The sequence below is a fragment of the Nycticebus coucang genome, chromosome 14, assembly GCF_027406575.1.
Source record: "Nycticebus coucang isolate mNycCou1 chromosome 14, mNycCou1.pri, whole genome shotgun sequence".
Taxonomy (NCBI): domain Eukaryota; kingdom Metazoa; phylum Chordata; class Mammalia; order Primates; family Lorisidae; genus Nycticebus; species Nycticebus coucang.
In genome coordinates this window covers 99536576-99680754 of record NC_069793.1, presented here as the reverse complement: position 1 = coordinate 99680754, position 144179 = coordinate 99536576, and the positions used below count along the sequence as shown (strand labels likewise).

General features: G+C 38.6%; 2 protein-coding genes, 1 non-coding gene and 1 pseudogene across 6 annotated transcripts; 2 read left to right on the top strand and 2 right to left on the bottom strand.

The window, feature by feature from the left end:
* The first annotated feature begins 17223 nt into the window (after positions 1 to 17223).
* LOC128566199 (small nucleolar RNA SNORD56) lies at positions 17224 to 17291 on the top strand. Its single transcript, XR_008374487.1, has one exon. It is a non-coding gene; the product is annotated as a small nucleolar RNA SNORD56 (small nucleolar RNA).
* Positions 17292 to 37064: 19773 nt separating this feature from the next.
* NAALAD2 (N-acetylated alpha-linked acidic dipeptidase 2) lies at positions 37065 to 105068 on the top strand. 2 transcript variants are annotated; one of them, XM_053562175.1, is made up of 20 exons: positions 37065 to 37110; positions 37637 to 37770; positions 38990 to 39101; positions 49536 to 49722; positions 53188 to 53289; positions 55126 to 55251; positions 56476 to 56662; positions 61790 to 61883; positions 63002 to 63100; positions 64675 to 64760; positions 65320 to 65439; positions 65546 to 65628; positions 77280 to 77343; positions 78429 to 78496; positions 82733 to 82824; positions 84805 to 84895; positions 86545 to 86809; positions 91005 to 91086; positions 92762 to 92854; positions 104576 to 105068. In XM_053562175.1, the coding sequence occupies exons 2-20, from the start codon at positions 37689 to 37691 to the stop codon at positions 104763 to 104765; spliced, it is 2223 nt and encodes a 740-aa protein (XP_053418150.1). In that variant the 5' UTR covers positions 37065 to 37110; positions 37637 to 37688; the 3' UTR covers positions 104766 to 105068. The 2 variants fall into 2 exon arrangements, with proteins under 2 accessions (XP_053418150.1, XP_053418152.1); XM_053562177.1 differs by lacking the exon at positions 37065 to 37110 and having other exon boundaries at positions 37460 to 37766.
* LOC128565597 (40S ribosomal protein S14-like) lies at positions 50061 to 50577 on the bottom strand (annotated as a pseudogene). Its single transcript, XR_008374282.1, has one exon. The product of XR_008374282.1 is annotated as a 40S ribosomal protein S14-like (transcript).
* A 5402-nt stretch (positions 105069 to 110470) lies between the features above and the next one.
* On the bottom strand, positions 110471 to 132931 carry CHORDC1 (cysteine and histidine rich domain containing 1). 2 transcript variants are annotated; one of them, XM_053561939.1, is made up of 11 exons: positions 132701 to 132931; positions 128694 to 128743; positions 124894 to 124950; positions 123725 to 123882; positions 121309 to 121412; positions 120832 to 120887; positions 117008 to 117078; positions 115964 to 116069; positions 113577 to 113696; positions 112701 to 112763; positions 110471 to 112448 (listed from the first exon to the last, which is right to left on the bottom strand). In XM_053561939.1, the coding sequence occupies exons 1-11, from the start codon at positions 132762 to 132764 to the stop codon at positions 112302 to 112304; spliced, it is 996 nt and encodes a 331-aa protein (XP_053417914.1). In that variant the 5' UTR covers positions 132765 to 132931; the 3' UTR covers positions 110471 to 112301. The 2 variants fall into 2 exon arrangements, with proteins under 2 accessions (XP_053417914.1, XP_053417911.1); XM_053561936.1 differs by having other exon boundaries at positions 110472 to 112448; positions 120832 to 120890; positions 132701 to 132924.
* Positions 132932 to 144179: the final 11248 nt, after the last annotated feature.

The following is a 144179-nucleotide window of genomic DNA, read 5'->3' as shown; positions in this document are numbered from 1 at the left end:
AAGCCAGATAGGAGAGGCAACTGGTCTCCATGGACCAAAATAACACTGATGTTCACATTTGCTCCACTTCTAACCAAGAGTGAAAGTGCAGGAACAAATCCATAAGACAGAAAATGAAGGGTTCCTACCCTGGCACAGCTGGGCTGAAGCAACTAGGTGTCCTCCCTAGCTAGTTCAGTGCAGCCAGTGATTCCCTGACAGGGACCCAATTTAGAATGCCATGGGCAGGACAGGGTCATGTTCAGGAAAGAGTTTTGAGACAATAAAAATGCTGTTAGGGAGGCGGAGCAAGATGTGGCCGAGTAACAGCTTCCTTGCATCTGGGCACCATAAGTCTGGGGAGATAGGACTCCAGGCATCTCTGGCTGGTGGGATCTGCCTATGATCACCCCTGCGGGGATACAGGGAGTCAGCGAGAGACTTCTGGACCCCAAGAGGAGGACTAAAACAGTGGAAAACCGGCAAGTGGTCGCGTGTATTCAATCCGTCTAAACCCGCCCGCAACTGTAAGTTCAGTAGCAGCAAGATTGCAAACCAGAAAGGCCTTACCTGTGAACTGTTTTGGTGTCTTTGGACTTGGCACTCAGTTGAACTGCCTTGGGAAGAGCCTGAGCGGGAGTGCGGAGAACTTTGGCCATTGTCTAGGGCCCCAGTCTGAGCCACTGAGCCAGACGGAGCTAATAGTGTTTGGCTGTGGGTCACAGGGAGCCATTGTGAGCTATCTGCCCCGGCAAGCTCTGCCCTCAGGGTCGCAGAGCTAGAATTGGGTGCGATCTGGTAACCCAGCAACCAAGTAGCCTAAGGGTGGAGTCTGAGCCACCTTGCAGCCCTAACTCTCAGGGGCAGAGTGAGACCAGTTTTGACACACTGGGTAAGTGGATAGCCACTTCAGCAGTGATTCCAGCAACAAGCACTTTCCTGGGAAAGCTTCTGCTCAGTAAGTGAACAAGTTCAAAGTGCCTTTTAAGTGGGCTGAAGAGATTTAGGGTGTCTACCTGCTGGGGTTTGAGAAATCAGCAGCCTCCAGTCGTATCAGAACTGTGATTAACATCTCATACCCCAGAAGACCACGTGTTCCCCAGACAATATTCAATAACATATACACACTGCTTTGTTATTGGTTGTGTTTTTTTTTGTTTGGTTGTTTTTTTTGTTTATTTTGATGTTGTTGATTGTTGTTTTGTTTTTTAAGTTCAACCTTTTCCATACACATCCTTTTTCTTTCTCAATTTTTCTAGTTTAATTATAATTTCCTATAGCTGCCTTTTTCAATAATTAGAACTTCATTTTTGCTAGTGTTTCTACCGCTATTATTTGGTTTTCCACCCAATTTTATCCTGTAAAGTTTTCTGTTTGCTTGTTTTGGTTTGATTTATAGCATTATTGTCTTTCTTCTCTACTTGGTGGAGGTGGGGTACTGTGTCTGATCAGGTTAGCAAAGAGCTGCTGACCTCAAGGGAACAACCCAACTGGGCACCTCCAGAAGGTGGGGTTTTTTAAGGTTGTGTCAAAGTACCCTACTGTACACCTCTATTGCTCTGTATCCCTCTTTCTGTGCCTCTCTTCTTTTTGATAACATTCCTTTTACCCACCGCCTCTCCTTTCTCTATTTTTCTTTGTTTTTCTTATCACTCGGTCCTCCTTTCTTTCATCCCTTTTTTGTTCTTCAACCTTCTCACCCTTCTGGTCCTGTAACCCTTAGTCCACAGGCATGAGAACTTCAAGAGCAAGAGGAAGTGAAAGGAAAATTAGGGCAAGGAAACAGATAAAAGAAATCACTCATGAGGAAAAATCAGCAGAAAAATCCAGGCAACATGAAGAACCAGTCCACAACAACCCCGCCAAGGGACCATGAACTAGCTACTGCAGATGATTCCACCTATAAAGAAATGTTAGGAATGACAGAAAAGGAATTTAGAATACACATGTTGAAAACATTGAAAGAAATGATGGAAACAATGAAGGAAACTGCTAATAAAGTGGAAAATAACCAAAAGGAAATCCAAAAACAGAATCAAATATGAGATGAACGATATGAAGAATATAAAAAGGATATAGCAGAGCTGAAGGAACTGAAACAGTCAATTAGGGAACTTAAAGATGCAATGGAAAGTATCAGCAACAGGTTAGACCATGCAGAAGAAAGAATTTCAGAGGTAGAAGACAAAGTTCTTGAGATAACTCAGATAGTAAAAGAGGCAGAAAAGAAGAGAGAGAAAGCAGAATGTTCACTGTCAGAATTATGGGACTTTATGAAGCGTTCCAACATACCAGTTATAGGAATCCCAGAAGGGGAAGAAGAATGCCCCAGAGGAATGGAAGCCATACTGGAGAATATTATAAAAGAAAATTTCCCAAATATCACCAAAGATTCTGACACACTGCTTTCACAGGGATATCGGACCCCAGGTCGCCTCAACTCTAACTGAGCTTCTCCAAGACACATCGTGATGAACCTGTCCAAAGTCAAGACAAAAGAAAAGATTCTGCAAGCTGCCAGGAGTAACCGCCAGTTGACCTACAGGAGCAAATCCATCAGAGTGACTGCAGACTTCTCTAATGAAACTTTCCAAGCAAGAAGACCATGGTCATCTACCTTTAATCTACTTAAACAGAACAATTTACAGCCCAGAATTCTGTACCTGCTAAGCTAAGCTTAAAAATTGATGGAGAAATCAAATCATTTACGGATATACAAACATTGAGAAAATTCGCCACAACAAGACCAGCTCTACAGGAAATACTTCAACCTGTTCTGCACACTGACCACCACAATGGATCAGCAGCAAAGTAAGAACTCAGAAATTAAAGGACAGAACCTAACCTCCACACTAATGCAAAAGATAAAACTAAGCAATGGACTCTCACAAAATAAGACGAATAGAATACTACCACACTTATCAATTATCTCAATAAATGTTAATGGCTTGAATTCCCCACTGAAGAGACATAGATTGGTTGACTGGATTAAAAAACACAAGCCATCCATTTGCTGTCTGCAAGAAACACATGGTTTCAAAAGACAAATTAAAGCTCCAACTCAAGGGTTGGAAGACAATTTTTCAGGCAAATGGAATTCAGAAGAAAAGAGGAGTTGCAATCTTATTTTCAGATACATGTGGATTTAAAGCAACTAAAGTCAAAAAAGACAAAGATGGTCACTTTATACTGGTCAAGGGAAAAATACAACAAGAAGACATTTCAATTCTAAATATCTGTGCACCCAATTTAAATGCTCCCAGATTCTTGAAACAGACCTTACTCAGTCTGAGCAATATGATATCTGATAATACCATAATAACAGAGGACTTTACACACCTCTTACAGAGCTGGACAGATCCTCTAAACAGAAATTAAACAAAGATATAAGAGATTTAAATGCGACCCTAGAACAACTTTGCTTGATAGATGCATATAGAACACTCCATCCCAAAGATAAAGAATATACATTCTTCTCATCACCTCATGGAACATTCTCCAAAATTGATCATATCCTGGGACACAAAACAAATATCAACAGAATCAAAAGAATTGAAATTTTACCTTGTATCTTCTCAGACCATAAGGCATTAAAGGTGGAACTCAACTCTAACAAAAATGCTCGACCCAACCCAAAGACATGGAAATTAAACAATCTTCTGTTGAATAACAGATGGGTGCAGGAAGAACTAAAACAGGAAATCATTAACTTCCTTGAGCATAACAACAATGAAGACACAAGCTACCAAAACCTGTGGGATACTGCAAAAGCAGTTTTGAGAGGATAATTCATTGCTTTAGATGCCTACATTTGAAAAACAGAAAGAGAGCACATCAACAATCTCACAAGAGATCTTATGGAATTGGAAAAAGAAGAACAATCTAAGCCTAAACTCAGTAGAAGAAAAGAAATATCCAAAATCAAATCAGAGATCAAAGAAATTGAAAACAAAAGAATCATTCAGAAAATTAATGAAACAAGGAGTTGGTTTTTTGACAAAATAAATAAAATAGATAAACCATTGGCCAGACTAACGAGGAATAGAAAAGTAAAATCTCTAGTAACCTCAATCAGAAATGATAAAGGGGAAATAACAACTGATCCCACAGAGATATAAGAGATCATCTCTGAATACTACCAGAAACTCTATGCCCAGAAATTTGACAATCTGAAGGAAATGGATCAATATTTGGAATCACACCCTCTCCCTAGACTCAGCCAGGAAGAAATAGAGCTCCTGAATAGACCAATTTCAAGCACTGAGATCAAAGAAACAATAAAAAATCTTCCAATCAAAAAATGCCCGGGTCCAGATGGCTTCACTCCAGAATTCTATCAAACCTTCAAGGAACAGCAGATTCCTGTACTGCAGAAATTATTCCAAAAAATTGAGGAAGAAGGAATCTTCCCCAACACATTCTATGAAGCAAACATCACCCTGATACCAAAACCAGAAAAAGACCCAAACAAAAAGGAGAATTTCAGACCAATCTCACTCATGAATATAGACGCAAAAGTTCTCAACAAAATCCTAGCCAATAGATTACAGCTTATCATCAAAAAAGTCATTCATCATGATCAAGTAGGCTTCATCCCAGGGATGCAAGGCTGGTTTAACATACGCAAGTCCATAAACGTTATCCACCATATTAATAGACACAAAAATAAAGATCACACGATCCTCTCAATAGATGCAGAAAAAGCATTTGATAAAATCCAGCATCCTTTTCTAATTAGAACACTGAAGAGTATAGGCATAGGTGGCACATTTCTAAAACTGATTGAAGCTATCTATGACAAACCCACAGCCAATATTTTACTGAATGGAGTAAAACTGAAAGATTTTCCTCTTAGAACTGGAACCAGACAAGGTTGTCCTCTGTCACCTTTACTATTCAACATAGTGCTGGAAGTTCTAGCCAATACAATTAGGCAAGACAAGGAAATAAAGGGAATCCAAATGGGTGCAGAGGAGGTCAAACTCTCCCTCTTTGCTGACGACATGATCTTATACATAGAGAACCCCAAAGACTCAACCACAAGACTCCTAGAAGTCATCAAAAAATACAGTAATGTTTCAGGATAGAAAATCAATGTCCACAAGTCAGTAGCTTTTGTATACACCAATAACAGTCAAGATGAGAAGCTAATTAAGGACACAACTCCCTTCACCGTAGTTTCAAAGAAAATGAAATACCTAGGAATATACCTAACGAAGGAGGTGAACGACCTCTATAAAGAAAACTATGAAATCCTCAGAAAGGAAATAGCAGAGGATATTAACAAATGGAAGAACATACCATGCTCATGGACGGGAAGAATCAATATTGTTAAAATGTCTATACTTCCCAAAGCAATCTACATATTCAATGTCATTCCTATCAAAATACCAACATAGTACTTTCAAGATTTGGAAAAAATGATTCTGCATTTTTTATGGAACTGGAAAAAACCCTGTATAGCTAAGGCAGTTCTTAGTAACAAAAATAAAGCTGGGGGCATCAGCATACCAGATTTTAGTCTGTACTACAAAGCCATAGTGCTCAAGACAGCATGGTACTGGCACAAAAACAGAGACATAGACACTTGGAATCGAACTGAAAACCAAGAAATGAAACTAACATCTTACAACCACCTAATCTTCGATAAACCAAACAAGAACATACCTTCGGGGAAAGACTCCCTATTTAATAAATGGTGTTGGGAGAACTGGATGTCTACATGTAAAAGACTGAAACTGGACCCACACCTTTCCCCACTCACAAAAATTGATTCAGGATGGATAAAGGACTTAAATTTAAGGCATCAAACCATAAAAATCATCCAAGAAAGCATAGGAAAAACACTGGAAAATATTGGCCTGGGGAAAGACTTCATGAAGAAGACTGCCATGGCAATTGCAACAACAACAAAAATAAATAAATGGGACTTCATTAAACTGAAAAGCTTCTGTACAGCTAAGGAGACAATAACCAAAGCAAAGAGACAACCTACACAATGGGAAAGGATATTTGCATATTTTCAATCAGACAAAAGCTTGATAACTAGGATCTATAGAGAACTCAAATGAATCCACATGAAAAAAGCCAACTATCCCATAGATCAATGGGCAAGAGACATGAATAGAACTTTCTCTAAAGATGACAGACGAATGGCTAACAAACACATGAAAAAATGTTCATCATCTCTATATATTAGAGAAATGCAAATCAAAACAACCCTGAGATATCATCTAACCCCAGTGAGAATGGCCCACATCACAAAATCTCAAAACTGCAGATGCTGGCGAGGATGTGGAGAGAAGGGAACACTTTTACACTGCTGGTGGGACTGCAAACTAGTACAACCTTTCTGGAAGGAAGTATGGAGAAACCTCAAAGCACTCAACCTAGACCTCCCATTTGATCCTACAATCTCGTTACTGGGTATCTACCCAGAAGGAAAAAAATCCTTTTATCATAAGGACACTTGTACTAGACTGTTTACTGCAGCTCAATTTACAATCGCCAAAATGTGGAAACAGCCTAAATGCCTACCAAGCCAGGAATGGATTAACAAGCTGTGGTACATGTATACCATGAAATACTATTCAGCCATTAAAAAAAATGGAGACTTTACATCCTTTGTATTAACCTGGATGGAAGTGGAAGACATTATTCTTAGTAAAGCATCACAAGAATGGAGAAGCATGAATCCTATGTACTCAATTTTGATATGAGGACAATTAATGACAATTAAGGTTATGGGGTGGGAGGAAAAGCAGAAAGAGGGATGCAGGGAGGGGGAGTGGGGCCTTGGTGTGTGTCACACTTTATGGGGGCAAGACATGATTGCAAGAGGGACTTTACCTAACAATTGCAATTAGTGTAACCTGGCTTCTTATTGTACCCTCAATGAGTCCCCAACAATAATAAAAAAAAAAAAATGCTGTTAGAAAATTTGCAATGGACATGAGTTCCATGCAAGTATCCATCACTTCCTGCTGTATATGGTGGGCAGGAAAGGGTCTGAAGATTGAAATACCTACAAAGCCAACTCAAGCTCCTGGGACTTCATGTTGTGAAGAGCCACATCTCCTTAGTCCTGGTTTAGCTTCCTTGGGGGTTGGGAGCAGGAAGCAATGGAGAGCCACACAGCGTCCAGAAACTCTGGGACAAACACTAACTTTCCTCCTTCACCCACAGGATTTCTGCCATGTGTGATGCTGGGGCTCAGAAAATGATACCACAAAATATGGCTCTTTGTCATGCTGAGTGTTTAGAAAATCTAAATGCCTCCTAAGCTTTAGAACCAAGGTCTCTCTGACCTGCACCTACTCCCCCCATCTCTCCAATCCTCTTTCTTCCCCCTATCTTTTTCTTTTCACCCAGCCCAGCACAAAGCTGATGATCCTCTTTCTTTCTTATGTCACAAGGGACTCTCTGGAAATTTTCTCATCTGACTGAGAAAACCTCTTCTAAAAGAAATGCAATTGTCTTAAAATCCCCTTCCAGAAGGGCTGGGCATGGTGGCTCAAGCCTATAATCCTAGCACTTGGGAGGCTGAGGCTGATGGATTGTCTGAGCTCACAGGTTGGAGACCAGCATGAGCAAGAGCGAGACCCCATCTCTAAAAATAGCCGGGCGTTGTGGTGGGCACCTGTAGTCACAGCTACTTGGGAGGCTGATGCAGAGAATTGCTTGAGCCCAGGAGTTTGAGGTTGCTGTGAGCTGGGACATCACAGCATTCTACCGAGGGCAGCATAGTGAGACTGTCTTAAAAAAAAAAAAAAAAAAAAAAAAAACGAAAGAAAGAAAGAAAAGAAAAAACCTGTTTAGAAATCTCAATGTAACTGGGAAAGATTAACCACTAGACAAGGTAAGAAACTAAAAGTCACCACTACACCCAGACTTTCGATTATTCTTTTGAAGACAGTTCCATGAAATTACCTAAGAAATTTTATCTTCATTAACAAGATGAGCTTTGTCCCTGTGCAGTTCTATTCCTCACCTTCCAGTAATTTCTCTGTCAATAACAGCTTCTGAAGAGAATCATTTACAAAATAACATGTCTTCCCTATAGGAGAATAGTTAAGTCTAGAATTTGTGCCTTCTTCAGCTCTTATACTTTGTATATGACCCTTACATTTGTGAAAGTTAAATATATTTATGTGCCTTTTTCTCCTATTATTTCATTGCATTCCAGGCCATCATCAGCTGATGAAAGGGGAAGCTTTTCCCTTCACTACTATAGTGAGAACCAACTATCTACTCATATATTTATTTTTTTAAAAATGTATGAAAAATGTTTTACTTATGTACATTTAAAATAAAATTTTGGATCATTATACTTAAAATTTCAGTTATCTTTGAATGGGAAATTAAAGATAAGTTAAAATGACAAAATTTTAAATAAAGATAAAATATGTATGTACAAAAATAAATCTGATCTTTGAAAGATGCTGTCAAGAGAAGGAAAAGACAAGTCACTCACTGGGAGAAAAAATTTGCAAAAGCTGTATCTGATAAAGGGCTGTTATCCAAAATTTACAAAGTACTCTCAAAACCCAATAATAAGAAAATAAATAGACCAGTAAAAATGTGGGTAAGAGATCTGAACAGATATGTCACCAGAGAAGATAGATGAGAAATAAACACATTGAAAATGTTCAACATCGGCTCAGCGCCTGAGGCTTAAGCAGGTAAGGCGCCAGCTACATACATCTGAGCTGGCCTGTTTGAATCCAGCCTGGGCCCACCAAAAACAATGACTGCTTCAGCCAAAAAAATAGCCGGGCATTGTGGTGGGCACCTATGGTCCCAGCTACTTGGGAGGCTGAGGCAAGAGAATCGCTTGAGCCCAGGAGTTGGAAGTTGCTGTGAGCTGTGAGCTGTGATGCCATCACACTCTACCCAGGGTGACAGCTTGAGGCTCTGTCTCAAAAAAAAAAAAAAAGAAAGAAAGAAAATGTTCGACATTATTAATTATGAGGGAAATGCAAATTAAAACCACATTGAGATATTGCTACTCACCTATTAGAATGGCTAAAATTAAAAAGACTAGGCATGCTAAATATTCATGAGAACAAGAAGGAACTGAAAAGCTCATACACTGATGCCAGAAATATTAAATAGTATAGCAACTTTACCAGTTTCTTTGAAGTTACTGTGTTACTTGGTCATTCAAGTCCTAGATATTTACCCAAGAGAAATGCAAGCATATGTCCAAACACTCATACACAAATGTTCATACTAACTTTATTTGAAATGCAGAAAACTTGAAACAACTCAAATGTCCATCAGAAGGTGAGTAAAAACACTAACTGCAGTTATCCATACAATGAAATACTACTCAGCAGTGAGTGGGATGACCTACTGATATGTGGTACTTGCCACAATAAGATAAGGGCCAAATTATTTTGTGCACGAAAGCCGGGGAGGGGAGAGAGTGAGAGAAGAATACATACTGTCAGTTTCAATTTATATCATATTCCAGAAATGCATCTAAAATGATAATTGATTGGACATGGGGTTGGAGAGTATGGGAGTGTGTTGGGAGGGGAAAGTTTGAGGAGAAAGATTATAAAAAGGCAGAGGGAAACTTTGGTGGGGGATGGGTAGGTTCATTATCTCCATAGTGGTGATGGTTCCATGGCTGTGCTCATGTGAATATTTTTTTATTCAATGAATGACTATATTGTATACATTGTCCCATTACCTTAGCCAGAGCAAGAAGATTAAAGTATCTGATAATAACTATTGTCAAAGTTTGTGAAGTAAATATAATTCTTAAACAGTGCTGGTGAAAAGTGGGACTACAAAGTGGGACTACAGGCGCCCACCACAATGCCCGGCTATTTTGTTGTTGTTGTTGTTGCAGTTATCATTGTTGTTTTAGCTGGCCAGGGCCAGGTTTGAACCCGCCAGCCTCAGTGCATATGGCTGGCATCGTAACCACTGCATTATGGGCATGGAGCCATTTTTTTTTTTTTTTTTTTTTTGCCATCAAGATACTTAAAAATGCAAATAAATAAGCAAAGGACACACCGCTTTAAAAGTTCGCCTTGACCTCACCCAGTACCAATCACCTAAACCCTCTCTCGCTTCCCCTCCAGGTGTTTCTTCTACTCTGGAATGGGAGTGCAGTATCCCAGTGCTGGTCTGCTGGGGTCAGCGAGGGACTTGGAGAAATTCTTATCCAGGAACCCCAAGACAGGCCACTGGGAAAATGTTGCCCAACGTGGAGCACTCCCTGACTCTCACCTCTTTTGGAAGGAACATCAGCAAGATAGAATGGGACCCAGGCTTGTGTCTCCCGTGACATCAGACAAGCTTCTCAGCTCCATCTCCTCAGCTCTTGTGGAATCGTTGGATGTGTATGCACTGAGATTGTGAACTGAGTCCCTTATCCCTCAGTACTTTTCTTGGGTCAGGTCCTAAGAGCTCCAATCCAAAATTCCCCCCTCCCTTGGTTTGCTCTTGGGTTTATCTGAATGAATGTATGCCTGTCCCAAAGAATAAAAGCTTCATGAGAGCACAGATTGTTTTAAAAACTTTTTTTTTTTTTAGATTTTATTATTTATTTATTTGTGTGTGTGTGTGTGTGGTTTTTGGCCCGGGCTGGGTTTGAACCCGCCACCTCCGGCATATGGGACCGGTGCCTTCCCCTTTGAGCCACAGGCGCTGCCCGTTTTAAAAACTTTTAATGGAAATGGTTCTGGTTAAATTGGACATCCACATGTGAAAAAAAAACAAACTTTTAATGGACATATTTTTAGCATCCATGATACTGTTCAGCAAACTAGCGTTATAAGATTTTTTATTCAATTAATGAATATATTGTATACAGTATCCCATCACCTCAGCCAGAGCAAGAATATTAGAGTATCTGATAATAATAACTATTGGCAAAGTTTGTGAAGTAAATATAATTCTTAAACAGTGCTGGTGAAAAGAGTAATACAGGGGGCTTAGAAAACATGATCTAGCAGAGTTGAAATTGTTCAATCACCATGAACTAGTTGTATATACTGCAAGTTGTATACCTTTGTGTTAGGCAGAAAAATTGCCCCCACCCAACCCCTGCTGAAGATGTCTCCATTCCAACCCTCAGATAAGGTAGCATGCTATCTTACATGCCAAAAGGGACTTTGAAGATGCAATTATGAATTAAGGGTATTGAGATGGGGAAATTATCCTGAATTATCTTGGTGGGTCTAATCTAATCACATGATTCCTTGAAAGCAGGGAATCTTTCCTGGGTCCAGAGAATAAGAGACAGCAGCATGAGAAAGGCATGGTTTTTGAAGATGGAGGAAGGGGACCACAAGCCAAGAAGAGCCAGTGGCCTTCGAAAGCTGGGAACCCCCACGGTTTACAATAGGGAAGAAAACAGGAACCTCAATCCTACAACCACAAGCAACTAAATTCCGCCAACAGCCCAAAAGAGCAGGAAACAATCTCTCCTAGAACCCCCAGAAAGGAACACAGCATGCCAACATTTCGATTTTTAGTTCAATGAGCACCATATTAGACTTCTGACCAAAGCAAGCATGTGTTCTTTTAAGCCACTAAGTTTGTGGTAAATTGTTACAGCAGAAATAGAAAACTGATACAACATTATAAAGAAAATCTTATACTTGTGCCCTGTAAAAATACAGCAGAATTTTTATATTAGAAATCTTTAGTATAACCTGGATGGAAATGGAAGACATTATTCTTAGTAAAGCATCACAAGAATGGAGAAGCATGAATCCTATGTACTCAATTTTGATATGAGGACAATTAAGGTCATGGGGGGGGGAAGGAAAAGCAGAGAGAGGGAAGGAGGGAGAGGGGTGGGGCCTTGATGTGTGCCACACCTTCTGGGGCCAAGACATGATTGCAAGAGGCACTTTACCTAACAAATGCAATCAGTGTAACCTGGCTTATTGTACCCTCAATGAATCCCCAACAATAAAAAAAAAAAAGAAATCTTTAGTACAGAAAAATTAACTGGAACATCAAAATGACAAAAGTTTCGGGCGGCGCCTGTGGCTCAGTACCGGCCCCATATGCCGAGGGTGGCGGGTTCAAACCCAGCCCGGCCAAATTGCAACAAAAAAATAGCCGGGCGTTGTGGCGGGCGCCTGTAGTCCCAGCTACTCGGGAGGCTGAGGCAAGAGAATCGCGTAAGCCCAAGAGTTAGAGGTTGCTGTGAGCTGTGCAACGCCACGGCACTCTACTGAGGGCCGTACAGTGAGACTCTGTCTCTACAAAAAAAAAAAAAAAAAAAATGACAAAAGTATCACTTATATAATTTATTTTGCTCATGAAATGCAATAGCATACAGCTAGAAAAATATAAATAAAATACGTACATATAAGAGAAAAATTTCACGAAGATAATTTTATTCAGGAAAGGAAATTATAGGAACCATGTATTCTACCAGGTCAGACAATTAAGTTGGCGAAGTCATCCTAGATATTCATTGCTGAATATCATCAGGATCATCTTTGAAATGTTCCCTTTGGTAAGCTAGGCACAACATCAGTGCCTAGTCCAGTGCAATTTTGGAACGCTTTTTTTTTCCCTCTTCATCTTCCCCTTACTGCCTTTTTTTTTTTTTTCTATTGCTAGGGATTCATTGAGGGTACAATAGACCAGGTTACACTGATTGCATTTGTTAGGTAAAGTCCCTCTTTCAGTTGTGTCTTACCTCACCCCATCTCCTCCTTCCCTCTCTCTGCTCTTCCTTTCCCCACCCCTCCCTCCTTCTTTCTCTCTCTGCTCTTCCCTTCCCCACCCCCACCTTGTCCTTAATTGTCATTAATTGTCCTCATATCAAAATTGAGTACGTAGGATTTATGCTTCTCCATTCTCGTGATGCTTTACTAAGAATAATGTCTTCCACTTCCATCCAGGTTAACACAAAGGCTGTTAAGTCTCCATTTTTTTAATGGCTGAATAGTATTCCATGGTGTACGTATACCACAGCTTCTTAATCCATTCCTGGGTTGGCGGGCATTTAGGCTGTTTCCACATTGTGGCTATTGTAAATTGAGCTCAATCAACAGTCTAGTGCAAGTATCCTTATGATAATGGAACACTGGGCGGCGCCTGTGGCTCAGCGGGTAGGTGGTGGGTTCAAACCCAGCCCCGGCCAAATTAAAAAAAAAAAAAAAGATAATGGAACACTTTTTCGGTAATGTACCTCAGAGCTGTTGTCCTTTAAGGTCAGACAGTTAAGTTCATGAACTCATCTTAGGAAAGGTGCCAGACCACTCCCTCTCTGGCTCTCCATAAAAGGGCCAATGTTAGTGCACCCAACAGCCCTGTGGGGCACTAGCTTCTTTTTGTACCACCTGGGGGCCGACCCACCCAGGAAGCCAGTCGGTCCTCATTCCACCCTGCAGAGTACTGTGGGGAGTGGTGAGGTTTCCCAGCAGCCCTAAAGGGGTTCCACTGGCATGTTCTGCCCCTGGGTGGCCACACTCCCCTTCACATGCTTCTTGCACTGGCGTCCCTCCTTTCTTATCTTTTCTGCTCTTGCTGTCCCAGGCTGCCACTCTGTGCCTTTACAAAGCTGTTTCTCCAATGACAGCTTTTATTATGGAGAAAAATTCTGTAGCCAGTAAAATGTTCCTGTCTCTTTAAGCCACAGAGAGAGGTATCCAGATGTTGAACTTTAATTACTTCCTCTTTGGCTCCAACAAGTTCCAACAGGTTTCCATGGGAACTGATGCCTGAGCCTGTGGTGTGAGGTTCTGAGGGCTCCTGGGAAGACATCCTGACCCCAAGATTCATATCCCTTACAAGCTGTCCCCATGCATGGTAGCCTCTTGTTAAGTTACACCAGAACCTGTCCCCAGGGACTTGGCTCCTCTTTCAAAAGCCTAAGATGTCTGTTAGTTGGAGGAATTGATTTGAGGCAGTTTCTCCCATTCTCTGGACAAGACCTCTGTTGTTTTAAAAATTCCTTTCTTCTGGGTAGTGCCTATGGCTCAAAGGGTTGGGCGCTGACCCCATATGCCAGAGGTAGTGGGTTCAAGCCCAGCCCCGGCCAAAAACTGAAAAAAAAAAAAAAAAAAGAAAAAAGAAATTCCTTTCTTCCTTGGCAATCTGTTGTCTCAATAATTGTATGTTTCTGTGATAGCAACTGTACCTGGATAGAAACCCCCTTGCAGTTTCCACAATACTTGTGCAAAATTCTCTGTCTTTTAATTCTCTTTATGGAATCTTTCCAAGAACAATATTTTTATTGTAATGAAGTCCAATTTTATCAGTTTTTCCTGTTTGGAATTTGCTTTTGATAGCCAAGCCTAAAAATTCTTTGCCTAGCCCCAGGTCCCAAGAACTTTGTCCTATGTTTTTTTAAGTTTTACAATATTATATCACATTTAAGTTTGTGATTCACTTGAGTTAATTTTTGTTTAAGGTATGGATTTAGGTCAAGGTTGCTTTTTGTACCTATGGATGACCAGTCCCAATGTCATTTGTCAAAAAAACTTTGAATTGCTTTTGAATCCTTATTAAAATTCAATTGGATACAGTGTGAGTTTGTTATTTTAGTAAAATAAAAAATTAATATTCATAGCTTGGGAAATTAAAAATATCAAGGTATATTTCTGGAAATATTAATAAAAACACTTTCACAGGTCAAATCAGTATGCATAGTATTAATTCATGTAAATATTTTTAAATGCAAAATAAGTTACTGAAATGAATTATTCAAGATATAAGTTATAAAGACCTATTAAGTGAAATTACACTAGATTGAGTTCAGAAAAGCCCATTTTATACTTGAATAAGAAAAAGGTGTAGCTTTTAGAGGATGAACTTGGTGCACTACTGCCCCCTTGTGGACATATTCTCCTATTACAGGCTAGTATATAAAGCACTGAGAGTAATCCCAAAAGAATCATTTTCCAATTTCCTAATGTCTTAAATATGATGACATTTTAGAGAAGCCTTTTTTTCATAAAAACAGTTCTAGATATTCTCCTTAACTAGTTTTTCATAACATATTTTAATGGGAAGCATAATTTGTTAAATAATTCTAGATAATAATTCTAGATAATACTAATTGATTAAGGTTAAAACTACAAATAGGTTTTATTTTTTCCATGAAAAATAAAAGTTGCTCTGAGGAAAAGTACAGGTTTGTTTTTGTTTTGGCCAGGGCTGGATGTGAACCTGCTACCTCTGGCATATGGGGCCAGCGCCCTACTCCTTTGAGCCACAGGTGCCGCTGGGTTTGTTTTTTAAAAAGCAAATTCTAAGCTCAGCGCCTGTGGCTCAGGCGGCTGAGGCTCCAGCCATATACACCTGAGCTGGTGGGTTCGAATCCAGCCCGGCCTGCCAAATAACAATGTCAGCTGCAACCAAAAAAACAGCCGGACGTTGTGGTGGGCACTTGTGGTCCCAGCTACTTGGGAGGTAGAGACAAGAGAATTGCTTGAGACCAGGAGTTGGAGGTTGCTGTGAGCTGTGATGCCACGGCACTCTACCCAGGGCAACAGCTTGAGGCTCTGTCTCAAAAAAAAGTGAATTCTAAAATTTATATAAAAATTCAAAATATTGAAGATATCCAGTTAAGGGCAGGCATGGTGGCTTTACACCTATAATCCTAGCTCTTTGGGAGGCCAATGCCAGAGGATCCCTTGAGCTCAGGAGTTTGAGACTAGCCTGAGTAAGATGAGACTCCATTTCCACAAATAAATAAATAAATAGGAAAAGTTAGCCAGGCGTTGAATGGGATTCTGTATTACCAGTAACTTGGGAGGCTGAGGGAGGAGGATTACTTGAACCCAGGACTTTGAAATTACTGTGAGCTAAGCTGACACCTCAGCACTCTAGCCTGGGCAACAAAATGAGACAGTGCTAAAAAGAAAAAAAAAAAAAAGAAATAAGAAAGAAAGGAAGGAAAGAAGGAAGAATGAAGGAAGAATGCGGGAGAGATAAAGATAGATCTAAATAATCTTTAAAAATGCATTTGAAAAGCTTGCACTCAAGGAATCAACTTATGGCCAGCATGGTGGTTCACGCCTGTAATCTTAGCACTCTGGGAGGCTGAGGCCAGTGGATTGCCTGAGGTCTGAAGTTCTAAACCAGCCTGGGCAAAAATGAGATCCCCTATTTACTAAAAATAGAAAAATTAGCTGAGTGTTGTGTAGGCACCTGTACTACTATCTACTTGGGAGGCAGAGGCAAGGGGATCGCTTGAACCCTGGGGTTTGAGATGGCTGTAGCTATGATGCCACAACATTCTACCCATGGTGACAGAGTGAAACTGTCTCAAAAAAATAAAAAAGAAAAGAAAGAAACCAACTTCCTTTAAAAACTCGATTCCCATAGTCCCAGCTGCTTGGGAGGCTGAGGCAAGAGAATTGCTTAAGCCCAGGAGTTGGAGGTTGCTGTGAGCCGTGTGATGCCATGGCACTCTACCCAGGGCCATAAAGTGAAACTCTGTCTCTACAAAAAAAAAAAAAAAAGAACTCGATTCCCACTGAAGTTTGTATTTTATCTAGACACCAGTGCTTTTCTAAATCAAGGTGCATTTAAGTAACTTGTGTATCTTATCAACTTGTAGATTACTTACTGAGTAAATCTAAAGTGAGGCTAGAGACTGTTCCCAAATGGTACTGATAGTGCTGAACTTTGTAACAAGGTTATAGATGAGTGGTTTGAAGCCCTAGGCATAATCACCAGGATCAAACCAATTAAATCAGAATCTCTAGAACTGGGCTTCAATCATTGGTGGTTTTAAAGCTCCCAGGTGATTCTAATTCTGAGTGATTACAGGCATTAAGCTAAAAATGTAATGTCTGTAATAACAGACAGTAAGTTAAAAACTCTGAGTATCATTGTCTGTGTGTATTCTCCTCTTGGGAACCACAAATGAATATTAAAATTGAGACACAGGTAAAAACCCTAAAACATGAGCCTGAAAATACTGAATACTAGAGGACATTGATAGACATTTCTACCAATGTAAAATTGACCTATTTAACCTTAAAAGTCAATTTCCTCAGATCCTTATTAAGAATAAAATCTATAGCAGTGGTTCTCAACCTGTGGGTCACAACCCCTTTGGGGATTGAACGACCCTTTCACAGGGGTCGCCTAAGACCATCCTGCATATCATATATTTACATTACGATTCATAACAGTAGCAAAATTATAGTTATGAAGTAACAACAAAAACAATTTTATGGTCGGGTGTCACCACAACATGAGGAACTATAGTAAAGGGTCGTGTCATTAGGAAGGTTGAGAACTACTGGTCTACAGCAACAATATTTATTATCTGCAGCAGTTCACCTATTAAGTGTAGACACTTTGGGTCTGAGTGAGACTGAAGGCAGAGGGAATATGTCAGTGGGAGGTTACTTTTCCTTTAGAGGTTGACAAAAAATAATTTTTTTTTTTATTGTTGGGGATTCATTGAGGGTACAAGAAACCAGGTTACACTGATTGCATTTGTTAGGTAAAGTCCCTCTTACGATTGTGTCCTGCCCCCAAAAGAAAAAATAATTTTTTTTATAGACCACCATTCCAATGTTTTTGATGTGCATTCTTGAATCTGCAATTATTCTTCTAATGTAGATAGTGTTATGCATGTGTTAACTCATGTAAGTTCTATTTAGCTATCTAGAGACACTTTGATTAATTGGTTGGATGATTGGATGCTTGGGTGGTTGGCTCCACTTAGTACTGTGGGTTTAAGATTTATCCATGTTGGGTGGAGCCTGTGGCTCAAGGAGTAGGGCGCCAGTCCCACATGCCAGAGGTGGTGGGTTCAGCCCCAGCCAAAAAAAAACACACACACACACAAAAAAAAGATTTATCCATGTTGCTGTGGTGCTTATGTCTTTATTAAAAGTTTTGTTGCTTAAAAATAATAATAATAATAATAATTTTTTAAAAAAGGAAAAAGGGGCTCAGCGCTCATAGCACAGTGGTTATGGCACCGGCCACATACACCGAGACTGGGAGGTTCGAACCCAGCCCAGCCCTTCTAAGCAACAATGACAACTGCAACAGAAAAATAGCTGGGCATTGTGGGGGTGCCTGTAGTCCCAGCTACTTGGGAGGCTGAGGCAAGAGAATGGCTAAAGCCCAAGAGAGCTGTCACCCCACTGCACTCTACCAAGTGTGATATAATGAGACTCAGTCTCAAAAAAAAAGAAAGAAAGAAAGAAAGAGAAAAAGGAAAAAGTAAAGAAAAAAGGAATAACATTTACTTTTTGAGCAAAGCTAAACAGTCTTCTCAGCCAATCTGTGTAGGCCTAAACACCATGCTGAGAGACAATGCGATAGATAAAATGGCTATTGTACGTAGGGAAGACAAGAATTTTCTGGATATTTTTATTGAATAGGAGTCAAGATTCCTGGGTAGAGAAACCAAAAGAAAATCAATGACTGGTCTAGGGAGAGAGTTTTTCTGCATTTTCTTGTATGAGTTCCAGGAACCCAAGACTGTAATTTAGTCTTTAAACATAGTAGTCATATTACTTATATACGCAAGGGAGAAAACGTTCTGCCTATCACACAAATAGAGGTGGAAAGGCTCAAATATAAGCCTCAACTTCCAATTAACCTCTCAGATTACTTATCTCAAAATAATTCCATTAAAATATGCTAAAAGTAGAGAGTGGAAGGATGGTTACCAGCAGCTAGGGGTAGGAGTGGGGGAGGGGTGAGAGGGAACGGTGCGCTGTTGATCAAAGGGTACAAAGTTTCAGATAGACAGGAGGAATAGATTTTGAGATCTATTGCACTGCAGGGTGACTACAGCAAATAATCTATTACATATTTTTAAATAAGTGTAAATTTCAAATGTCTCACCATAAAAAAATGATGTCAAAGCAATGTGATGTGTATGAGTGATTTAATCATTTCACATTGATTTCACATTGCATACATACTACGTACATAAAAACATCACATTGTACCCCACAAATGCATAAAATTATGATTTTTTTTGTGTGTGTGGAGACAGAGTCTCACTTTATGGCCCTCGGTAGAGTGCCGTGGCATCACACAGCTCACAGCAACCTCCAACTCCTGGGCCTAAGCGATTCTCTTGCCTCAGCCTCCCGAGTAGCTGGGACTACAAGTGCCTGCCACAACGCCTGGCTATTTTTTTTTTTTTTTTTTGGTTGCAGTTCACCCGGGGCCGGGGTTTGAACCCGCCACACTCGGTATATGGGGCCGGCGCCTTACCGACTGAGCCACAGGCGCCGCCCTAAAATTATGATTTTTTAATCAAAACTAATATCAACACATTCTAAGCATATGCATATGCTAACTGAGGTATGACTACTAACACACGGGGAGAATCAGGGTCTTGGTCAAGTCTATTTTTCCTAATTCAAGTGATTGTGCATGAGTTAGAAAAGCCAACTGTCTTCTTTCCTTCATTTAAAAAAGCTTTCTTCTAATTGACTGGCCACCTGCTGCTCAGTGGTTTGAGTGCCAGTCACATGCACCTGGGCTGGTGGCTAAGAACCTGGCCGGAGCCCGCTCAACAAACGAACAAACAAAAAAAATAGCCGGGTGTTGTGGCAGGCTCCTGTAGTTCCAGCTACTTGGGAGGCTGAGGCAAGAGAATCGCCTAAGCCCAAGAGTTTGAGGTTGCTGTGAGCTGTGATGCCACAGCTCCACCGAGTGTGACAAAGTGAGACTCAGTCTCAATAAAAAAATAAAAAAGCTTTCTTCAGGCATAATTAACATGCAATAAATTTCACATTTTTACAGCTGCACAATTTAAATCTTGGCATAGGTGCACCTGTGTGAAACAATCACAACAATGAAGATAATGAGCATCTGTTACCTAAACGCGTCTTTGTGCTACTTTCTAATCTCATCCTCCTGACTGTCTCTCTCACTCTTCTCCTGGCACCCACTGATCTGCTTTCTGACACTGAAGATGAATTCGTACTTTCCAGGATTTTGTAGGAATGGGTCTTACAGATGTATTTACATGTGCCCATCCTCTTTCACTCAGCATTTGTTTTGAGATTCATCCTTGTTGCTATGTGTGTAAATTCCTTTTTTTTTTTTTTTTTGAGACAGAGTCTCACTTGGTCCCCGTTGGTAGAATACTGGTGTCTTAGCTCACAGCAACCTTGAACTCTTGGGCTCAGCCTCCCAAGAAACTGGGACTACAGGCGCCCACAACCACACCCAGCTATTTTTTAGAGGTCTCACTCTTGCTCAGGTTGGTCTTGACCCTGTGAGCTAAGGGAATCCCCCACCTCAACCTCACAAGTGCTGGGATTATAGGCGTGAGCCATCGCACCCACCCTATGTGCCTAAATTCTTACTGAAGAATAAACATTATTTGAGTAAACAGATATATCCCAGTTTATTTAATTCTTTACAGTACTTGCTAATGTAAATCTTGGTTGTTTCCAGTTTGTAGGTACGTATAATAAATAAAGCTGCTGTGAACACTCATGTACAAGTCTTTATAAGGACATACACTGATTTCTCTTGGGTAATACGACGAATTAAATGGCTAGAATATATGCCTCTAAGCCTCTGCTTTCTGACAGAATCCAATTAGAGCAAACCCCCTTTGAATCAGATGCTTGCTCAGATGTCCCAACCAAAGTTCAAATTCCATAATAGATTTCTACTAATACCCTAATACCGAGACATCACTTGGTTCCCCTGGGCATGGAAAGGAGTAACAAATCCAACTTATTTAATGATAGGTGTGTTCCTTGTAGTCTTTCTCTAAAATTCTTTCTGATATGTTCCTCCCCTATTTTATTTAGTTTTCTAATATATTGGCATAAAAGTTGTTCAAAGTATTTTCTTACTATTCTTCTATAATAATGTCTACAGAATTGATAGTGAAGTCACTTTTCTTTTTATAATTTGTGTCTCTCCTTTACTTTCTTATCAGTCTGACTAGAGGTTTATCAAGTTTATTGATCTTCTCAAACTTCAATAGGTTTTGGTTTCATTGATGTAAATTTTTTTGTTTTCTGTATCATTGATTTCTGCTTAGATTACTTTTTCTCTGATTTTGCTTACTTTGAGTTTCATTTCTTTTAACATTCTAGTTTCTTGGACTGAATTGGAAGTCATCGATTTGAGATCAATCTTTTCTATTACATAGATGTTTAGTGCAAAGATTTTCTCCATGAGTATTGCTTTACCAACATTCTACAAAATTTTAGTATGTTGTGTTTTCACTTTTATTAAGTTGAAAACATTCCCTTTAGACTTCTTCTTTGAGTTATATTTAAAGTATGTTATTGGGTTTGCAAATAATAGGGGATTTTCCAGATATCTTTGTTATTTCTGATTTGATTGTGCTCTGAAGATATATTTTGTGCGATTTTAATCATTTTTAAGTTGTTTAGACTAGTTTTACATCCCAGAAAAGGAATTATCTTGTTAAATGGTTTGTGAACAATTGAAAAATGACATAATCTGCTGTTGTTGGTTGATAATGTAGCATTATATATATATTTTTTTTTTTTTTGGCGGGGGGGGCAGTTTTTCGCTGGGGCTGGGCTTGAACCCACCACCTCCGGTATATGGGTCCGGCACCCTACAGGTGCCACCCAGTGTAGCACTATCTTAAATGCCTTTATTGATTCCACATCTACTTTTTCTGTCATTTCTTGACAGAGAACTATCAAACTACAATTGTGGGTTTGTCTGCCTCTTGCAGTTTTATATGTTTCCCTTATGTATTCTGAAAGTCTGTTCATAGGTACATTACTGTTCATGGTTGTTGTCCTCTTGAAAAATTGGTCACTTTATGATTATAAAATCACCTACTTTTATCCTTGCTAGTATTCTTTGCTCTCAAATATACTTTCTCTAACATATGTATAACCACTAGGATTTTTGTTTTGTTTTGGCTAGTATTTCCAAGTTACATCTTTATCCTTTTACTTTTAACCAGTATGTCTTCATATTTAAAGTTCACTTATTTCTTACAGTCCATATGTAGTTATGTCTTGCCCTTTTAACCAAGCTATCAATCCTTCCTTTTTTTTTTTTTTTTTTTGCAGTTTTTGGCCAAGGCTGGGTTTGAACTCGCTACCTCCGGCATATGGGGCCGGCACCCTAGTCCGTTGAGCCACAGGCGCCGCCCAATCCTTCCTTTTTATTGGAGTGTTTATATCATGGACATATAATGTGATAATTGGTGTGCTTAAGTTTAAGTCTACAGCTTCACTGTTTTTATAAATGTTTTTTATTTCCCTTTTCTTCTTATTCTACCCTTTGTGGACTAATTGAGCATTTGATTAAATTTCACTTTTTACGTTAGCTGTAATGCTTCATTATTCTAGTTTCTACTTCAGGGTATACATCTTCAATTACCACAGTCCACCTTCTAGTGATATTTTACTACTTCTGGTGTAGCATAAAAGGACCTTACAACGGGGCGGCGCCTGTGGCTCAGTGAGTAGGGCGCCGGCCCCATATGCCGAGGGTGGCGGGTTCAAACCCAGCCCCGGCCAAACTGCAACAAAAAAATAGCCGGGTGCTGTGGCGGGCACCTGTAGTCCCAGCTACTAGGGAGGCTGAGGCAAGAGAATCGCTTAAGCCCAGGAGCTGGAGGTTGCTGTGAGCTGTGTGAGGCCATGGCACTCTACCAAGGGCCATAAAGTGAGACTCTGTCTCTACAAAAAAAAAAACAAAAAAAAAAAAAAAAAAAGGACCTTACAACAATGTATTTCCATTTCTAAACTACAAGCATTTGTGTTATTATATTCATGCATTTTACTTTTATATATACACACCACAATATGCTGGAATTATTTGTGTTTAGACAGTCAATTATCTTTTAGAAAAATGTAATATTCTTTAGCCATTTTGATGCTCTCCATTCCTTTGTGGCAATCCAGATTTCTCTTTTAATATACTTTTTATAGTAAAAGTATGTGGATGATGAATTTTTTCAATGTTGAAAAAATTATTTTACCTTTATTTTTAAAAGAAGTAACACATAATCCTCGGGAAGTATAGATTTTATGATAGAAATGGAGCTAATAATCTCTCACATTCTCCCTCCTCCCTGACACTTCTCAGAGACTGTGTTGGTGAATGAGTATGAACGCTGATTTAGAAACAGCTAAGAGAAAAAAAAAAAAGAAACAGCTAAGAGGACTCACAGCAGATTAAACTAGACCTGATAACACTGACAAAAATCATCATCATCAATTTATTCATAATAAAGTCTCAGGAAATCATTATTGTCGTTTCATATGGATAAAAGCTTATAGCTTATTTCACGTGTTACCTTTCAAGTATTCCTCTATTGAGTCATATGAATAAGATATTAGTTGCCTTTGGACAATATGAAAGACTTGAGAAATTCTCAGAATGACAATTTAGAAGGGCTGCTTCTAACAGGAAAAGGCATCTTAAAGAAAGATGTAAACACAAACACAGCTTCAGTCACATTCTGAAATTTAAGAGTCTGGCACCCTCTTCTTCCTCCACACATACACACTTCTTTCTTGCAAGTGAAAAGTTGAAATTGTTATAAACAAATGCCAAGTTTATTCCTATTGCTTGACAAATTGCAAGGTCAGTCAAATTCACTGTTTTTCTGAATCTCTTAAGCAGAAGTCTGAGCACTGATTTTAAAAGAGATACCAAATGTTGGAATGTGAAGATATGGAGGAATTTAGATGTTTTAAAGTTTAACTTGCCAGATTGTATGGTCCCTCCTTTGCTGAGGAAACTGTATCTCCTAGACTGGACTCAAAGGAATTCTCTTATCCCTAATGAAAAGGCCAATAGTGTTTATAACTCATTGTCTCCCAGAAGGTAACCAGATTAAAATGAAAGCAAACTCCAGAGGCTTTTTCTGTCACATATCTTTATGAGCAATACTTATGCATCATAAGAACGGTAGGATTTAATAATTAATATTGGTAACTATGGCTCAGCACCTGTAGCTCAGCAGCTAAGGCGCCAGCCACATGTTAGGGCACCAAACAACAATGACAACTACAACCAAAAAATAGCTGGGCATTGTGGGGGACGCCTGTAGTCCCAGCTACTTGGGAGGCTGAGGCAAGAGAATCACTTAAGCCCAAGAGTTTGAGGTTACTGCGAGCTGTGACACCATGGCCCTCTACCAAGGATGACATAGTGAGACTCTGTCTCAAAAAAGAAAAAAAAAAAAATATATATATATATATATATATAAACCGGCAACTATTTTAAAAATACAGAAGTTACAGATTCTGCTGATACTTGACAATGAAGAAAACTTTGGCTCAATTCACCGATGTTATAGCATCCTTACCAGACACTGTATATTCAAAGCTTAGGTACCTGCAAGAAGTCTGGTCTTTGTATGTCATTATTCAGCAAAATCTGGCCTAATAGAAAAATGGGATGCTTTGTGGAGACTCAGACGCAGTGGTGTTTGCAAGACAACACTATGTGAATTTGAAGAGCGGTCCTGCAAGACAACTTATGAGCTGAGAAGTGACTTATATGTATGTATTGCCATTTCTCCTACAACCAGAATGTTCATCTCCGGAAACCAAGCCTGGGGTAAAGGTAGCACCTCTCATCATCATATTCAATAATCCACTTTCAGTTCCCAAAACTCTGGACTTCAGTAATGAAGAAATTCTATCTGGGGAAATAACAATGGTTACATCAATATGGAGTTTAAAGCTACCACCTAGCTATGTTAACCTCTCACTCCACTGGGCGAGAAATGACATTATAGACAGAAATTGAAAGTGTACTTTTGTTTGGGGCAGAAAATCCTGAAGATCAGAAATAATTGCTATTCCTATAATCCTATGGAAACCATGAAGATTAAGGATTAAACCTAGACGATTCCCTAAATTACAACCTCAAACCTGCATTCAGTATAAAGGTTTAACTGACTTTACTAAACAGGAAGGGTCAGCAGCAGCTTAGGACCCTCAGACGTGACGATAAATACTTCTGAATGGCTGAGATGCTCGCTGAAAGCCTGGGGAACATGGAAGAAAAGTGGTGAAGTTACTAGAGACCTCAGGGTGAAGGGCTCCAATAAGGACTCTAATCTCATGTGCCTCATTTCTTACTGTCGTATGGACATATACTCTTATAATTTACCTTAGATTTATTTTCTCTCTTCCTATTGCATTTAAAGGTAAAGAAGATTTGAGGGTCATGGTTAACTTTTCAGTTTTTCCCACAGGATGAGACTGTTTTTTTTTTTGTAGAGACAGAGTCTCACTTTATTGCCCTCTGTAGTGTCATGGCGTCACACTGCTCACAGCAACCTCCGACCCCTGGGCTTAGGCGATTCTCTTGGCTCAAGGATGAGACTGTTGAGGTGGAATCATGACAGAACCAGAAGAATATGCATCAGCCAGAAATGCTATATTTGCAGCTGGATGCAACAGCTGTGTGTCTTTGGACCAACTCCTCCCATGGTATAAAAGCAACTCTTAGATCAGTTACCTGCACTTCTGAAGATAGGTTTCCAACTCAATAGTTCTAGGGTTGGCCTCAGACTTTGCACTTCTAACAGGTGGCCAAGGAATATCAATGCTGTTGGTCTGAAGACCCCCCTAAACAACACTCAAATATATATTTTTCTGTCTGTTTAGAGAAGGGGTAAGTATAATCCTATTCGTTAAGTGTGAAAATTACAAAAATGCCAATGGGGATGTGTTTCTTAGAAGATTAGCTATAGGAAGAATAATGTGAGTGGATATTGGGAAGGCCAAAGAGGGGAGATATGACTGTTTCTGATGTGTTTTTGGCTGTGTAGCATTTAAACTCTCTCTACGTTTGCTGAATATTCTGTTCTGATTCTTCAGGGTGTCAGAGCTCTTTCTCAGTAGAGGTTCTATAAAGCCTAGGCATTTCTTTTCCCTGCCCCTGGCAACTGGAACACAGGTACATGGCCTAGTGTGTCCATGATGGTGGGGTCATAGAGACTGTCTGTGGGGCAAGCCCCCAGGCCACAAGGTTTGTGCTATTGCCTCTCCCGCTGCTGCAGTCACACTGTCCTCACCACACTGTTCCTGTCATAATTTTTGCCATTGTTATGGTTGCCTGCCTTCCTTAATCACTGCCCACTTTTTTTTTTTTTTTGTAGAGACAGAGTCTCACTTTATGGCCCTTGGTAGAGTGCTATGGCCTCACCCCGCTCACAGCAACCTCCAACTCCTGGGCTTAAGCGATTCTCTTGCCTCAGCCTCCCTAGTAGCTGGGACTATAGGCGCCCGCCACAACACCCGGCTATTTTTTGGTTTCAGTCTGGCGGGGGCCGGGTTTGAACCCGCCACCCTGGGTATATGGGGCCGGCGCCCTACCGACTGAGCCAAAGGTGCCGCCCAACTGCCCACTTTTTTAAAAAATGATTTTCTAATTTTTCCAGAAATTTCATGATGTACTATTTCTTTCCTGCTCAAGTTACAGTAGTGTATGTTGCTTGAAAAATAAGACCTAAGAACACAGGCCAAATATGATGTAGGTCACAGGTAATGGAGTTGTTTCAATGCTAGGCAAAATAGCCTCTCACCTGGGTGACTTTCCAAATGCACAGAGATTAAATATCTATTTTTTTTTTTTTTGTAGAGACAGAGTCTCACTTTATGGCCCTTGGTAGAGTGCCATGGCATCACACAGCTCACAGCAACCTCCAGCTCCTGGGCTTAAGCGATTCTCTTGCCTCAGCCTCCCTAGTAGCTGGGACTACAGGTGCCCGCCACGGCACCCGGCTATTTTGAGATTAAATATCTAAAGCAACTGTTAAGGCTGACAGTAAATAGGAATCATCTTACTCTAAAGTCGATACTCACATCAATCTTAAACTTGGTTTTACTAAAATTCCCAAACGAAAAATAAAAGTAAAATTCAAAAAAGCCAATTGCTTACTATGTACAGTCTTCCGACAGTACTTTGCTAGGCAAGGGTGGGACTTTCTCAGACCAATACATTGAAAGACAGACTCTTCTTGGAGCAATATAGAAAATGCAACATTTGGAAGTTATAATTCCTGTTTTATAGTATGCCTACTCACCATGCCCCATTTCTTCACAAAAATGACATCAAGAATGACCAGAAATAGTAATGTTGGGGTCTGTCTATCCTTCAGGGTTGACTGGAGTAAAATGCTGTTAACATCATTTGGAAGAGAAATTTGTGACTGTATCTTCAGGTGACTGTAATCATCCTGATTTTCATACATTTCAAACTCTGCTTTATATGGGTATACAGTAGACCTCCATAGTTGACCACCTCCCTACACTCACCCCCTCCTTAAGTTGACTAATTTTCACAGGTGGCACTTGCACACATGTACAGATCAGTCCAATAGGCCACGTTCCTTATGCTGACCACCTCGTATGTTGATCAGTTTGTCACAGTCTGTTAGGTGGTCAACTTACAGAGGTTCCACCATATTTAGTTTTAGGGGTTTTTGTCCTATTCTTCGATATGCAAACTACACTTAGATACTTTGTCAGTCATTTTATTCCAAATGAAAGGAATTTTTATAAAATATTCCAATCAAATTTGTATTATCTATATTTAAGGTATACAACATGATGTTTTGATGAACATGTATATATGTAGTAAAATGATTACTACAAATGATTATTTATTGTTTCCATAATTACCCTTCTAGGTGTGTGACAAGAGCTTCTTTTTTTTTTTCCTTCGGAGACAGAGCCTCAAGCTGTCACCCTGGGTAAAGTGCCCTGGCATCACAGATCACAGCAACCTCAAACTCCTGAGCTCAAGCGATTCTCCTGCCTCCGCCTCTCAAGTAGCTGGGACTACAGGCACCCGCCACAACACCCAGCTATTTTTTTTTTGCTTGCAGCCATCATTGTTGTTTGGGCTGGATTCGAACCCACGAGCTAAGGTATATATGGCTAGTGCCTTAGCCTCTTGAGCCACAGGCGCCAAGCCGTGATAAGAGCATCTTAAATCTACTTTCTCTAAAAATAAACCTGTTTTGCAATCAAAAAAAAAAAAAAATCTACTTTCTCAGTAGATTTTCCATATGCAATACAATATTACTAACTGTACTTCTCCTATGAACATTAGGAGTCTGTGTTTATTTATCCTATAATACTGTAAGTTTTGACCCTTCAACTTATTTCTTTCCATTTCCTTCTCCTCCCTCCCCTTGATAACCACCATTCTACCCTGTTCTTAGTATTTCACTGTTTAAAAACATTCCACATGTACGTGAACACATGTATTTTTCTTTCTGTGTTTGGCTTATTTCACTTAGCTTAATGTTCTCCAGGTTCCAGGTCTTTTTGATAAGGAGAGACTTTAAAAACGAATGAAAAACAGAACTTTATGTTGATTAGAGATTTCGTTTTGTTGTGGTAGGTGGCCTGTGTGTATTTCAGGAGTTAAGGTAGGGATCCTGTCACAGCTTTGGTCTGTGTGAAGACCTGAGAACTTTCATTCACTAAACCAGCTATTTCATATCCCCTTGGACCTGACTACGATTCTCTGACTTTTTATCCCCTCTGCTCACAATCTTATTCACCATATTTCCATGTAAAAACCAGAGTCTGTTACAAATTCATCACTTGATGTCTGAAAACTTCTTTCCCTCATTCCCTAATAGCTTATCTGTCTGGGTATAAGAAAAGAGCGCATTTAGAATGAAAGGTAGGGCAATTGTTGAGAAGGGCTGGCAAATGTCTGGCAGGCTTTTCCAGAGTGATCTGAGAATTAGCAGGAATCTCAAACACTGCCAGTGCAGTTCAAGGAACGATGGGGTTTTATTATGGATATGAATCGCAGAATAGAGGTTATATTTCCATTGTTATGAATTAGACTATCTGTGGTCTGTTTAGCTGGTCAGGGAGAGCAACCAGTTAGTTAAAGAGACTCAACTCTTTGGAGTAAAAATATGAAATAATTTTAGTTTTTCCAATAACTTCCTCTAATTATAAAATTTTTGAACACTCTCTTCTTGCTATTTTGTATTATTAGGGTTCTTTGTAAAATACTGTAGAAGGCCAAGGCTTTCTTGGCCACTTACTATATAATAATGTCACTTTTCTCTGTAGACATATGTACTTATTATACTCACCACTGAGGGGCATGGTACCCAAAGGTCTCCCTTTGGGTTTTCCTGGTTCTTTGTGATGCTGGTTGATCTTTGTTCATTTGTTGGTTGCCTAGTCTCCACGATTTTCTTTCTTTTTTTTTTTTTTTTTTGTAGAGACAGAGTCTCACTTTATGGCCCTTGGTAGAGTGCCGTGGCCTCACACAGCTCACAGCAATCTCCAACTCCTGGGCTTAAGGGATTCTCTTGCCTCAGCCTCCCGAGTAGCTGGGACTACAGGCGCCCGCCACAACGCCCAGCTATTTTTTGGTTGCAGTTTGGCCGGGGCCGGGTTTGAACCCGCCACCCTTGGTATATGGGGCCGGCGCCCTACCGACTGAGCCACAGGCGCCGCCCAGTCTCCACGATTTTCCTTGGTGGAGTCTTCCTTTGAAGGAAGGTGAGATTTAAATTCTAGATCATGTAGGCTTTGGTACCCACTCACACAAGTCTCAACAATGTTTTTTATTTATTTATTTATTTTTTGTAGAGACAGAGTCTCATCCTATGGCCCTAGAGTGCCGTGGCCTCACACAGCTCACAGCAACCTCCAACTCCTGGGCTTAAGCCATTCTCTTGCCTCAGCTTCCCAAGTAGCTGGGACTACAGGCGCCCGCCACAACGCCTGGCTATTTTTTGGTTGCAGTTCAGCTGGGGCCTGGTTTGAACCCGCCACCCTGGGTATATGGGGCCGGCACGTTACCGACTGAGCCACAGGCACCTCCCTCAACAATGTTTTTAAATGTAAAGGCAGCCTCGGGGTGGGGGGAGGTTAGGGTGGAGGGAGGGTAATGGGTACAGGCAAAACTTACTAAAGGCAGAATACGAATATCTACATATAATAGCTAAGAAAATGCCATGAAGGCTACGTTGAACAGTTTGATGAGAATATTTCAGATTGTATATGAAACCAGCACATTGTACCCCTTGATTGCACTAATGTACACAGCTATGATTTAACAATAAAATAAATAAATAAATAATAAGAAAATAAAATAAATTTAAAGGCAGTCTTTGGAGGATGTTAAATAACAATGTGATCTGATTGTGGCCTTAGGAAGAAGAGTCTATATAAGTGAAAAATGGACTTCAATAGTGGAGGCACAGGGACCAGTAAAAAGCTTTGCAGAAAATAAAATAAAATAAAAAGCTTTGTAGAAGTCTAGGTAAGATATTATTGTAGTTGAGTGCTTCACCCAGGAGGTATGTCATCATATTAACCCTATAAAAGAAAATATATATATTAGAAAAACTTTTAAAAAGATATTGTTGCTAAAATTAGAAGGGTGCTGGTGAATAGGGTGAGCAGATGGGTCTAAAATATATTTTGATTGCAGAGCCAATAGACCATACTAAAGGATTGGATGTGAGATATGAAAGAAAATGAGAAGGGCCAAAGATGAGGTGAATCCAAGTTCCACAATGGAGCCATTTAAAACTACTGGAGAATGGCTCCGTGCCCTTAGCACAGTGGTTACGGCACCAGCCACGTACACCCAGGCTAGGGGGTTTGAACCCAGCCCAGGCCAGCTAAATAACAATGACAATTGCAACAAAAAATAGCTGGAAGTTGTGGCAGGTGCCTGTAGTCCCAGCTACTTGGAAGGCTGAGGCAAGAGAATTGCTTAAGCCCAGGCGTTTGAAGTGGCTATGAGCTGTGATGCCACAGCACTCTACTGAGGGTGACATAGTGAGATTCTGTTTCAAAAAGTCTCAAAAAAAGAACTAATAAACTACTGGAGAAGACAAGAATATCTTCTAGTTCAGTTGGGGACAATGATGAAAAGAGGAAGGAAATTACTAATCAGAGGGAAATGGCTTCAGAAGTGAGTACACTGAGAATAATGGTAGCCGAACGTGGGTCTCTGTGAGCCTGTGAGTCAATAAAGCAGCAATAACAGGACATGTCCACTTACCTGGTTCTCGGGGAAAGCAGTATCATCAAGGGAAAAGAGGGATCAGACAAGACCTGGTAGAACAAGTCTGTTAGAAGATTAGCAATCGACAGCGATGTATTCATAATCACATGATACTGAAAGAATACAGGGCCTGCATCTGAAATGAGGGGGCAGGGGTCCTCAACCTACGGCCCGCAGGCCACATGAGGCGGTGTGATTGTATTTGTTCCCGTTTTGTTTTTTTACGTCAAAATAAGATATGTGCAGTGTGCATAGGAATTTGTTCATAGTTTTTTTTTAAACTATAGTCCGGCCTTCCAACGGTCTGAAGGACAGTGAACTGGCCCCCTGTTTAAAAAGTTTGAGGACCCCTGATTTGTGGTATTAGAAGAAAAAGCCCCTGGCACTGCTAGTTATAGCTGTCACGGGTGACAGGCTGAAGGCACAAGGAATGAGCAATGTTGAGTCGAAAGATACAGTTTAAAGGCCAAGTTATATAACTTACCAGTGTCGAGGTTCCAGCTAGAATGTCAGCCTGATGGGAAGCACATTCTGTGCTGAGGGGAGGGGATGGGCAGGGGTCCTCTCTAAATTTTACACTTTAACTTGGTGGGTCTTTTCTAATTTCTACATTTATTGTTGAGTAGAGTAATTGTGACATCAGAAGGAAATCATCCAATCATGCTTTCTTCTTTTCTTTCAAAATTTCTTCTCATTTTCATTAGTCTTTTGCCCTTTCTCACTATCTGTATTCTTTTCTTTGTCTCACATCTTACCTGTTACACAGGGTTTGGAATATTGATTAATGAACTAACATTATAACATCCTGTTTCATGTTTGAAACTAAGTTTTGACAATTTAAGGGCCCAGAATCTTAGAAATATTAAACTGGAGTATACCTTTTGTTACGAATCACAGCCATCATGACATAAACCAGCCATTCTTTTGGAAAATGAATATTGCTATCTGGATAACCATATTATGTGGGCTTATTATCTTTTCCCCAGTAATGCCACCTGTGACATCATTAATGGCATAATGTCTGTATCTGTACAGTGAGCCTGTCATATGAAGGATAAGGCAACACCTTCAAACAAAACATGAAATTTATGACACAGCAGCTGGTAAGACTCTGGGTTTGACAAATATCTAGCCTTTTTATCATTGAGCTAATAAACATTATTCCTTTTTCATTAAGGCTTAGTAATTAAATCTTAGTTCTATAAGCAGAATTTACATATACTGCTTTTTTGTTTGTTTTTATTTTTTTTATTAAGTCATATACACATAGATCATGAATACATTAATGCATATGTGGGGTACAATGTGTTGATTTTTTTATATAATCTTACTTGGTTACATCAAACCAATCAACATAGCTTTCACCTCATTTATTTGATTATTGTGTTAAGACATTTATGTTCTACACTTGACAGATTTGACTTGTACCCTTGCAATATGCTCCACAGGTGTGGTCCCACCTTTTACCCTCCTTCTATCAACCCTCTCTCTTCCCCTCCCTTCCCACTCCATTTCTCTCCTTCATCCTGGGCTATAGTTGTGTTCTGTCTTTCATAAGAAAGTGTGAGTAGGGGCGGCGCCTGTGGCTCTGTGGGTAGGGCGCCGGTCCCATATGCCGGAGGTGGTGGGTTCAAACCCAGCCCCAGCCAAATTAAAAAAAAAAAAAAAAAGAAAGTGTGAGTAAAGTATCTCAAGAATGGAGGAAGGAGTATCCAATGTACTCAGTATTTCTATGAAGCCAACTTATCTTTACTCATATACTGCTTTATTAATACATATGTCACACTTTGTTTTGAACCTTGCCATAACCCATTGAAGGGCCTTTAACTTTACAGTTACAAAGTTGCCTCTTCTATGATGTGGGGTGGGGTGGGGGTGGTTACATAAAAACTAATTAACTTGAGTGGAGAAAATTGTGAATTCTGTAATGTTAAAGGCTTACTGAATTAGAAGAAGGTCACACAGGTCAAATAGTTTTACTGAGAGACTAATTTTCCAATACTAAACATTTTTTATGCACTTTTAGCTTTGAAGGAAAATTTGAAAAGGGTTAGCCGAAGTCAATCACATTACTTTGTTAAGTGTGCTTTCAAGGTACAAATATCTGCCAAGGTGGTAATAATTAGAAACTATATTTTGATAGCATCCTTCTGTTATAAACTTAACTAAGATGGAATTCTGAATACTTGTAGCTTCTGTATTAACAAAAGGCCAAAGACTTGTTGAACCAGCTAACTGGACGTTTTACAATGGATTGTCAAGATACAGATTGCAGGCGATGCCTACTGCGGCACAGACAACGTTCATATTTGAGGTAATACTCCTCCTTCTTGGAACACTTCACATTTAATTATTCAATATTTACCTTCTCATTGTATTGTAGGTTTCATAAAGGCAAAGATCATATCCTCAGAATTTGTTACAATGTGTGGCATGTTATAGCCCCTCTCACTAAGTGCTGATAGAATGATGAATAATCTAATTTCAATTTTGCAATATTAATCAAACTGGAAAATTGTGCTAAATAATTCACTGATTTCTTCTATTAGCCAAACTTCAAGTAGCTATAAAAATTGAGATAGTAGAGGGAAAAAAATCATGAATAACTTAGCCCTTTCATTCATTAGCTTCTACTTTCTCTTTCTCCAACAAGCCTTTTTTAAAGATGATTTTGATCTGCCTATTGAGAGATATCTGGCCAACAAAAAATGGTCCCATGCATAGCAGATAGAAAAAGCCAAGAGTCTAGAAATTAACAAATTATATAATCAAACCTCAAAATATTAGTATGTGAAGAAGTAACATTTATATTGTGTATGGCATAGAGGAAACCCTTGTCACCCAACTGCTAAAGCAGACACTGGATAGTGAGTAAAATCTCAATATTCAATATTCTTTTTTTGCAATTTTTGGCCAGGCTGGACTTGAATCCACCACCTCCCATTTATGGGGCTGGCACCCTACTCCTTGAGCCATAGACGCCACCCTCAATATTCTTGTATAATACAACACATAAAACGAATAATGTAGGGGAGTGTTTCTTAGTCCATGTTTTAGGGTTGTGGCTACTTCACTAGCTATGAACATTTTTTTTTTTTGTAGAGACAGAGTCTCACTGTACCGCCCTCAGTAGAGTGCCATGGCGTCACACAGCTCACAGCAACCTCTAACTCTTGGGCTTACGCGATTCTCTTGCCTCAGCCTCCAGAGCAGCTGGGACTACAGGCGCTGCCACAATGCCTGGCTATTTTTTTGTTGCAGTTTGACCGGGGCTGGGTTTGAACGTGCCACCCTCAGCATATGGGGCCAGCGCCCTACTCACTGAGCCACAGGCGCTGCCCTAGCTATGAACATTTTTAATAATTTCTTGCTAATTTCCTATATATGCTGCTGTATGTGTATGTTGGGGGGAACTTACTTTGTTATGAAAATATTGTTTGAAAGCTGTTTATCTCTAAAATAGAAAACACTGGAGGAATCGCTCAAGGAGTGTCCAACAGACTAGTAGCCAAAAAAGCTGACATTAGTTAGGACTTAAATGACATTCAAACATTTCTTTTTTTTTTATACTTTTTTTTTTTTTCTTTTTGTAAAAACAAAATCTCACTTTATGGCCCTCGGTAGAGTGCCGTGGCCTCACACAGCTCACAGCAACCTCCAACTCCTGGGCTTAAGGTGATTCTCTTGCCTCAGCCTCCCGAGTAGCTGGAACTACAGGCACCCACCACAATGCCCGGCTATTTTTTGGTTGCAGTTTGGCCGGGGCGGGGTTTGAACCCGCCACCCTCCGTATATGGGGCCGGCGGCTTACCAACTGAGCCACAGGCGGCGCCCCAAACATTTCTTTTTTTTTAAGACAAGAGTCTCACTATGTTGCCCTTGGTAGAGTACTGTGGCATCACAGCTCACAGCAAACTCAAACTCTTAAGCTTGAGTGATTCTTTTGCCTCAGCCTCTCAAGTAGCTGAGACTACAGATGCCCGCCACAGCGTCTGGCTGTTTGTTGTTGTTTAGCAGGCCTGCGCCAGATTTGAACTCAACAGCCCCAGTGCATGTGGCTGGCACCCTAACGACTGAGCAACAGGTGCCCAGCCAGGAATTCAAACATTTTATAACCAATTAATTTCCTACAGATTTTTGTTTTTTCTTTTTTTTTTTTTTTTTGTAGAGACAGAGTCTCACTTTATGGCCCTCGGTAGAGTGCCATGGCATCACACAGCTCACAGCAACCTCCAACTCCTGGGCTTTCCTACAGATTTTTGATTCAAAGTTAACTATCACGGATTCTACTAAAATTCCTAGGGAAAACCATTATATCTGTCACAGCCACCTCCATTAAAAATAATTTACAATCTTCTAATTTGTTGGGAGAAAGCTGCATTACCTAAGACCATCAGAGCCATCAAGGCCCCAGATAATGCTGTGAAGGTTGGAGTCCCATCATCTGCAAAATCCACTCAGTAGTTTTGTTTTGGTTCTGATAATGCTTTTGTTGAGATTTTGAGAAGACAATCATATTGCTAAAATTTTCCTCAGAGATGAGATGGATAGATGGATGTGGGAGTTCTAGTTACAAGGACCACTATTTTGCAAACCTTCTAAGCATCTTTCAAGAGAAATGCTTTAAAAATGTAACAGGAGACTAAGGAAAAGGGAATGCTATTTGTTAATGTAGGAGCCAAGGGAAAACTTTCCGGTCTTCTGCAGTTTTGCTAAAAAAAATCAGCTCAAAAAAGCAGATTAACAGGCAGAAAAGAATACAAATTTATTTTAACATGTATAACACAGAGAAATGGTAGGCAATGATTTTCCAGTAACCCAATAAGGTACAGATGGCTAGCCTTCTTCTTTAAGAAAGGGGGATTGTTACTGAAATTTTCAAGGTCTTGGGGATTCGAAGAATGAACCCACGGACCACAGATCAGTGGTAAGACAGGATTTTTATCAGACAGAAAAGAATACAGGAGTAAAAAGCACCAGAGATTCTGGCGCAAGGGCAGACCTAAGTGGGAAGTCTTTCACCTGGAACTTTTGTCTAGAGCAGTGGTTCTCAACCTTCCTAATGCCGCGACCCTTTAATACAGTTCCTCATGTTGTAGTGACCCCAACCACAAAAGGAACTGTATTAAAGGGTCACGGCATTAGGAAGGTTGAGAACCACTGGTCTAGAGGCACATATTACATTTTTGGTGGCGGCACCTGCAGCTCAAAGGAGTAGGGCACCGGCGCCATATGCCAGACGTGGTGGGTTCAAACCCAGCCAGGGCCAAAAACTGAAAAAAAAAAAAAAAAAAAAAAAAAAAAATCGTTAGATCTCATATATTTTTGGCCAGGACCTAGTAGGTGGAAAAACACATTTTCAAACTTAATAAGTGTATTAACGAATGATTGCAGTCCCTGCTCTGCTAGGGCAAGGTTATCTCAGGGACTGGATTAGGGTGTGTGCCCCCTACTCAAGGTTGAACTATCCAAAACATTCCAGGCTGCTTTGTTAATGACCTTGCTGGAGGCCAGAGGGTGTAGCCTGGAATGGGCAGCCTGTTTGTGCCTGGAAAGGGGGTCTGATTTCTGAGCCTAAAGAATGGGGAAATCCCTGTTCAGTCAGAAGTGGGGGAATCCTGTATCAAGATGGAGAAGTGTGGATGATTTTGTAAGGTAGTAAATGATTTTTAGGAGAATTCAATGAACTTGAAGAACCTACAATGGCCTGAGATAATGTCTTCTGGGCCCTCTGAGCAGACAATAGTTCTTCCCAATCGCTTTGATAGACTTGAGTCTTTCTTCCTGGGACAGGAGCTCAGTTAATGAAAACTCAGGAAAGGGATCACAGGTAATTGTTTTTCTCCTGGGGCAGGTTTGGACTTTAAGGTGATAAGGAAACTTCAGAGAACTTTATCCTGTGCTCTGAGAGAGACAAAGGATATGGGGGTGGGGCATCGAGGTCCGAGATACCAGGCTGCTTCTGCAGCCCCGCGTGTCCAAGGGCCATATTTAAAGGTAATTGTTTTCTGAGCCCCAATACTAGAACCGCCTGTCTGTATAGCACTGGCAGTGCAGCGGCACTTTCAGTGGTTAATTTTATTAATTTGAACCTACAACATTCCAACGAGGTAGGTAAAAACCCCGGGCAAAAGCAGAGGAAACAGAATTCCAGCAATCTGAAGACTTGTTTAGGTAAGGAGGAACAAAAATTCGATCCCATCAGCTTTGATGTGGACGCTGGTTGAGGCACTAACGCTTTAATGGAGGAGCAGCCAGGACCAGAAACTCTTCCAATTTCTTCTGTAAGAAATTGGAGCAGAAACTCTGGAAGCAGAGTAACCAACAGCACAGAAAAAAAAAAAAAAAAAAAAAAAAAGCCTTAAATGCGCTGAAATTCAGCAATTCTCGGGATGAGAGTGGCAAAGAGGCAGTAGTGTCTTTCGGAAACACCTGCGGCGTTTTGCGCAGCGCTGGCCGCCTCCTCTGCGCCGTTACGCAGCATCCAGAAAGTGAAAGCTGCCCGGGGCTGGACACTGTCCCCCGCGCTGCAGGCCTCCTCTCCACCCTGGGGCCGGGACCGCAGCAGCCCAGCACCAGCGCGGCCTTAGGGTGCGCCCGTTCCATTAGTCTGGGACCGACGGGGAGGGCGGAGCGGCCTTGGCGACCGGTGACCCTGGGGCGCTCACGGCGTTCCCGGCCGCTCTCTGTCTGTCCGCAGCCCCGAGGCTCGCGAGGGCGGCAGGCGTCCCAAGCTCAGTCCTGAAGAAGCCATGGCGAAGTCCCGGGGCCGTCTGTACCTTTGGATGTGCTTGGCTGCAGCGCTGGCGTCTTTCCTGGTGGGATTTATGGTGGGTAAGTGTAAGAAACTTACACCCAGTTCCTGGGGTTCCTGCTTGTGTTCCGAGGTAAAGGGAGAAAGCTGGGAGTTTTCTGGCCCTGGCCTGGACCAGCTGAGCTACATTCAAGGAGCTTTGCAAACTTCCAGCTGAACTACCAAGCAAATGGAATGTGTTTTGGCCTTCCTAACAGGCAAAATATGACTGTAATTCATATTGATTAAATGCTCGATAAATTCAGGCTAGTGGTACAGGCTGTTGAAAAAACAATAGCTGTCGGGCGGCGCCTGTGGCTCAAGGAGTAGGGCACAGGTCCCATATGCCAGAGGTGGTGGGTTCAAACCTTAGCCCCGGCCAAAAACCACAAAAAAAGAGAAAAAACAACAGCTGTCAATATATATATATATATTTTTTTTTTGCAGTTTTTGGCTAGGGCTGGGTTTGAACCCACCACCTCTGGTATATGGGGCCGGCACCCTACTCCTGTGAGCCAAGTTTGAACCCACCACCCTCTGTATATGGGGACGGCGCCCTACTCACGGAGCCACAGGTGCCGCCCCAGCTGTCACTATCTTAAGGGATTTAAAAATGGTTTTATTTCGAGCAATATTGAGTCAGCACTTTCCACGAATATGGGCAGCCCTGCAAAGAACTGCTCTTCATTTAGATAAACACTGTGGAAAGCTCCCTGTGTGGCAGGCACTGTGCTGAGAACCTGGTGCCCGGGGAGTGGGGGAAAAGCCAGGCCTGGATGAATAACATAGGAGAAAATGAAAGAACATCCTCAGGGCGGCGCCTGTGGCTCAGTCGGTAAGGCGCTGGCCCCATTTCAAACCCAGCCCCGGCCAAACTGCAACCAAAAAGTAGCCGGGCGTTGTGGCGGGCGCCTGTAGTCCCAGCTACTCGGGAGGCTGAGGCAGGAGAATCGCTTAAGCCCAGGAGTTGGAGGTTGCTGTGAGCTGTGTGAGGCCACGGCACTCTACCGAGGGCCATAAAGTGAGACTCTGTCTCTACAAAAAAAAAAAAAGAACATCCTCAAATAAAACTGTTTTAGCCAGCTCAAAGTCACATTACATATCAGAATTTTAATGTTTTCTGCATTTAATATGAACATATTTTTTTATTAAACTCACGTGATCTACTTGTTGGGTAATGGCTTTTAGGGGTGGGGAGCTATAGTTTTATAAAAAGTCAAAAGTGATTATGTGTCTATATATGTATATTTTTTCCGTCAGGCTGGTTTAGTAAGCCTCTCAGAGAAACAGCCACGTCAGCGCGCTATCATCAAAGCATACGGTGGAAATTGGTATCTGAAATGAAAGCTGAAAACATTAAATCATTTCTTCGGTAAGTTGATTTTGTCTATTTGATCTTTAAAAATAGTGTTTAAAAGATTGCAGAGTGAAAAGTGTATTATAACTGCTTTTTCTTTATGTGAAAGTATATATTATTAATTGGTGATGGTTTAAAATGTCTATTCCAATATTACAGAAGGAGGTCTGTCTTTCTTAACTTCACCTACCAGAAAAGTATCTTGTTGGCTTATTGAGAGATGTTTCAATTTCACATAACTCTGGGGCTGCAACTGAATGTTATTCTTTGTTCCTCATCCCTGGGTTTAATCAGCAGTTTTATATAGACATCATATTATCTCAGGAAGAGTTAGATGCTTGGTAACTCAATGGTTTTAGGGGAAAAGAGATTGAAGTTACAGTTTCTGTCTGCCCAAAGTTAAACTTTTATTCCATATTGCAAATGTAAATCTATTGTTTACAAATAGGACAAAATGAAAGCAAAAGGATCAGTTTTACAGATCCTTCAGCTTCTAAGCATGAAAAAAGAGTGAATTCAGGGGAATGACTGATCTTCTTAAGGTCAATGACCATGGCATTTATTTCTGTGTTTAGACTCTTTCAAAAGGTAGCTAAAAAAATCAGCTTTGTGGAAACATTATTTACATAAAGTAAGTTGCATCCCTATAGAGCCTACAATTGAGAGTATTGAGTACATGTGATATTTTTTCTTTTCTTTTTTTTTTTTTTTTGTAGAGACAGAGTTTCACTACATGGCCTTCGGTAGAGTGCCGTGGCTTCACAAAGCTCACAGCAACCTCCAGCTCCTGGGCTTAAGCGATTCTCTTGCCTCAGCCTCCCAAGTAGCCGGGACTACAGGCACCCGCCACAACGCCCGGCTATTTTTTGGTTGCAGTTTGGCCGGGGCCGGGTTTGAACCCACCACCCTCGGTAAAGGGGGCCGGCGCCCTACCGACTGAGCCACAGGCACCGCCCCTACATGTGATATTTTTTCATTCTTGTGATATTTCACTTTGAAGAATGGTCTCCAGTACATGTGATATTTTTTCATTCTTGTGATATTTCACTTTGAAGAATAGTCTCCAGTCCCTTATAGGTTGTTTCAAAAGGTACACTAGATCACCATTTTTTTTTTCTGGCTGTGTAGTGCTCTGTGGTATACATGTATCCCATTTTATTAATCCATTTACATATTATAAACCCCTTTAAATGATTTTTGAAAACTAATGAAGGTGTATACTATACCAAATAAATCTCCTCCTCAATCATGATACAAAAAAATTCCATAATTTTCTTTATTTTCGAGACAGAGTCTCACTATGTCACCCTTGGTACAAGTGCTGTGGTGTCATAGTTCACAGCAACTTCAAACTCTTGGGCTCAAGCAGTTCTCTTGCCTCAGCCTCCCAAGCAGTTTGGGACTACAGGAGCCTGCCACAATGCCTGGCTATCTTTTGTTTTAGCTTGCCTGAGCCAGGTTCAAACCCACCAGCCCCAGTGCATGTGGCAGATACCCTAACTACTGAACTATGGGTGTCGAGCCTCTATCATGCTCTTTGTGGTTTATTCCTTATTTCTCTCCTGGCCCTAGGCAATCACAGATTATTTTTATGTCACTTGAGATTCATTTGCATTTTTTGCAAATGAAATTATATAAAATGCAATTTTATATAAATGGAATAATATGCACTCTTTGTATCTGACTTTATGATTTTGAGATTCATACAATTCTCTGCATGTGTCAATTCATTACTTTTTAAAAATTATTTAAAGAGGTTTACAAAACATGAGTGGATAAATAAAATGGGGTATATGTATACTATAGGATACTACTCAGCCATAAAAAAAATGGTGATCTAGGCTTGACACTTGTGGCTCAAGCAGCTAAGGCGCCAGCCACATATACCTGAGCTGGTGGGTTTGAATCCAGCTCGGGCCCGCCAAACCACAATGATGGCTGCAACCAAAAAATAGCCAGTGTTGTGGCAGGCGCCTGTAGTCCCAGCTATTTGGGAGGCAGAGTCAGGAGAATCACTTGAGCCCAGGAGTTTGAGGTTGCTGTGAGCTGTGATGCTACAACACTCTCCCCAGGGTGACAGCTTGAGGCTCTGTCTCAAAAAAAAAAAAACAAAAAAAAAAAAACAGTGATCTAATATGTCTTTTGTTGTTACCTGTAAGGAACTAGAGACCATTCTTCTAAGTGAAATATCGCAAGAATGAAAAAACACCACATGCACTCAATACTAAATTGGAACTAGTTGATAAATACTGTGTGCGCATACAGAAATAAAACTCAACGGAAACCAAGTAGCTGGAGGAAGGGGGTGTGTAAATTCACACCTAACTGGTATAGTGCACACTTTCTGGGGAAAGGGCACACTTGTAACTTTGTCTTAAAATGTATAAAAGCAAATTATTTAAGTAAAACATGTAACATCCTCAAAAAAACCCCAAAATATTGCAATAAAAAATAATAATAACTTTAAGAGGCTTATTCTGAGCTGAGTTTGTGTAACACGTGGTCCAGAAGACATGGCCTTAAGAGGTCCTGAGAAAATGTGCCCCATTAATTAATTTTTATTTTGAGTATGATTCCATTGTATAGATATACTACAATACATAGTTGAGGCACATTTGAATTGTTGCCTGGTTTTTACTATTGTGAATAAAGCTGCTATGAGTCCATACAAGTCTTTGTATGGATAAATGTTTTTATTTCTCTGGAAATTGCTGGGTTGTATGATAAGCATACGTTTAACTGTTTAGGAAAACATCAAAGGGGTGGCGCCTGTGGCTCAAGGAGTAGGGTGCCAGTCCCATATGCCGGAGGTGGTGGGTTCAAACCCAGCCCCGGCCAAAAAAAAAAAAAAAAGAAAACATCAAAGAAAATTCAGAAGTGGTGGGCGGTGCCTGTGGCTCAGTTGGTAGGGCGCCGGCCCCATATACCGAGGGTGGCGGGTTCAAACCCGGCCCCGACTGAACTGCAACCAAAAAATAGCTCGGCATTGTGGTGGGCGCCTGTAGTCCCAGCTACTTGGGAGGCTGAGGCAAGAGAATCGCTTAAGCCCAGGAGTTGGAGGTTGCTGTGAGCTGTGTCATGCCATGGCACTCTACCGAGGGCCATAAAGTTAGACTCCATCTCTACAAAAAAAAAAAAAGAAAGAAAATTCAGAAGTGGTTATACCATTTAGCATTCCTACCTGTCATGTGTGAGGGTTTCTCCTCACCTGTTTTGACATTATCACTATGTTTAATTTTACCCATTCCAATAGATATAGTGATATCTCTTTGTGGATTTATTTATTTATTTAAGAGGCAAGGTCTCGCTAAAGTGCAGTGGCATAATCACAGCTTGCTGCAAACTTGAGCTCTTGGGCTCAAGCCATCCCCCTGCTTTGGCCTCCCAAAGTGCAGGGATTACAGCATGAGCTGCCGTGCCTGGCCTCACTGTGTTTTAATTTGCATCCCCCCAGTGCTGATATTAACCGTCTTTTCTTCTGCTTATTCACCATCTATATACCTTCTTGTCATTTGCAACATGAGTGGAATTGTAGGACATTATGTTAAGTGAAATAATCCAGGAAAGACAGATAAATATTGCATATTCTCATTCGTCTGTGAGAGCTAAAACAAAATTGATCTCTTGGAGGTAAAGTAGAATGATGGCTACCAGGTTGGAAGAAGTAGTGATGGTGGAGATAAAGAGTGGTTGTTTAATACATACAAAAATACAGTTAGATATAAGAGATAAGCACAATTGGGTAACTATCACTAATGATTTATTACGTATTTCAAAATAATGATAGGAGTGGATTTTGAATATTCCCAACCCAAAGAAATGATAAATGTTTGAGGCGTTGAACATCCGAGTTACTCAGATTTGGTCATTACACATTGTTTTCTCATATCAAAACATCATATGTATCCCATAAACATGTATAACTAGTTTATATCTATAAAAATTTTAAAATGACTTTAAAAAACACCATTGATAACTTTGGCCTATTTTCTATTTGGATATATATATATATATTTTTTTTTTGGAAGATCAAAGTTTATTTACTACCTGCATACAAAAAAACATATTGCACATCAAACAACCAAAAATCAAAAAAAAAAAAAAAAAGAAAGAAAAGAAAAAAGGGAGAGGAAGGGAAAGAAAGAAAAGAAAAAGATACTCTACCAAAGACTAACATGGAGTTTATACGGAACAAACCTTCTGGAAATTGATCTTTTCAGTAGTTCAGTGGATATATATTTTTAAATTAAGTTTTGAGAATACTTCGTATACAGTAAACCCTAAACAACATGGGAGTTAGGGGCACTGTTGCCCAGTGCAGTCGAAACTCCACGTATAACTTTACACTTCCCGAAAACTTAACTATAATAGCTTACTATTGACTGGAAGCCTTAACAATGACAATGTTGATTAACATACATTTTATACGCTCTATATATAATTCCTATATTATTACAATAAAGTAAGCTAGAGAAAAGAAAACATTATTAAGAAAATTATAAGGAAGAGGAAATACATTACTATTCATTCAGGAGAAGTGGACCATCAAAAGGTGTTCATCCTTGTTGTCTTTGAGTAGGCTGAGGAGGAGGAAGAGGGGTGGTCTGCAGTTCTGATGGAAAATGCAGGTCTGATCTTAACCTCAACTGTATTTGCACAAAATAGTAGAGCTAGCACAGCCTTTCTTGCTTTAATCCTGAGGCTCACTTCTCTTCCTGACTAATATCTGTTGTGGCTTTTTTCCCCCCAAATAGGGCACTTTCATCTTCATTTAAAATCTGTTAGGCTGATGTCCTTCTCCTCAGGTGGCAGAGGCAGAGCGGGTGGAAGGGGAGGCGGGAGAAGTGGAACACTTGGTCTAACTTTAAGAAAAACGTCATAATCTCTGTCTGAGGTTTTCCTTTTTCATTTCTCTAATAATGTTTCTATACCGTACCAATTCTCCCTCCATTTGCCTTAGTTTCCATGCTTGAATCAGATGTGTGAGGAGGTCTGTGCTGTAGAAGTCAAAGGCAGGCTTGAGCACTCAGAGCTCTCCCACCAGACGAGCTGATGCCCCTTTGTCTCCTGGCTCTGCCGCTTCCCATCCCTGCCTCATTGTCTGGCACTGACTGAAAGGCGCTCAGCTCCATGACGTCATCCTCTGTTAATCCCTCTACTGTAGTGTAGACTTAGCTCTTAAATTTCTTCAAGATCCATTTCTTCTTTCCTTTTTTTTGTCAGCACATTGTATTTTTTAAAATTTATTTATTTATTTATTTTTTATTCTTGGGGACTCATCGAGGGTTCGAGATCCATTTCTTGTAACACTTCAACTGCCACCTTTTCTGCCATGTCTACAATTCCCTTTGCTATTTTCTTTCTTTTTTTTTGCAGTTTCTGGCCAGGGCTGGTTTTGAACCCGCCGTCTCCGGCATATGGGGCCGGTGCCCTACCCCTTTGAGCCACAGGTGCTGCCCTCCTTTATGATTTTCTTTTCTTTTTCTTTCTTTTTTTGAGACAGAGTCTCACTGTGTCGCCCTCAATGGAGTGCTGTTGCGTCACAGCTCACAGCAACCTCAAACTCTTGGGCTTAAGTGATTGTCTTGCCTCAGCCTCCCAAGTAGCTCGGACTACAGGCACCTGCCACAATGCCCGGCTACTTCTTGGTTGTAGTTGTCATTGTTGTTTGGTAGGCCCAGGCTGGATTCAAACCCCCCAGCTCTGGTGCATGTGGCTGGCATCCTAGCCGCTGAGCTACAGGTGCCAAGCCCCTTCACGATTCTCTTGATTGGCTCTGTTGTAAATCCTGTGGAGTCAGGCACAACATCTGGGCATAATTTTCTCAGGCAGGAATTCATATGTCAGGCTTGACGGCTTTCAGGCCTTTTTCTATAACAGCAATGGCATCCCAAGTTCCATCAGAGTTCTATAGCACTGACAGTCCTTTCCACAGAGTACTGTGTGTAATGAGCCTTAAAGGTTTTTACAGCCCCCGGCTGAATTAGAGACATTGTGTTTGGGGGCAAGGAGAACACTTTGATGCCTTCAGTATTGAACTCGCAGGGTTCTGGGTGACCAGGGGCATTGTCCAATATCAAAAGAATTTTTTTTTTCTTTTTTCTTTTTTTTGTAGAGACAGAGTTTCACTTTATTGCCCTTGGTAGAGTGCCATGGCGTCACACAGCTCACAGCAACCTCCAACTCCTGGGCTTAGGCAATTCTCCTGCCCCAGCCTCCCAAGTAGCTGGGACTACAGGCGCCTGCCACAACGCCCGGCTATTTTTTTGTTGTAGTTTGTCCGGGGCTGGGCTTGAACCCGCCACCCTCGGTATGTGGGGCTGGCGCCCTGCTCACTGAGCCACAGGCACCGCCCATATCAAAAGAACTTTAAAAGGCCATCCCTTACTGGCAAGGCAGGGAGGGATGAAGCATCAATGGGGGGAACCAATCTAGAAAAAGAGTTCTTGTCTAGACATTCTTGCTGTATAACCAAAAGAGCAGCAGCTGGTGTTTATCTTTTCCCTTTTAAAGGCTTAAGAGTCACTAGCTTAGTAGGAAAATGCAGTTCTGATCTTAACCTCAACTGTATTTGCACAAAATAGAAGAGCTAGCACAGCTTTTCTTGCCTTAAATCCTTGGGCTCACTTCTCTTCCTGACTAATATCTGTTGTGGCTTTTTCCCCCCAAATAGGACACTTTCATCTTCATTAAAAACCTGTTAGGCTGATGTCCTTTCTCCTCAGTGATTTTCTTTTTTTTTTTGTAGAGACAGAGTCTCACTTTATGGCCCTCGGTAAAGTGCTGTAGCATCACGGCTCACAGCAACCTCCAACTCTTGGGCTTAAGCAAGTCTCTTGCCTCAGCCTCCCGAGTAGCTGAGACTACAGGTGCCTGCCACAACACCCGGCTATTTTTTAGTTGCAGTTCAGCCGGGGCCGGGTTTGAACCCACCACCCTCAGTATATGGGGCTGGCGCCTTACCCATTGAGCCACAGGCGCCACCCCTCAGTGATTTTCTTAATGGGTCTGGGGACTTGTCTGCTGCCTCTTGGTTGACAGAAGCTACTTTTTTTTTTTTTTCTTTTGAGACAGAGTCTCACTTGGTCACCCTTGATAGAGTGCTGTACCATCAGAGCTCACAGCAAACCTCAAACTCTTGGGCTCAAGTGATTCTCTTGTCTCGGCCTCCCAAGTAGCTGGGACTATAGGCGCCCACCACAACTCCCAGCTATTTTTTAGAGATGGGTTCTCACTCTTGCTCAGGCTGGTCTCCATCCTGTGAGCTCAGGCAATCCACCCACCTTGGCCTCCCAGAGTGCTAGGATTACAGGCATGAGCCCCTGAATCTAGCCTAGTAGCTACTTCTTCTGTTTTGATAGGTTTTAAGCCAAACCTTTCCAAAATTATCAAACTATTTTTTTATTTTTTTTGTAGAGACAGAGTCTCACTTTATGGCCCTCGGTAGAGTGCCATGGCATCACACAGCTCAGAGCAACCTCCAACTCCTGGGCTTAAGCGATTCTCTTGCCTCAGCCTCCCAAGTAGCTGGGACTACAGGCGCCCGCCACAACACCCGGCTATTTTTTGGTTGCAGTTTGGCCAGGGCCGGGTTTGAACCCGCCACCCTGGGTATATGGGGCCGGCGCCCTACCGACTGAGCCAAAGGCGCCGCCCAACTGTCTACTTTTTTAAAAAATTATTTTCTAATTTTTCCAGAAATTTCATGATGTACTATTTCTTTCCTGCTCAAGTTACAGTAGTGTATGTTGCTTGAAAAATAAGACCTAAGGAGGCAAGAGAATCGCTTAAGCCCAGGAGTTGGAGGTTGCTGTGAGCTGTGTGAGGCCACGGCACTCTACAGAGGGCCATAAAGTGAGACTCTGTCTCTACAAAAAAAAAAACAACAAATTTAAAAAAAAAAGAAAAATAAGACCTAAGAACACAGGCCAAATATGATGTAGGTCACAGGTAATGGAGTTGTTTCAATGCTAGGCAAAATAGCCTCTCACCTGGGTGACTTTCCAAATGCACAGAGATTAAATATCTAAAGCAACTGTTAAGGCTGACGGTAAATAGGAATCATCTTACTCTAAAGTCGATACTCACATCAATCTTAAACTTGGTCTCAGCCTCCCGAGTAGCTGGGACTACGGGTGCCCACCACAACGCCCAGCTATTTTTTGGTTGCAGTTTGGCCAGGGCCGGGTTTGAACCCGCCACTCTCGGTATATGGGGCCAGCGCCTTAGAGGCGCCGCCCGCTAATTTCCTTTTCATTTTTTTACAATGGTCTTTATGCTGAATTCATCTTGAAATGGCAACAACCACAGCTGCAAACCTCGATGTATGGTACATATCCAACAATTCTACTTTTTCTTGTAATTGTCATGACTTTTCTCTGCTTCTTGGCAGCACTTTCAGCCTCACTGGTGGCACTTTGTGTAAGTCGTATGGTGTGATTCAGGATTTACAGTATTGCACTAAACAGCATGAAAAACACATGAGAGACCTCTTTTTACTGCAATAAGGAATCTGCTACAGAGACAACTGCTTACATGGAGCTGATTAGCCTCATAGGAAGTTTTAAGTGGATACTGGCAATCCTTGATCTCACTGCAATAGCAACAGGAGGTGGCTACAAAATTATTCCACTAGTACAAAATATAGTTACCACTCTTAATTAGATAGTTAGGATGAAATACTGCATCTTTGCATTTGTTTATATTTCTCTCAAGTATGAATATATGGTCTACATGTGTTTAAGTTTTGATAATTTTGTTTTTTTGAAACAAAGTCTCATTCTGTCACCCCTGGCATCATAGCTCACAGCAACCTCAAAGTCTTGGGTTCAAGCAATCCTCCTGCCTCAGCCTCTGGAATAGCTTACACTACAGACCACCACCAAAATGCCTGATAGTTTTTCTATTATTAGTAGAGATGGAGTCTTGTTCTTGTTTAGGCTGGTCTCAAACTCTTGAGCTCAAGTAATCTTCCTCCCTCAGCCTCCCAGAGTGCTAGGATTACAGGTGTGAGCCATCACTCCCAGGCAAGTTTTGATAAATTTTAACTTTTTATGTGTTTTGTATATTTCATGGTAGCAAATGATGAAATATACTAGTATCTACATGTAGTCTATGCATTCATGACATGCCAAGTTTTTCTTAATTTTTTCAGTATTTCTAGGCTATATTGTTCACCTAGAGTTTTTTAAAATTGTCACAAATTTTCTTTTCTTTTTTTTTTTTTTGAGACAGAGTCTCATTACATCATCCATAGTAGAGTGCTGTGGTGTCACAGCTCACAGCAACCTCAAACTCTTGGGCTTAAGAGATTCTCTTGCCTCAGCTTCCCAAGTAGCTGGGACTACAGGCACCTGCCACAATGCTCGGCTATTTTTGTTGTTGTTGTTGTTCTTGTAGTTGTAATTGCTGTTTGTAGCAGGCCCAGGCCAGATTTGAACCCGCCATTCCTGGTGTATGTGGCCAGTACCCTAACTACTGAGCTGTGGACACCTAGCCTGTCACAAATTTCCAAAAAAGTATCCAATACATTTATTGGAAAAGATATGCTCATAGGTGGACCTGTCTAGGTCAAACCCATGTTTTCAAGGGTCAACTGAAATATGGTAGGAAAGATAGTGTACAAATATTTTCTCCCATCCGTAATTTGTTTTTTCACCCTTTTAACAGGGTCATTTTTAGATCAGCTGTTTTTTAATTTTGATGAGGTATAAGTTATCAGTTTTTCTTTTATGAATCATGCTTTGGGCTTCATCTCTAAGAACTCTTTGATCTGGTCTTGATCACTTTTCTTCTCCCCACTGCCAAGATTTACAGTTTACATTTTACATTAAAATTTGTGATCCATTTTAAATTAATTTCTTCACATGCATAAGGTTTTGGTTAGGTTTATTCTTTTGCCTGTGGGTATCCAATTGCTCTAGCATTATTTGATGAAAGGTTGTCCTTCTTCCACTTAATTTCTGTTGCACCTTTGTCAAAAATCAGTCGGGCATATTTGTGTGAGTCTGTTTCAGCTCTTGTTGATCCGATACCACACTGTCCTGTTAATTGATGTTAAATAGCAAATTTTAACAGCTTCTGCTGATTGTTCATACTTACCATGGAATGCCTTCTTTTCCAAGGGAGCATCATATAAAAACTGCATTTGCACACAAGTAATTTAACATTGTCATATTTAGAAATTGATTCTGCCAGCTGGGTTTCTTACATTTCTCATTTAGATATGGTATCTTAGCACCTAAAGAGCAAGTAATGCTTCAAGAATTGTTTTTAGCAGAGCAATGCCAGAGGAAGAAGAAAATGAACAACAAAAAAGAGTACTTCAAACCAAGAAGAATGAACAATCAAGCTGAAATTAAAAATAAAAAAAAAATAAAATAAAATTGTATTTAGGCACATCTGCATACAGTGTTTAACTCCCACTTGTATTTTTTTCTTTCATTTTAGTTCTTTTACAAAGCTTCCTCATCTGGCAGGAACAGAGCAAAATTTACTGCTTGCCAAGAAAATCCAAACTCAGTGGAAGAAATTTGGACTAGACTCAGCCAAGTTGGTTCATTATGATGTCCTCTTATCATACCCGAATGAGACAAATGCCAACTATATATCCATAGTGGATAAACGTGGAATGGAGGTGATATGGAATGTTGCTACTTTATATATATATATTTTTATTATTATTATTATTTATTTATTTATTTATTTTTTGTAGAGACAGAGTCTCACTTTACCGCCCTCGGTAGAGTGCCGTGGCCTCACACAGCTCACAGCAACCTCCAACTCCTGGGCTTAGGCGATTCTCCTGCCTCAGCCTTCCGAGTAGCTGGGAGTACAGGCGCCCGCCACAACGCCCGGCTATTTTTTTGTTGCAGTTTGGCCGGGGCCGGGTTTGAACACGTCACCCTCGGCATATGGAGCCGGTGCCCTACTGACTGAGCCACAGGCGCCGCCCATTATTATTTTTTTTTTAGAGTTTAAATAGTTTATTTATACCACAGCAATTTATAATGCAAAACATAGTGAGGAGTCCAGTTCACAGATGGCGACCACGGCAACCTCCCTTCCTGCCGGTGCTATCAGAGGAGATGGGGGTGACATCCTTAATCTGCCCTATCTTCATACCAGACCAGGCCAGAGCTCGGAGGGCTGACTGGGCCCCTGGTCCAGGGGTCTTGGTCCTATTTCCTCCTGTGGCCTGAAGTTTGATGTGTAGAGCAGTGATGCCCACCTCCTTGCACCTCTGGGCCACATCTTGGGCAGCCAACATGGCAGCATATGGTGAGGCTTCATCTCGGTCAACCTTCACCTTCATCCCACCAGTCACTTGGCAGATGGTTTCCTTGCCGGAAAGATCAGTGACATGAACAAAGGTGTTATTGAAGGATGCAAAGATGTGACACACACCAAATACATTCTCTCCTTCAGCCACCTGAGGTCCAAGGCTTATGACCTATTCTTCCTTCTTTTCCTTCCCCTTTCGAGGTGCCATTTCTGCTCTATGCCCCCCCCCTTTTTTTTTTTCAGTTTTTGGCCAGGGCTGGGTTTGAACCCTGCACCTCTGGTATATAGGGCTGGTGTCCTACTCCTTGAGCCACAGGCGCCACCCCTACTTTTTATTTTTTATTTTTTTTTTTTTGTAGAGACAGAGTCTCACTGTACCACCCTTGGTAGAGTGCCGTGGCATCACATGGCTCACAGCAACCTCTAACTCTCGGGCTAACGCGATTCTCTTGCCTCAGCCTCCCGAGTAGCTGGGACTACAGGCGCCCGCCACAACGCCCGGCTATTTTTTTTTTGTTGTTGTTGCAGTTTGGCCGGGGCCGGGTTTGAACCCGCCACCCTCGGCATATGGGGCCGGCGCCCTACTCACTGAGCCACAGGCGCCGCCCTACTTTTTATTTTTTATAATCCTACCCTTTTATGTGGATTTGAACATAGGGTCAACTAAAATAAATTTGTTAGTAATGCAATAGAATTCACATTTTTTGGAAAAGTTGATAAGGTATAAGCTATTGTTTGATATCTACAAAGCATTAGGCATGGTATTAGGTCAGAATGAAAACTAGGATGTGGTCCTTTTGCTTCAGGAAGATGAGGCAAACAATGGAATATTTAAAATTTAATGTCAGTATGGTAAGTGGTATTGAAGAATATGATTAGCGTTTTATATCTGCAAGGAAAGGGTTACTCACGAGTTAGAGAAGCTTTTCTGAAATTGTTATGTAAGTCATGAAAGACCTTAAGGGGTTAACTGCATGACAAAATAAGGTCAGAGGTTAGAAGACAAAATGTTGACAAAGGCTTGGAGAAGTACACTAGCTTAGTATTATGGTGAGAGCTTACAGTTTTTCTTTTCTTTTTTTTTTTTTTTAGAGACAGAGTCTCACTTTATCGCCCACAGTAGAGTGCTGTGGCATCACAACTCACAGCAACCTCCAGCTCTTGGGCTTAGGCGATTCTCTTACCTCAGGTTCCTGAGAAGCTGGAACCACAGGCACCTGCCAGAACGCCCAGCTATTTTTTAGTTCCGGTTTGGCAGGGGCCAGGTTCAAACCCACCATCCTCAGTATATGGGGCCGGTTCCCTACTTACTGAGACACAAGCACGGCCCAGAGAACTTAAAGTTTTTCAATATTTCTAGAGCATAAAATATAAAGTGGGCCATGATAAGAGATACACCAGTAGATATGCTCTGGTACTGATTTGTAGAAGAATTTATACACATACATGCTGTCCTAAAGAGATTAAACTTCAACTTTAGTCCATGGGAGCCATTGACAAGACCTCAGCAGGGGAAGGATATGGGTGGAGAGGTATTTTAGATAGATTCCAGTGGTCCTGAAACTACGGCCCGCGGATTGTATTTGTTTCTGTTTTTTTTTTTTTGTTTTTTTTTTTTACTTCAAAATAAGGTATGTGCGGTGTGCATAGGAATTTGTTCATATTTGGGTTGTTTTTTTTTTTTTTTTAAACTATAGTCTGGCCCTCCAACGATCTGAGGGACAGTGAACTGGCCCCCTGTTTAAAAAGTTTGAGGACCTCTGGTAGGCAGTCTAGTTTGTAGATTGTAGATTATACCTAGATTAGGCAAGCAGTTAAAGTTGCAGACCAGGTAAAAGATAATGAACTTTTGAATTAGGTTGCCAGTAGAGATGAGGAGGTGGGAGGAATCTGAGAAATAGGAAGTGTGTTAGCAGGACTTGATCAGTGATTGGGGAAGGATTTGGAAGAGAGTTCAGGATGACTCTGAGACTGTCTAGTGTGGGTGGGTAACTAGTAAAGCTATTAATAAAGGTAGGAAACGCAGGACCAGAAACAAGAACAGTGGTGAGAAACGATAAATTTGAATTTTAACATGTTGAGTTTGTACATCCACACCGAAATAACCAGTTTTTTTTTTAATTTTTTTTATTTTTAATTTCAGTTTGCTTGTTCATTCTTCTTTGTTTGAAGTACTCCTTTTTTGTTGATTTTCTTCTTCCTCTGTCAGTGCTGGATGTTTTTGATATTGTTAGTAGAGACGGGGTCTTACTCTGGCTCACTGCTGCTCATACTGGTCTTGAACCTCTGAGCTCAATCTACCTGCCTCGGCATCCCACAGCGCTGGGACTACAGGTGTGAGCCACCATGCCCGGCCAATAACCATAGGTTTTTTTAATATATGAATCTGAAACACTGAGCATCATAAGCATATTAACTACTGGCAAAATTTTGATAGCCAGTGAAATCTCAGTATAGAGGCAAGCTGTGAGCTAGTGATAAAACATGGGGAGATATTATTTAAGTGAAGATAAAAGAAAAGGAGCCCACAAAGGAAGCTGAAAAGGCATAATGAAGTGTCATCTCTAAAGCCCTATTTTTGCACTTTACAAGGGAACTTTTAGTTACCCGGGGTTGTGAGCATTTGTAAAACTTTCTATTATTGTGAAGACATACTAATGGTAGAGCTCTTTCTTGTCAGTGTAATTTACCTGTTTCATTATAGAATGTTCAAGGGTGCTTAATCTTAAGTGTGACTTGAAGGTAAATGAATTACCTCAATAATAATAATAATCTTGAATCATTCTCTCCAATTTGCCATGTTTCAACTCTTAACTAGATTTTCAACACATCGTATCTTGAACCACTACCAGATGGATATGAGAATGTTACAAATATTGTACCACCATATAATGCTTTCTCAGCTCAAGGCCTGCCAGAGGTAAATAATAAAAGACATTTTTTACTCAAGTCTTTAAATGTTCCTTTGCTATATACAACCTACGAGGTGAAACACATGTGCTAATCCATTGTTTGATGTACTATGAGTCCTTTGTCCTTGTGATTAAAAATACTATTACTAATAAAACAGAAAACAACAACAGAAAAAGACAAAAAGAAAAAAATTCATTTTTCAAATAAACCTGAGGAAGTAGATGTCACTCTGAAATAACAAACTGCTGAGTGTACCTTTAATTCAGTAAAAGCAACGGATATTTTTATGAGTTTCCTTCCATTGTTCACAATCTAATTTTTTTTTTTTTTAGAGACAGAGTCTCACTTTATCGCCCTCAGTAGAGTGCTATGGCGTCACACAGCTCACAGCAACCTCCAGCTTCTGGGCTTAGGCGATTCTCTTGTCTCAGCCTCCGAAGTAGCTGGGACTACAGGCGCCCACCATAACGCCCAGCTATTTTTTTTTTTTTTTTTTTTTTTGGTAGAGACAGGGTCTCACTTTATGGCCCTCGGTAGAGTGCCGTGGCCTCACACAGCTCACAGCAACCTCCAACTCCTGGGCTTAAGCGATTCTCTTGTCTCAGCCTCCCGAGTAGCTGGGACTACAGGCGCCTGCCACAACGCCTGGCTATTTTTTGGTTGCAGTTTGGCTGGGGCTGGGTTTGAACCCGTCACCCTCGGTATATGGGGCCAGCGCCTTACCGACTGAGCCACAGGTGCCAACGCCCAGCTATTTTATGTTGCATTTTGGCCAGGGCTGGGTTTGAACCCACCACCCTTGGTATATGGGGCCGGCACACTACTCACTGAGCCACAGGCGCCGCCTCACAATCTAAATTTTTTATATATTTGAAGATCTGATTTTATAGGTAATACTGCAGCAGAGTTCTTAAATTAATAGCATGGCTAGAAATTAAAAATAGTTGGTATTTTTAATGGTGTTTATTTATTGCTGTAGTCTTATATATACTGATAATTTCTTCAAAACAGCACACTGTTTAAATAAGTCTTATACACAGGGGATGCCAAAACTGCATTCACATTATAAGATACGGTATCTGTGTTACATACTGTGTTACGTATATACTCCGAGCACCTCTTGTAATTGCAGAAGTCAAACTTTGCAATTGTGTGCATCTTTTGTTATTGGTATGTATTGAGTATTACAATTTTATTTTATTTTTATTTATTTATTTATTTATTTTAGAGACAGAGTCTCACTTTATCACCCATGGCAGAGTGCTGCGGCATCACACAGCTCACAGCAACCTCCAGCTTTGGGGCTTAGGCGATTCTCTTGCCTCAGCCTCCTGAGTAGCTGGGACTACAGGTGCCCGCCACAACACCTGGCTATTTTTTGTTGCAGTTTGGCCGGGGCTGGGTTTGAACCCACCACCCTCGGTATATAGGCCGGCTCCCAAACCACTGAGCTACAGGTGCCACCCTGAGTATTACAATTTTATTACAGTTTTTCTTTCTTAAAATGTGTATACTAGGGCGGCCCGGTGGCTCAAAGGAGTAAGGCGCCAGCCCCATATGCTGGAGGTGCTGGGTTGAAACCCAGCCCCAGCCAAGAACTGCCAAAAAAAAAAAAAAAAAAAAGTGTATACTTTTTTTTACACCCTCTGTATTACCATTTTTTTTTAACTTTTCTGGATTTGGAAGGATTCTGTAAAGACTTTTGCAGAATTACCATAGTCTGTTTATTAATTCCAAATAAGGAAATGAAAATTTTGATGATTCAATATTGTGCCACAAATTTATTTTTTGGTTTTCTTTTTAGTTTCAGCTGTAATATGTAACTGTTTTCTTTTCTCTATAGGGAGATCTTGTCTATGTTAACTATGCTCGTACCGAAGATTTTTTCAAATTAGAAAGAGAGATGAACATCAATTGCACCGGGAAGATAGTTATTGCAAGATACGGAAAAATCTTCAGAGGGAATAAAGTATGGTGTTATTTGTTTTTCTGGAGGGGACGAATGAAAGAGGATATATCCTGTAAATGTACATGATTGTCTTGCTTTATAGTTTTCAAAATTGCTTTTGGAATTTTTCATTCTTTCTTCCTTTTCTCTCTCTTTATTTATTTAATTTATTTATTTATTATTTTTTGGTATTTGCCATGATGCACAGAAAATTCTGTTTTTATATTACCTTACATATCTGGAAAACTATTATTTTTAATAAAGTAATATTTGGGTTCCTGTTCTTTCTAGATATTTCCTGTGAGCAAATTACACTCTCTCTTTGGCACAGTTTCCTCATATATAAAATGGAAATGCTGACAGTAGCTCTAATTTCATAGCGTTCTTCCTAGGGTTAAATGACTTTATGTTTGAAAGTGCTTAGGTTAATGGCTGGTGCTTAGTCATTTCCATGTAACTACGTATTGAATTTTTCACTTTTTTAAATGATAGCATAATATTTCACAGAATTGATAAGCAATTTATTTAGCTATTCCTTACTGATGGATGCTTGTCTTGAATTTGTAACTGCTATAAATAATTCCCTTGTGTATTTCCTCAGCCATATATACTTCAAACATATGTGTGAAGATTTCTGTAGTATAAATTTTTACATATTGAACGGCTGAATCAGAGTGTATGTTCTTTCAAAATTTTGATAGACATCATCAAATTGTCCTTCAAAAACATGACAGATTGTAGTCCCCTTGATATAATATAGCATGCATAAAATTTTAACTCTATTTAGTTCCACACATACTTGTAGAGTGCTTACTCTATGATATACAAGATTTTGGAAGGCAGTACTTAAATGAATAGGCATGGTCCATGTTCTCAAAACACCATTAATCTAGTGGGAGAGACAGACACTTAAAAGATATTTTAATACATTATTATCTATCCTATAACAGAAATATCTAGAAAATACAGACGTACAAAGAAGAGGGACATTAAGGTTGAAGTTTGGGGGATTTTAGGAAGGTTTCACAGAAGAAGTGATTACCTTATTTAGAATTTTGTAGAATAAATGGAAGTTTATTTCTACAAAGAGAGAATTGTATTCAAGGCCAAGAGAAACTGAATGTCTAATGGTGTGATAAAAAGTAGTGTCTAATTTTTCTTTCATTATTAAATTCATAGTTTTCTTATGTGAATAAGTCAATAATTTGCCATTTCTGCATTACGGATTGCATGTTGCCTCTGCAGGTTAAAAATGCAATGTTAGCAGGAGCCATAGGGATTGTCTTATACTCAGATCCAGCTGACTACTTTGCCCCTGGGGTACAGTCATATCCCAAAGGATGGAATCTTCCTGGAACTGCAGCCCAGAGAGGAAATGTGTTAAATTTGAATGGTGCTGGTGACCCACTCACTCCAGGCTATCCTGCTAAAGGTAATAGATGAACTTGTTTTTTTTACTGCCCTTAGTAGAGTGCCGTGGCGTCACACGGCTCACAGCAACCTCCAGCTCTTGGGCTTATGTGATTCTCTTGCCTCAGCCTCCCGAGCAGCTGGGACTATAGGCACCTGCCACAATGCCCGGCTATTTTTTTTTGTTGTTGCAGTTTGGCCGGGGCTGGGTTTGAACCCACCACCCTCAGCATATGGGGCCGGTGCCCTACTCACTGAGCTACAGGTGCTGCCCAGTAATAGATGAACTTGTTAATCTTACATTTTTGCAAAAATATTCCTTGCCCTGTTAGATGGAATAAAAGCAAGGATCTACAAAATAGCATGAAAACTAATATAACTGGCATACCACTGTGTCCTTTCGGATTACTATTGCCAGGAATTCAGGAGCATCCCTCTTGTGTTACTTTGGGTTTGGGAGGGAACGCTTAGTTCACGGTCTCCATTTTCTTCAGCAGAGGTTCAGAAACCCTGATCCTCATATTCAATGATTTTGCTCTCAACAAACTGGAATTTAGGTTTGCTGAGTTACCTAGAGATTTTAACCTTCTTTTTTTTTTTTTTGCAGCTTTTGGCTGGGGCTGCGTTTGAACCCACCACGTCCGGCATATAGGGCCGGCACTCTACCCCTTTGAGCCACAGATGCCGCCCTAGATCAAATATTTTTTTCAATAACTTTTGCATTATTTAAAAAATAAAACTTGGCAGGCGGCGCCTGAGGCTCAAAGGAGTAGGGTGTTGGCCCTATATGCCAGGGGTGGCAGGTTTAAACCCACCCCGGCCAAAAACTGCAAAAAAAGAAATAAATAAAATTAAAAAATAAAACGAAAAAATAAATAAAACTTGGCTCAGTGCCTGTAGCTCAAGCAGCTGAGGCACCAGCCACATACACCAGAGCTGGTGGGTTTGAATCCAGCCTGGACCTGCCAAACAATGGCAATTACAACCAAAAAATAGCCACGTGTTTGTGGTGGGCGCCTGTAGTCCCAGCTACTTGGGAGGTGGAGGCATGAGAATCTCTTGAGCCCAGGAGTTGGAGGTTGCTGTGAGCTATAATGCCATGGCACTCTGTCCAGGGCGACAGCTTGAGACTCTGTCTCAAAAATAAATAAATAAATAAAAATAAAAAGAATAAAAAATAAAACTTGAAAACTTTTGATATATGGAAAATGATCTCCACCATCAAGATAGCGAACATATCTACTATCCTCCCAAAATGTTTCCTCTTGTCTCCTTGTATTCCCTCCTTCCCAAATCTTCCTGCCTTCTCCATGCCAATTCCTAGGCAACCACTGATATGCTTTCTTCTGTGAGCATAATTATTTTGAGATCTATCTATATTGACGTCTGCGTCAATAGTTTCTCTCTTTCTCTCTTTTGCTGACTAGTATTCCATTGAATGTCCATAGCATAGTTTTTTTTTTATTCATTTACCTGTTAATGAGCATCTGGGTTGTTTTCAGTTTAAGGGCCCTTATACATAAATGTGTTATGAATACTTGTGCAAGCTCTTTTTTCTTTAAAGAGAAATCTTTATATTTTGGTACTTTTTAGTACTCTCTAGTTTCAGTACTTTTCCTTTGCAGGTTCTTGCTCTGTTGCCTGGGCTAGAGAGCAGTGGCATAATCATAGCTACGTCCTCACTAACATGTAGTATGGCAATCTTTAAAATTCTACACTCCAATAAGTATGTAAGTCCTTCAAATTATCACTATTTCAGAATATCTGTGTCCCCTCTTGGTCCTTTCCATGTGAATTTTAGAAGCAGCTTGCTAATTTCTATGAAAAAGCCTCCTGGGAGTTTGACTTGGATTAAATGAAATCTTTAGATCAATTTGAGGAGAACTGACATTTTAAAAATATTGATTCTTGGGCGGCGCCTGTGGCTCAGTGAGTAGGGCGCCGGCCCCATATGCCGAGGGTGGCGGGTTCAAACCCAGCCCCGGCCAAACTGCAACCAAAAAATAGCCGGGCGTTGTGGCGGGCGCCCGTAGTCCCAGCTGCTCGGGAGGCTGAGGCAGGAGAATCGCCTAAGCCTAGGAGTTGGAGGTTGCTGTGAGCCGTGTGACGCCATGACACTCTACCCGAGGGCCATAAAGTGAGACTCTGTCTCTACAAAAAAAAAAAAAAATATATTGATTCTTCTGATCTATGTACAAGTCACTATTCTTTAGTTTCTCTCAACAATGTTTTATGGTTTCACCATAAGAGTTATGGATATTTGTTGTCAGTTTATCTATAAACACTTCATAGTTTTATATTATAAAATTTTAATTCCGATTTTTCATTACTAGCAAATATTAATAGAAACACTATTGTATTTCTACAGGAAATACATTGATCTTGTATCCTGCAAGCTTGTTAGACTTACCAGTTAGTCCTGGTAGGTTTTTGTAGATTCTGAGAGTTTTTACATGGATGATCATGCCATTTACAAATAAGGACATTTTATTTCTTTGTTTCTAATCTGGATATGTTTTATTACCTTTTCTTGCCCTCTTGTATTGGCTAGAACTTCCCATACAATCTTGGACAGAAATTGTTAGAGCAGACATCTTTGCTTTTTTCCATTTTCAGAAAGCATCAACTCATTCTCTGTTAAATATTATGCTAGTTCTAGGTTTTTTACAGATTCTTTTCCTATCACTAAGAAAGATTACTTCTATACTAAAGTGGTGAGAGTTCATCTAGAAAGTATATTGCATTTTGCTTTTTTGTGTGTATACTAAGAAAATCACGTTATTTTTTTACTTTTGTTAAATTATAGTAATTTGAGTTTTATGGTTTTTTTTTTTTTTTTTTTTGGCCGGGGCTGGGTTTGAACCCGCCACCTCCGGCATATGGGACTGGCACCCTACTCCTTGAGCCACAGGTGCCGCCCGTAATTTGAGTTTTAAACCAACCCTGCTATCCTGAGATAAAATTTACTTAGAATTTATTATGCTGTTGAATTTTTGGTGAATTTTTCTTAATATCTCTATGTTCATAAGGGATCTTGGTCTCTATTTATTTTCTTGTGTGGTGAATTTTTCTTAATATCTCTATGTTCATAAGGGATCTTGGTCTCTATATTTATTTTCTTGTGATATCTTTGATATCAGAGTAATGCTGGCCTCTTTGAATGAGTTGGAAACTATTCTATCTTTTTCATCTTTCCGCCAGATTTTGTATGGGATGAGTTCAATTTTGTCTATATATGTTTGGTAGAATTACCTTGGAATCCAGCTGAGCCTGAAATTGTGTTTGTAGGATTGTTTTTCGTGACAAATTGAATTTCTTTAATAGATATATGGCTTTGCAGATTACCTGTTGATTCTTGAGTGAGCTTTGATAGTTTCTGTGTTCTGAGGATTTTCTCCCCTTCATAGAAATTATTGACTTTATGGGCATAGAGGTGTTCATAATATTTTCTTATTCTTTGTTTTCAGACACTAAAGCAATATTCTCTCCTTTATTCCTAATATTGGAAATTTATGTCTGGTCTTTCTTTTTCTTGAGCTGTCTTACTAGAGACAAACATTTATTAGTTTTATTGATCTTTACAAAGAACGAGCTTTGGGTTTCATTGATTTTTCTCTGTTATTTATTTATGTTTCTTCCCATTTCTTAGATTTGTGTTTTGTTCTTTTTTATGTCCTTTCTCATGCATATTTGGCCTTCATTCATTGTTTTTCTAATTTGAAGTTAGACTTCAAAGTCATTTGTTTGAAACCTTTCTCTTTTTTCCTAAGACAGGTGATTTAGTGCTATTATTCTTTCTCTAAGCACTGCCCTAACTGCTTCATACAACTTTTAATACATTGTATTTTATATTTTGTTAGCGCCAAATATTTTCTAATTTTCCTCTTCATTTCTACTTTTACCCATGGTTTATTTTTAAGTGTATTATTTAGTTTTCAAATACTTGGAGATTTTCTAGTTGTCTTTCTAATATTGATTTCTGATTTAATTCTACTGTAGCCAAAGAACATACTTTGTATGATTTTTACATTTTTTTGGTCTCTTTATAAAGGTCCAAACAAAACCATTTACATTTATTAAGATGTGTTTTATGACCCAGAATATGGTCTATCTTACACATTCTATATACACCTGAAACAATGTGTATTCTGTTTTGAGGTGGAGCATTCTATAACTGGAAACATAAAGTAAATTAGGTCAAATTAATTGTTAGTGTGACTCAAGACTTACCCACTTCAAAATTTTCTAATCATATTATTAAAATTTTTGTTACAACAGTCAATTATCTTATAAAATAATTTAAATAATAAATCTTATGGAAAAGGTATTGTTTTGTATATTTTGTCATTTTAAAATTGTTTCAAGGGCGGCACCTGTGGCTCAGTGAGCAGGGCGCCGGTCCCATATGCCGGAGGTGGCAGGTTCAAACCTAGCCCCGGCCAAAAACCAAAAAAAAAAAAAAAAAAAATTGTTTCAAGTATGAAGGTAAATTTAGTCCCTTTTACTTTATCTTGACTGAAATCCAAAGCTCCAGGGAAGTTATAAGGCTGGAAGTATCTTCAGACTTTCCTTACAGAGAATATTTATTACATTATTATTTGAATAAGATGTTTATCTTTTATTCCAAAGATCTTATATATTCCTTATATATTCCAATTATTTATAGTTTCAGAATCTTAGACACATTACCTAGCCATCTTGTTAAGGAAACTTCTTTAAGAAGGATTCAAGATACCTCTGAGGAAATAAAATATTCTTGTAAAATTCAAGATAATTATACAAAATGTCAAAACAAATTTGGGAATCTATAATTTCTATGAGAAATTTAACTTTAAAATGTAAATGATTTACTTTTTTTTTTTTTTTTACTTTTAGCAGTTTTTGGCAGGGGCTGGGTTTGAACCCGCCACCTCCGCCATATGGAGCTGGCACCCTACTCCTCTGAGCCACAGGCGCCACCCTAAATTATTTAATTCTTACTGTTGAATCAACTAAGCCATATTCTATGATTGTTTGTCTTTTTGGGAATGTTTAATTTTGGCATAATTGTAAACGTATGTTAAACATGCAACAGTAATACAAAAAATTCTTTCATACCCCTTGTTCAGATTCTTTAATTATTTTCTTTTTATGCACTTGATTTTTGCAGAGTACACCTTTAGACTTAACATTGAAGAAGGAGTGGGAATCCCCAAAATACCTGTACAACCCATTGGATATAATGATGCGGAAATATTATTACGGTATTGTTTACTAGTTGGATATAAAATTAAGATATTAAGATATTTTGGATTGAGGTATCCATTTTCTGATCTAAAACCAACAATATCTGAAGGCTAATTATTTAAAAAGTGAAGTTTTATATCAATATAATACCTGAAGTTGGAAAAACAAAACATACTGTCTTTTTATTACGTAAGAGAAAAGTAGTCTGTTTACTGCCTAAAATGTGGGAGTACGTGGCTCACCTTCTGGGGGCGGGACACAACTATAACAGGGACTGTACCTAACAAATGCAAACACTGTAACCTAATTCTTTATATTCTCAAATTAACCTGAATTTAAAAAAATAAAAAATAATAGGAAAACATTGCTCTGTTTGCTACAAATGAAAATTCTCAAAATATGAAACTATGTCTGAAAATAAAAATGAATACAAATTTGAGATTTTTCAAGTAGTTGGATTTTCATAGATATTAATTCCATATTTATATTTGATATGAAGTTTAAAAATAATGCCCACCACATACGAGATGAATGGCCTTGGACTAGTTGCTTAATCTTTTTCTGATTCAGTTTCCTTGTCTATAAAATGAGAACAGTAATTTTTCCTCCATGGTAGCATTATTGTAAGATCATGTATGTATTTTGCAGTGTCTAGAATATGATAAATTGTGTTTGCTTTTATTATATTATTATATTTTAAATGTTTGCATTAGCACAACTTAATAATTGCTTGTGAGTGCCTATTATGTAACCAGCAGCTTCTTTACAAGTTTCTTATCCTTGGCAGTCATTGAGTGTCAGGATTTTTGGACTCAGTGCTTTCCCACATAAATAACTAGGTCAAAGGTAAGGAGGCAGATGCTTCCCATTTGCCCTCACTATTTTATTTTTTCTCCTTATCTCTTATCACTAACACATTACATATGTGGTATTTTACTTATTTATTTCCATTATGGCTATCTCACTGGAATGTAAGCTCTCCAACGGAAGTTTTCGATAGTACCTAAACCTAGCACTTAGTAAATATATTTCTTAGGTATATGAAAGAAATATTATTTTATCGTCAAATTTTATTATTTCTTCTTGAAAGTTGTCATACTCAACCTTTATCTGTCATTTTATTTTCTTTTGACAGCCATTTGGGAGGAACTGCTCCACCAGATGACAGCTGGAAGGGAAGTCTTAATGTGGGTTATAATATTGGGCCTGGCTTTACCGGGGGTGATTCTTTCAGGTAATTTTGCATTGCTTTCCTAGCCTGCAAAAGCTTTCAGAATCTGAGCAGAGAGCACATGTTTATTTTTATGTTTAGGTTAGCATCAATTTTTTTCCATCATTCTTCATTTGTTATGTTTTTCTTTTCTTAATTTTATTTAATGACATATGAGATCAACAAATTTGGGCTTCTTAACCTAAGATATTTTCAGGAAGACATGCAAAACAATATTTTGGTCTTTCTAATATTCTTATCTCTTGGAAGCAAAAATAAATTCCTCACTTAATGCCTTAAAATAAAAAAAAAACAAAACACTCATACATCCTAACATAATTGATGCTATTAAAAAAAAAAGATTAAAAAACTCTCATCCATTGATTAGTTTTCCTTTGAAGTACTGTTATTGAATATTGCGAGTGTATTAAATTTGCACTCAGAAGTGGTATACTTTTGTCTGGGGGCCAGAATCTGCTTTTAACAATATGCAGGTTTTGACAACATATTAGTTCTTCCATTTAAAAAAATAACCACAAACTAGAAACAAGTGGGGTACCCTCACTCCTAGGATAAATATTTAGTTTGTTCTTCTTTCAAAATATGGCAATTTTCTCATGTCATTTTGGATTAATAAAATGTTGATGTCACTTTTTGTTCTGTCTTGATGAGCTTGATTAATTTTTCCCTTGTTTTCTAATTTGGTTAACTGTAATTTATAAATGAATATTTACAAGTATAGCTCAGATCAGAATCAACATTGAAGGTCTGGAAATGTCTCATTATGTAGTTGTGTATTTTAGCAGGAGCTTCCCAAATTCTCATTTAGCAATATATCATGTTTGTTATAAGTAGGACTCAGTCAGCTCTTTAACAATGAACTTATATGCCACTTCCATACTCATTAAGAAAGTTACAAAATAGCAGGATTTAATATAAATACAAAGAAAAATATTCAAATAATGTTTATATTTTTGCCTTTATTGCATAATCAGATATCTTCCCCTTTTTTTGTAATTAAGGAAGGTGTATTGAGAATTTTTAGAATAAACTAAGACTTTTTTTTTTTAATTGCAGTTTGGCTGGGGTCGGGTTCAAACCTGCCACCCTTGGTATCTGGGGCCAGTGCCCTACTCACTGAGCCACCGGCACTGCCCAAATAAATGTCTTTATTAAGACATTTTTAATAAAGGAATATTTTGAATTTTTAATCAATAATAGTATATCTATAAGTGACTTTAAGAGGCATGTTTAGGAACTTAGGAATGAATGACATGATGTCTGAAACTTACTTGCTGATGGTTCAACAGTAAGCCCAGGAGCTGGAGGTTGCTGTGAAGTGTGATGCCACAGCACTCTATCGAGGGCGATAAAATGAGACTCTGTCTCTAAAAAAAAAAAAAAAAAAAAAAAAAAAAAGAAGAATAAAAACAAAATTACTGAACTTAAGTGGTCAATATATGAGAACCCGATCTTCCATTTTACATTTTTTCATAATAAACTTTCATTATGAAAATAGCTTTTCATAATAAAACAATGGAAGAAAACGTCAGCCATAATGCTCTATACTGAGTAGTTTATTCTTTTTGAAATTCTAGGAAGGTTAGAATGCATGTGCATAACACCAATAAAATCACAAGGATTTACAATGTAATTGGAACTATCCGAGGATCTGTGGAACCTGGTGAGTCAGTGATTTTTTTTTTTTTAGCATGTTGTTTTTACAAGGATTAAAAAGGGGGAGGCTGAGGCAGGTGGATTGCTTGAGCTTAGGAGTTCAAGACCAGCCTGAGCAAGAGCAAGACCCCATCTCTACTAAAAATAGAAAAACTGGCCAAGCATTGTGGCAGGCACCTGTAGTCCCAGCTATTTGGAAGCTGAGACAAGAAGATCACTTCAGCCCTAGAGTTTGTTGTTGCTGTGAGCTATTAGACCATGGCACTATGCCCAGGGCAACAGAGTGAGACTCTGTCTCAAAAAAAAAAAAAAATGATGATAAATTTCAAGTCAATGATTTTTTTTCTTGATTGATTTGAAACTACTAAATTTAGGAGAAAATTGTACAACTCTAAAAGAAAACATTATAGTGATTTTCTATGAAGGAAATTTAAACAAGAACTTCTTATGGAGATTTTTTTCTAGAGAGGGGACTTAAGCAAGAGAAAGTTGAATTTGAAAACATAAACTACAAACATTTATTATATATTTAAAGTTGTAGTTATTTTGAACATATTCCTTTCCAGACAGGTATGTTATTCTGGGAGGTCACAGGGACTCCTGGGTATTTGGAGCTATTGACCCAACCAGTGGGGCTGCTGTTTTGCAAGAAATTGCCCAGAGTTTTGGAAAACTGATGAGTAGAGGTAATTAACTTTTCTTTCCTAGGTGATAACAAAAAATATAACTTTCTTAATATCTTTTTGTTTTTAGACAGTTGTACCTAACCATGTATGTTAACAATGATTATAGGCTGGAGACCCAGAAGAACTATTGTTTTTGCCAGCTGGGATGCAGAAGAATTTGGACTTTTGGGTTCCACAGAGTGGGCTGAGGTAAATAAGACAGAGAAGGCTCTTGCTATTTTTGTGTCAACAGATAACAAATGAATATGGATCTCAGGATGATCACAAATAGATTCCATTACCTAATACGATTTTAATTTGGAAAATGACTCAAGAAAATTTAAGCAAGTTTGTTTTAATTTTCCTGCTAGTTTGGCATAAAAGCATAATCTATTATTATTAGGCTACAAACAAATTTATTTGTTCTTGTCAAAGTGTTTTAGTTTCTCTCTGTATTTGTTTTGTGAAAAATTAGTAAAATCAGTAAGCTCACAAAATAATAAAATTAGTAAACTGTTTTTTACAAGTGATTTCATTTATCTAAAAACTGAACCAAATCTTTGAAGTGAATTTTTAAACTTTTGAACTTTCCTTGGAGTTCTTCCAACTGAGAAAGAGAAAACATACTGTGTTCTATTAACATAGCTATACTTTGATTATAATTTCACATTTATAGATTGGTATATTTTCCCGATTTTGATTATAATTTCACATTTATAGATGGTATATTTTCCCATTCACAAGATAGATGCTTAATTGTTAAGTATAAGATGATAATTTTGTAAATTGAATTACTTTAGTGAATAGATCTGCTTTATACTTGGAGTTGATTTATGTTTATTTTTATTTATTTTTTTCCTTTCATTAAGTCATATACACATAGATCATGAATACATTTATGCTTTTGTGGGGTACAATGTGTTGATTGTTTTATACAATTTGGAATGGTTACATCAACTAATTAAAATAACCTTCACCTCATTTACTTAATTATTGCATTAAGACATTTATGTTCTATACTTCATAGATTTGACTTTTACCCTTACAATATGCTCAATAGGTGTGGTCCCACCGTTTACCCTCCCTCTATTGAGCCTCCCCCCTCCCCTTCCATGCTCCTCTACTTCTCTCTTTCATCCTGGAAAAGTTCACATAGACCACAGCATCCTATAGTTGTGATCTATCTTTCGTAAGAAAATGTAATTATAAATAATTACATTCATGGGTTGATGGGCACTTGGGCTTCTTCCATGACTGGCAATTATGAATTGAGTCACAGTGAACAATCTGGTGCAAATATCTTTGTTGCAAAGTGATTTTTGGTCTTTTGGATATATACCGTAGTACAGGAATTGCAGGATCTACTTTTAGATCCCTGAGTGTTTTCCAAACTTCTTTTCAAAAGTAACGTTATTAGTTTGCATTCCCACCAGCAGTGCAGAAGTGTTCCTTTTTCTCCACATCCATGCCAACATCCATAGTTTTGGGATTTTGTTATGTGAGCCACTCTTACTGGAGTTAGATGATATCTCAAAGTGGTTTTGATTTGCATTTCTTTGATGATTAAAGGTGATGAGCATTTTTTCATGTATCTGTAGGCCATGCACCTATATTCTTCAGAGAAGCTTCTGTTCAAGTTTCTTGCCCACAATGAAATGGGATCACTGGTTCTTTTCTTAATAATAAATTTGAGTTCTCTGTGGATTCTGGTTATCAAACCTCTTTCAGAAACGTAACCTGCAAATGTCTTCTCCCATTCTGAGGGCCGTCTGTTTGCTTTACTCACTGTGTGTCCATGGTTGTGCAGAAGCTTTTTAGTTTGATCAGATCCCAGTAATGTATTTTTGGTGTTGCTTCAATTGCCCAGGGGTCCTCCTCATAAAATATTCTCCCAGGCCAATTTCTTCAAGTTTTTCCCCTGCAGTCTCTCCAAGAATGTTTATCGTTTCATGTTTAAATTTAAGTCTTTTATCCAGTGAGAGTCAAATATTTTTTTATTTATTTTTATTTATTTATTTATTTATTTTTTATTAAATCATAGCTGTGTACATTAATGCGATCATGGGGCACCATACACTGGTTTTATAGACTGTTTGATACATTTTCATCACACTGGTTAACATGGCCTTCCTGGAGAGTTAATTTTTGTTAGAGGTGAAAGGTGTGGGTCCAGTTTCAGTCTTCTACAAGTTGCCAGCCAGTTTAACCAACACCATTTGTTAAATAGGGAATCTTTCCCCCAATTTATATTTTTGATGGGCTCAAATGGTGGTTAAGTGTCTAGGTTCATCTCTTGGTTCTCAATTCTGTTCCATACATCTGCCTCTCTATTTTTGTGCCAGTACCATGCTGTTTTTTCACTATAGATTATAGTATAGTCTGAAGTCTCATAGTTTGATTCCTCCTGATTTGTTTTTATTTCTGAGTAATGTCTTGGCTACTAGAGGTTGTTTCTGTTTTCATATAAAACGAAGTACTAATTTTTCCAGATCTTTAAAGTATGGCAGAGATGCTTTAATAGGGATCACATTAAATCTGTAGATTGCTTTAGGTAGTATAGACATTTTAACAATGTTGATTCTTCCCAGCCATGAACATGGTATGTTTTTCCATTTGTTGATATCTTCAGCTATTTCTTTTCTCAGAGTTTCATAGTTCTCTTTATAGAAATCTTTTATGTCCTTTGTTAAGTACACTCCCAGATATTTCATCTACTTTGGCACTATTGTAAAGGGAATTAGGGTCCTTCCTTGATTATTTTTTCCCCTTGACTATTGTTAGTATATATAAATGCTACTGATTTGTGAGTATTGATTTTATATCCTGAGACGCTGCTGTATTCCTTGATCACTTCTAAGAGTTTTATAGTTGAGTCTCTGGGGTTTTCTAGGTATACAATCATGTCATCTGTGAAGAGTGAAAGTTTGATCTCCTCTCCCTATCCTATCCCTAGGATACCCTATATCACCTTTTCTTCCCTAATTTATAAGGCTAAGACTTATATTACAATGCTAAAAAGCAGTGGAGACAATGGGCAGCCTTGCCTGGTTCCTGATCTGAGTGGAAATGTTTTCAATTTTACTCCATTCAATACGATATTGGCTGTGGGTTTGCTGTAGATGGCATCTATCAGTTTAAGAAATGTCCCTTCTATACTAAATTTCTTAAGTGTTCTGATCATGAAAGGATGCTGGATATTATCAAAAGCTTTTTCTGCATTAATTGAGAGAATCATGGCTTTTGTTTTTTATTTTGTTATGTGATTAATTATATTTATAGACTTATGTATATTGAACCAACCTTGAGACCCTGGGATAAAACCCACTTGGTCGTAGTGTATAATTTGTTTGATATGTTGCTGGAATCTGTTTGCTAGGATCTTATTGAATATTTTTGCATCAATATTCATTAGAGATATTGGTCTATAATTTTCTTTTCTTGTTGGGTCTTTCTCTGGTTTGAGGATCAAGGTGATATTTGCTTCATAGAATGTGTTGGGAAGTATTCCCTCTTTTTCTATGTTTTGGAAAAGGTTAAATAATATAGGTACTAGTTCCTCTTTAAAGGTTTCATAGAATTCTGTTGTGAAGCCATCTGGTCCCAGATTTTTCTTTTTGGGGAGATTTTGTATAGTTGATGCTATTTCAGAACTTGATACAGTCCTGTTCAGCATTTCCACTTCTTTCTGGCTAAGTCTAGGAAGGTGGTATGCTTCCAAGTATTGGCCTTTTTCCTTCAGATTTTCATATTAATCAGAATAGAGGTTTTTGTAATATTCATTAAGGGTTTTTTGAATTTCTGAGGAGTCTGTTGTTAGTTCATCTTTGTCATTTCTGATTCATGAAATTAGAGATTTAACTCTTATTTCTGGTTAGATTAGCCAAAGGTTTATCTATTTTATTGACTTTTCAAAAAACCAACTTTTTGATTTTTTGATCTGTTGTATAATTCTTTTGTTTTCAATTTCATTTAATTCTCTAATTTTGGTTCTTTCTTTTTTCTACTGGGTTTGGGGTTGGAATGTTCTTCCTTTTCCTGTTGCTTGAGATGTCCCATTAAGTTGTTAACTTCCTCTCTTTCCTTTCTCTTGAGGAAGGCTTGCAATGCTATACATTTTCCTCTTAGGACTGCCTTTGCAGTATCCCACAGGTTCTGGTAATTCATGTCTTTATTATTGTTTTATTCCCAAACTTTGGTAATTTCCTTTTTAATCTCCTCTATGATCCAGCTGTCATTCAGCATAAGGTTATTTATTTTCCATGTCTTTGTGTCAGTATGCTGATTTCTGTTGTTACTGAGTTCAACTTTTATTCCATGATGGTCTGAGAAGATACAAGGAATAATTTCTATTCTGAGGTTAGACTTGTGACCTAAGATGTGATCAATTTTGGAGGATGTTCCATAGGCTGATGAGAAGAATGTTTATTCAGTTTTGTAGGATGAAATGTTCTGTAGGTATTTGTTAAATCCAGTTGCTGAATGGTTAATTTTAAGTCTAAAACTTCTTTGTTTAGTTTCTTATTGGAGGATCTGTCCAACACTGCCAAAGGGGTGTTAAAATCTCTGACTATTATGGTGCTAAAGGAAATCAAGTTGCTCATGTCTGTTAGGGTCTCTCTTATAAATTGAGGAGCATTCTGGTTGGGTGCGTAAAGGTTAATAATTGAAATCTCATCATCTTGAGTGTTTCCTTAAGAAATATGAAGTGACTATTCTTATCTTTCCTTACTTTTGTTGGTTTAAAGCCTGTTGTATCTGCGATTAAAATTGCAACACCTGCTTTTTTCTGATTTCCATTTGCCTGAATTATAGCTAACTATCCCTTCACCCTGAGTCTACATTTATCCTGTAAGGTAAGATGCAGGCCCCATGAGCAAAGGGTATGCCTGAGGTGATTCCTGCCCTGGCAGGGCTTGGAGGGGACTCAGACTAGAATACGCCTGCACAGAGGCTGCAAACTCCCAAGGCAGAGTTGATTTAGAATTGTTGCTTTTGTGAGTACAAGATGCACCTGATCCCCAGTGAAGCATAGCCGGGACAAGAGGGGTCAAGGCAGTGGCATCAGCCAGGGCGGTGCAGGAACTGAGAACCCTTTTTGATCTCTAATCACGTGGCCCAACCGAGAGTGCAGCGGAGACAGAGATGCCAGCTCCATGAGAATTTGCATGGCGGCGGTGGCACAGGGTGTGCCGAGTCACAACTTCTGTGAACTCAAATCTCGCCTGGCCCATGGTAAAACACAGCCAGGACAGAAACACAAATTCTGCAAGATTATAAGTGGCAGCAGTATCAGCCCAGGGCAGGGCTGTAGGTGTTTGTTAAATCCAATTGCTGAGTGACACTCTCCAGCTTCCTTTGAGCACTTGAGGTAGTCAGGCTTCAGCTCCCCATGCTGGCTCGTGGCAGAGACATTGATCTACCTATGACACTGGCAGGCGCAAACCCCTGGTGCATTTGCGTGTGGAGTCAGCACAGACTTGTAGCAGCCCTCGCCTTGCCCGTACCTCTCTGGAAATTGCCCAGAAGTCTGGACTCCGGGGGACAGGCTTCCAGACTTTGAGGTGGTAGCAGAGGGGAGTGCTGGGAGATCAGAACTGCAGGCAGAGTATATGTTTAGTTGGAGAATGCCAAGGCACACAAGTGGGTTCTCTCTGGGGAAGGAGTTCTAGTTTTTAGCAGGTCTCTCCCATGGGATAAAATAGGAGGGCATCTGAACTCTGCTCACTTTGTAGAAAGTACATTGTGAGCTGTTCTCATGGGGGAGGGGTTTCCCATCCACTTGGAGATGTGTTTTGTAGCTATTGGTTATTTGCTTGGGGTCGCAGCTCACCTCAGCAGGGGTGATGTGCCCTCTTCAGTATCTCTCTTGGCTCAGCTCCAAACCATCAGCTTACTTGACAAGCTTCTGTCCATCAACTCTCCTTCTGGACGGGAGCCTCTGTGGAAAGTTGGTTCCAGTCAGCCATCTTGCCTCTCCCTGAGGTGATTTTTCTTTTCCTTCAGATATGATTGATTGTTCCTAGTTCTTCTTTAAATGTCTCTCCTAGGCCCTTTTTCTTTCATCTTTTGCCTTTAGCCTGTCTGTTGAGTAATTTCTAAGTTCTTAAACTTATAGGTAAACTCATACATTTTATACAGGTCAGTATACTATGTAACTACTTCCTTCCTCTCCACTGCTGTTACTTTTTATTACTGATAAATCCAGGTTTTATTGAGTTGTTTTAAAATATGGCATACTAGGCTCGGGGCCTATGGCTCAAGCGGCTAAGGCACCAGCCACATACACCTGAGCTGGCGGGTTCGAATCCAGCCTGGGCCCGCCAAACAACAATGATGGCTGCAACCAAAAAATAGCCAGGCGTTGTGGCGGGCGCCTGTGGTCCCAGCTACTTGAGAGGCTGAGGCAAGACAATCACATAAGCCCAGGAGTTGGAGGTTGCTGTGAGCTGTGAAGCCACGGCACTCTACCCAGCGGGACAGCTTGAGGCTCTATCTCGAAAAGAAAAAGATATATATATGGCATACTGACATGCCATTGTGTTTAATTTCAAAAATGCTTTTCATCCTAGCACTCTGAGAGGCCAAGGCAGGTGGATTGCCTGAGCTCAGGAGTTCCAGATTAGCCTTAGAAAGTGTGAGACCTCATCTCTAAAAACAGCCAAGCGTTATGTCGGGTACCTGTAGACCCAGCTACTCTGAAGGCTGAGGCAAGAGAGTTTGAGCCCAAGAGTTTGAGGTTGCTGTGAGCTATGACACCACTACCGAGGGTGACTGTGTCTCAAAAAAAAAAGAAAAAAACAAAGCTTCCTTCTGACTCAGTTCCTTTTTTTTTTTTTTTTGTAGAGACAGAGTCTCACTTTATTGCCCTCGGTAGAGTGCCGTGGCCTCACCCAGCTCACAGCAACCTCCAACTCCTGGGCTTAAGCGATTCTCTTGCCTCAGCCTCCCGAGTAGCTGGGACTACAGGCGCCCGCCACAATGCCCGGCTATTTTTTTGTTGTTGCAGTTTGGCCCGGGCCGGGTTTGAACCCGCCACCCTCAGGATATGGGGCCGGCGCCCTACTGACTGAGCCACAGGCGCCACCCCTGACTCAGTTCCTTTTATATCAGTGGCACCTTTTTGGCCCCAGGAATGAATTTCATGGAGGATAGTTTTTCTTTGATTAGATGTTGAGGGCGGGGGTTGGAGATGATTCAACTGCATTACACCTCCACCTCGGATCACCAGGCATTAGATTCTTATAAGGAGCAGCTCCCAACCTAGATCCCTCCAACCAATGTGCAGTTTACAGTAGTGTTCATGCTCCTGTGAGAATCTGATACCTGTGAATCTGACGGGAGGTGGAGCTCGGGTGGTGATGGGGAGTAGTTGTAAGTACAGATTAATCTTTGTTCCCAGTCTGTGGCCTGGGAATTGGGGACACAGTCTTACGCTATTTTAAAATACTATAGTACAAATAATAGGAATTAAGTAAATATGGGGGAATGGTAAAAAATTACACACAGAGATGCTTGTCTGGTATCACTTGTCCTTTGTTGTTGTTATTTTTATTTTTTTTTATTTTAAATTTCAAGTGCATAAACGATTAGGTTACATTGTTTGCGTTTCTTAGGTAGAGTCCCTCTTGTAGTTGTGCCCCTGTGCTGCTTTTAATTTCAATGGATTTGAGGGATGCAAGTGGTTTTTTTGTTACGTGGATGAATTGTAAAGTCATGAAGTTAGAGCTTTTGGTGTACCCTCACCTGAGTAGTATACATTGTACCTGATGCCTCATCCTCCTCCCAGCCTTCCTGATCTCAAGTTTCAAAAATCTCTTGTGCTACACTCTGTGTGATCATATACACCTCATTCAACTCCCTTTCTTTTCCTTTTTTTTTTGTAGAGACAGAGTCTCACTGTACCGCCCTCGGGTAGAGTGCTGTGGTGTCACACGGCTCACAGCAACCTCCACCTCTTGGGCTTACGCGATTCTCTTGCCTCAGCCTCCTGAGCAGCTGGGACTACAGGCACCCGCCACAACGCCCGGCTATTTTTTTTTGTTGTTGCAGTTTGACAGGGGCTGGGTTTGAACCCACCACCCTCGGCATATGGGGTCGCCACAACGCCCGGCTATTTTTTGTTGTTGTTGCAGTTTGGGGCTGGGTTTGAACCCGCCACCCTCGGCATATGGGGCCGGCACCCTACTCACTGAGCCACAGGCGCCGCCCTCAACTCCCTTTCATAAGTAAGTACAAGTGGTATTTGTTTTTCCATTCCTGAGATACCTAATATTCCACTTAGGATAATGGTTTCCAATTCCATCCAAGTTGTTGCAATTCCATCCAAGTTGTTGCAAGAAATGTTATTTCATTCCTTTTTTATGGCTCACTTGTACTGAGTATGTAAATATACATCCATATGCATGCATCACATTTTCTCTTTTTTTTGTAGAGACAGAGTCTCACTTTATGGCCCTCGGTAGAGTGCCGTGGCGTCACACAGCTCACAGCAACCTCCAACTCCTGGGCTTAAGCGATTCTCTTGCCTCAGCCTCCTGAGTAGCTGGGACTACAGGCGCACATCACATTTTCTTTATCCACTTACCAGTTGATGGACACTTAGATTGATTCCATATCTTTGTAATTGTGAATTGTGCTACAATAAACACACCAGTGCACGTGTCTTTTTGACACAATGACTTCTTTTCCTTTGGGTAGATACCCAGTACTGGGACTGCTGAATCAAATAGTAGGTCTACTTTCAGTTCTTTGAGAAATCTCCATTTCCAAATTTGCATTTGCAACAACAGTGAATAAGCATTCCCTTTTCATCTCATATAAGCCAACATTTGCTGCTTTTTTTTTGTGCCTTTTTCATTTTATAATAATAATTCTGACATGGATAAGGCAGTATCTCATTATTTTATTTTAATAATTTGTATTTCCATGATAATAGTGATAATGAGCATTTTTTTGTATTTTCATTTTCATTTTTATATCATCTTTTAAAAAATGTTTGTGTCTCGGGTGGTGCCTGTGGCTCAATGGAGTAAGGCACCGGCCCCATATGCCGGAGGTGGTGGGTTCAAATCCAGCCCTGGCCAAAAACTGCAAAAAAAAAAAAATGTTTGTGTCTTTTGCCCACCTTTTCTGATCACGTTATTTGGTATTTCCTGCTGATTTGAGTTTCTTGTAGATTCTGACATTAGTCCTTTGTTTGTTGCACAGTTTGTGAATATTTTCTCATATTTTGTAGATTGTGTTGATTTTTTTCTTTTGCAGTATAGAATCTTTTTGGTTTAATTAAGTTTATTTACTTTTGTTTTTGTTGTATTGCTTTTGGAGCTCAGTCATAAATTCTTTGCCTTGGCCAATATCCAGAAGAGTTTTCCTGAAATTTTCTTCTAGAATTTCTATAGTGTCAGGTCTTACATATAATTCTTTAATCCATCTTGAGTTAAATTTTGTGTATGGCGAGAGATAGGGATCCAGTTTCATTCTTGTGCACATGGTTTTCCAGTTACTTTCTAATCAGTTGTTTGTAGGTATATGGTTTTATGTCTGGGTTCTCCATTCTGTTTCATTGATCTATGTATCTACTTTTATACCAGGACCATACTGTGTCGGTTACTATAGCCTTGTAGTATAATTTGAAGTCAGATAATGTGATGCCTTCAGATTTATTCTTTTTGCTTAGGTTTTCTTTGGCTATTTGGGCCTTTTCAAATGCCATATGAAATTTAGGATTTTTTTCAAATTCTGTAAAAAATGATCTTGGTATTTTTTTTTTTTTTTTTTTTTTTGGCCAGGGCTAGGCTTGAACCCACCACCTCTGGCATATGGGGCTGGCGCCCTACCCTTTTGAGCCATAGGCACCGCCCATTATGTTGGTATTTTGATGGGCATAATATTGAACCTGTAAATCATTTTGGACAATAAGAACATTTTTACATATTGATTCTTCCAATCCATGGCATGAAATGCTTTTCCATCCGTGTCAAACAATTTGTCACCAGTGTTTTGTAGTTCTTTTTGTAGAGATGTTTTACCTCCTTGGTTAAGTGTATTCCTGAGTATTTTATTTTATTTTATTTTATATAGCTATTTTAAATAGTATTGAGTTCTTGATTTGATTTTGAGTTTGGCTGTTATTAGTATATAGAAATGCTCCTGATTTGTGTATGTTAATTTTGATTCCATTTATATTGCAAATTTTTATTACTACAGTTATATTATGAATATGCATTTTGAAAGTAGAATATTAATTTAGTTGAATCAAATTTCACTTTTAGGTCACTTTTTTTTCCTGCTTCTATATTCGTTGAAGGTCATTTACTTTAGAAATATATAATTTCTTGTGATACATAAATAGATGTGTCTTTTTTTTAATTTCAGCAGGTTAAAGGTAAAAGAAATCTAAGATACAAAATGATAAATATACTTTGGTTTAACTTGTATACCTGTGCCTTAAAAGACAATTTTAATATTCTTTCCAGTTTTGTACCAGATTCTTGGTCATATTCAGCAGCATACTTCTCTCCTTTAAATACACATAAGAAATAATTTTTATATCTACTGTAAACCTATTATAATGGAAACTCTGGTTTTATATTTATAACGGAGGCAGCTATCATCTGGACTATGCAGGCAAGTGTAAAGAGTTGATAGTTTTTATTTGTGCCATAACTATACGCAGCTTTAAATAAGTTTACTATAAGATGGTCTCGTAAGGTAATTAGCTAGCAGGGGTCCTCAAACTTTTTAAACAGGGAGCCAGTTCACTGTCCCTCAGACTATTGGAGGGCCAGATTAAAGTTTAAGAAAAAAACAAAACTGAACAAATTCCTTTGCACACTGCACATATCTTATTTTGAAGTAAAGAAACAAAACGGGAACAAATACAATCATACCGCCACATGTGGCCCGTGGGCCGTAGTTTGAGGACCCCTGAGAGAGGTGAAAGACTCCATCAGTTCCCCTGTGTGTGACTACACTGGTCTTCCTCTATTTTATCTTTCTTGCCTCTGCGTAGTGTGTGCGCGTGAGTGTGTGAGAGTCTTATTTTTGTCTTAACTATCCTTCCTTTTCTCCCTCTAACTTTTTCTGACTTCTCCTTTTTTCATTCATTTTTTTTTTTAAGATTTATTTATTTTTTTTTTAATTGTTGGGGATTCTTTGAGGGTACAAATGTTACACTGATAGCATTTGCTAGGTAAAGTCCCTCTCTTTTACACTTGTGCCTTGCCCCCAAAAGGTGTGTCGTACACCGAGACCCCACCCCCCCTCCTTCCCTCTGTCTGCTCTTCCTTTCCCCCACCCTTTTTTAATTCTTTAATTTCTCTACGTATATATCTATATCCACATCTATATCTATATTTATAAATATAGAAAAAAGTGAAAAATATAACTTTTTCATTTATGCATATTCACTCTCAGTGGATCTCAAATTTTAAGTATGTAATAATTAGTTGCCAGTGTTACTTATTAGGAAATAATTGACTTCTGGTCCTTACTTTGAGCAATTCTGATTCAGAAGATCTAGGGTAGAGTTCCAGAAGCCTAGAGCCATAGCCCTGCATATTCTGATGCAGAGAATCAAGGAACCGTTCTTTAAAAATATTTTTTTTCTTTAGGGATGTCTACTATTGCTATAAACAGTAGCTACTAATTCATAATGTTCTTCATTCTTGTTTTAATTGCATTAATGTTGTCAGTCAATCGATAATCAGTATTTTCTCAGAAATCATGCTCAGAGGCAGGCATAGGTGTTTAATTCGTAAAGGTATTTGTAAACTACTCTTTCATAAAATTAACTTGCTTATCTTATTTACATTTTCACAATTGTAAATATGAATTAAGTAACAACTTTGCTTCAAAAATAGGAGAATGCCAAAACACTCCAGGAGAGAAGCATTGCTTATATCAACTCAGATTCATCTATAGAAGGTAAGTTTTATTTCAGATAATTTTTATTTATTGCTGAGCAGTATATCACCCTTTAAGCCTAGAAATTTGAACTTGTTAATAACCTTCCCTAATTTGTGGTCTTACTTTTAGCAGGTGACAGAACATAGTTGACTCATGAATAACGAGTCAAAACAAAATCATTAATACATTATTTACTTGTATGAGAGCTTTTCTGAAGAGATAACCTTAATAACACCTTCATTTTCCACTTTTACCACAAAGAAAATAATTATTCATATGAATCCATCAATAGGATTCATGACTAAGCTATTGGTCCTAATTTTCTTGGTGGATGTGGTATTTACCATTTTCCTTTATTAGATTACTACTTAAAACTCTAGTATTAACCACGTTTTTTTTTTATGTAGATATTAAAGGAATTTGGCTACAATATTTCTATAGAAAATTTTATACAGAAATATTTCCTGTTATTTATCATAACAAATTTGTAGTAAACACAAACTAAAAACTTCCTTTTGGATCCGACAGATAAGATTCACGTCTCTCGATTTTTATTGCATCGTCCTTACTTTAGATGCCTGTTGGAGCAGACTTGCTGAGACTGACATGCTGTTGTCTAATGTCTTGATACACTACATATGTTATTGAGTTGAATTAAAAAAATAAGAAATGAATGCTGCAGCCTTACCATTTCCTTGGCCAAATCCCCCTAAGAAATGCTGCCACAAAGATGACTCCTATAATTTCTGTGGAAGGTGCTGCTTAACAACCAAAGTCCACCTAGACCTTCTTCTGTCCAAAATATGTGCTTCAGCCTGTCTTCCTCCTGAGGAATGATTTCCACCCTGTTTTATTCCATGAGAATACTGCCTGCGATTTGAGGACAATTATCTCTTGTTTAAATTTAGAAAATAGGGTGGTGCCTGTGGCTCAAAGGAGTAGGGCGCTGACCCCATATACCGGAGGTGGTGGGTTCAAACCCAGCCCTGGCCAAAAGCTGAAAAAAACAAACAAACACACTAAAATTAGAAAATAAAGTTAAGAGGTAAACATAGAGGGAATTGTATTGAGAAATATGAAATAATATTCTTTGTGTCTTTCAGGCAATTATACTCTAAGAGTTGACTGTACACCCCTTCTTCACCAATTGGTGTATAAACTGACAAAAGAGGTACATACGGACATTTGTTGTCATGTGTTTGCTGATGAATGTATACATTTCTCCTAAATTTGTGGTGGTTATTTGTAATGACATCACATGTAAATGACAAGTCAAAATGAAAATCTTTAATACACTATTTACTGTTTACTTACATGATGTAACTATGAAGATAGTATCATCAGTCTCTTTTTTCTTATATTCTTATTAATAATTGTATACATAGTTATGATATATCAGGTTTATAATATTTATCTGGCAGAGGCATTTTGATATACCAGAAAGAACACTGAGCTGGAAGGCAAAGCTGGGGGTTCAAAAACTGCCTTTGCTACTTGGATTTATTCATTCATTCAACAAATACTGAGTTGTTACTATGTGGCAGGCCTCATAAAATGAATTCCAGCATGAACAATGATAGAAGGACAGGGTCATTGAATTCAAAGACTTGGCAAGCTAGAGAGAACACAGACTTGTACATGAGGAATTATAGTTCACCAGAAGATTTGATATGACATAGTAAGGGCAATGGAGAACAGTTATGGAATAAAGAAGGCTGGGGGGAGTTAGGAACCATGGAAGATGTTTTCAGAATAATGAATGCTTATAATAGTAATCAGCTACCTTTAAAGAAAGGCTGTAGAGGTAAGGGAGTCTCATTCTAAGCAGAGGACACAGTACTTCAGAAGATGTGGAGGGATGAAAAGAACATTTTCCCTGACCTGTAGGTAGCTCAGTACGGCCTATAGAAAAGGCGGTGATGGAAAGATGGTAAGAAATAAGTCATAACAAATAGGCCAAGAAGTTCAGAAATCTGGTGATGGAGAAATTATTAAAAAATTTCTAACAAGCGGGTGGCACCTGTGGCTCAAGGAGTAGGGCGCCGGTCCCATATGCCGGAGGTGGCAGGTTCAAACCTAGCCCCGGCCAAAAACCAAAAAAAAAAAAAAAAAAAAAATTTCTAACAAGTTTGCTCATTATATATGTCCATGTAGTGAATAAGTAGCAAGCCTAAAGATATAGAAATAATTTTGCACACTTATTGATGACACATAAATTTCATAAATATTAAATTAATTTTAGAAATAAAAAAAATACTGTGAAAGCTAACACTCTGAATCTCTAAAAATTACATACTATCTGTACCCTTCATTTAAATACAGTAGAACCTCTGTAAGTTGACCACACAAGGGAGTGTAACAAACTGGTCAACATAAGGAGGTGGCCCACATAAGGAACTTGGCCTGCTGTACTGATATGTACATGTGGTGCATGTCTGGTCTGTGAAAATCAGGTCATCTTAAAGAGGTGGTCAGTACAGGGAGCTGGTCAAGTATGGAGGCTCTGCTGTAGTCCTCTGCCATAAAATTTACTTACGGAAATGTTTGCTTTGAGCTCAGCTTTAGGTGACATGGGGAAGTAGGTATCACTTTTCTCTAGATACTATCTCCTAATCTCTTTTAATCTTGCCCCTCCCTTTTTACTGTTGTTTTTGAAAACGAGAGTCCTTTCATTATCCTCATTCCCAGTCTCTCACCATTGTGGGTAACTGATGTCCTTAGTCCTTTGATCAGAATGTCCCATAGAAACAGCTCATCTACAAACAGGCTTAAATAAAATCCTTATTGGGACAGCCCTTTTCAGAATAGGAGCTTATGGTTTGTGCTGTGCTGGAGAGATGGCTCTTCTACCTTTGATATCAGAAACAATAGGAATTTGGGAGCTAATGAGGGAGTGGTTTATGTCTATGCCCCTTCTTACAAAGGTGAATGCCTATCTACTGCCATATCAAGACCACGTAGACGAAGAGGACATTTGTTTACCATCCTACGTACTGATCATTACAATTTTGTCACCCTGTAGAGTATGTTGGCACAAACAGTCAAACCATGCTGGTGACATGATGGTAGGGTAAGGGCAGGGAGAGGACTGAGCTAACAGAGAGGAGGGGCTGCCTGATGGAGCACGAAATGGGACAATGTGTTGATAAGTCAGAAGAGGGCTAGCAGTTCTGGCAATGCATGAGGTAAAGCAGGTGGGACTGATCTGGCCAGGGGCAGGAATGCACCTGCCATTGTAGCTACTTGGGAGGCTGATGCAGGAGGATAGCTTGAGCCCAGCAGTTCAAGGCATAGAGAGACACTCTCTCTTTTAACTGATCTAAATTGTGTGGGACAGAGTACTGATTAGCACTTCTTTGAGATAGTATGATTTCAGAAAAAGGAAAGGATTTTGATGGGAATTCAACCCCCAAAAGATGTCAGAAATGGCATAGAATTTCTCAGCAATTGCAATTTGACAGAAGCAGAGTAGCCCTCTCTGGCTGGCTGGAAATGAGCAGGATACGGCTATTGCTGCAACATGCTGGGGGAAATGGTTCTGTGGAGTACCACGGCTGTTTCTAAGCTGAGGACTTTGTATGCGGTGAGGAAGTACCCTCTCCTCCAGACTGAGCTAAGCACAAGTCACCACTCCCAGCCTCACCTTTAGTCTGTGAATCACCACTGTTACCTTCTACTGGATAGAATGGTAAGGGCCTGTGTCAACACAGAGCTTTTGTGCATCAAAGTAGAGATGGCATGAAATTGAAATAATTTCAATTCAATTGGGTAAATGTTCAAAAACACATGACAGTACCTAACATCTTTATTAAATTCTCTTAAATTTCATTGCCATTTTCTCAGGAAGGCTTTTTCTGTTGACACATCTATCTTACATCTCCTATCCACATTTCTTTACAACACTTTATTCTTTTTTTTTTTAATTGCTTAGCATAACTCTGTATTAATATTTGTTTGGTAGATATATATATATATATATCTCCAATTAGATTTGATTGTGAAGTCCAAGGGGTAGAAACTGTTTTTCATTTTCCCATTTATACTATTTCCCCGTCTTTACTGAGTTCAGCACTAAGTAAATATCTGTAGAAAAAAAAATTGTTATGAATAGTGACACAGAAAAAGGAATAACAAAACTCTATCTAAAGACCAGAGAAGATATTAGAGAGGATTATATTTAGATTAAGGTAGATGTTAGTATCCTCATTTTTACAGATGAGAAAACTAAGGTCTAAAGAGGGGGAATGAGATACCAAGTTAAAATGCTTTCAGAGTTACATAAGTTGGGTCTACCTTGGGTTTATTTTGGGACACAGCAGAGTTATAAACAAAAAGTATGTAGCTGATAATGTAGTAATCTAGATCTAAAATAGGATTTAGACTCTGCAGTTCATGATGTTTCCAGCACATGACCCTGTTTCTTCTTAGAGTAGAGAAAGACAAGGCAAGTCTAAGTTTGTAAATGTAAATATGTTTTGCCTTCATTCAGAGTACATTTACATTTATACTAAGTACATTTACATTTATACAATGTGTATATTTATACATGTACAGGAGTGCTTAAAATTCACAGAAGAAATGTGAGGTTATGTAGAGGTGTTTTAAATCCATAAAATTCTAACTTTGTTTAAATATAATTAGACATTGTAAAATAGTAGTCCTTCCACCAACTCCCACTTGCCCTGCAAAACTAGGACTTACATTAATAATTTCAATTATTAATTTGAAATTATTTGAAAAATTTCCTTATTAAATTCTGAATTAATTCTTGAATTAATTTCAAGCTCAGCTGCTTAATCTAGATTGCCTCTATTGCCCCGAGGCTTCTCTATAGGTCTCTTTGGGCAAAATAATTTACTAAAATAAATATTATATGTTAAGTTTTCCCAATGTCTTCCCACTGAAAGAAATCCAAGCTGCCAAACATTAAAGTGATGACATTTGTAAAAAATTTGAAACTCTTATTAAAAATTTTACCTAAACAGCAAAAAAAAAACAAAACTTTTTTTTTACCAAAATAAGCAGGAAATTACATCTTAGGTTTATGGCGAAGTTACTAACAGGTAGACATCACAAATTAACAAGAACTGGGGCTAGCTCATTGCAGTGGCATGCACCTGTAGTCCTAGCTACTCAGCAGACTGAGACAGGAGGATTACTTGAGCCCAGGAGTTCAAGGTTAGCCTGGGTAACATGCAAGACTCTGTCTCTAAGAAATGAAAATAAAGAATTTGGGATAGATTCTTTCTTTCCATTTGCCAAAAATACATTTTCTATAAATGAACATGAAATATATATGCACATATAGAGAGAAATATAAGTTGATAGCAAATAATATATGATTTTATTTTGGTATGAATGTGGTTGCTTCTGCCTCTAATTCCCAGTATTCGGTTTATTTGTCTAGATCTCTAGCCCTGATGATGGCTTTGCGGGTAAATCACTTTATGAAAGCTGGTTAGAGAAAGACCCTTCACCTGAAAATAAAAATCTTCCTAGGTAAAGTATTCATGTGCATCTTTTTTACCAGGGAATAAATTATAACTTCTTCTCCCTTTGTTTCTCCAAATATGCAATTCTCAGGCATTGCCTCAATAGCATGAGTAAAGTAATAAATAATAAAGGATTTCTCTGTCTAGCCTTTGTCTTGGTGACTGGCCAGCACAGCTAAATCTTTCAGCTTGTGATAGAACACAGATAGATGTAGTTTTCCAAGTTTTTTAATCAAAAATTATGCTACATTATTAACTATTATTTGATATATAGGAAATGTAAATGAATTTTGTGTATAGACTTGAGTCCTATCCCCAAGATATATCATTATGTGTATGCAAATATTCAAAATCTGAAAAAATTCTGAAATCTGAATCAGTTTTGGTCCTAAGCACTTTGAATGGGGGATACTCAAGCTGTACCAGCAGATGATGGTAGCAGCTTATAGCTTTATTCCATATTCCAAATCAGTCTCTTGAAAATTTTAATGTTTCTATTATAAAATGATAATTCAACAAAAATAGTAGTACAAAAAAGGATTTTAAGAACATCGAAGTTCTCAATCTGGGTGGCCAAGGAGGGTGGATTGGTTGAGCTCAGGAGTTTGAGACCCCCCTGAGCAAGAGCTAGACCCTGTCTTTACCATTAAAAAGAAAAAAAGAAAGAAAAACTTGCCAGGTATTATGGCTGGTGCCTGTAGTTCCAGCTACTTGGAAGGCTGATGCAAGAGGATTGCTTAAGCTGTTGCGTGAACCGAGACGCGAACGAGCAGCAGCTTTGCTGTAGGTGTAAACTCGCTCCTGTAATTATTAAGTCAAGAAACAGACTATACACCGTTTGATGGCATATAGCAAAGTTCTTTATTCCACGTTTAAGTTTTATACTCTTCCAGTCACGTACACACCTAAGCCATTATCTATTAGCTGAATTTGAACTTGAAAGGAAATTTATCATATCAATGTAACCACTTGTGTAGTAAATCTCTTCCTCTAAACAGTGACTAGTTTTCTGAGCAGGGCACAAAGACAAAAACAGCTATAGGGGAACAGAGTTAATAGAAGAATATCTTCCAGCATTCACTCAGTTTACTCAGTATGAAGTAACGACTGTGACCTTCCTTCAGGGCAGAGCACCTATAGACCTCTGACAATATGTTGTTAACATATGTCAACCCTCTGGCCCGTATCTCTGAGGAAGGGCGGCATGCCCTTGGATCTCAGGCTTCACGGGGTGTACTGCTTCAGAGAAAAGGCCTAAGGAATTTTCCAAAGAGCCTAACTCTGTGAGTAACGCAGGGGGGTCCAAGCGTCTTAAGCCTCTGGAAGAAAAGCATGTCATTTTAAACTCACACTGAATTTACTTTGTGTGCTTGATGTAGGATAAGTTTATTTCTAAATATTATCCTACATTAAGCCCAAAGGTTTGAGGTTGCTGTGAGCTGTGACACCACGGCACTGTACTGAGGGTGACAGAGTGAGACTCTGTCTCAAAAATAAACAACCCCCCCCATTGAAGTTCTCAATTTCTTTTTTTTTTTTTTTTTTGAGACAGAGTCTCACTTTCTCACCCTCAGTAGAGTGCTGTGGTGTCACAGCCCACAGCAACCTCAAACTCTTAGGCTTAAGCCATTCTCTTGCCTCAGCCTCCCAAGTAAGCTGGCATGACAGGTGCCCACCACAACGCCCGGCTGTTTTTTTTTTTTTTTTTGTTCTAGTTGTCGTTGTTTGGCAGGCCCAGGCCGGGTTTGAACCCACCAGCTCCTGTGTATGTGGCCAGTGCCCTTGCAACTGAGCTACAGGCGCCAAGCCATTCAATTCAGATTTATGGGTTTATTGCAATTTTTTTCAGCAGATGATAGAAAGTGTCTCGAGGGTTGTTAAACTTAATTCTTAGAAGTGTACATATAATCCTGTGCTATTTTTCACATTTATTTAGCTTTGTATAATTTATTTCACTCTGTGTGTGTCTACTATATTTTACATCTAGAATCAATAAGCTGGGATCTGGAAGTGATTTTGAAGCTTATTTTCAGAGACTTGGAATTGCTTCAGGCCGAGCCCGTTACACTAAGAATAAGGTAAACCATTTTATCATTTTGGAAATACAGCATTTCATCCACATTCCTTTGGTGAGAACTCTGTCTCTGAATCATTTGGCACCTGACATCTGGTGGACATGTGACCCGGGAAGAGTTCCAGGGATAGAGTTAGACCACATGTCTCTTTGAAGATAGACTAGGATATAATTTGAATTATTTTGTGAATATTTCCTTATCAGAGTTATTCAATGAAATGACAGTTCACAGAGTAATGCCAGACACTTAGCTGGTTATCGGTACTGAGTAGTTCATATCCTTTTCCTGATGCAGGATTTGCCAGAAAAATCTCATTTCTCTAGACTAATCTTGCAGGTGATGAAGTAAGTGTTCTTCCTGAGGAAAAGTGCAATTGGAGGACATATTTCAGTCGAGGGGAACTAGACTAGGAGTCTTGATTGTAAGCACCTCGTCCATCTTCTAGTCCTGACTATCATCTAAGGCAAGGCCTCTTAGGCAATAAAGCAAGTTTCTTTTTTAAACTTGATCCTCTTTTGTGTTCTGCACTGACTGGTTTGTACTATTGTCGCACAAATATCCTGAATGGATATGCAAGTACTTGTAATATAACCAACATACACGCTTGTCAATGTAATAAGTTGTTTCATAAACCAAACTGCAGATTACATTAGTAGAGACAGGTTTGTCATACATTTTAATCAATTTTTAAATCTCAGTTCCAATACACCAACATATTGCTTATTCATGTTAATATATAATGTAAGTAATGTGACATTATATATATATATACACACACATATATATCACTAACAAATTTGACTATTCAGAATACAAAAAAGAAAGAAAATTAATTCCAAAGTAACCAAAATATGTGTATAAATGCTGTATAATATTCATTACACTTAATACATAAAAGATATGTTTTAAATCATTTTCAAGGCCTGTTCACTTTTATACTTTGTTATCAATTTGAACAAAATTATCTGTTTTGAAAACCATTCCAGATTAGCAGCAGACAATTAGATAAAAGGAAAGGGATTGATACAGGGCATGCTTTTAGTGATACTAAAAAGCAAGAATAATGACTCTGTAACAAGGTAGTGGATGGTAAAAACTGAAATTAGAATAGGCAGACTTAAGAGTTTAGAATGTATTTACATAGGATACTACTATGTAATAATTCACATTCATAATTTTAGCTCCTAATTATATAGTAAAGGTTAAATGGCATTTGACTATACACTGTGTGGGAAGTAAGGTATTAAGTAAATTATCCTTCGACTACATAGTTAGCTGCCCAGATCTTTTATTACTATGCAACAAGTATCCATCAGCTGACAGATAATTTTGAATTGTTCTGAGGTACAGTTTGAATATGTATTTTCTAATCTGAGTTACTGAAAATACAATAAGAAAACTTTTCAAGGAGCAGCATTTTGAATGAACGTTACATGAATTATCAAATAATCATAAAATTTTAAAGCAGTGAATATTTGGTTGTAGTATTTTAATTAGATTTTAATTTTTTGCTTCATTGTGATAAAACTCAGTGTGTTGTATGTTTGTATTTTTTCTATAGTTATTTTTGTGATTACATGAAATATTCTATTTTGAATATCTAATGTTTGTTTATGCTTGGCCCTCTCCATTTTTTTTTTTGTTTTGTTTAGAAAACAGATAAGTACAGCAGCTACCCAGTATACCACACCATTTATGAGACATTTGAACTGGTAGAGAATTTTTATGACCCCACATTTAAAAAACAGCTTTCTGTGGCTCAGTTACGAGGAGCATTGGTGTATGAACTTGCAGACTCTACGATCATTCCTTTCAATATTAAAGACTATGCAAAAGCTTTGCAGAACTATGCAACAAGTATCTACAACTTATCCAGGAAACATGACCAGCAAATGAGAGACTATGGCGTATCATTTGGTAAGAAATGGTTGGACAGGTATTTTACAGTCTTTAAGATAGAACTTTAAGATATTATCTGTTATCACAAACAATACATACTGCTTCATACTACAGTATATCTCTTTCTCACTAATTCTGACTTCTAGACAAAAACTTTTAAACAAACTCCTATTAAAGAATCTGATTTAATCTGATCTGTGTAAGATGAATGCATTATGACCATATGATTGCTACCAACATTGGGATGGTAAACATTTTTACCTATATTATTGTCTCCAAGAGCATTTTTACTGTTATAGAAACAATAACAGAAGAATGCAGCATTATTACAAAAAGATTGGAAAGTAGAGAAAACCACCAATTCTATTATAGACGTGTTTTTAATTATTACCACTATCAGGGCAGCGCCTGTGGCTCAGTGAGTAGGGCACTGGCCCCATATACCGAGGGTGGTGGGTTCAAACCCAGCCCCGGCCAAACTGCAACAAAAAAAAATAGCCGGGCGTTGTGGCGGTGGCCTGTAGTCCCAGCTGCTCAGGAGGCTGAGACAAGAGAATCATATAAGCCCAAGAGCTGGAAGTTGCTGTGAGCTGTGTGATGCCACGGCACTCTACCAAGGGCAGTAAAGTGAGACTCTGTCTCTACAAAAAAAAAAAATTATTACCACTATCAGTATTATTACTGCATATATCTTCTGGCATTTTATCTGCATGAAGTATTTTCTACATAGTTATAAGCTTTCTTCCCCTTATAACTGGTCAGTGGTGGTTGTTCGACAGAGTAGAGATGAAATAATAATGTCTGTCATACAGGAGCTCTGAACATTGTGCTTGGAAACAGTTTGCCTGGTTCAGATACTGGCTCAACCATATGGTCACTGTGTGAGCTTGGAAAAGTTACTTAATTTTTTTATGTGTCAGTTTTCATATGAGTAAAATGGTGGAGAAAAGAAAGAATATAACACGTGCCAAAGATTATTCTGGAGATTAAGTGTGCAGTATATAGGAGTAGGGGTGGCTGGTACTTAGTGCTCCATACATGTTACCTGTTATTACTATTTTATTGTAACTATTTTCTTTTATTCTGGGGGCACATATTCTTAGTATATATTGCAAATATCATATATGTGCTGAATGTCTACTGCGTACCAAATACTCTGTTTTTCCTGGGCAAAATAAGGATGGTTAAGGCATAGCCATAGTCCTGAAAAAACTTGAAGTCTTGGCTCAGCGCCTGTGGCTCAAGTGGCTAAGGCGCCAGCCACATACACCTGAGCTGGCAGGTTTGAATCCAGCCCAGGCCTGCCAAACAAGAATGACGGCTGCAACCAAAAAATAGCCAGGCATTATGGCGGATGCCTGTAATCCCAACTACTTGGGAAGCTGAGGCAGGAGAATCGCTTGAGCCCAGGAGTTGGAGTTTGCTGTGAGCTGTGATCCACAGCACTCTACCCAGGGTGACAGCTTGAGGCTCTGTCTAAAAAAAAAATACAAAAAACTTGAAGTCTCAGGTGGGGCAGGAGAAGAATGCAAAAGTCAGGCTATTAGGGGTACATAGAGGGCACTATCATAGGAGCCTAGAGAAGAGGTGTGGGGTGATGACCGTTGACTATTATCCATAAAGGCTTAGTAATATTTATGAAGTTATGAAGGACAGCAGGTACTACTATAATCTAGAAAATAAAACGAAGAAAGTAAAATATAGGATTGTGTTTACATAATCAGAGTATCTCTGCAAAGATTGGGGACATGGTGAAAGATGAAATGGGAGAAATAAGCACGACCTTTATAGATTTGTAGCTATCCGTCATCCAGACATCATCCTGAACATCCCGACTTGTTTGGGGAATTACCTCTTACTAGTTTGTAGAGGTCAGGATGCACTCAACTGACTGAAACTACACAGTTATTGTAGAAGAGCTTTTTGATAAAAGTTGATTCCTCTAACTACTGTCTTCCCCTAAGGTTTGACCTGTTAATGCCTTTCTCTGCTATATTTTCAAAATCTCTGTTATCATTGGTAACTAATCACCAAATTACATATTCTCATATCTTTCCTAACTTTTATTTTTTCTTTCTTTAAGCAGTCATAGGAAGAAATCTTTTCTATCTGAACAACAGGATTTCTTCTACCTGATGTGTTCTGCTTCCTTCACAATCAAAGTTCTTCATTTAGTGCCAGGAAAAATTTGTTCCTGAGAGAATGTATGAATGTACGATTGGAGGAATGCAGGTATGATTGAAGCAGTGAATGAAGGGATACGTAATCTACACTACTGCTTTATCATTCTTTACTTCCTACCAACCAATCCACTGTGCTGTCTTTTTTTTTTTTTTGTCATCCTCAGTAGAGTGCTGTGGCGTCACAGCTCACAGCAACCTCCAGCTCTTAGGCTAGGGCGATTCTCTTGTCTCAGCCTCCTGAGTACCTGGGACTACAGGTGCCCGCCACAGTGCCTGGCTATTTTTGTTGCAGTTGCCACTGCTGTTTTAGCTGGCCAGGGCCAGGTTATAACCCGTCACCCTTGGTATATGGGACCGGCGCCCTACCCACTGAGCCACAGGTGCCGCCCAAAAGGCAGTTAGTGGTTATTCTTATTTTGCAGGGGTTTTTTTTGGCTGGGGCTGCGTTTGAACCCGCCACCTCTGGTATATGGGCCAAAGGCGCTGCCTCCACTGTGCTGTCTTACATCCCTACTTCTGTGGAGAAAATGCTCTTGCCATAGCTGTTATTGACCAGTGTCACTAAATCCCAGGGACAAATTTCAGTTCCTAGCTATCTTGACTTAAATTCAATCTTTAATTCTCTCCTCTTAGATTTTATTGTACTCATTATTAGATTATTTGATTTGAACAAGGTTTAAAAAATGACAGGTAGTGTCATTTAAAATGTCATTTTTTGGGGGGAGGGGGCGATGGCACCTGTGGCTCAATGGAGTAGGGCGCCGGCCCCATGTGCTGGAGGTGGTGGGTTCAAACCCAGCCCTGGCCAAAAACTGCAAAAAACAAACCAAAAAAAAGTCATTTTAAAAATGATTTAGGACTTCAGGAATATCTAGGACTAAAACACCCTGGTCTTTTGTACTGAATGTGCTTAGACTAAATGTTTCCTTCACTACCTGTGTCATGTAATAGAAATCCTATATCTGGAGCTTTAAGTGCTTTATCAGGAAATTGAATACTGTATCTTCTAGTTGCTTGCATCACAGGATTGATGCAAACAACAAAACAATAGTGTATGTTAAAGTTTTTTTAGAAAAAATATGGGAAACAGTAAGTAGGCCATTGTCATGAAGAATACAGTAGATTGTCAGCCCTCTGAATCTATGGGTTCTCCATCTGTATATTCAACCAGCTGTGGTTCAAAAAATTGGCAGGAATTCCACAATCTCAAAAAGCAAAACCTGAATTTGCCGTGTTTTGAGTACTATGTTAAATCCACACAAATGAAGTATGAGTGGGTATTGTATTGGATATTTATTATCAGTAACCTAGAGATGATTTAAAACATACGGGAGGATGTGCATAAAATATAGGCAAATATTAATGCTGCATGTTTAGGAACTTGGGCGTCTGTGGATTTTGATACCTACTGGGGTGGGGGTCCTGGAACCAGTCCCCAAAAGATACCTAGAGACACTGAGCACCTAATTACCATCCTCAGAAACTTAGTGAACTAAAGGAAGGTTTGACCAGGCCAAAGCTTGTCTTCTTTCCCCGAGTCTGACTATATTGGTTTGTCACATGTTGTCATTTGAACAAGACCTTAAATGCACTCTTTGAAAACAAAAATTGTTATTGTTTGATTCTGTAATAATTACAGAATCATAGTTTATATTTATTCATAGTTGTATCCAGTATCCAGTATTAAGTATACAGTAGTTATCCCAATAAATATGTATTGAATAAATGTATAAATGAAGGCTTTCTGGTGAAGTATGAGTTAAGGAATTACTTATGTTCTAGATTTCTTAAAGATATTTTCTTAAGAGGAAATTTTATCCATTTTTAATTTTTATATAATATTTCTCTGTTGTAATATTTAAAAAAATTTTTTTTTTCATGGATCTCCAAGAAAGCATAGTAGAGAAATACCATTTCAGCATCTATTCAGTCTTATAAACCCAGAGTGAGGAGAGCAAGAAAGTAAACCTCTGAAACATGAAGCACTCGTGTGTACTAATTTCTCTTCTACTTTTCCATTTTTAAAAAAGACTCCTTATTTTCTGCTGTGAGAAACTTCTCAGAGGCTGCTTCAGATTTTCATAGAAGACTTACACAAGTTGATCTTAATAAGTAAGTTTCAAATGCCTACTGTTTGAAAAGCAATCTTGTGACTAGAATGAACTGTTTTCACTCAGATAAGCATTCACCTCTAAATCATTGCTATTCCATTGAAAGTCTGCAGACCACTAGCAGCAGCAGCACCTGGGATCTTGTTAGAAAAGCAGAATATCAGACCCCACCCAGACATATTGAATTAGAATTTTGCAGTTTAGCAACATTAAAGCTTGAGGAACGTGGCTCTGAATGGTGGACTAAAATCTCATCCCAAGACGAGGGCCAAAGAGACTGTCTTTAGAGACTGTTGGCTGATGAGAATTTTGTCTATAGCTGGTAATGTAAGTTTAAGTGTATTTGTAACACATTTCACTACAGCCCCTTGTCTGCAACTCATATGCATCAGTTTAGAAATTATTCTTTTCGCTGTGGCATGGTGGCTCATGCCTGTGATTCCAGGGCATTGGGAAGCTGAGGTGGGAAGATCACTTGAGGCCAAGAGTTTGAGACCAGCCTGGGCAAAATACCAGGACTCTATCTCTACAAAATATTAAAAAATTAGCTGGGTCTGGTGGCACATCCCTGGGGTCTCACCTGTTTGGAGTTGGAGATTGCACTGAGCTTTGTGGCACACACTTAGCCTGGGCGATGGAGCAAGACCCTGTTGTCTTAACACTGAAAAAAACGGAAAGAAAACTTCTTTTTTCATTGATGCATTTTTGCATTTCACTTAATATCTTACCACTTTTAAGTTCAGAATAGTTTAAAAGGTATATTCAAAGTAAGACATATGTAACAAGCATAAATTGTTTCAGTCCATGTCACATTTTTTCAGACTTAATCAGTATTATTGGTATATTGCCAGAAGGCTGAATAAGTCAGCATTGAGGGGCTTCGCTCTCCCTGAGATGATAGCAGAGCCCAGGGAACTTGTTCAGCATCCCAAAAAGAAAGTCTGAGTGTGAAAGGGACTCCCTGTCAGCTGTGTGCAGCTGCCTCCCACCCTTCTGACAGACACCATTTACTCTTTACTGCCCAGCTTTATCTGCTCCATTCTTCCACAGAACTGAAAAGCTTATCAGGAACTACGCTCTGTCTCCCTTTCCAAGAGGTCTGGATATCCTCCTAGAAAGAAATAAAAAATGGCTTTCAGTTCTTTTTGATCAGTCTATGATCTAGAAAAATGAAACAAACCATTTCCCAGTGGGTTTCTCTGTTTATTAAAAATATAGGCTGACCCTGCTGTTATTGGAGCTTATCATGTAAAGCTTAATTTTGTTAACATACGTTTTGTTAAAAATCTATTAATCTATTGATTTTAGATGTTTATTTTCTCATGGCTTGTCTTTAATATTGTTTTAAAATGGTTTTCTTGGGGCTCGGCGCTTGTAGCTCAAGTGGTTAGGGTGCCAGCCACATACACTGGAGCTGGTGGGTTCAAATCCAGCCCGAGCCTGCCAAACAACAATGACAACTACAACCAAAAAATAGCCGGGCATTGTGGCAGGTGCCTGTAGTCCCAGCTCCTTGGAAGGTTAAGGCAAGAGAATTGCTTAGGCCCAAGAGTTTGAGGTTGCTGTGAGCTGTGACGCCACAGCACTCTACCCAGGGCGACAGCTTGAGACTCTCTGAAAAAAAAAAAATGGGTTTCGTGGTAAAGATTATAATTATGTACATCTTGTTCTCTAAGTCCCATTGCAGTGAGAGTCATGAACGACCAATTGATGCTGCTGGAAAGAGCATTCATTGATCCCCTTGGTTTACCCGGGAGGCAGTTCTACAGGTAAGGAGACAACAGATGTCCCACTAAAGCAGTGATCCTCAACAGGTGTGCTGTGAACAATTTTAAAGCTCATTAATTAATAATTTTTGAAAGAAGTTCAAATCACAGTAAGTATATTCTTTTTTTACTTTTTTTTTTTTTAACCAACATAAGTATGCCACAGAAGTTTAACTATATGTTCAAGTGTGCTATGAGGTAAAAAAGGTTGAAAAGCTGTACTAAAGAGTACATGTCAGCTGGGGATGGTGGCTCACAACTGTAATCCTGGCACTTGGGGAGGCTGAGACTGGAGGATTGCTTGAGCTCAGGAGTTTAAGAAGAGCCTGAACAAAAGTAAGACTCCACCTGCCCCGCCCCCCATCTCTACTAAAAATAGAAAAGCTAGCCAGGCATTGTGACGGGTGCCTGTAAGTCTCAGCTACGCTACTCGTGAGACTGAGGCAAGAGGACTGCTTGAGCCCAAAGGTTTGAGGTTGCCGTGAGTGCCAGGGCACTCTACCAACAGTGGGGGGAGGAGGAGAAATATATATATATATACACACATGTATATACATGTACATGTATACACATCACTATGACCAAAAACAGCATTCCTAAAGTCATCTTTAAACTAATGTCACTAGATGACTGGAAGGTGAATGTGTTTACTGTAGGGAATATAAGTAAGATTATGCATCTAATAATAGTATAATGCATGAATTAGAAGAATAAATTTTGTAACCTGAGACACTGCTGTATTCCTTGATCACTTCTAAGAGTTTTGTAGTAGAATCCCTTTATTGCAGCCCAATTCACAATTGCTAAGTCATGGAAAAAGCCCAAATGCCCATTGATCCACAAATGGATTAATAAATTGTGGTATATGTACACCATGGAATATTACACAGCTTTAAAGAAAGATGGAGACTTTACCTCTTTCCTGTTTACATGGATGGAGCTGGAACATATTCTTCTTAGTAAAGTATCTCAAGAATGGAAGAAAAGGTATCCAATGTACTCAGCCCTACTATGAAACTAATTTATGGCTTTCATAGGAAAGCTATAACCCAGTTATAACCTAAGAATATGGGGAAAGAGACGGGAGTGGGGGGAGGTTGGGCAGAGGGAGGGTGATTGCTGGGATTACACCTGCGGTGCATCTTACAAAGGTACATGTGAAACTTAGTGAATGCAGAATGTAAATGTCTTAACACAGTAACTAAGAAAATGCCAGGAATGCTATGTTAACCATTGTGAAGAAAATGTGTCGAACTGTTTATAAAACCAGTTCATGGTGCCTCATGATCGCATTAATGTACACAGCTATGATCTAATACTAATAAAAATAAATAAATAAATAAAAATAAATAAAAAGAAGAATAAATTTTATATTGTTTATTGCTTTGCTGTGGGTGAATATGGTAATTGATAGTTGAAAATGAATTCTTTCTAACAAAATCTTCAAGCTGTAGAATCTTAAAGGGGATCGTACAGCTTATCTAGCTCAACCTTCCACATCAATCCCTTCTGTACATTCTCAGATAAGTAGCTATTCAGTCTCTGAATTTCCTGGTGATGGAAAGCTTGCTGCCTCCTGAGGAAGCCCCTTCCATTTTAGGGGAAGTCTAATTATTAGAACGTTTTCTTCACAAGGATCTGAGATCTATTTTCCTTTAATTTTCTCCCTTGGTTCTGCTCTTTGGGGTCAAACAGAATAAGTCTTTCTCTATTTCTATATAATCTTGTAGATTTTTGAAGGTGTATGTCCTGTTTTACCTAAAGAAATATAAATGGTTCCTGACTTAAAAATGATTTGCCTTATAACTCGGGCCAGCTAAACAACAATGACAACTACAACCAAAAAATAGCCAGGTGTTGTGGCAGGCACCTGTAGTCCCAGCTACTTGGGAGGCTGAGGCAAGAGAATCACTTAAGCTCAAGAGTTGGAGGTTGCTGTGAGATGTGACTCAACAGTACTCTACCCAGGGTGACATAGTAAGATTCCATCTCAAAAAAAGAAAAAAAAAAAGGTTTGCCTTTCACCTTTCAACTTCATGGTGGTGCAAAAGTAACATGCATTAAGTAGAAATTGTACTTTGAGTATACAATTATTCTTTTTTTTTCACTTTCAGTATAGTATTCAATAAATTACAAGATAGTTAGCATTTTATTATAAAATAGGCTTTGTGTCTAATGATTTTGCCCAACTGTAGGCTAATGTGTTTTGAGCACATTTAAGGTAAGCTAGGCTAAGCAGTGATCTTCAGTAGGTTAGGTGTATAAAATGCATTTTTGGTTAATGATATTTTCAATTTATGTCAGAACATAACCTCCTTGTTAAAGTGAAAGGCATCTGTATCTTGTTTTATTTCTGTGTGTTGGCTGTATGCCTCTATTTTCTCAAGATCCTTCTTTTTTTTTTTTTGTAGAGACAGAGTCTCACTGTACGGCCCGCGGTAGAGTGCCGTGGCGTTACACGGCTCACAGCAGCCTCTAACTCTTGGGCTTACGCGATTCTCTTGCCTCAGCCTCCCGAGTAGCTGGGACTACAGGCGCCCGCCACAACGCCCGGCTATTTTTTTGTTGCAATTTGGCCGGGGCTGGGTTTGAACCCGCCACCCTCGGCATATGGGGCCGGTACCCTACTCACTGAGCCACAGGCGCCGCCCCTCAAGATCCTTCTTAAACTATGTTTTTTAAGGTAGAAGTTAGAAATATCCCAGCATTTAAAGTCAGAAAGTCTTTGTTTTAGTTCATTAACAAACGTATGATTTAGAGCAAGTCACTTCTTGGGTTATCCCATCTGAATTAAGATGATGATAATTTGCTACTTTACAAAGCTATCTATCATCAAATATCATGCAAAAAGTTCTCTATGTCATCTTTCTTATAAATGTTAGTGATCAGCATTAATGTTTAAATAATTATAAGCACAGGTTTTTAGACCCTAGCTCTGACACATCCTACGTGTGACCAGGGAAAATCACGTCTTTAAGCTTCAGATTCATTAGTTGTTAAGTGGAGATTATAATTGCTATTACCCCATAGGCTCAGAGATGGAAGATTTATCTCAGAAAGAAATGCTCTCAGAAAACAGCAACTATTTTTATACATTATAAGAACATAGATCTTTCTTCATTGATACTTTAGGGCCCTTTTCTACTAAAGTTCATTGAAAGATCAACTCACAATTAAGGCAGTTTAATCAGAGAATGCATTTATTTACCATGCATATGGGGAGAAGTCACAGTGATAACCCAATTTTCCAATGGAGTTCAGATATCTTTATACCTTTTAGAAGGGAGAGAGGAAATTGAGGAGTATAGGAGGATAAAAGGTTGCTAGGTAGGACAAATGGATACGGGAAAAAAAATTGACTTGTGAACCAACCTGGGAGGCAGCTATTTATGACTTAAATGATTTGGGCCAGGTCTGCTTACACTCTTGACCTTCATTCCTAAAATATAGGCAGGTAACAGAAAGAGGGAGTGGTTCTTCCCATCGGTCAGGTCAGGCCAGTGCGTGCAGATAGAAGGAAGGCCCCTCCAGGGATTCTTCAGCACCAATGGCCTTCAATTCAAAGTATTCCTTATACCAGGGAGTCATATTTGGGGGTGAAATTTCCTGTGTTCTTTCAGTAGAAATGAAATAGCAACCATCAGTTCAGTATTAATATAAACCAGACAAAAAGTTGAAAGAAATACCTACAATGTTAGTCCTCTCTGAAGTGTTACTGTTTTATTTATAAATTTTATTCATAAGCTATGATGTAATTATAAAAAATCCAGTCTATAGAAGCATCTGTAATAAAAAGGGACAGTGCCACTTCTACATCCCACACCTAGTTCTGTTACTCTCCTGAAAGAACATGAAGGTTTAGTGACTCAGGCCTGGGACAGTGGGGCACGCCTTTGGGAGGCAGAGGCAGGAGAACCTTTGAAGCCAACAAGATCAGGAACAGCCTGAGTAACAGCTTGAGACCCCATTTCTTAAAAAAATTTGAGAAAGTTTAATATGAAAATTTTTTTTTAATTTTTTTTTATTGTTAAATCATAGCTGTGTACATTAGTGCAATTAAGGGGTACAATGTGCTGGTTTCATATACAATCTGAAATATTCTCATCAAACTGTTCAACATAGCCTTCATGGCATTTTCTTATTGTATGTAGACATTTGTATTCTGCCTTTAGTAAGTTTCACCTGTACCCATTATAAGATGCACCATAGATGTGGCCCCACCCATTACCCTCCCTACACCCTAACCTCCCCCCTCCCTTCCCCTTCCTTGGCCCTTTCCCCATAGTCCTGTGCTATAGTTGGGTTATAGTCTTCATGTGAAAGCTATAATTTAGCTTCATAGTAGGGCTGAGTACATTGGATACTTTTTCTTCCATTCCTGAGATACTTTGCTAAGAAGAATATATTCCAGCTCCATCCATGTAAACATGAACGAGGTAAAGTCTCCATCTTTCTTTAAGGCTGCATAGTAGTCCATGGTATACATGTACCACAATTTGCTAGTCCATTCATGGGTCGATGGGCACTTAGGCTTCTTCCATGACTTAGGAATTATGAATTGGGCGGCAATAAACATTCTGGTACAGATGTCTTTGTTATATTGTTATTTTTGGTCTTGTGAGTATAAACCTAGTAAAGGAATTAAAGGATCAAATGGCAGGTCTATTTTTAGGTCTCTAAGTATTCTCCAAACATACTTCTAGGAGGAACGTATTAGTGTGCATTCCCACCAGCAATTTAGAAGTGTGCCCTTTTCTCCACATCCACGCCAACGTCTCTGGTTTTGGGATTTTATTATGTGGGCTACTCTTCCTGGGGTTAGGTGATATCTCAAAGTAGTTTTGATTTGCATTTCTTAGTATGAAAATTTTAATGCATTTATATGTGTGTGTATATACAAGGTCATACATTTAAGTTTGTGAACTCATTTTAGAAAAAGTGTTACACATCTCATTGCAGAATATCCATATGGTCATCTTTGAAGTACTCTCTGTTGGGTACAAGATAGAAATGGGGTGATAGACCACAGAAAGCAGTAGAGGCCGGTATGGGGACCAAAGTGGAGTTTATTAATGAAAAGAACAGAAGTGGGGACTAAACTAGAGTTGCACCCCCCTCCCAATTCCAGGCATTTTTATCAAGCTTATCAGTATAGCAACAATGTGGGGGTGGGGAGCTACTGGAGGGGCCACCCTTTGTAGAGGCGCCACGCCTCACAGGAGCCCGAGTACAAAGACCTTGTTCCAACATTACAGGAACACTTGCTTCAAAACATTCCCCAAACTCGGGGGTTGGCCATTGTTCTGCCCACTCCGCTGAATGGCTACCTCATTAAAATGGGCATGCTGAGGGGTATCTAGGGTGTGAGGATCCCTCTGCCACATTCCCCTTGGCCATCTGGGGACAGTAGTCATATTCAGCAATGAGGTACGTAGCACTTATTCTAGGATGAGTTCACAAACTTAATTGTCAACCTCATATACACACATACGTTTAATTATGTATACACATTTATATAGTCAAGGATCACTTAAGGCCAAAAGTTCAAGATCAGTCTGAGCAACATAGCAAGACTCGTCTCCACAAAAAAGAAATATTAGCCAGACACAGTGGCTGACACCTGTATTCTCAGCTACTGAGAAGGCTGAGGCAGGAGAATTGCTTAAGCCCAGGGGTTAGAGATTGCATTGAGTTATGATCACACCACTGCACTCCTGCCTGGGCAACAGAGCAAGAACTTGTCTCTAAAAAAATAATTAAGTAAATTAGAAAAAAATTTAAAGTATAAGAAGGATATGCATAGAATATATGCAAATGCTTATATAAGGGACTTGAGCATCTGTGGACTTCAGTATCCACAGAGATTCTTGGACCTAATCACTCACAGATACTGAGGGATGACTGTATGTATTTCTCTATGTGTATATGTTTATATATACACTTACATATGAAACATTTATATCATATATATTTGCATTTAAATGTACACATTCATACATTCATATATATTCACATTTTTTTTTTTTGCTTTCAGTTTTTTTTTTTTATTGTTGGGGGATTCATTGATATTCACATTTTTTATATGTCTATAAGTACATTTATATATATATAAGTGGGACAGTATTTTACAATTTGCTTTTTTCCTTAAGAATATATCTTAGAGATATTTCCATTATCAATATATAACATATGTACACGTATATTTGTACAAGTAGTTTTACCTCTTTCTTCTAATCTGCTACATGGTGTTCCATTCCATGTTTTACATCTATAATTTTAACTACTCCTTACTGACTTTTTTTGTGTTTGTTTGTTTTTTTGCAGTTTTTGGCCGGGGCTGGGTTTGAACCCGCCACCTCCAGCATATGGGGCCGGCACCCTACTCCTTTGAGTCACAGGCGCCACCCTCTAAGAAGTTTACTGACTTTTTAATTAGTTTTATTCCTTCAGTTATTTACTGTTATAATAAGTACTGAAATAAAACATCCTTATGTCCTTCTTGAACATTTGTTAGTATCTATATAGTCAGGACCTTGGGTCAGGATTTTGGCGTCAAAGGATAAGCACACTTGAGAATTTGAGTAGGTTACTGTCTAACTATTCTCCAAAAAGACTGTACCATAGTTTTTAGAATACATTTTGTACTGTTAGCTGAACAGTAAGATTATATATTCATTTTTGAGACAAGCTCTTGCTCTGTGCTCAGTCTGGTGTAGAACTCCTGGGCTTAAGCATTCCTCCTGTCTCAGCCTTTTGAGTGGCTGGGAGGACAGATTACAGGCGTGAGCCACTGCAAAATGCAGTTCATATTGCTATGTTTCAGACTAGTGCAGTCAAATGAAATTAAATTTCCCTTCATGACTGTAAGGATCACTTTATGACCTGAATATGTAATAGACTTCATACTTACTTTTTTCAATAACGTCTTAGAGAAATGTAGCCATATTATCAATAACCTCTAAGAGACATGTAGCTATAATGTGTGGGTCATTACAAAATCTTGAGATACACAAAAATGAAGAAGTATAAAATCCAGACAGATGGAAACAAATGAAGCCTTCCCAGCAACACCAGCAAGCCCAAACAAGTTGAAACTTGCACCAGTGAATCAGAACGTATCCTTTTCACTGTGTTCTGCGAAGTGAAATAATGGACCATAACATAGTCTGTCTCAAAACGTTCATAGTGACCCATATACCACCCAGAATTTCTCATTTGTTTTAAATAATAATTTCATTTTGAAGTTTTTTTCCTTATCGGTAATGTAGATCAGGTTAAAAGTAATCTTGTAAAATCTGAGTGAGAATCAAAAGCTTCACTATGTGTAATGAATCCATGCCACTTTTTAACACCTGGTATTTCATGAACCTCAAAGAAGTGATTACAAGGTTTATAGTAGCATAAAATTATAGATTAAGGGCAGCACCTGTGGCTCAGAGGAGTGGGGTGCTGGCCCCATATACTGGAGGTGGCGGGTTCGAACCCAGCCCCAGCCAAAAACTGCAAAAAAAAAAAAATATGTATACATTACACATCTCTTATATGTATTTCTTAAAATCACAGTTTTCTGAGATTCAGTAATGAATGAATCAGGAAAAATTGTACCTAAATGTAAGTAAAATGTTTTTAATGTAGAATATATGAAATATTCATCTTGAAATTCAGAACTGTAAGCTAAATGTTCCTGGGAGAATAAAGAGCATGTCTCTTAGTCCATTCTTGCTGCTGTAACAAAATACCAGAGACTGGGTAATTTATAAAGAACAAAAATTTATTTTCTCACAGTTCTAGAGACTGAGTTTAAGGTCATGGTACCAGCAAACTCACTGTTTGTTGAGGACTTCCCTCCTCTGTAGGCACCATCTTCTCAGAGGGTCCTCACTCTGCAGAAAATGTGTAAGGGCCAGCTGCCTTCAGACTGTTTATATATATATATATATATATATATATATATATATATTTCATATATATATGTATACTATATATGTTATTATGTTACATAGTCTTTTTTTTTTTTTTTTTGCAGTTTTGGCTGGGGCCAGGGTTGAACTCACCACCCCCGGTATATGGGGCCGGTGCCCTTCTCCTTGAGCCCACAGGCGCCGCCCTCTCTTGTCTTTTTTTCTCTGAGGAAATTTCATGTAAATTGTTCTGTATGGTAGGCATGCTGACCTCTCAAAGGTGTCTGTTGTCTAATTCTTGGAACCTGTGACTATGTGAGGTTACCTGGCAAAGAGGAATTCAGGTAGCAGATGGAATTAGCGTCACTAATTGGCTGACTTCAGAGACAGTTGTCTCGATTACACAGGTGTAACCCCTGTGTAACCACAAAGATTCTTTGTGATGCCAGGCGACTCAGACCAGCTGCTGTTGATTTTGGAGATGTGGGAATGTGGGTGGCCTCTAGATGCTGGAAAAAGCAAGGACAGGCATTTGCTAGAGAGCCTCCAGGAGGGAAGTGGCGCTGCTAATACCTTGATTTTAGCTCAGTGAGACTTGAGTCAGACTCCTAACCTATAGAACTTTAAGATAATAAAATTGTGGGCTTTTTAAAAGTCACTGAGTTTGTGGTAATACATCACAGTAGCAACAAAAAACTAACAGTCTGGAATGTAGTCTTGAGAACATCAGAAGAAATAAAGTATGCAGAATTATTTAAAAACTGCAAAGCACTTTATTATGAAGTTTTAACATTTGCATTATTATAACTGATCAGTGAATAATTACTATGTATTGAGGGAAAAGTTGAGGAAAAGGAAGACTAAGAAATGTGGACTGTTGTCTGTATTCTGCTGTAGTATTTCTTGAACTAGTTAAAGATGCAGAAATGTTTATTGGAAGACTGATAAATTGTATCATGATACACCTGAAACCTTGAGAGCTAGACCAGAGTCTGAATGGTGAAGGGGCTAGAATGTTTGAGTCCAGCATTTATGAAAAGGTATTTGAGTTGTGTAAGCATTACAGATTGGCTAACTGCCTGCTTCTTATCTGAGAGACCCAAGGAAAGGATTTAGCTTCAGAGGAATAGCTAGGAAGTATCAAATTATCTTGAATGATTTCCATCCATCATTCGACTCTCATGACAATTACAATTACTATTACTACCCTGTTTTTAATATGAAGAAACAGGTCCAGAGAGGTTAAATGATAAGTGCTGGAGATTGCTGTGAGATGTGATGCTACAGCACTCTACCCAGGGCAACAGCTTGAGACTCTGACAGTCTTTGGTTTAAAACATGGGCAGTCTCACTCTACAATCTTAGTTAGTTACTACTCCAGGCAGAAGCTATTTCAGTTCCTTAGACATCTGAGACAAGTTTTAAAAAAGAGGTAATTTTCCAAAAGCACCAGAGGGATTAGATGCTAGGTTGATGATTCAGCTTGATTCTTTTTGTTAGTAACTTTCAAATTATATTCTCCCTTTACAATACTCCAGCAGAGGGTAAGTATGCTAAGGAATACCAATACTTTTTTTCTGTAATCTCATTCATATCAGTGTTTGTAAACAGCTTAGCACAGATACTGATTTTAATAAGAAAGCTCCATTTGGGGTCAATAAAATTTAAAAGGTGAGAGTAATAAACCCTTATGTGTCTCGGAGTATATAAGTGATTAGCATTATAAATTTCTTCAATCATTAACACAAAGAGCCCTATATTGTTTCATACAGATTTATATTTTGAATAAGCTCTAGGACTTGATTGGTTAATTCCTGATAAATGTTTAATAAAATATATTGCTTTCTTTCTTTTTTTTTTTTTTTGTAGAGACAGAGTTTCACTTTATTGCCCTTGGTAGAGTGCCGTGGCGTCACACAGCTCACAGTAACCTCCAACTCCTGGGCTTAGGTGATTCTCCTGCCTCAGCCTCCCCAGTTGCTGGGACTACAGGCACCTGCCACAATGCCCGGCTATTTTTTCGTTGCAGTTTGGCCGGGGCCGGGTTTGAACCCGCCACCCTCAGTATATGGGGCCGGCGCCCTGCTCACTGAGCCACAGGCGCCGCCCTGTATTGCTTACTTGAAAGCAAAATTCCACACATTTATTTCAGAAAGAAGGAGTTTGATCTCTTGAGCTACTTACGTGAAGTAGGAAAACAATTATAAAACTTTCCTTCTTGGATTGGCACCTGTCGCTCAAGTGTTGAGGATGCCAGCCACATACACCAGAGCTGGCGGGTTCTAATCCAGCCTGGGGCCCGCCAAACAACAATGACAACTACAACCAAAAAATAGCCGGGCATTGTGGCAGGTGCCTGTAATCCCAGCTACTTGTTTTTTTTTTTTGTTTGTTTGTTTGTTTGTTTGTTTTTTGAGGTTTTTGGCTGGGGCTGAGTTTGAACTGCCACCTCCGGTATATGGGGCCGGCACCCCACTCCTTTGAGCTACAGGTGCTGCCCCAATCCCAGCTACTTGGTAGATGGAGGCAGGAGAATCGCTTGAGCCCAGGAGTTGGAGGTTGCTATAAGCTGTGATGCCATAGCACTCTACCCAGAATGAGAATGATGGCTTGAGGCTCTGTCAAAAAAAAAACAAAAAAAACTGGGATGTGCACAGTGGCTCATACCTGTAATCTCAGCAACTCGGGAGGCTGAGGCAAGATAATCGCTTGAGCCCAAGAGTTTGAGGTAGCTGTGACTTGTGACGCCATGGCACTCCACCAAGGGCAACATAGTGAGACTCTGTCTCAAAAATAAATAAATAAATAAGTAAATTTAGGGGCAGCGCCTGTGGCTAAGTAGGGCGCCCGCCCCATATACCGAGGGTGGTGGGTTTGAACCCCGCCCCCAGCCAAACTGCAACGGAAAAATAGCTGGGCGCCTGTAGTTCCAGCTACGTGGGAGGCTGAGGCAAGAGAATCTCCTAAACCCAAGAAGCTGGAGGTTGCTGTGAGCTGTGATGCCACGGCACTCTACCCAGGGCGACAGCTTGAGACTGTCTAAAATAACACTTTCCTTCTAGATCAGAAATTGAGTATGTCTTTGTGGGCAACTCATATACAACTGTTTTACCTTTGTGGAATGGACTTCGTTCTCCTTGCTATTTATGGAACTTTATAAAAGCTTCCTTAAATTATCTCTTTTTAATATGTGAAAATTATTGGGAAAATGTCACTCGTTTTGTCTACTTAAAAAAGACAACGTAATTTATCCCCTGAATCTTTCTTATTAAAAAATCCATAAAGCATACATAAAGCACCATGTTTACAGATGCTCAGATGCTTAGACAACACTATGAACAATTTACAAGAAAGAACTTACTTGCACAGAAGCATGGGTTAGCAACATGGTATGATTCCTGACAGTCTTAGCTAAATGCGCATGGTCAGCTTGTGGGTACGTGTACCTACGATCTTCCTATTGGAGTAACAAACGTAGATTTGAGGAGAAAACATAGTGATACAGGTGTCCGTAAAGCCTGAACACTCTGTATAAGATGTCTAACCAAAAATAAAAAGGATATACAGAGGATGCCAAAAAAAGTATGCATGTTTTAAGAGAAAAGGCTGTGCTAGTCATGCCTGTCGCATGGTAACACTAGCATTCATTTAACGCCATCTTTTGAGTGAACATCATACTACCCAATGCTACTGTAATTAAGTTCAACTTAGAAAAGGAATACATAGATAGCGTCTCTTAAAATTTGTAACATCTTTTTGGCACCCCCAGTATATACTCTGTAATTGAACTTGTGGTATTTCTTTTTTTTTTTTTAAATTTTAGGCACATCATCTTTGCCCCAAGTAGCCACAACAAATACGCTGGAGAATCATTTCCAGGGATCTATGATGCCATGTTCGATATTGAAAATAAAGCAGACCCTCATTTGGCCTGGACGGAAGTAAAGAAACATATTTCAGTTGCAGCTTTTACAATTCAAGCAGCAGCAGGGACGCTGAAAGAAGTGTTATAGCCTTAGTCAAGGTCTTAACTGTTATTAAAGGTGTTGCTGACAGTCTGAGGATAAAGCTGAAGGTTCTTTTTGATAATCCACAAAGCCAGAATGTCCTAAAATCTTGATTTCATGTCACGTTTTGATCACAGAGTTGTCTTGCTCATCTCCTCTTTAAAAATTCATAGCTACATAACCAAAGTGTTACTCTAACAAAATAAAAAAAAATCTGTCAGAAAGAAGCTAAGGGAAAATTCCCTAAGTGAAATCATGGCAAGAAACTTGAGTTCTCACACTTTGCTGGTGGTCATGAAAAATAATAAAACCACTTTGGAAATTAGTTTGGCAGTTTCTTTTCTTTTCTTTTCTTTTTTTTTTTCTTTTTTTATTGTTGGGGATTCATGGAGGGTACAATAAGCCAGTTACACTGATTGCATTTGTTAGGTAAAGTCCCTCTTGCAATCATGTCTTGCCCCCAGAAGGTGTGGCACACACCAAGGCCCTAGCCCCCTCCCTCCGTCCCTCTCTCTGCTTTTCCTCCCCCCTCCATAACCTTAATTGTCATTAATTGACCTCATATCAAAATTGAGTACATAGAATTCATGCTTCTCCATTCTTGTGATGCTTTACTAAGAATAATGTCTTCCACTTCCATCCAGGTTGATATGAAGGATGTAAAGTCTCCATTTTTTTTAATGGCTGAATAGTATTCCATGGTGTACATATACCACAGCTTGTTAATCCATTCCTGGGTTGGTGGGCATTTAGGCTGTTTCCACATTTTGGCGATTGTAAATTGAGCTGCAATAAACAGTCTAGTACAAGTGTCCTTCTGATAAAAGGATTTTTTTTCCTTCTGGGTAGATGAGTTTGGCAGTTTCTTTTTAAGCTAAACATATACTTACTTTATGACCCTAAAATTCTGCTATTCAGTTTTTACTCAAGAGAAACAAAAACATTCATCACAAGAAGACTCTTGTATGCGTGTTCATATTTATAGGACCTTAAGAGTGAAAACGACGCAAGTGCCAAACGAGATGAATGAAGTCTGGCGTGTCCACCAAGGAATACTACTCAGTAACGTGTCGATACATGAAATACTGGCAGACACCATTGAGGGAAAGCAGACAGACACAAGTAATGAATGATTCTACTTACACACAGAAGTCAGTGGCAAATTAATCTATGGTGCTAGAAATTAGATTACCGATTGCCAGGGCAAGTGGTAGAGGGAGATGACAACACAGCACCATGAGGAAACTTGGACGAGCATCTTCAGTATCTAATCTGGGTGGGGGTCCAGGTGTGTACGTATGAGGTCTAACGATTCAGTTTGTAAGCTCATCCTCATTACATGTAGAAAAAGTGCTGCGTATCTCACTGCTGAAGATTACTATGGCCACCTTCCGAGTCCTTCCCTTGAGTATGTGTACACATGTGCATAACCCTTTAGAAATGTCTGCAAGGGGGCGGCTCCTGTGGCTCAGTGAGTAGGGCGCCGGCCCCATATACCGAGGGTGGTGGGTTCAAACCCAGCCCCGGCCAAACTGCAACAAAAAAAATAGCCGGGCGTTGTGGCAGGCGCCTGTAGTCCCAGCTGCTCGGGAGATGAGGCAAGAGAATCACGTAAGCCCAAGAGCTGGAGGTTGCTGTGAGCCGTGTGACGCTACGGCACTCTACCAAGGGCAGTAAAGTGAGACTCTGTCTCTCCAAAAAAAAAAAAAAAAAATGTCTGCAAGGGACAAACTCATTGTCATGGGCATTTTACTGAGAATCACTGCTACAGCTGCACTAAGAAACAACCCATCTACAATTCTTGTCAACTGCCCTTTAGCTCTTTAACTTAATAAACTTAATAAATTCCTTGGTAAAGGAATAAACTCTAATAAGCAAATGTAAGTTTCAATGTTTGGTTTTGCATGGTGATTTGTTGTTGTCAGTGGCACGGTTAATAGTTCAAGAACTTTGAAGGCAGTCTCAAATTTTAAAATCCAATCTGGCTGGTTGTTGCCTATGTGACCCACACAGTAATGCAGCTTTCCTTTGCCTCCATTTCTCCTTCGGTAAAATAAGCAGTAATACACTTGATGTAACCATAGAGATGTTCTGAAGAGTAAATGAAAGGTCATTATAAACTACTTGGCTAAGTAACACTCAATTTGTCCAAAAACAAAAAAGGTATCAATATATTCGTTACTTCTTGTAACTAGTTCTTTGTGAATTTTTGGAGTGTCCTAGAAGCATGGGAGTAAGATATGTCTTCAGGTTTTGGTTTTATCTTCTTGGCTTTCAGCTCCCTTAAATCTGTTGCCTCCTCTGCTTCCTACTTAGTCTTTTCCAGCTGATAAATTTAAATAGCTTTACTGTGAAGACAGAGGAAGGAGGACTTAAAGTGAGGCATCAAAAACAGGCCAAATTGGCCGGGCACCGTGGCTCACGCCTGTAATCCCAGCACTGTGGGAGGCTGAGGAGGGAGAATTGCTTGAGCTCAGGAGTTCAAGACTCGCCTGAGCGAGAGACCCCAACTCATGAAAAAAATGGAAAAACCCAGCCAGGCGCCTGTGATCCCAGCGGCTTCCGGAGGCTGAGGCAGCGGGATGTCCACAGCCTGAGTCTGAGGTTGCAGTGAGTTATGATGCCCACTCCACTCTGCTCAGGGGCATAGGATCAGACTCTGTCTCAACAACAAAAAAACAGGCCAAATTGACCTCTAAAAAAAAGGAGGCTGCCTGGGTTTATCTGACACTATAATTCATCTTTCATTTTTGATAAAAAATGATTATAAAACTATAATTATAAAATATAAAACTATAATTATACTGAACCCATTAATTCTGATCAGTGAAACCATGAAGACATTTAAAACTTTTTTCTTAAACCGTAAGAATATACCATGCCTAAAGTGTTTTGTTGTATTCATTTATTTCCATACTTGCATAGTACTCAAAAGGAGGGATTGTAATTTGTTTTTTTTTTTTTGAGACAAGAGTTTCATTATGTCACCCTTGGTAGAGTGCCCACAGCTAACAGCAACCTAAACTCTTGAACTTAAGCGATTCTCTTGCCTCAGCCTCCCAAGTAGCTAGAACTACAGGCGCCTGCCACAACACCTGGCTATTTTTTTTTGTTCCAGTTGTCATTGTTCAGTAGGCCTGGCTGGGTTCAAACCCGCTAGCCTCGGTGCATGTGGCTGGCCCTATAACCACTGTGCTATGGGCACTGAGCCAGGGATTGTAATTCTTTTTTGAATGAAAGGAGGATGTCCACAAAGTTCAGAATGCAATCAATTTTGCATCCTTGAAGTTAGCTTTACTATAAAACTACCTTGTTTCAACTCTGGGTATATTACTTAAACAGTGCCATAAATTAGCTCGCCTTACCCTAAAATAATAATTGACACTATCATAAGGGTTGTCATGAAGATTAAGTTGATTTTCATTAAAGTTCTGAGAACGGTAACCAGCCAGTGCTACAGGTGTGACAGTTACAAGCCAACCAGGTGCTGGGAAATGGGGATATCACGGTCAGTGAAAACAGTGTCAAGATCACAGGCAGTTTACGGGGAAGACAGATACTGACCAGTTAATCAGGCAAATAAAATATCCAACTGCAAACTCAAACATTATGAAGGAAAGAATTATGTTGTTTTAAAACATTAATACATCCCAACTAATTTTTTTTTTTTTTTGGAAGGGGAAGTACAGATGTCCATAAAATTTGTGTGCAATTTAAAATGGATAGTTTAAAACTGCATGTGAACTTTATGGATACCCTGAACCTCAAGTTCAGGGAGGTGACCTTTCTTCAGACTTATCACTAATATCACTTTAATATAAGCAAAGTCTTAAAAAGGGATAACAATTCAAATTAATTAAACAGCATCTCTGCTTAGTCCAAAAGGAATGGCAAACTAAATTATTTTGACATGCTGGGTGTGGTGGCTCACACCTGTAACCCTAACACTTTATTTTTTATTTTTTTTTTTTTAACCCTAACACTTTAGAAGGCCCAGGCAGAAGGATCACTCGAGGTCAGGAATTAAGAGATCAGCCTGAGCAAAACAACAAAACTACACTTCTATAATAGAAAAATTAGCTGGGCATGTTGATGTGCACTTACAGTCCCAGTTACTTGGGAGTGTGAGGCAGGAGGATCACGAGCCCCGCTAAAGGTTGCAGTGAACAATGATCCCGCCACTGCACTCTAGCTGGACCAGCGGGAAAACGTGTCTAAAAATGAAAAAGTCTTTTTTTTTTTTTTTTTGTAGAGACAGAGTCTCACTTTACTGCCCTTGGTAGAGTGTGGTGGCGACACACAGCTCACAGCAACCTCCAGCTCTTGGGCTTACGTGATTCTCTTGCCTCAGTCTCCTGAGCAGCTGGGACTACAGGTGCCCGCCACAATGCCCGCTTATTTTTTTGTTCCAGTTTGGCCGGGGCTGGGTTTGAACCCGCCACCCTCGGTACATGGGGCCGGCGCCCTACTCACTGAGCCACAGGCACCACCCCACAACCAAGAATTTTATAAAAATTTAGAATCAAACAGTAACCAGGCAGAAGAAAAACTTTGCGATTTTGGTGTTTTAGGGATAATGTGACGTGTGAAGTCACAGGCCTGCACAATTAACTACAAAGACAAGCCAAACAACACTGCTGGATGAATCTGTCAGATGCCTGGGCAGTCGGGAAGCAGTACAGAAAAAAACAAAACCACCTTCTACATATAAAGCAAAAGAAAGCAAACAGAAAAAAGCCTATCCACAAAACCTAAAAACAAGCTAGACTCTTGCATTTCAGAACTGAGGCCATGAAATTATGACACTGGCAGAAGAGTGCAAAGTAAATAACAAATATAAATGCCAGGTCAAAATAATTTGCAATAGAACATCAACAACAGTAATTGAAGGTTCAGGAAGATAGAACTGTAAAAAAAAAAAAAAGTTACAGAGTATATACTTAAATGCCTTAAAACAGACACCAGTCCTCCTAAATTAGTTCTTAAAAGTTTACTTATTGTAGCTGTATGTATGACATGAATTTTCAGCTTAGGAATGCCTGATTTTTTAAAAAGCAAGGGATTGGAAGGCAACAAATCCAAGTCCCCTTGATAGTGGAAGAATTTTCCAAAGAAAATTTTAAAAGTTTAAGAACAAAAATTCCTGACATGAAATATAGATATTAAATAAAATCATCAGTCTTTTATCAGTATGTGGTTACACCAAGAAGTTGCATCAATCTGTAAAGAAATGTTGATTCCACTTCATACTTTTAATTGTTTACAAATTAGTAACTCGAATCCTTACCAAAGAAAGTATTATTAAGTCTTAGGACCTAACCCTCAGAGTTCCGCTAAAAATAGATGGTTACAAATTAAATGTTCCAAGTGTTCTAGTTTAGTTGACAGTATTGTTCCAAGGTTAATTTTGTCTATGTTTTATAGTAATCTAAGATTTTAACATAAGGAGATTAATATAGGATATAAAGAACTTTTGCATTATTGTTTTTACAGCTATTCTGTAAAATCTGCGATAGTGAATGTGGCAGGCAAGGAAAGTAACATCCTGAGTTTCTCACACTGAGTTAAGTTAGCAAGTTCATGGTACACCTGGTTACTAAGTGTGTAAGACACCTAGCTTTGACTGCTTTACTCCAGTAATTACTCAGAACTCTAAGAAAGACAAACCGTATTTCTAGAGAAACATTATTTCTAGAGAAACGATTAAATGAAGGTAAACAATTTTTTTTTATTAACTTGACAAACTGATAATAAAGCAAATTCTACCTAATAACTGTGTCCCTTTATACATCATCTAAGATAAATATCATTTATATTTTTGTCTGGGCAACGAATTCAAAACTCTTAGGAATAAGAAACAAAATAAGATGGTTACAAACGTAACCAAACTAAATACATAAACTGCATAAAAAAAAAAATCAGTGCTTTGTAACTAAATCCGAGGTTACAATAATCCACTTGCTTTAAATAACAGTTCAATCACATATAACAGATATTGTTCAGGGGAAAACAGCCTCAAAAAAGAAGCATTAAAAAGGTATTCTAAACATTACCTATAATCAAATTATCAACTTCCCCCCAACAATAAACAAGGCTTCATGTCTCTGAAATGAACAATTACTAAATCATAGAAGATTTTCTTTTAAAATTTTAAATACATCTCTAATACTAGACATTTATGCGTTCTATTTGGGTACAAATTTTACTGCTAAAAATCTGTAATGACATTTTAATGTCATGTAAGTGTGGTTGCCAGATTTTTTCATCTTTATTTGTAAAAGCTAAACCTTTTAATAATTATATGACTACATCTAATTGTCATCTGCTAAGGGTAATAAAATGATACATACATTTTATTAACTAAGATAGCACTTATGTAAATTTTTTCTTTAGAAGAATTCCACTAATACCAAGAACTGGAAAACATTCAAGGAGTTTGAGAAACAAACTTTTTTCATTGTTAATATATATAAGCCCAATTAATCCCCAAATTTCTGCCACAGTCTGGCTTTCATAACATTTCTTAATTTTAGATTTTGTTTTTAGCTCTTGCTGGATCAAAAATGGATCAACTTAGTATAAACAATCTAATTTTGTCACATATTTAATATAAATAAAAACAACATATAATCAACATTGTATCACTAGAATTGTGAAGCTCTTCATGAAAACCTTAAAACAATTCCAAAAGAAGCTATTTAACACATAATAGTTGTCATTCAGTTAAGTTCCTACATTTAATTTTCTCACACCCTAATGTATTTCCACAAACCTTTTAAGTCTATGATTTTATAGATACAGTTTTCCATTAGGGAGGATTTTATATGTAACAAAGTTTTTAAGAGGGTTTAATCTGTAAATCAGGTACAATTTAGTCATACCAGCATACAGAGGTATCATCAAAAAAGATTTTTAACATTATTATTTTGTTTTACAAAATGGTGAATTTTAACCAAATTGATACCCCTGCAATTCCATTTGTTTCCTATACTCTTAAATCATGTTTGCCAAGTAATGTAAGTTTGATGTAATTTTGAAAGTCAGTTAGTTGTAAACAAATTCTTATTTGTTAACCAATACACATCTTCTCCTGTAGCTATACCACCTCTTCCTCCTTAAAAAGTGATCAATGCCACATAAAAAAAGGTAGAGCTTCATCTCAAGTATCTTCAAGTATCAGAGGAACGTAAAATCCATGAGAAGACTGTTTAAAAATATAACGTTTCATCTTGCTTTACTAATTATGGTAGGATAGATGTGAAAAAAACTCTGACGCTCTGTGTATGAGCCATATTCCAGCTTCTTCAAGTGCAGGACACAACCATGGTACTGTAAATGAGAAATGAATAACCAATCTTATATAACTCAAAAGGAAGATGGGAGGCACAAAAAAGTAAACGGACTTTGGCTTTAAAAAAAAACTAATCTTGACCCTGAAATGCCAGATTCAGAAATAACACACGACTAAAGACGACAGCAGCGGGCCACCGCTTCACACAGTGAGAATTCTGAAACAGGGAATAGCTTCTTTCCCCTCTTCCCTCAATCTGTTCTATCTTCTTGTTGTTTTTCCGGCTTCTTGGCTGCAGGCAGTTCAAGGCTTGCCCACTGCATAGGCTCAGCTTTTCTCATGGTGATCTCAATCTTTGTGGCAGTCATAGTTACGTAACTTCGCTTTACATCAATCACCTATGACACATGAAAAAGGAATTACAGTAAACTTGGGTGGTTTTATTAGTTTCAGAGGAAAACAAAAGTCTCACTTATGCAAATAACCTCAAATCTATGCTTCTAAGGCCATTTTTACATCTAGAAAAATTTTTTGGTAAGACATAATGTTAAGTTATCTCTGTACTTTTTATAAATGCTTACTGCCTTTTTATTCTACAAATGGTATTTTAAATTATCATAAAAAAATTCTTATGATTTCATAATACTTACACCCCATAATTTAACATTTTGATGAAATTCCTTCTCTCCTTCAAATACAATGTGCACATTTAACTGAAAAAGATATAGAAAGTTAATTGATCAAATTCTAATTAAAGGTTTATAAATGCTGATTATAAAAATTATTAATACTAATAAAAAATAAAGCTATTTTAAGAAAACTGCTTTTTTTGAGACAGAGTCTCACTATGGCACCCTCGGTAGAGTGCTGTGGTTGCCACAGCTCATAGCAACCTCAAACACTTGGGCATAACTAATTCTCTTGCCCCAGTCTCTGGGACTACAGTTGCTCACCAAAACATTTGGCTATTTTTTGTTGCAGTTGTCATTGTTGTTTAGCTGGACCTGGCTGGGTTTGAACCCACCAACCTCATGTGGCTGGCGCTGTAACCACAGGGCTACGGGCACCGAGCCAAATATTTTTTTTTTATATGAAAAAAAATCATTAGCAAAAAAGAAAAACTGAAGAAGTTTCATATTAAGAACTAAGTATCGTATTATTTTAATTTTTTTTTACTGTAGTTCTGAGATCTTAAATATCATGACTTCATACATCTTCTAAGCTACCACATCTCCATGTTTCATAAGTAACTATCATGCAGAAATTTTCATTCAAAATAGTTTTATGAATATAAATTATTTTTTCACAAGTAAGAGATTGTAAAATCTTCTTTTTTTTTTGGCCGGGGCTGGGTTTGAACCCGCCACCTCCGGCATATGGGACTGGCGCCCTACTCCTTGAGCCACAGGTGCCGCCCGTAAAATCTTTTCTTAAAATCAGCTGAAATGTCAACATTTTGTAACACACTAACATAAAGGACATTGTACAAAACAGAATTTTTATTCCAAGTCATTCTGCGGACTTACCGATGTACTATTTGCTTCTACTCGACTAAGGTCAGGAAGTGAATTTTTAGCATATACTGAAATGGTGACTTCACCCCCAGTCTGATGCCAGTCATGCCTACATGGAACAACTTTCTTCCCCTGTAATATAAAAACTTTCTAAGTTTAAAATGTACCACATAATTGATTTCTTAAAAAGAGTAATCTGACCCTTTCAATTGAAAAAAAAAATTACCGTAACCAACTAAGCACTTATTGTTTTTATAGCAAATATCAAAACTTTTCACCAAGAGGTTTAAACAAAAACATGCGTCATGATGCAAACGTTCTTCATAGTTTAATAATTTGAGAGCAAAATTTACTCTTTTGTTTTCTTCTTTTTTAGGGCTGTAGTATTAATATGCATCAAAAAAGACAATTTAAGAACTCCTCCTACACTTTATCCAATTTTATGTTCTCTAATCCACCTCTAAGTATTGTCATCAATACAATCTCTGAAATGAAGACATCTGCTTAACACTTCAACCTCAGGTACCTTTATCTTGTATTTTCTACAAATTAAAAATTTGTGGGAAAACTGATCACGTAACTATCAGCTATTACTATTGACAGTTATTTTCCTCTTATGTAAACGTTTTGATTACTATTACAGAAATAGTCATTACTATTAGAAATTTACTAATAGTAATTTCACATCAGTCCTTTTTTTCTTTTCTTTTTTTGCAGTTTTTGGCTGCGGCTGGGTTTGAACCTGCCTCCGGCATATGGGGCTGGCTCCCTACTCCTTTCAGCCACAGGCACCTCCCCTTTTCTTTTTTTTTAAAGGGGCAAATGGTGATTTGTTTTCTACATGAAAACAATTTATTCACATAATTAAGAACTATAAGCTGCTCCTCCTTGTGAAGGTACTGTTTATGTTTTGGTACAATTACACCAGCTGCATTTAAATTACATCTATCACTCACATTTTGCCCTTAGCTACCAGCTTAAATACTTAGTGCATATATGAAAAAAATTTTAAAAATACATCACTTCTTCAAGGGTTATATTCTAAAAATAGAAAATAACTTTTCAAACTATAATTTTTGAACTTTTGAACCTTGGAAAATATATACAGACAGCCCTCAATTTCTGCTCATAAAACATTCCTGAGATTTTGTGGTAGATACAGTATTATAACTTCAAGTGTATATTTATGATATCCAATCCATGTATTATTGAAAAGCAGCAACTACTGAATACTTGAATACTGAAAACATTTCTACACTAATTTGAAAAATACGTTATAAAATACGTTAACCACAGATAACAGACAAAAATTTATTTTGCAATAAACTGCTTGTCATATTTAATTACAATTTAATGGGCTTTGGAGAATTATTTTGTGTAGCCCTAAATATTTTATAAAAGTTGTAAGAAAGAACTGATGCTTTCTTTTTTCCCTTCATAAATTTCCCTGCAGCAAAGCAAAGGCATTCAAAAGAATTCCACAAAAACAAGCCTTCAATCTTCCCCTTTGGACACTAGATGGAGTGTTTGTGCATCTGTACAGTTGATGGTTAAATTTTTTTTTTTTAATTTTATTATTAAATCATAGCTGTGTACATTAATGCGATCATGGGGCTCCATACACTGGTTTTACAGACCATTTGACATATTTTCACCAGACTGGTTAACATAGCCTTCCTGGCATTTTTTTAGTTATTGTGTTAAGACATTTATATTCTACATTTACTAAATTTCACATGTATCCTTGTAAGATGCACCGCAGGTGTAATCCCACCAATCACCCTCCCTCTGCCCATCCTCACCCCTCCCTCCCCACTCTCCCCCCTTCCCCATATTCTTAGGTTATAACTGGGTTATAACTTTCATATAACTTGGTTTCATAGTAGGGCTGAGTACATTGGATACTTTTTCTTCCATTCTTGAGATACTTAGTACTAAGAAGAATGTGTTCCAGCTCCATCCATGTAAACATGAAAGAGGTGAAGTCTCCATCCTTCTTTAAGGCTGCATAATATTCCAGGGTATACATATTTTTAAGTGACCAAAAAATAATCAGTGGTCTAAATATTCAGTATTAAATAACTAAATAGTAATTTTTAAAACACTAAGAGTAGAAACAGACTACATAGTTAATTTTATTTAAAAAAGGAAAGGATATTTCAATTTGGGCAGGCTTAAGTATTTCACAAAAACTTACCTATCTGCATCAGTTTACACAATGGCTATTTAGCTTGTGCATTAGGTAAGAACTTGACTCTAATTTTACTTTGTAGGTATGTCAGAGCTTTACTGTGTGAGGAAGAGAGCTTTTATAAAAATCTAATGACAGAATAATCTCAAAACCTTTAAAAATGATTCGATGAGTATAACCCAGTCTGTTTATTTTGGAAGTTACTTACAGCATCCTTTTTTGTCCACATGTGTTTCCCTGTTGTACAGCCCTCTTGGGCTAAGAATGTATTAAAATCAGAAGTTTTTCTTCTACAACAGCTCCAGTATTTCATCCTTTAAATTATCATAAAGATATTCAGAAATAAAATCTCATAACCAATTCAGAATTATCATAGTGACAAGTGCGATATAAAAAAAAAGTTAAGTGTACAACTTTAATATCGTGGAAGTGTTTATATTACTAAACAGCTAAAAATGGCTACACAGTATATTAGGAACATTAATAATTTTAAAATTAGAATGCCATTTATTATATTAATTTTGGAGATCCTTAGTAAAAATAATCAAATTCAATCAGCTTTTCATCAATAGCTCACACTCCCGATGTCCCCACGAAACTACCAAAAAGTGACAAAGAAACAAAGATTTATTGATAAGGCTCACATTCAGTATATCAGTAAAGCAAGAACTCCTAAGTAAAAACTAGCATTACACAACTTGTGATGGTCAATCCCGAAGTACGTGAAATTCACTATTATTTACGTGAGAAAAATCCAACATAGGAAGTAAGAAGTTACAGTAAAACTTCAGGTTTGAGTCCTGAAGAATATAGAAACAGTGCAAGATTTCAACATGGAATTGTGCTTCTGTAAACTTAAGCATAATATAGAAGAATCCAAATTGAGAGCTACAGAAAAATATGGGTCTTCTTGGGTAATTAGCACCTAACAGCTCAAAAACTAAATAGTTTTCAATGTTGAATTCAGTCAGTCTTTCAAAAAAAAAACTGATTTAGCCCCCCAAAGAAGCATCATATTGAAATACAGAGCATAAAGAAAAACAATAGGGTTTCTGAAGCACAACCACTTAATAATAACCTTGTTTCTGTTTTCTCATATACAAAAAGAGGACAAATCCTAGATTTCTAGGTTACTGTAAAGATTAAATGGCAATGTAAGTAAAATGGTTTGGCAAATAATGTTTAAAGGCATTAAGGTTTAATTTCCCTAAACTCTACCACGAAGTATTTTAATAAGTCATGAATAAGTTACCCCTCATGAAAAATAGGTACTCCAGAATGATAAACACAGACTTCTTCTAGACTTTGTAGACCCTGATATGTCTAGAAGAGAAAAAGAAAAAAATTAGCTGCATATCCTAGTTACATCTCCTACCGTATCTGTAGTACTGATATGTACTATATCTGTGGCACTGGTCACCACTATGAAAATAACTCAACCTTTTTTTTTTTTTTGTAGAGACAGAGTCTCACTTTACTGCCCTCGGTAGAGTGCTGTGGCGTCACACGGCTCACAGCAACCTCCAGCTGTTGGGCTTATGTGATTCTCTTGCCTCAGCCTCCCGAGCAGTTGGGAATACAGGCGCCCACCACAACGCCCAGCTATTTTTTTGTTGTTGCCGTTTGGCCAGGGCTGGGTTTGAACCCACCACCCTCGGCATATGGGGCCGGCGCCCTACTCACTGAGCCACAGGCACCGCCCAATAACTCAACCTTTTAAGTGTGAGGTCCCAACCAAATCACAGGTATTTAAACTTACGGTTGAAATCAGGGATTAGTACTCTCAATAGAAATACAGCTGCAGTATGACTTACATGTATATTACACTCCATGTGTGCACTATCAATTAATACGGAAAAATTAATAGGCAATTCTCCAAGTTCTAGAGTGATGGGAATTTTTTTATTATCATCAAAGGTAAAGTGAGCTGCAGACGTATATGTATCTCCAAAGTTTATCTGCAAGTTTCCAGACCCTGTTGCTGCTGAAAGAGAAGGCTCCACAGACGAATTCACAAAAACTTATGGTAATAAAACATGGTGTGGCCAATGTGCCTTCTGTTTTTGTATTTATAGCAACCACCTACAAGAACAGAAAATCAAACTCTTGCATTTATTTTTTGTAAATCCAAAGCATAGTACTGGATATGTATATATCCTAAAGATAGCACACAAGCACATAAAGCTCTATATGTAAGATTCTAAATTTGTCACTATTGCCCCCTAAAACTTCTTCATCCCGTATTATTCAATACATCCTATTCAGTCTCCCAAAGCAATTCTGTAAGTCCTCTTCTCCTCACTCCACACATTCAAATTCTTACGTAGTTGGCTTAAATGTTCTTTTACATGAGAAAATTCTCATGTAAAAGTAAACATTCCTTAAACAAGACATTATCAATAGTCACCAAGGAAAAGATAGACAAATTGGATTTTATTAAAATTAAAGAGCCTATTTATCAAAACCATCATCAAAGACATCTTTAAGACAATGAAAAGGCATCAGTATCTCTGACAAAGGACTCAACTAACATATATATTATGTTAATTATATATATATATAAAATTCCTACAAATCAGTTAAGAAAAAGATAATTAGAAAAACAGTGACATTTTCCGTAAGAAGACATACAAATGGCTAACAAACATTCTCACCCTCACCATCAGGGAAGTACAAATCAAAACTGCAATGAACAATACACACACCAGAATAACTAAAATATAAAAAACTATGTAACAAAGTGTTGCTAAAGTGTAAGACTGATGGAACTAGCCTCATTACTAGTAGGGCAAAGTAATATAACTATTTTGGAAAACTACAGGGAATTATCTGTTTAAAGCCAAAATACAGAGAATAAACATCCCATATCTAAAAATTCTGAAATCTGAAATGCTTCAAGATATGAATACTCACTAGACCATTTTAGATTTCTGGATTAGGGATGCTGAACTAGTTAAGTATAAACAAATATTAAAAAAAAAAAAATCCCAAATACCTCTGACCCCAAAAATTAAAGGAACATTTAAGCTTGTCTGTTTGTCCCTGAAGTCATGAAGAACGTTCACAGTAGTATAAATCAAAGAAAAAATTTTAAAGGATAACAGAAAAAATAAATTGTGGCACATTTAAACAATGGCATGCCTTAAAGCAACGTAAGAGAATAAAACTATAGCTATATTGCAAGAAAGGCTACCGATAACAAATACATCACTAAGCAAAAGAACATAAATATGAAAGTGTACACTTTTGACATTAAACTAAAAAATAGACAAAACAAATTTATGTTAATAGAAAAATGTAGGTTACCTTTGGAGAAGGACATAATGAGTAAGAGGCAAACCCAGAGTACACTGCAATGCTGGAGTGTTTACAAAAATCTTCTGAGCCATAAACTTCAATTTGTATATCTTTTAACAAATTTTAATGTTGTATTTCAATAAAAAAAATTAAGAATTTCTTTAATGGCCTTTGTAACCTAAGATGAGGTCTACCTTCCCTGCACTAGTAACACCTTCCTGGATTTGGCCTCTACGTATCTTGTATCTCAACTCCACAGCAGCAAATTCTGTATTATCACTATTGACTACTGCTTTCTGCTATCGCCTATGCTTGAAATGTCCTTTCTTTGTTTTTCTATTTACAAAACTGTCATTTGATTTTTATTATTTCTGATAACCTCCTCTTTGACTTACACTGCCTTCCTCAGTCCAAGAATTACTCCCTCCTTTGCATCTATTACCTGTACCTGGCTTCACAAACCTTACACCAGCCAGGGTGGAGGTAAAGATTTAGATGGATCTTAAGAAAAATAAATATGCAAAATGAATCCTATGTACTCAATCTTGATATGAGGACAATTAATGACAATTAAGGTCATGGGGGGGAAGCAGAAAGAGGGATGGAGGGAGGGGGGTGGGGCCTTAGTGTGTGTCACACTTTATGGGGGCAAGACATGATTGCAAGAGGGACTTTACCTAACAATTGTAATCAGTGTAACTGGCTTATTGTACCCTCAATGAATCCCCAACAATAAAAAAAAAAAAAAAAAAAAAAGGGACATAAAGAAAAAAAGGAGAAGAGAGAAAATATTGAAGGCTGAGCAATTTTTATAATAAGTAAGCAGGAGAAGGCCTCACTGAGAGGTTTAATTACATCCCCCATTTAAGCACTTCTAAAACTTTCTACTCTCTAATTGTACTGATTGGTTCTCCCTAGCTGGTTTTTCTTCCAATTCCACTCTTGCACCACTACCCAATAATCTTTTAAAAATCCCTCCCTAAAACAAAACAAGCAATGGCTTCCCAGCATACTGAGAATAAACCCAAATCTCTGACCATGGCTTGTGAGAAACTCTATAACCCTGCCTCCCTCTCTTACCCGATACTGTCACACCCTTGCCCAGACTCCACAGTCACATTCTAAAGCCTCTTTACTCTCGCTGCTCCCACTATCTATAGCACTCTTTTCCCTCCAGGTTCATATACCTTATCTGCTATATTTATTCAGTGGCATCGCATAAAAAAATACTTCACTGAGAACCTCAAAAATATTAGGCTCCCAAGTCTAACCACTCCAGTTCATATAACTTATCTGCTATATTACTCAATGTCACCAGTTCAAAAAAATACTTCACTGACAAATGTACATGTTTAGCTGTCAACTCCAGAACTTCCAGCTTTTTGCTCTGCTTTATTTTCTTCCTATCTACTCGAAATCCTGATACTTACCTATTTATTGTCCTTCTCCCCACAGGAGACAATCAGCTCCATAAGAACACAGATTTTTGCTTTAGTTTATACTGTACATCCTATCCTTAAAATAACATATGGTACACAGGAAGTGCTCAACAAATGTTGACTCAATTGAAATTGAAATTTATTTCCATGATTCTATCAGTTACTGTTTTGTATCTGATACTTCTTAGAAACAAGTTATCCATGTTAACAGCCCTAGTCCACAGCATAATGTCCAACATATAACAGGCATGCAAATGTTTGCTGAACTTTTTGCTGAAATATACTTTTTTCAAAATTAAAATAGTACTTCATAACACATCAAAAATTTTGTAATATATACCTTTGAACATCCTCCATTTTTACATGAGGTTCCAATCTTAATTTCATCACTATCTTCTTCTAAAACAAAAAAATGAAATTAAAAAGTTAAAATTGAACTTCATTGCAGCATCATTCTTAAAAAGCAAGCTTTTCCATTAAACAATGCTTTATTCTCAAAATAACATATAATGCTTTTCTATTTTGTAATAAAATGCTTTATCTTAATTTTGTAAAAGATAAATTATGAAAGGGTGTTTTCCTCCTATAGTATCAGGTATAGGACAGAGAATACCAAATATGTTCTACATCACATACAAGAAACCTTTCAATAGGTTTTTATTTTTAGTAAGACATAATAAAATGAGCCATACATTAATTCTGTAGTATTATTGATATTTTACTACAATATGCGCTTCCATATGTTCATTCAGTAAACTACTGAAGTCTCTTTTGGATGACTGCTTAAATTGTACAGAAAATAATTACAAAATCTTACCTTTCTTATCTTCTTCATTCCCTGATGACAGCTTAAGTTTATCAAGTGCTTGTTTTAGGGAAGCAGATATTTTTAATTCCAAATTTGTCATTGGTTCATCTGGGCTAGAGAATTTTGAAAACTTATTACCATTAATATGTACCAAAATATTTCTTATACTCAAAACTATTAGCCTTAAAAGCTTTTTTTAAAGAAGCCAAAGGCTTTGTGAATCAAGTGATTCTCGCTAAAAAGTATTTTACAATTAATTGTTATGAGGTAACTATCTTCTAAGTTTTAACAGAAAACATTCTCATATTAAAATAATTCTCAAGTAATCATGTTATTGCCAACACATTTAATTATAAATTAGATGCACTAATGGGAAGGGACTTAAGACTAGAAATCCAAGTTTGTCAAAATGAGTAACTCTAAGGAAAGGACTTCTATATTCCATGTCCAACAAAATGCTGAGCACGTAATAAATAGGCAACAAGTAAGTACTAAGTGAATCCATACTCCACATACTTCCACATAATTTACTTTATGTAGACACTTGTATATGACCAAATTCAGACACAACAGTATCTCAAGGCAATTTCAGCAGGGTTAGAAAAAAATATCCTCTAACATTTCATAATATTTAAGTTTCCTATATACAATTTGGGATAAAGCCTATTTAATAAGTATTAATAATTTCACAAATGCAGCAATAAAAATAGATTGTTTATTTCATATTCACAATGGAAAAACTTGACATGGGAGGAATTTAAAAAGTACATAAAAAATGTTATATTCATACTATTTATAGTACCACCAAATGAATTCAGGATTAAGTATGGAATTTCTCTGACCCTTAAGTAAAATTATTAGTAGTCCATCATTTAAAAAAAATTAATTCATATTATTCTATGAGATTCTACTTTACTATTAAAGAAAATGAGAGGGAGCAGTAATAGAATTTTTGACTTTTTCTAATAGTTTATTTAACTACCAAATGAACTATCAAGTCTTTTGACAGTCTCTCATAACTATGAATAAGTCAGAGATGGAATAAAATCATTCTGAGTAGCTTTTTTAACAATGATGTGTATCCAGAATGTTGATGAACACCCCTAACCTCAAGCCCTTCAGGGCTCTTATCTTGGTCCTACATTATCCAATACTATGTAAGTAGGATCAATAGAGAAAAAGTTGGGAATACCATGAGTTTATAGTAAGAATAAAATTTCAACAGGGGGGCTGGGTGTAGTGTCTCACACCTGTAATCCTTACATTCTAGCACTCTAGGAGTCCAAGACTAGCCTGAGCAAAGTGATACCTCGTCTCTACTAAAAACAGAAAAATTAGCCAGGTGTTGCAGTGGGCACCTGTAGTCCCAGCTACTTGGAGGCTGAGGCAGGAGGATTACTTGAACCCAGTTTGAGGTTGGTGTGAACCAGGCTGCTACCACAGCACCGTAGCCTGAGGAACAGGGAGAGACTCTGCCCCCCAAATAAATATTTTAACAGGGGCTATATTTGAACCCTATAATCATGTTTTGTTTTTTTTTTTGAGACAGAGCCTCAAGCTGTTGCCCTAGGTAGAGTGTGTGGCGTCATAGCTCACAGCAACCTCCAACTCCTGGGCTTAAGCGATTCTCTTGCCTCAGCCTCCCAAGTATCTGGGACGACAGGGGCCCGCCACAATGCCCGGCTATTTTTTGGTTGCTGTCATTGGTGGGCCTGGGCTGGATTCGAACCCACCAGCTCAGGTGTATGTGGCTGGCGCCTTAGCCGCTTGAGCCACAGGCGCCGAGCCCTATAATCATGTTTTTAAAGATCTCTAACTAGTATAATACGAAGAACAGCTGATGTAACAGAGGGACTCAATACAGATGTGTGGGAATATAAAGGAGAGTCTGGTTCTCCCAAAGCAAGGACAGAGAATCTGTGTGATTTTACTGCAAAATGAGCAGAAGCTATCCTAAGACCACCTCAACAGACGCATCATCTAAATCAAATACATCAAAAATTCACCAGCACTAATGAGATTAACAGTTTTTTCAGCGATTTGAAAGTAAACATGAATGTTAAAGCTTCTGTGTTTCTTTTTCAATTCTAACTGATTTCATAAGGACACCACCTTCAAAGAATTTCACCATGCCCCAGTGAAAAAGATACACGCCAAGAGAGAAGGAAGAGGTGTGACTCCACCCACCTGAGGTGACACGTTACCTGTTATCACGATAATACAGTAAGCAAATCTGCAATGAAGTTTTACTGAGCACATGATTCTCAGTTGAAGGCAGATTCAGGAAAGAACCAAATGGTTTAAAACTTGGTGGCCTACACGGTAGCTACAATGAATGGTATTATGCTAAATCATAAAAGAAAATGCCATGAACAAATGCTATTATTCAAGGGTAACAAAATAATGCCAATTGTATAAAGCATACCTGGGCCTTTTTATTGCTTCTACTGGTTTTGGGGCTTGAATGATGTGCTCCTGAAATTTAGGTTTCAACTCGGAGAGCTCTTTCTTCTCTGAAGTCTTGACTTCGGGTTTGACAGGCTCCGGGGGCTTCTCACTGCTGTGTCTGCCTTTTGTACAGCCCTGTTAGGCAAAGACACCCGTGAAGAGTCACGTGCCAAGAGAGAAATATTTTTATTTCTTTACTGATAAATCGTATTTTACATTTTCTACAGTTTTATGATGATTTGAGAAACTAAAAAACAGGACTCCAAATTTGCTATATTTTTAAATGAATTTTAAAATCTGAATAGATTATCTTTTTCTTTAAAAAAAAGCTTTAGAATTACACTTCACAAATATCTATTTATTCCATTAAACATACAGCATGAACTTGTATATAGAAATGGCTTCTGGAGAAACAAAGAGAATTCTAAAAATTATTTACATAACAAAAATCTGTTATTCATAAAAGTCTCAATTTGACCCCCATTCTCTTATTTACTGGCTATGACTTTGAGCAAGATAATCTTTCCAACTTACAGTTTCCTTATCTGTAAAATAGAGATAATGGTACGTAAAATATTTAAGAAGATTAAGTAAAATAGAATGCCTGTCACATCTGGCAGAGGAAAATGCTTAAATGAGGTATTACACCACATTCCATTAAGTCACACACACATTCTAACACTCTGAAATCATACAGCGCCATGTCAGTTTACTAGCAGCTTCAGTTTTGTTTCTTAGGGTACACAAATTAATGGTGCACCTTGACAGCATCTTAGATTTGGTAAAAATTTACTGTTCCTAATGGAAAATGCCTTCAATTACTACCTACCAGACACCTTCCTATTTTTTTTTTCAACACTGACATCAAGAATAAACCTTTGTCCTTAAGATTCTCTAAAAAAAAAAAACCCGTACCCTCAATGAATCCCCAATAATAAAAAAAAAAGGCAAAAAAAAAAAACCCATAAAATGACCATTGGGTAATTAATATCTTACAATGTTAATGTCTAAAATAGATAAATTCTTTAGAGACACTGGAAAATGAACTCTATTTTAGAAATAAGGTGCTACCTGCAGACTCCTCGAATCTGAAGCTTCTTGTATGTACTATTAGGAAGAAAATCTAGAAAAACAAATAGTACTTACTACAATGCTTAAGAAATCAGAAAAATCAGTTGTTCTTCTCTTACAGCAAGACCAACCCTATGAAAAATAAGACAAAAACACTTAAAACTCTATTTCCATGAGAACCCTAACCCACTAAAACAGACTACTTGTATTATCTCCTTGAATCTAACTCATATAACTTTCATACATACATGGATTTCAGCTTTAGTGTTCCATATAATTCACCTAATTAAGTAAAATAATTTTTAGTCTTTCTTTAAAAAAAACAGTCAGCCATTGTGAAGGTGATCTATGCTGTGACCTATCCTCAAAAGGAAGCACCTAAAGCAACTTCTGTTTTCAAGAACAGTACCTGATTTTAAGAAAAATATTTCATTCTTCCTAAAAAAATCACATATTTAAAGCAGAGGTCCCCAACCTTTCTGGCACCAGAGACTGTTTCATGGAAGAGGAGGCAGAGCTCAGCTGGTGAAGCTGTGAGGCCACGTGCCTGACAGGCCCAGAACTTGGGGACTACAGATTTGAAGGACCTGGGGAGTAAATGAAAGTGCTTTACCTTAAAAAAATCTCGTAAGAATAATAACTGTAACAATTTAGGCTGTCAACAAAATCCTTTGTAGTTCAGCAATAAGCTCTCTATTTTCTGGGTAACAGATTAACATAGCACCTAAGCACTGTTAAACGCTGGAAGGTGATCTTTATAGTGAGAAGCATAGAAGTGTAAAAACTGTACCACTATTTGTGATTTTTGAACGAAATACAAATAGCTTACCAAAAAAATGAATTTAAGTTATCATCTCTAATTCCAATGTACAGTAGAGAAAAAAGAAATAAAAATTTTGTAGTCTCCAGACTTGGGAAGTCCCAAATTTAAGTGCTGAGTTTGCACATATCCACCTGAACTTCGCTGTTTGTCAATATACTGCAGGAAGAACTGGTCGTGATTTTTCCCCACAATATGCCCTGTCAGGTTCCTTTTCCTTAAAGGAAGCTTTTAATACCCAAATATCCAGATTTTCCTTTATTTTGAAATTCAACTCTCTTTTACTCTGTATTGAGATTTAGATGAACCAATTATCACAACCACTGTTTAAAGAGCACCGATAATACAGTTATCAGGAAAGTTAATGTGTAAGGAAAAAGCTTTCCTGTCTTAATCATATATAAAGAATTATATGTCAGATACTGGGATACACACACCTAAACCATGATATAGGCCAGCTATTCCCAAATACCAATCTTGATTCTATGCTAATCCTTCGTAAAATGAGAAAAAGAAGGAAAAATTTAAGCATGTGACTATAAGATGGCTTGCTGTCTCTTATTGAGCAGGACAGGAGTGTCCTTTTCTCTAAATATGCCCCTAATGTTAAAATGCTCTTTCTTTTGTTATTGACTTCTTACTTGGTCAAGTGGAAAAGTAGTGACCCAATACACATATTCATTTTCTCTAAAATACACTGGGATACTAGGATAGGAAATACAACTCTCTTCAAGAAATATTTATATAATAGAGATGACAACAGACACAGAGCTGAAGAAGAGAAACAAAAATACTACAAAGTGAAATCACTTATGACTAATTGACAGGTAAGAATAATCAAAAACAAGAGCAATGGACAGAAAGACTAAAAAGTAGTCCGTGGTACCATCACCAGAAACAGACAAGTTGAGAAGCAGGGTATTTTTAGAGTAAGTGTAAACTGTCAGATACTGGCTTAAGGTTGCTAATGACACACATGAATGGAAATACGCTGTAGAGTCACGAGCACCAAGGCAACACATTTAAGGACACGAACAAGAGAAAATAGGAAGCCGAAGACCATCGTTAGGAGACAGGAGAAAAGCAGTACAGAGAAGAGAAAAAGGCTGAATAAGAAAAATAAATCAGAAAGATAAAATAACCAAAAAAGAAAAGTTATTCTTCCCACAAAACTAGTTTTCCCTCCCATAAAGGCTTGTAAAGAGGCTAAAAAGTTATTAGAAGAAATAAGGTTTCTCATTTGCACCAGAGTGTTTAATACCATGGCTCAATCCATTAATTGCCAAGTAGTGCTTAAGTCAAGCCAAGTGTCATCAACCCATGAATGGATCAACAAAACTTTGGTGTATGTGTATACCAGGGAGTACTACTCAGCCATTAAAAAAGATGGAGACTTTGATGGAGCTAAATATATCCTTCTTAGTGAAATACCACAAGAATGGAAAAATATCCAATGTATTTCTTATTAATATGAAAGCAATATAAAAACAATTACATGGTCCTATGAACAACAGAACACAAATACAGTCTGATATGAGGGTAGAGGGAGGCGGGAGGGGGAGGTCAACAGGCAGGAGGAGGGAGGAAATGAGGTGGGATCTCACCTAATGTGCACACAGTGAGGGTGGGTAACACAACCCCGGGTGAGGGGCTCTTTTACAAGTGGAACTTTATCTTGGAACTGAGAACAATATAACCTAAGAATGTGTGTACCATCATATTAATTTGTAATTAAAAAAAATAAAATAGATCATCAAAATAGGTCATAAAAACAAAACAAAAAAGAAATAAAGTCTCAACCTGAACTAGTAAGACTAAAACAAACTTTTTATTTCTCGCACATTTGTGGTGGTTGTGTAACAGTTAAGCACCAAAAGAGTCCAACTACCTTATGGAAAGTATAATTACACATTCATTTTCTTTCCAGATATACAAAGGTAACTCTCCAAATATTAAAAAGTTCAGGACAGTGCCCATAGCTCAGTGAGTAGGGCACTGGCCACATATACCAAGGCTGGTGGGTTCGAACCTGGGCCGGGCCAGCTAAACAACGACAACGGCAACAACACAAATATCTGGGCGTTGTGGCTGGTGCTTGTAGTGCCAGTTACATGGGAGGCTGAAGCAAGAGAACTGCTTTGGCTCAAGAGTTTGAGGTTGCTGTGAGCTGTGATGCCGTGACACTCTGGGGCGACTTAGTGAGACTCTGTCTCACACACACACACAAAAAGTTCAGGCTGGGGGCAGCGGTCACACCTGCAATCTGAGCACTTTTGAGGCCAAAGTGAGAGGAAAATTTGAGCCCAAGAGTTTTGAGACCATCCTGGGCAACACAGGAGATGCTGTTTCTTAAAATATTAATATTATAATCAGCCAAATGTGGTAGAATGTGGCCTGTAGACCCAGCTACTCAAAGGGCCAAGACAGCAGGATTGTTCAAGCCGAGGAATCCGAGATTACAGTGAGATATGATTGGTCTGCTGTATTTCAGCCTGGACAACAGAGAACAGACCCCGTCTCTAATAAAATAAATTTAAATAAAAAGATCACCATCAAAAATCTGGTTGACGACATTCTATTAAATTTATTTAATTTGACAGAACATGTCAAATAAGTAAAGTAGGAAAACTGGCAACATCTCTTTTCAATAAAAACACTATAACTTACATGTCTGCCTTGAGCTTCGTTTACATCAATAAGTATTTTTAACTATTTTTCCTTAAATTCAAAGCTGTTTTCATTAGCCTTCAGTGACAGACCGAGTTTAAATACAACTACTTCTATTTCCCCTCAAAATTAGGAAAGGGAAGAAAGGGAGTGTAGAAACCAAGAATTGAAATGAAAATCACAAAATTTTTAAGTGGAAAAGACCTTATAAGCACTACCTATAGTCTTCTTTTTCTTTAGTGGAGTCCATGCTTAAAGTACAATGGTCATTAAGAAAGAATAAAGTCACAAGTGGAGGGGGAAAAAGATAAGAAAATGAACATTTAGTATTACATCTTTCAATTAACTACACACATATGAAGAAACTGAAAATATATCCAGTTCCTACCTTTAATGCATCATGAAAGACCGGAACACCTGGGTGGTATGTGCAAGCATCTGGCAAGAAACAGAGAAGAAAAAAATGCAGTAAAATGTATAGATCATTTCTTTCAGGTGTTAACCTTTAATTTTTTTCCAAATACAGGTAATACTGTTTCTTAAAAATTTATTAATGGTAAGTTCAATACGCAGCACAAAGTGCACTGTATTAAAATAGTTAATATTCTAATTCAAGAGCTATAGATAAAAATAATACAGGATGGTTTAAGTATAACAAATGTAAACTTTCTTCTCTTCTTTGAGTAAAATTTTTTAGTACCAAAACTTTTAAGTACCAAGATTTTGACCATCATTTTTCAAATTCTACTTTTACAAAAATACTATCAAACTTAATGTTCTAAGTGCAATGATCTATAAAGGTTTTCCAAGACATTCCCTAAAAAGATACTTTGGAATGAATAGGCTCAAAATTTTAAAAACTGTCATAATATCCAAGTGCCAGTTTCACTTTCCTAACAGTTGTCAAGGAATAAAATATTTAAGTTCCACAGTGTTTTCAGGATTATCAATGGCTGTTATTCTGTACTTTTCTTCTACTACACTATCAACTTTTACTTATTTAACTCTTATGAAAATAGGTTTATTACAATTTGCAATATGAAATATTACATTATAAAAAAAAAAAATCACGTAACACACACTTATTCCCCAGCTACACAGTGTCCTGAGCCTGGAGAAAAGACGGTCAGTTCCGTCCCTTTTCTCCTACGGCTACCTCATCCCACCCTTTGTGTTTGTTCAGCTTCATTTCTCTACAACCTGATCCACTGTGTTGCCTTAAAATGATGAATTCCTCATACTGTCTAGAAATCGCCTTATCCCCTAACAGTCACTATTACACTTAGTAACCATGTGTTGCACAGATACAATGTTAGCTAACGCAGGAAGAAACTATTAGATATTTCCCTGATATACTGAGTAAACTCATGGATCGGAAAGATTATGAATGGATGGAATGAAGGGCTGAAAAAGGAAGTTTGGGCGGCGCCTGTGGCTCAGTGAGTAGGGCGCCGGCCCCATATACCGAGGGTGGCGGGTTCAAACCCAGCCCCGGCCAAACTGCAACAAAAAATAGCCGGGCGTTGTGGTGGGCGCCTGTAGTCCCAGCTGCTTGGGACGCTGAGGCAAGAGAATCGCTTAAGCCCAGGAGTTGGAGGTTGCCGTGAGCTGTGTGAGGCCATGGCACTCTACCGAGGGCCATAAAGTGAGACTCTGTCTCTACAAAAAAAAAAAAAAAAAAAAAAGAAAAGAAAAAGGAAGTTTGATGTAGAAATACAAGTACAAAGAGAAAGGAAGTTGAAAGGGGAATGGAAGGAAAGGACATGTTACTTTTGAATGCTAAATTTAATGTAATCCAAGACACAAAAAGGACAATATATAACAGTCAGAAGCAAAAACAATGCTACAAATTCTTTTAACTTGGGCAGAATGGCAGCAAGAATGAGTCAGATCTTAACCAATCAACTAGTATGAATGAAATTTGAAACCACTTTCAAAAGCAATTAACAGCCAAATAACCATTCTTTATCAGCCTTTATCAGATTTATCAGTTTTGCTCAAATTACCATCTATGGACAAGAAGGTACAATGGTTTTAAGGATAGAGAGGGCTTTTAACACTGAGTCTGACGCTAGCTAAAATTCCTGCTCTCCCACTAGCAGATGCTTCAGTTTTCTGCCTGTGTGTGTATTAAATAACTGCTTGTGAAGTTGTGATTTTTCTAGAATAAGTGTCTAACATATGCGAGTTACCACCTCTCCTTTAAACACCCACTTAACTTTTTTTTTTTGACACCCACTTAACTTTCTAAAATGATAGAACAAGCTAAAATGTTCTATCAGCTTAGAAGAGAGTCTAACTTTAACCTATATGGAAAAAAATCAGAAGGAGACTAATTCCGCAAGGTGGTAATTATCCCAATCAACAAAGCACTTCGTGTAGATTAACAGATTTTCAAGGACTATGGATCCAGCATCTGATGGGTGAATGCCTGACAGGACCTGCTTGCACCTTCAACTTCACCCACTCAGTTTACTTTAGTCAATGGGCAAGCGCAAACCCCTTTCCACGCTATAAAAATTTCTCCTAACCAAGTCCTAAAACTTTAATAATACTAACAGTTTATTAGTTTTTTTCCTCTAGTCCCTATCTCTATTTCACTTTCCATTCACTCTATCCATTTACTTCAAATAGGTACATATTTATCCTAAGTCTCTAAGATAACCCTTATTTTGCTAAAGTGAATAAACTTTCATCAGTTCTAATGGAGTTTCCCAGTTGTATCTACTACTGTTGAACACCAAGTTAAGACCCTCTATCCTTTTGGTTTTTCAGGCCTTCCCTTCTCGTTTTCTGAGGCACTGCACCACTTCTTAGCTGGACATAGCTATTTTCCAACAAATGGCTGTACCTCCCCTGAAATTCTGCAAATAAACATTGTCCCATACAAAACATCAGCCTTTCCCCTGTATTTGATATTAAAGTAGAATACCTCCAAGCACCAAATTTACTTTTTTTACATAAGCTACCAACATCAAAGGGTTTTAAAATCCCTCATTTCTCAATTCTGCTATCTACTGAATCCCGCAATTTTCTACTTGAGTAACAGATTCACATCATAAAAATGTCTACAACAGGAACCTGAGTATTGTGTATATACTGGGTTTATCTCTTCCTTAAAACCCTGTAAACCAGTAGCATGATTTTAAACATCACCAATTTACCTGTGTGCCAAAACAAATATTTATTTCAAAGGTGAAAACGCTTCTAAAAGGCATCGGTTCTAACTTCCTCCACAATATTCAACCATGCTACTACCACGTGGAACTCAATTTCTCTACCAAGTGGCTTTAATACCGCATGCTGAATCGTTGTGAAGGTTAAAGGCAGTGATGTCTGCCATACTGGATATAAAATGGCCATACACTGGCAACGTCTGGCATATAGAAAACAAACAATAATCACTAGTTCAACGTGAGAGGAGGCTGTCACTTCCCACAACACTCAAGGAAGCAACTCGCTTCTTCATCCCCCTCGTCAATTCAAAGCCCCTGCGCCTTCCGCACCGTGTACCTAGTCTTTGACTTCACATCCTGTCAGGACCACACGCTAACCAATTGTGCCACTGGAGCGCTTTCACTTTACATCCTTAACGCCACCTCTGGGTTGCACAGGAGGTCGCTCAGGTCACCTCGAGGACAGCTCAGTGTCAACACCGGAGGCTACTCCAACAAGAAGCAACAAACGCTGCTACCGAGTAAAGGACAACGCACGTTGTATCCGACAAGGGTATCCGACATCAGCAGGAAGCTAACTCCCCTAACAAAGAGCCCTTTAAAGATCACAACAGCGAATCGGCTACACACGCGACAAACTTCTGTCCTAATAGAGGAGACACAAGGTAAACGCTGGGGGAACCCGCCCGCCCGCCCGTCTCCCTCTGTCTCGCACCCACGAAATAAATCACGGCCGCCGCCGCTCGGAGCCGCCGAGCAGCGCAGGCGCGTTAACTCTGCTTCCCCGACGAGACCGCCGGGACCGGGTCAGGGGTCTGCGCTAAATTCCGTGTTACTCGGAGAGGAGCGCGGAGGCGGCCCGGGAAACACGTGAGGCTCGGGAAAGTCTCTCGGGAGAAGCCGAGGGGCGCGAGCCGGTCCCGGGCGCGGCTAAGCGGCGGCGGCAAAAGGCAGCGACCTTGACCGCGGCCCCGCAGACCCCCAAGCCGCCCTCAGGCCCCGCGGCCCCGGGAGCCCCGCAGGCCGCCCTCGGATCCTGCAGTCCCAGGAACTCCCCAGGCCGCCCTCGGGCCCCGCGAGCCCCCCAGGCCGCCCTCAGGCCCCGGGAGCCCCCCAGGCCGCCCTCGGGCCCCGCGGCCCCGGAACCCCCCAGGCCGCCCTCGGGCTCCGCAGCCCCGCAGGGCTCCGTGGGCGCCAGGCCGGCCGCGCGGGGTCTCACCGTCGGAATTGGTCTCGGGATCGAAGCGCTGGCCGCAGCCCCGGTTGTAGCACAGCAAGGCCATCGTCTGTCTCCGCCGTCGCAGGCCCGACCCCGACCCCAGGAGATGCCACCGGCCGCGCTCACCGCCCCCCGGTCCCCGCGCGGGTCTCTCAGCCGCCGCAGCCTCTGGCTTCCGGAAACGACCAGTTCCATTTCAGGAACCTTCGCGAATTTTCCGGTCGCGCAGGCGCAGACAAGACGGGAAGAGGCGGAGGAAGCTGCGGAAAGCAGGACCCTGCGGGAGCCGTGCTAGGGGAGCCCCAGCGGCGGTGGGGGGGTGGGGGTCGGAGAGGGATCCCTAGCTTTGTAGAGGAGAGACTTAAAGGGCAGCAAATGAAGATGCCCAGGGGACTGACATGCTGTCCCCAGACTCGGTCACCCCTGCTGGCTCTGGGTGTCTAAGATGCCCAGGGGACTGACGTGCTGTCCTCAGACTCGGTCACTCCTGGCTCTGGGTGTCTCCTGCACCAAGCGGCCGCCCTGCCCTCTGTCCCCCGCATCCTTTTTACATCTTTTAAGACTGTGATTACCCGGTATCTGTTTACCCGATAGCTACTTGAGAAAAAATGCAGAGATGTACAGTATTTACAAATCCTCTACACAGAACATTGGGAAACTAGTAAGTAAGGAAGAGGACGGTAGAGGAATTTCAGGGGGAAGAGGGATGTCTGTCTGTCTGTCTGTCTTTCCAGGGTCCTGATCTCTGGAGCATTGAAGAAATGTAGGCATCCAGAGCAGTTTGAATAACGGAACAATTGCCATCAGATTGCTTTGAAATTGTAAAGAAGGTAAACATCAGACTAGCAAAGAAAATTTTGGATCTGTTACAGTGCTACAAATGGTCACAATTGCCCTAAGGCAAGACCTTGGTGTAATAGTTAATATTTCGTTTTAGCTTCCGCTTTACCAGTTTTTCAACATTCAATTCTCCAATCCCAGAACATCTAGTAAAATTTCCGTCAAGAACGTTTTTAAAAGTACAGTAAAACACGAGCGGAAGCATGCTAATGGCACCAGCTCCAACTTGTATGTTTCCCAAATTTGGGACATTTGAAATAAAAGCGAACACTTTTTGATAACATATACCGAACCATCTTAAATATTAAAAGAAAGTGTTTTGTAAGTAAAAGTAAAAAGCTGTACGATGTTTCTGGTGATTCCAAGTTTGTTAATGAGAGCTCTGCTCACAATCTTCCTGCCCTAAAATCAGACGTCTCAGTTTTCCATATCCCCTTCCTCTTCTTTGGGAAGTATTGCATTTTCTATATGGGAATTCCAACCTAGATTCGTACAATGTTACATTCCCCTTCATTTAACCTGGAGCGAATACTTCCCTGTGTGTTTCATAATCATTGTTCCGAATCGTGGAGCAGTCTGTTGAAAACACACTATAAAATAACCTTTTTCTTCTATCTCCCCAGCTTTCTCTATCATACATAAGCTTCAGTGATCAACTTATAGTATATTATTTCTCTTAATTTAAATTCTTCCTTTGGGGTCATTTTTGGAAAGTGACAGTACTGGGGTAACGGTCATAAACCTTTTTATTTTTATTTATCTTTTAAAACATTTTTAAATAATTAAAAATTTTTGCAGCTCAGGATTGCCTGTTGCTTTCCAAAAGGTGATGATGCCAACTGGCAATTTAACCAACCATGGATGTGAGTAATAGACCATAGAATTTAGTAATATAATTAGAAAGGGAGAGCCCTAAAAAGTTTTAGTCTCAAGTATCCTAATATCACTGGAACATTATCAGAATTGTTAGGAAGCTAAATCTTTTAAATAGTTTTGATGTTTATTGTCAGTTTTTTTTTATCATCTATAGCATTTTAGAATCAAAATAATTATTTATTGTAGATAATTTGGAAAATGCAGAAATATCTTAAGAATACAATCAACAGGCTGGTGCCTGTGGCTCAAGCGGCTAAGGCGCCAGCTACATACAGCTGAGCTGGCGGGTTCGAATCCAGCCCGGACCCGCCATACAACAATGATGGCTGCAACCAAAAAATAGCTGGGCATTGTGGCGGGCGCCTGTGGTCCCTGCTGCCTGGGAGACGGAGGCAGGAGAATCGCTTGAGCCCAGGAGTTGGAGGTTGCCATGAGTTGTGATGCCACAGCACTCTACCCAGGGTGACAGCTTGAGGCTCTGTCTCAAAAAAAAAAAAAAAAAATACAATCGACAATAATTCTACCACCCAACACTAAGTAGTCAATAGCTAAAATAACTCTTTGGTAAATTTATTTCCAGTATTTCCTACCACCTCAAGCATTTATAGCTATAAATGTTAAAAAAAAAAAAAGAAGGAAAGAATAGAGTATATATGGAAGTTTGTGGTCCTCCTCTGAGTATTGTAATAAACTATAAAATTAAATCATTCTTATAACTTAAAGAAGACAATGATCCAGAAACAGTGCTTTCTACTCCTACGTCCCCTTCCAACATCATTCCCATACTTCAGTGCTGACCACCACCAAGTAGAAACTTATTGCAAGTTAAATTTATGACTTATATAGACTTTTGAGTCTAGCTTCCCTTCCTTCCCCAACTTGGGTGGGTCAAAAAGTGATTTAACTTTGACTGTCTTGTTATTAGTGAAAGACTTAAATATAACATAAAACAATAGTTGAAAAAGTGATTTAACTTTGTCTTGTTATTAGTGAAAGACTTAAGTATAACATAAAACAATAGTTAACTAGTTTTAGTGAGAAATAGATGTTTATTATAGTGTGCATTCTTTTATGCGTTGTAACATTTCTCACAGTAACGAATTTGATAAGGCACAAATGAATGCAACCTTTTTTTTTTTTTTTTTTTGTAGAGACAGAGTCTCACTGTACCGCCCTCGGGTAGAGTGCCGTGGCGTCACACGGCTCACAGCAACCTCTAACTCTTGGGCTTACGCGATTCTCCTGCCTCAGCCTCCCGAGCAGCTGGGACTACAGGCGCCCGCCACAACGCCCGGCTAATGAATGAATCTTTTAAAAAAAATTGTAGCAGTATTTTATCGGGCGGCGCCTGTGGCTCAGTGAGTAGGGCGCCGGCCCCATATGCCGAGGGTGGCGGGTTCAGGCCCAGCCCCAGCCAAGTTTGCAACAACAAAAAAATAGCCGGGCGTTGTGGCGGGCGCCTGTAGTCCCAGCTACTCGGGAGGCTGAGGCAAGAGAATCGCTTAAGCCCAGGAGTTGGAGGTTGCTGTGAGCTGTGTGAGGCCACGGCACTCTACCGAGGGCCATAAAGTGATACTCTGTCTCTACAAAAAAATAAAAATAAAAAAAATTATAAAATAAAAAAATTTGTAGCAGTATTTATTAACAAAGTTTCATCAATAGGGAAATAATCACTCTGGAGTGGTTCTTTATACCTATTTTTTTTTTCTGCAAAGCCCGTGTACCATGTTTGAGCTAGTTTATGTATGTCTGTGTATATGTTTGTGTATATGGTTTTTTATTTATTCCTTTTAATAACCATACTAAATGTCACTTCCATGAAATATAAACTGTTTCTTCACTTCTTATCTGTATGGTCTAGAGCAGCGCTATTCAATTGAAATACAATGTAAGCCACAAATGTAAGAACATATATAATTTTAAATATTAGAATATTAGAATATTTAAAATTTCTTAAGTGAAGGGTGGTAGAGAAATGCAAGTGTTAAAGCTAGACCAGAAAGGTAGAGCAAAGCTCTCCGTTGGCCGCATGTACCACACATTTTATTCATCTCAATGTATTTAAAATATGTATTATCATTTTCAACAAGTAATCAGTATAAAAATCATTACTGAAATATTTTACAGTATTTGTATGAAGTGTCTAAAATATGGTTTGTATTTTCTGTTTGAACCATTTCTCAATTGAGCTAGCCACATTTCATTTGCTCAGTGGTACCAAGTAGCTAGCAGCTACCATATGTAGGCAGAATTAGTCTCCTCGTTAGTGTCTGATCAGAAAGTATTTTTAAAGTGATTGAAGTCTAATAAGCAAAAAAGGGCAATATTATGCAGTTCTATTGGAATAAGGTTGACTGACCTGGAAAGATATGTATCTTATAAAAAAGGTAAAAAAAAAAGTAAGATCTTATCTTAACAGTTATCTTAATTATGGATATGGTATGTATGTATCTATGTAATGTATAAAATAATATTCTTCTTAGCAAAGTATCTCAAGAATGGAAGAAGTACTCAGTCTTACTATGAAGTAAGTACTCAGAAGTATCCAATGTACTCAGTCTTACTATGAAATCAATTTCATAAGAAATTGAAGAAATTCATAAGAAAGCTATAACCCAATTACAGCCCAAGAAGAGGGGAAAAGGGAAGAGGGAGGGGCGGGGGAAGGATGGGTGGAGGGAGGGTAATTGGTGGGACCACACAAGGGTACATCTTACAAGGGTACATGTGAAATTTACTAAATGTAGAATATAAATGTCTTAACACAATAACTAAGAAAATGCCACGAGGGCTATGTTCACCAGTGTGATGAAAACATTTCAAATTGTATATAAAACCATCACATTGTACCCCACAATTGCATTAATGTACACAGTTATGATTTAATAAAAAAAATAAAATAATATTTGAAAAGATTATTCACTAATCTTTGATAGTGGTATCTATAAAGATAGTGGATTTAAAGGAGTAAAGTTAATATTTTACTTTTTAATCTATACATTTAGATTTTAAAAAAATATATAGTAAGTATGCATTTTTGATGAAACTAACATATAAAGCAGCGGTTCTCAACCTGTGGGTCGGGACCCACAGGAACTGTGTTAAAGGGCTGTGGCATTAGGAAGGTTTAGAACCACTGATATAGAGAAACAAAAATCCACTTTTCAAGGGCTATGTTTTCTTTATCTTCTTAAACCTCAAAAAGAGGTATTAATTTTAGCTACTGTGATTGTGTTATGAGCTTTTATCCTTACAGCAATGAGGAATAATTGAAAAGATTTTACCACGAATATGATTTTAATTCTTCTGGATATTACCTGTAACATTTTCAAAAGCAAAGTTTGGTTGCAAGAGTACATCTAATTATAGATTACAGAGGGATAATCGCTAATCTTGTCAGATTTTTACTTATGTACAGGAAAAGGTAAGGGCTAGGATCATTTGTGTTTTAATTTTTTTGTAGTTTTTGGCTGGGGCAGGGTTTGAACTCACCACCTCCAATATATGGGGCTGGCGCCCTACTCCTTGAGCCACAGGCACTGCCTTAGGTCATTTGTGTTTTAAGGAAGGAATGACTCAGACCAGACATGTGGAAAGTCATGTGCTCTAGAGTCTTTGCCCTCAAAGCATCCTTCCTGAGAGCTGCAAGTCCTCACAAATTCAGGGGCTTTGTGAAATTATGCTGGCAAACAGAAATGAGCAAATGTGGCTTCATACAATTGCTATTTTTTCTCATAACACACATCCAGTTTCCCCTACGGGACATTTCTTAAGTGAAGGGTGGTAGAGAAATGCAAGTGTTGAAGCTAGACCAGAAAGGCAGAGCAAAGCTCTTCCTTGGCCTCAAAGTGCCTGTGCTTCAAAGTTCTAGTAGATGATGGGTCATGGGGGGAAAAAAAAAAAAAACAAGCAAAAACATCTTATTTGTGAAATACACATACACACACACAAATGCAAGACAGGACTTATCCCTGAAACATTTGACAAATAAAAGCGGGCTGGATTTATCTATATCTGGAACCAGATTCATGATTGAATTAAGGTAGGTAGTTTTTTGCTACTTGATATCTAGCACAGTGTGATTTTGCATATGTTATGTAATCACACTACACTAGATATTACATATATATTGGCCCTGTTTCTTGACATACAATTTCTAAAAGCCTTACAATCTCCAACGTGATGTCTTTATGAATGCTAATAAGTTCACTGGTGGCTGTCAGTCCCTAGGTAGCTTCAAAATGGGGGCTGGTCATGAGAAAGACCCAAAGCATGATTAAAAGGTTGGAATTCTCAGGCCTGCTCCCCAACTTCTAGGGAGAGAAGAGGGGTTGAAGGTTGAAGGTTAAATTGGTTATTAATGGCCAATAGCTTAATTAATCTAATCCCCATCATCAAAGCACCAATGTCTTACTTTGAAGAATGAAAAAATAGTACTATATTTCATTTGGAACCAGAAAAAGACTTTGAATAGCCAATACAATTCTGAGAAATAAAAACAAGTATGGCGGCATCATGATACCAGACTTCAAATGTGCAGCAATGAAAACAGCATGGTTCTGGCACAAAAATAGAGATACAAATCTATGGAATATAATAGAGATCCTGGAGATGAAACAAGCCACATATCACATTCTGATCTTTGATAAATGAAACAAAATCAAATGCTGGGGAAAAGAATCCCTATTTAATAAATGGTGCTGGGAGAATTGGTTAGCCACATGTAGAAGACTGAAATTAGCCCCACACCTCTCACTACTTACAAAAATTGGTACAAACACCTGTTCAACATGCTTTGATATTATTGAATTGAAGATGAAGACACAGTATCATGGCAATTCCATATCAAGGGTGCAGATAAAGAAAGAAACCTTAAGGTTTATATGCACCTGAAAGTGTGAAATAATATTCATAGTGTATGTAACAAATGCTATTCATACCCTACACTTATTCCCAAGAACATATTCTCACCAAAGGAAATATCTAAGGAAAGGAGGCTTTTCAGGCAGAATCAATGTTTTCCCAAAGGTAAAGTCAAAGACGTATAAAGAAAGAATAATAATACATTATCATTGACATAAAAAATAGTTATATAATCTTGTGGCGTGTAAAGTAAGTATATAGAATTACATCGGGAGGAAGTTAAAATTACCTCAGGTCATTGCACATTCTACATGAATAGAAGGTACACGCTAGCCTGAGACTTTGATAAGTTGGAAAGGAAGCTTCTAGGGTGTACACTAATAGGATTATAAAACAATATTTAACTTCACAACTATGAGAGGGAAAAAAATCAAGTAATACAAATACAAAAGAAATTAAAAATTATGAAAAATACAAAAGAAATTCAAAATCGTGCAAGAAGGAAAGACATTGGAACCTAAAAAAATGAGACAAATAGAAAACATACAGGCAGTAAATTGAAACCTAATATATCTCTAATTAATTAAAGTAGATATATGCCCCACTTTAAAAGAATTTTGTTGATCTATTTGTCTACCTTTAGATAGGCATAGCACATTTCACAGTATCTTGGTTACTATAGCTGTATAATGCTTCTTAAATCGAACTTTTTATTGGGGTAATTGTATGGCACCCTGCAGTTGTGAAGAAATGTGCAAAGCAATTTCTTGTACACTTTTCAGTTTTTCCCAGTAGTAACATTTTTGTAAAACCATAGTGTATTATCACAGTCAGGATATTGATGTTGATACAATCCATGCTGATCATACATTTTCCAGGTTTTACATTGTGTGTGTATGTGCGCGCGTGTGTGCTTGTGTGTGAGCAAGTGTGGATTAAGTTCTATACAATTTTATCACTTTGGTAGTATCATTTACCCGCACTGCAGTCATAATACTGAATACTTCCAACACCACGGGTCACCCAGGTGGCTGGGTAGAGGATAACACCACCAACCCACCCTTTATCTGGGTCCTAATCCCTGGAAACCAATCTGTCCTCTGTTTCTAACATTTTAATGTTATATATATAGAATCATATATGTTTGGAGTCATATAAGAGTTAACTATTGGGGAATGGCCTTTTCATTTCAGCATGATTCCCTGGAGACTCATTTAACTAATGTGTATGTGTTTTATTTCTATAATAAGTTGCATTTTGTGGAACGTATGCACCACAGGGTTTTTTTTTTTTTTAACCTTTCATCTCTGAAATAGCTGATTTCAGATTTCAGCTATTTTGAATAAAGCTGCTATGATCATTGCTGTATAGACTTTTGTGAAACATAAATTTCATTTCTCTGGGATAAATGGTCAGGAGTGCAATTGCCAGGTCATCTGGTGAGTGCATAAGAAAGTGCTATACTTTTTATCAGAGTAGTGTTAGTGTACCGTTTTTTTTTTTTTTTTTGGCCGGGGCTGGGTTTGAACCCGCCACTTTCGGCATATGGGACCGGCGCCCTACTCCTTGAGCCACAGGCGCCACCCAGTGTACCATTTTATATTCTCACCAACAGTGTGATGGTAATTTGGTTTCTCTTCATCTTTGCTAACATTTCATATTACATTTTTAAATTTTAGCCATTCTGATAGGCATGTAGTGATAATAAATTTTGAACCAGATGTTAGTCCTTCAACATTATTCTTCTTTATCAAGTTGTTTTGCTTATGCTATATTCATCCCATTTTCATATGAATTTTAGGATCTACTTATCATTGTCTTACAAAATCATGCTGAGGTTTTGTTTTGTTTAGGTTGTTTATTTTTTTAGACAGAGTCTTATTCTGTTGCCCTGGGTAAAGTGCTATGGTGTTATCATAGCTCACAGCAACCCGAGTCTCCTGGGCTCGAGCAATCCCCTTACCTCAGCCTCCAGGGTAACTGGAACTATAGGTGCCTGCCACAATGCCTGGCTAATTTTTCTAGTTTTAGTAGAGATGGGGGTCTTGCTCTTGCTCAGGCTGGTCTCCAGCTAGTGAACTCAACGAATCCATTCACATAGGCCTTCCGGAGTTCTAGAATTACTGGCATGAGCCACCATGCCTAGCCTCTTGCTGACGTTTGATTGGCATTATGTTGAATTTTGGATCAGTTTAGGGCAGTGGTTCTCAACCTGTGGGTAGCGACCCCTTTGGGGGTGGAACAATCCTTTCACAGGGGTCACCTAAGACCATCCTGCATATCAGATATTTACATTACGATTCATAACAGTAGCAAAATTACAGTTATGAAGTAGCGAAGAAAATAATTTTATGGTTGGGGGTCACCACAACATGAGGAACTGTATTAAAGGGTTGTGGCATTAGGAAGGTTGAGAACCACTGGTTTAGGGAGAAGTGGCATAATAACATCATTGAGACTCCCCACTCAAAACATGCCATATATCACCACTTATTTAATTTTAAGTGTTTAATTACTCTTAGTAACATTTTAAAGGTTTGAGATTCTAAGTCTTGAATATTTTTTAAGCTTTATTTGTGAATATTCCAAATTTTTGGATGTGATTAGAAAGATATAATTTCTAATATTTCCTCTTTTCCTTTCTTTTTTTTTCTTCTCTTTTTCTTTCTTTCTTTCTTTTTTTTTTTTTTTTTAATTCAGAGCCAGATCTTGCTGTGTTGCTTAGGCTAAACTTGAATTCCTAGGTTCAAGCAATTCTTCCATCGCAGTCCCCTGAGTAGCAGGGATTACTACTCTATTTGGAAATTTCTATTTCCAACTGGTTGTTACTATACATATTGATAGAAATGCAATTGATTTTTTTTTGATAATCAGGAGACCTTATTATTTTTTTAAATGGAATCATTTAAAAAATCATTGATTTTTTTTATTTTCATTTGGCAATAAAGATATTTGCACCAGATTGTTCATTGCAGCTCGATTCATAATTGCCAAGTCATGGAAGAAGCCCAAGTGCCCATCGACCCATGAATGGATTAATAAATTGTGGTATCTGTATACCATGGAATACTATGCAGTAGTAACAAAAAAATGGTGATGTTTACATGGATGGAGTTGGAAAATATTCTTCTTAGTAAAGTATCTCAGGAATGGAAAAAAATGTATCCAATGTACTCAGTACTACTGTGAAACCAATTTATAATAACTCACACTTGCATATGAAAAATGAAGCAATTGATTTTTGTATTTTGATCTTATAGTCTGAACTGTAACAACACTCATAAATAGAAGTTACTTTTTATAGATCCATTGGATTTTCTGGATAGATAATTATGTCATCTGAATACAGAGACAGTTTTTAACATCTTTCTTTCCAATACATATGCCTTTTATTTCTTTTCTTGCTATATTGCAGTGGTTAGAATTTCTACTTTAAATGTCAAATGGAAATAATATGATCTTAGGGAAAGTAGTTAGCCTTATACCTTTAATTATTATAATGTTTACTGTAAGTTTACAGCAGTTACTCTTTAAGTTGCGGAATTTCTCTGTAGTCCTTATTATTAGAGAGATTTTATCATGAGTGGATATTGGATTATGTTGAATGTTTTCTCTGCATATTTGAGATGGTCATATGACTATCCTTTTCTAATTTGTTAGTATAGTGAATTACATTGATTGAATTTTTTTTTTTTTTTTGAGACAGAGTCTCACTCTATTGCCCAGGCTAGAGTGCCGCGGTGTCAGCGCAACTCACAGCAACCTCAAACTCCTAGGCTCAAGTCACCCTCCTACCTCAGCCCCAGAGTAGCTGGGATTGCAGGCATTCACCAAAACGCTGAGCTAATTTTTTTTTTTTTTAATTTTTAGTAGAGATCAAATCTTGCTCTTGCTCAGACTGATCTCAAACTCCTGAGCTCAGGGGATCCTCCCACCTTGGGCTAGGATTACAGGGGTGAGCCACTGCTCCCAGTCTACGTTGATTAATACTGCATGCTGTGCCAACCTTTACTCATGTCTAGAGTAAACTCCACAGGGTCATGATGCATTACCTTTTTCATATATAGTTGAATTTGATTTGCTAACATGTTCTGAAGAAATATTACATTTACATTTATGAAGGGTACTGGTGTATAATTTTATTTTCTTCTAATGTCCTTCTCTATTTTCCTAACAGGGTAATAGAGAGGACATAGAATGAGTTGGAAAGTATCCCCTCATCTTCAATTAAAAAAAAATTATGGGAAAGATGGCTTTTTCTTTTTCTGAAAAGTTTTGTAGAATTCCTCAGTGCAGACATTTGGGCCTGGAGTTTTGATTTTTTTCATTTTTATTGAGATATCATTGGCAAATAAAAATTATATCTATTTGAAGTGCATAGCATGATATTTCTTTTTTTTTTTTTTTTTGTAGAGACAGAGTCTCACTTTATGGCCCTCGGTAGAGTGCCTTGGCATCACACAGCTCACAGCAACCTCCAACTCCTGGGCTTAAGCGATTCTCTTGCCTCAGCCTCCCAAGTAGCTGGGACTACAGGCACCCACCACAACACCCAGCTATTTTTTGGTTGCAGTTCAGCCGGGGCTGGGTTTGAACCTGCCACCCTCGGTATATGGGGCCGGCACCTTACCGACTGAGCCACAGGCGCCGCCCCATAGCATGATATTTCGATGTATATGAATACTGTGAAATATTTATTACAATCAACCTAATTAACATATCCATCACCTCACATAATTATCATTTCTTTGTGAGAATAATTAAGATATAATTCTCTTAGCAAATTTCAAATAGATAATAGTATTGTAATACAGTCACCATGCTTTATACAAGATCTCCAGAACTTTTTACTTATGCTTATCTGGTTTTTTTTTTTTTTTTGAGACAGAGCCTCAAGCTG

What these genes read in the sequence shown, in the direction of transcription:
- NAALAD2 (XM_053562175.1), top strand. Translation starts at nt 37,689, where the DNA reads ATGGCGAAGTCCCGGGGCCGTCTGTACCTTTGGATGTGCTTGGCTGCA. An exon ending in TCCAGGCTATCCTGCTAAAG is followed by an intron (nt 56,663 to 61,789) that starts GTAATAGATGAA and finishes TGATTTTTGCAG; the next exon opens with AGTACACCTTTAGACTTAAC. An exon ending in GATGCGGAAATATTATTACG is followed by an intron (nt 61,884 to 63,001) that starts GTATTGTTTACT and finishes TTCTTTTGACAG; the next exon opens with CCATTTGGGAGGAACTGCTC.
- CHORDC1 (XM_053561936.1), bottom strand. Translation starts at nt 132,764, where the DNA reads ATGGCCTTGCTGTGCTACAACCGGGGCTGCGGCCAGCGCTTCGATCCC. An exon ending in GAAGCAATAAAAAGGCCCAG is followed by an intron (nt 121,413 to 123,724) that starts GTATGCTTTATA and finishes AAAATTCTCTAG; the next exon opens with CCCAGATGAACCAATGACAA. An exon ending in AAAATGGAGGATGTTCAAAG is followed by an intron (nt 117,079 to 120,831) that starts GTATATATTACA and finishes TTTCTCTTCTAG; the next exon opens with ACATATCAGGGTCTACAAAG.